The following is a 144179-nucleotide window of genomic DNA, read 5'->3' on the forward strand; positions in this document are numbered from 1 at the left end:
TAGACCACCTGGACCAAAAACGCAGCTCATCATATCATTGACAGAATTCATCTCCACCTATACCTTAAACATCAAACATCTTCTGCTACTCTGGGACTTCAACCTCTGGGCCAACTCCTCACAGGACTCTTTCACCGATGCCTGCATTGACCACCTGGAAGGATTAGGTCTGCAGCAACTGGTATGTGGGCCTACACGTTTCAGGTCACATGCTCGATATTATCTTCAAACAAGATTTGGATATCAACATACTGGGAAATCAGCCCCTACCATGGACAGATCACCATGCAATAAAGTTTAAAATCACCTTAAAAAAAAATTAAACCCGCTAACACACTGGACAAGATCCCAGAAGAAGCTCCACTCTGAACTCTTCAAAACGACATTATTGAACAAAATAAAAACAATAGAACCACAAAAAACAGCAGCGGAAACACTCAACCCCATCAACAAAGCTCTACTACAGACAGCAGACATAGTAGCTCCGAAACACAGAACGCTCATCCGAAAAAACAACTCCGGTTGGTTTAACGACGAGCTCACGCTGTTAAAGTAAGAACGCAGAAGAGCGGAAGCAGCCTGGAGAAGAAGCTCAGAGAAAAAACACACAATTTACAAACTAATTACCAAGAAATATCACAAAGAAATCTTTAAAGCAAAAAAGGTCACTTTTCCAACATCCCCGCAAAAGCCTTTAACAGTCCCCGCGAACTCTAACTTAGTTGCTTAGACCATGAACCCAGCCTGCCTAGAGGCTCCGAATTTTAAATCACAAGAATTTTGCAACGAATTATCGGATTATTTCATTAACAAAATTTAAAAAATCTGTGAAATTATTCAGCAAAAGAGAACCTCCACCGACTCAAAACTTAAAACCCATCTATTCTGAAGGCAAAATAAAGTAGGAAATGGATACCAAGCGCCCTGAGGCGATTCAGTTCGCATGTGTTGCGCTATACAAGTTTTTTACTCACTAGCAACAGGATGGGGGAACACGTGCTGTGGGAGTTTTTTGAGCAGGCTTCTGAAGCTCCAAATACTGGTGCTCACCTCTGCCATTACAAAAGCACACTCTCGCTGATTGAAACACCATTAATACATTCTCTCCAGTTTCTATGGTACCCAGCTCAATGCCATGACAAAAAGGTAGATAGCTCATTGTGCACCTGCAACGTCTGAATCTGAGATGTTGCTGTGGGGGTCCACCCACTGATGCCCATCACAAACTCTTGGATTTAAATGCCACACAAGTGCTGTTCACCATCTACCCCATTGCCATGATGCGGAGCTCACCACCATGACAACATTGAAGAAAGTGCATTGGAAGTGTTTAAATCGGAGGTAATGAACATCATGAGAGGCATGCAACAAAGGCTAGTAGTGCTCCATAGAAATGTCCTAGCAACAGGGCAGTCCAGGAAACTCAGCTAAGGGAGTTTTTTGGACAGGCTTCTGGAGGGGTACATAATTCAACATTGTTCATAGGCGCGCAGTTCCTTTTTATCTACAGCAGCAGATTTTTGGTAAATTGGACTGAACCTTTTAGTAAGCGCACACTCCGCCCCCACCAGTCCTGTTTGCAGGGTGAGCTGAGGAGACCTGTCAAAACACTGTGCCATGCATGCATATTTAGCTGTGTTTGGAACCTGGAGTGAGTAAATTATTTTCCTTCCTCTCCCCCTGACCCATCCTGCTCCCTTGACCGACATTTGCAGTGCTCTCCTCCACATACCAGTAATAGCATATAATCTTGCCAAGTTGTGCATCGCCTCTGGAGAAAAAGCGTATCCCAAGTAGTGGGGTGTGTTCCCAGCGGGAGCGGCCAGTGTAACCGGTGATGGCACGGGTGGGTGTGGTTAGAAGGACAGAGGGAGTGATACAGTGTGTTGTAATGCCCACCATATCCTCTGTGCTCTATCCAGAAGTGTGCTGAGCGTAGCTGGGGATGACCCTCTAAAAGTCCTGCTGTTAGTTCCACCCCTGGCGCGGACTCAAGGGGCAGCTGCTTTGGGCCCCACAACAATCGATATAAAAGAACAATCAGTGCAAACAATGAGTGATATTGAACAGGTAAATGCAAGGTTAACACTATAGGTTATTCACATCACCTACAATAGGTATATAAAATAAAGTAATTAGCGTAGCGCAATGTGTAAAAAAGTGTCCATCCAACAATGAAATGGAACTACAAGTCCCAGAGTGGAAGACGAGATCCCTCATGAAATTGAAAATGTATTATTTTCCTTCCACTTCAGAATTGTGTGCCACTTTGTGTTGGTCTATCACATAAAATCCCAATAGAATACATTTATGTTTTTGGTTGTAACATGACAAAATGAGGAAAATTTTAAGGGGCATGAATACTTTTTCAAGGGGCAAGTAATAACATTTCTGGATGCCTTGTCTAGTTTTTAGTTCACCAAAATTCTGGGAATTGGCTCCAGATGCAGATCTAAAATCGGCACCCCTTGCCCAGATTCCCTCTGGGGCTTGATTTGTGACTGGGAAATCAGTCACAAATTACTGTTATTACTTGCCCCTTTTTCAAGGGAAATCAGTCACAAATCAGTCACAAATTACTGTTATTACTTGCCCCTTTTTCAAGGGGCAAGTAATAATATTGCTGGATGCCTTGTCTAGTTTTTAGTTCACCAAAATTCTGGGAATTGACTCCAGATCTAAAATCGGCACCCCTTGCCCAGATTCCCTCTGGGGCTTGATTTGTGACCGTATTGCCATAAATCTGGGAGGACTGCTTCAGTTCGTGAGGTTCTAGCTGGCATCTCCTTTCTTAAATTTTCAGGTCAATCGGCTTTCTCCAAACGTGTGGGTTTTTAGACAAGATTTGTTAATCTTATGATTTTTTTTCCTTTTAGATTCACCTACATTCAGGATTTGGATAATTGGTTATGCCTAAATTTGAGCCATGAAGTGAGCCGAGTCCAGGACTTATGCAACAAATTTAGGTCTGGTTGTTAATAAATGTAATTTTCTAGTCAGGTGTTCGAAGTCTCAGGTGGCGTAACCTTAGGGACCATTTGATTAATTTGTCTAATGTTTGGCCTCCCTCGCATGTCCCAATCATCCATACGGGGGCTAATGATAGTGGGAAGGTTTGAACGTGATATCTACTTTGTGAAATTAAAAAGGGATCTGTATTCAATTAAGCTTTTGATTTCTAACGGTTTCAGCCTTTTCGGAAATGGTGCCCAGACTCCTTTGGTCCCCCCTTTGGGTAACCTTTTTTATCTAGACAAAAATCCAATCTCAATAGGATTCACAATTTTGTGGCAACCTCAGGTGGTTTATCTTATAGACATTTTGAGCTGGAGGGATTTCTTCCATGTCTTTTCAGAGCAGACCTAGTGCATCTTTCAGGTCTGGATGTCTTAAATGTGCTTACAGAAATTAATTGAATCAGCCACGGTGTTGGTGGTGTCCAGGGCCGCCGATAGGCCCTGTTGTACCGGGTCCAGTCAGCAGGGGGGCCCCGGCAATCTGCACAGAGACCGAATAGACGCAGAATAAAAAAAAAATCCTTTGGCCAGCACCCATCAACAACCGATCTCATCCCCCTGCCCCCCTCCGACTTATTTTTTGCTACCTCCTTACTGATGTTCTTGTGTGTGGGAGGGAGGGACTATTTCTTCTTTTTCGGGCACATATCACTTCAGCGCCTGCTCCTCATGCTGGCTCAAGTCCCGGCCTACACATTGCCTTCCCTGGCAGAGTGATTCCTCTCCTTCCGCTCATGGTGCTCTGCTCTGTTCTCGGCCAGGGACAGAGACCGTGAGAGTGGAGAAGAAGCAGCGAGGACAACTGTCAGCAGCAGCAGAAGGAAGCGACTGACACTCCAGGAAGCAGCAGCATAATCAGAGAGGAAGTGCCTCGTGGGGCCCCTCTAACAAAGGTGTGTGCTTGCTTGGGGGGGGGGGGTGATTCAAGATCTACTATATCACCATTGGTCTGCAGCATCATCTATATATTATGCCATTGGTGGCACTGTCTCTGCAGGCAGAACATGTGTTATGGCCCATAATGCATGTGCTGCCTGCAGCCAGTGCCACCCATGCCGCCAATGCAATAATGTACTGCAGACAGTGCCACCCATGCTGCCAAAGCCATGTGCTGCAAACAGTGCGCAATTTCCCAGTTTCTGGTGCACATGTCGCAAATCCTGTTCAGCATAGCCACACTATGTAGTTTATTATAGTACATGTCAAAGACACGTCACACATGAACAAGCAGCATTATGAAGACGCATACACGTTTAAATGCTCAATTGTTCATGTGATTACCGCAATCGGTTATCACAGTTATCAAGTGATCAGGGGTCGATCCTACCAACTCCTGAACGTTACTCGGTGACCCAGATCTGCGGAAGGTAGCTTGATTACGGCACTGGGAGGACAAACAAATGTGTGCACTCCCAGCACAAAACCAATACACATATTTGACAGCACAGCGAGGAGGACACTCTGTGCTACCACATACATGCTCTCAGCCCACTGGAAAGGGTTAATACATAAACTTTCTGGCCATTTATAGAAGCTGTACTACAGAAAAGAATCCGCACAAGCAGTGCTGGGACAAGGCCATTTGGTGCCCAGGGCGAAGATGGCAAACTGCGCCCCCCCTGCGCGTGATGGGCACAGTGGCAATAATTGATGGCACAGTGGCTGCGTGTGTTGGCACAGTGGCTGCATGTGATGGCACAGTGGCTGCGTTTAATGGGCACAGTGGCTGCGTGTGTTGGCACAGTGGCTGCATGTGATGGGCACAGTGGCGGCATGTGATGGGCACAGTGGCTGCATTTAATGGGCACAGTGGCTGCGTTTGATGAGCACAGTGGCGACAATTGATGGCACAGTGGCTGCGTGTGTTGGCACAGTGACTCCGTGTGTTGGCACAGTGGCTGCGTGTGATGGCACAGTGGCTGTGTTTGATGGGCACAGTGGCTGCGTGTGATGGGCACAGTGACTCCGTGTGTTGGCACACTCCGTGTGATGGGCACAGCGACAATTGATGGCACAGTGGCTGCGTGTGTTGGCACAGTGACTCCGTGTGTTGGCACAGTGGCTGCGTGTGATGGCACAGTGGCTGTGTTTGATGGGCACAGTGGCTGCGTGTGATGGGCACAGTGGCTGCATTTGATGGGCACAGTGGCGACAATTGATGGCACAGTGGCTGCGTTTGATGGGCACAGTGGCTGTGTGTGATGGGCACAGTGGCGACAATTGATGGCACAGTGGCGACAATTGATGGCACAGTGGCTGCGTTTGATGGACACAGTGGCTGCATTTGGTGGCAATTAATGTTTTTTTTTTTAGTCAGAGAAGGCACGCGTGGCTCAAAATAACACAAAAACATTTTTTTAACTGCCATTTTTTATTAAAAAAAGTGATGGTCACCTCAGTCAGCCTCCCCCCCCAATACAGCCATTTAATTATTTGCTTACTTTTTACACAGACTTCAGTAGTGTTCTGTTGCAGTAGCACACTGCTAGGATCCTAGGCACTGTAGGCAGGCTCCTCGTGACTTGTCCTTGGAAGCGCCAACACAGCTCCCTGTGTAGTACTCCGAGACGAGTCCTCCCTCTCTCACCTCGCCTCCGGTCATGACGTCACGCGGCTCACGCTGGAATGCACCAACTGAATCCTCCATAGAGCGGGGAGTAAAGGAGCAAACGGGAGCCAGGAGCGCACTCGGCAGCCAGTCGGCACAGCACACAATTTGTACAGTGCCACTGCCCGCGCTGTCTATGACACACACAACGGCTGCTTGTGTGTCAGAACTGCGCCCCCCTCCTGTACGCAATTTCCCAGTTTCTGGTGCACATGTCGCAAATCCTGTTCAGCATAGCCACACTATGTAGTTTATTATAGTACATGTCAAAGACACGTCACACATGAACAAGCAGCATTATGAAGACGCATACACGTTTAAATGCTCAATTGTTCATGTGATTACCGCAATCGGTTATCACAGTTATCAAGTGATCAGGGGTCGATCCTACCAACTCCTGAACGTTACTCGGTGACCCAGATCTGCGGAAGGTAGCTTGATTACGGCACTGGGAGGACAAACAAATGTGTGCACTCCCAGCACAAAACCAATACACATATTTGACAGCACAGCGAGGAGGACACTCTGTGCTACCACATACATGCTCTCAGCCCACTGGAAAGGGTTAATACATAAACTTTCTGGCCATTTATAGAAGCTGTACTACAGAAAAGAATCCGCACAAGCAGTGCTGGGACAAGGCCATTTGGTGCCCAGGGCGAAGATGGCAAACTGCGCCCCCCCTGCGCGTGATGGGCACAGTGGCAATAATTGATGGCACAGTGGCTGCGTGTGTTGGCACAGTGGCTGCATGTGATGGCACAGTGGCTGCGTTTAATGGGCACAGTGGCTGCGTGTGTTGGCACAGTGGCTGCATGTGATGGGCACAGTGGCGGCATGTGATGGGCACAGTGGCTGCATTTAATGGGCACAGTGGCTGCGTTTGATGGGCACAGTGGCGACAATTGATGGCACAGTGGCTGCGTGTGTTGGCACAGTGACTCCGTGTGTTGGCACAGTGGCTGCGTGTGATGGCACAGTGGCTGTGTTTGATGGGCACAGTGGCTGCGTGTGATGGGCACAGTGACTCCGTGTGTTGGCACACTCCGTGTGATGGGCACAGCGACAATTGATGGCACAGTGGCTGCGTGTGTTGGCACAGTGACTCCGTGTGTTGGCACAGTGGCTGCGTGTGATGGCACAGTGGCTGTGTTTGATGGGCACAGTGGCTGCGTGTGATGGGCACAGTGGCTGCATTTGATGGGCACAGTGGCGACAATTGATGGCACAGTGGCTGCGTGTGATGGCACAGTGGCTGTGTTTGATGGGCACAGTGGCTGCGTGTGATGGGCACAGTGGCTGCATTTGATGGGCACAGTGGCGACAATTGATGGCACAGTGGCTGCGTTTCATGGGCACAGTGGCTGTGTGTGATGGGCACAGTGGCGACAATTGATGGCACAGTGGCGACAATTGATGGCACAGTGGCTGCGTTTGATGGACACAGTGGCTGCATTTGGTGGCAATTAATGTTTTTTTTTTTAGTCAGAGAAGGCACGCGTGGCTCAAAATAACACAAAAACATTTTTTTAACTGCCATTTTTTATTAAAAAAAGTGATGGTCACCTCAGTCAGCCTCCCCCCCCCCCCCGTCCATCCAGCCTCCCCCCCCAATACAGCCATTTAATTATTTGCTTACTTTTTACACAGACTTCAGTAGTGTTCTGTTGCAGTAGCACACTGCTAGGATCCTAGGCACTGTAGGCAGGCTCCTCGTGACTTGTCCTTGGAAGCGCCAACACAGCTCCCTGTGTAGTACTCCGAGACGAGTCCTCCCTCTCTCACCTCGCCTCCGGTCGTGACGTCACGCGGCTCACGCTGGAATGCACCAACTGAATCCTCCATAGGGCGGGGAGTAAAGGAGCAAACGGGAGCCAGGAGCGCACTCGGCAGCCAGTCGGCACAGCACACAATTTGTACAGTGCCACTGCCCGCGCTGTCTATGACACACACAACGGCTGCTTGTGTGTCAGAACTGCGCCCCCCTCCTGTACGCAATTTCCCAGTTTCTGGTGCACATGTCGCAAATCCTGTTCAGCATAGCCACACTATGTAGTTTATTATAGTACATGTCAAAGACACGTCACACATGAACAAGCAGCATTATGAATACGCATACACGTTTAAATGCTCAATTGTTCATGTGATTACCGCAATCGGTTATCACAGTTATCAAGTGATCAGGGGTCGATCCTACCAACTCCTGAACGTTACTCGGTGACCCAGATCTGCGGAAGGTAGCTTGATTACGGCACTGGGAGGACAAACAAATGTGTGCACTCCCAGCACAAAACCAATACACATATTTGACAGCACAGCGAGGAGGACACTCTGTGCTACCACATACATGCTCTCAGCCCACTGGAAAGGGTTAATACATAAACTTTCTGGCCATTTATAGAAGCTGTACTACAGAAAAGAATCCGCACAAGCAGTGCTGGGACAAGGCCATTTGGTGCCCAGGGCGAAGATGGCAAACTGCGCCCCCCCTGCGCGTGATGGGCACAGTGGCAATAATTGATGGCACAGTGGCTGCATGTGTTGGCACAGTGGCTGCATGTGATGGCACAGTGGCTGCGTTTAATGGGCACAGTGGCTGCGTGTGTTGGCACAGTGGCTGCATGTGATGGGCACAGTGGCGGCATGTGATGGGCACAGTGGCTGCATTTAATGGGCACAGTGGCTGCGTTTGATGGGCACAGTGGCGACAATTGATGGCACAGTGGCTGCGTGTGTTGGCACAGTGACTCCGTGTGTTGGCACAGTGGCTGCGTGTGATGGCACAGTGGCTGTGTTTGATGGGCACAGTGGCTGCGTGTGATGGGCACAGTGACTCCGTGTGATGGGCACAGCGACAATTGATGGCACAGTGGCTGCGTGTGTTGGCACAGTGACTCCGTGTGTTGGCACAGTGGCTGCGTGTGATGGCACAGTGGCTGTGTTTGATGGGCACAGTGGCTGCGTGTGATGGGCACAGTGGCTGCATTTGATGGGCACAGTGGCTGCATTTGATGGGCACAGTGGCGACAATTGATGGCACAGTGGCTGCGTTTGATGGGCACAGTGGCTGTGTGTGATGGGCACAGTGGCGACAATTGATGGCACAGTGGCTGCGTTTGATGGACACAGTGGCTGCATTTGGTGGCAATTAATGTTTTTTTTTTTAGTCAGAGAAGGCACAATTTGTACAGTGCCACTGCCCGCGCTGTCTATGACACACACAACGGCTGCTTGTGTGTCAGAACTGCGCCCCCCTCCTGTACGAAATGGTAGCGCCCTGGGCACTCGTCCCTCCTGCCCCTGCCTTGTACCGGCCCTGGTGTGGATAGCAGAACAGGTCGGGACTCACAGGAGGAGAAAACAGTCTATTTATCTGTCTCCCCTTATCTTAAAGAGGAGTTCCACCCAAATTTGGAACTTCCTCTTAACCCACTCCTCTCCCCACGCCACAGGTCCTAGGCGATCTCCTGGCCAATTACACGGCGCAGTGCCGGGCCTCGCCACTCGCGCATGCGCAGTGCCGCTCGCGCATGCGCAGTGGGTGCCCGGCCGTGAAGCCGAAATCTGTCACGGCCGGGTGCCCACACTGAGAATGAAGACGCCGGCCGGGGAGGGGGGAGAGGAGCGGAGCCCCGGCCGGCGCGTCGCTGGAGCGCTGGACCAGGTAAGTGTCTGTTTATTAAAAGCCAGCAGCTACACTTTTTGTAGCTGCTGACTTTTAATAAACATACAAATTGGCTGGAACTCCCCTTTAAGTCTGTGCGAGGAGAGAGAAAATCTCTGACATCTGCTGGGCAGTGATGATCGGGGCTGTAGTGTACTGCTGTCTGAGCTACCCACCTGTCTGGAGCTCTCAGTGTCCTGATCCAACCGCCCAGCCTGTCAGGAAAACGTGTGCCCAAGAGAGTGTTCTTTCCAGGGAAGCCTCCAGCAGGTAAGAGCAAATTCTCAGCGGTGCTTTTGGAAAGAATTACCAACGCAGAGGCTGAGACAAAGCATGATGCTCAAGTGTTTTGCACCCCCTCCCAATCTCCGCCCAGGGCACTGGCTCCTCCTGCCCCTGCCTTGTACCGGCCCTGCGCACAAGGAACACATCCTAATAAGTTATGGCCCTTGTGCTGATTTTTGTGCTTTTATTTTTAGCTAAAATTTGGCATTGAGCAGCTGCAGTATTCACATTAGTGTTGGTTGCAGGGATCCTCAAAGCTGTCACTGTATACTATTATTGTTTGCTTTGAAATTGGAAACACAGCCCTGTGAACCTTTAATGATAAAGCAGCAGTGTATTTTCACATACTGTAGATGCAAATGTTCTCAAATGTTCTCAACTTGTCGTCATCAGCACAGTGCTGGAGAAAAATCTGACAGGCCAACATTGTTTCAGCAATTGGAATTGTGGACTGAGAGAAACTAGGTAGCCCGCAGTGGGGGGTTTGTATTATTGTGTAGAGAGTTAGAGCTTGGGGAAGAATGGTCTTGACGTCACAACAACTTTCATCCACTCTGTCACTCTCACTCAGACAACAGCTGCATCAATCTGAGAAACTAGATTTTTGAAAAGTATTTATTAAGGTTCTACAGAGAGCCACTTCATAACTTTGGGTGATTGGAAGTCGTGAGGCTGTGGGGAAGGGAGAGTGGTCAACAGGGCCGGACTGGGAATAAAATCCAGCCCTGGAAAAAAATTCACACCAGCCCCATAGCATTTTTATACCAGCCCAACAGCAAACGTCATTATTTTCTTGTTCATGAAAGGGAAAACCATACATTTTAAAGCACATTTGAAGAATGTATTATATATATATATATATAGAGATAGAAGACAGATATGAAAGTAGTAGGTATATGTAGGTATAGTGGAACACTGGGAAGCCTAAACTACATGCTGTGTACCCCTGGCGGGGAATTGGATCTGGTGAGTGGGGACCCTTGTGGGGGAGCACCGTGACCACTGCGAATGCTGTATCAGCTGTATAGGAACACCTTTCCTCACTGCAAGAACCTGCATCCATAAGCCCTGACTGGAATCAATAGAACTTCTTCCACTAGAGACTATTGTGTTTTATGTTTTTATGTGATCTCCTTCATGCAGTCTTACTGGTCAGACATCATAAAGCCTTAGACCCGAGGCTGCAATTGGACTATATACTTTCATTCACTGTATGATTATTTTGATTCTCACCTGCACATAGCATTTGTTTAGCTGGCACAGGCCCACACTAACGGTTTTATTTTCTCACTGTTGATTAATGTGGAGGCTTACACATCTAGCCAAGGTTACCACTGCCAGCTGTTGTGGAAGCTCATATATTGAATTTTTTCACATATTCTATTATATTTAGTGCACTTATTTGCAGCTCACCTTATTGGATCCTATATTTGGGTCCTTTTCTCACCCTTTATGGTATAAAGCGGGCATCACTAAATGGCGGACCGCGGGCCACATGCAGCCCGCGGCACTCTGCCATTCGGACCGCTTCGGTACTGCGATGTAGGAGCCTTTTCTTCCTCCTGCCATCACTCTGTAATCCTCACAGAGCCGACAGCGGGAGGCGGAACAATTCTGGGTGGAGGGCGGATCTGCCGAGGTGATCAAACAGGCGATTGGCTGCTAGGACTGTCCTTCATCCTAGCAGCCAATCACCTGTTTGTTACCTCGGCCCTCCATCCAGAACTGTCCCGCCTCCCTCCCTGCAACTCCTCTCCTGTCCCTATCCAGACATGCTGTGCCTCCCTCCGATCTGTCTGTGTAAGGTAGGACAGTGAGGGGGTGAAGTAAAGAGCTAACATCTGAATGTGGGGGGAGGATTCTGAGCCTCAGGATTGCAGTGATGTGGGGAAAGGGGCTGAGGACATCCAAGAGGGGGAGCTGAGCACTGAAGTGGGGGGGGGGGACTGAGGACTGGAGTGTGGGAGGGGGACTGAGGACTGGAGTGTGGGGGGGGACTGAGGGCTGGAGTGTGGGGGGGACTGAGGGCTGGGGTGTGGGGGGACTGAGACTGTAATGTGGGGGGAGCTGAGCACTGTAAGGTGGGGGGACTAAGGACTGTAATGTGGGGGGGGCTTGAAGACGTTAAATTGGGGTGACCAAGAAGGACAGTGATGTGGGGGCTACTGAGGACAGTGATGTGGGGGGAGCTGAGGATTGTAATGTGGGAGAAGCTGAGGACTGTAATGTGGGAGGAGCTGAGGACTGTAATGTGGGAGGAGCTGAGGACTGTAATGTGGGGGGGGCTTGAAGAAGTTAAATTGGGGTGACCAAGAAGGACAGTGATGTGGGGGGAGCTGAGGACTGTAATGTGGGGGGAGCTGAGGACTGTAATGTGGGGGGAGCTGAGGACTGTAATGTGGGGGGAGCTGAGGACTGTAATGTGGGGGGAGCTGAGGACTGTAATGTGGGGGGACTAAGGACTGTAATGTGGGGGGACTAAGGACTGTAATGTGGGGGGGAGGCCTGAAGACGTTAAATTGGGGTGACCAAGAAGGACAGAGATGTGGGGGGAGCTGAGGACTGTAATGTGGGGGGAGCTGAGGACTGTAATGTGGGAGGAGCTGAGGACTGTAATGTGGGAGGAGCTGAGGACTGTAATGTGGGGGGGCTTGAAGAAGTTAAATTGGGGTGACCAAGAAGGACAGTGATGTGGGGGGAGCTGAGGACTGTAATGTGGGGGGAGCTGAGGACTGTAATGTGGGGGGAGCTGAGGACTGTAATGTGGGGGGAGCTGAGGACTGTAAGGTGGGGGGACTAAGGACTGTAATGTGGGGGGACTAAGGACTGTAATGTGGGGGGGGGGCCTGAAGAAGTTAAATTGGGGTGACCAAGAAGGACAGAGATGTGGGGGGAGCTGAGGACTGTAATGTGGGGGGAGCTGAGGACTGTAATGTGGGGGAGATGAGGACTGTAATGTGGGGGGGGCTGAGGACTGTAATGTGGGGGGAGCTGAGGACTGTAATGTGGGGGGAGCTGAGGACTGTAATGTGGGGGGAGCTGAGGACTGTAAGGTGGGGGGACTAAGGACTGTAATGTGGGGGGACTAAGGACTGTAATGTGGGGGGGGGGGACCTGAAGAAGTTAAATTGGGGTGACCAAGAAGGACAGAGATGTGGGGGGAGCTGAGGACTGTAATGTGGGGGGAGCTGAGGACTGTAATGTGGGGGGAGCTGAGGACTGTAATGTGGGGGGAGCTGAGGACTGTAATGTGGGGGGACTAAGGACTGTAATGTGGGGGGACTAAGGACTGTAATGTGGGGGGGGGGGCCTGAAGACGTTAAATTGGGGTGACCAAGAAGGACAGAGATGTGGGGGGAGCTGAGGACTGTAATGTGGGAGGAGCTGAGGACTGTAATGTGGGGGGGCTTGAAGAAGTTAAATTGGGGTGACCAAGAAGGACAGTGATGTGGGGGGAGCTGAGGACTGTAATGTGGGGGAAGCTAAGGACTGTAATGTGGGGGGAGCTGAGGACTGTAAGGTGGGGGGACTAAGGACTGTAATGTGGGGGGACTAAGGACTGTAATGTGGGGGGGGGGCCTGAAGACGTTAAATTGGGGTGACCAAGAAGGACAGAGATGTGGGGGGAGCTGAGGACTGTAATGTGGGGGGAGCTGAGGACTGTAAGGTGGGGGGACTAAGGACTGTAATGTGGGGGGACTAAGGACTGTAATGTGGGGGGGGGGCCTGAAGACGTTAAATTGGGGTGACCAAGAAGGACAGAGATGTGGGGGGAGCTGAGGACTGTAATGTGGGGGGAGCTGAGGACTGTAATGTGGGGGTGAGCTGAGGATTGTAATGTGGGGGGAGCTGAGGATTGTAATGTGGGAGGAGCTGAGGACTGTAATGTGGGGGGAGCTGAGGACTGTAAGGTGGGAGGAGCCGAGAACTGTAAGATGGGGGGACTAAGGACTTTAATGTGGGGGGGCCTGAAGAAGTTAAATTGGGGTGACCAAGAAGAACAGAGATGTGGGGGGAGCTGAGGACTGTAATGTGGGGGGGCCTGAAGAAGTTAAATTGGGGTGACCAAGAACTGTCATGTGAGGGGGGGCTAAGGATATTAAAGTGGAGGTTGGGAATGTAATGTGGGGGGTAGGCTGAGGACTGTGATGTGAGGGACTGAGGACAGTGATGTGGAGGGGCTGAGGACTGTAATGTGTTGGGGGGAGCTGAGGACTGTAATGTGGGGTTATTATATACATAGGGGCAGAGGACAGTACTGGTAATGGGGGTTGATGTTAAGGGAGTGTGAGAACATTACTGTGGAAAGAGTGGAGGGGGTGATGTAAAGGGGGAGCTGAGGACACTCTTTAAGAGGGGATCTTGATGTGAAGGGGGTTAAGGACTGTGATGTGCACTGGGGACTAAGGACGCTGATATAATAATGGGTTAAGATCTGTGCATGTGCATTAGGTGCACACGTTGTGGGTGGATTAGCCTATTTTAATGGGCTGCACTACCCACAAGAAACAGAGAGAAAGAAGTCCTTGACCTTTTTAAAAAAAAAAAATTGCGCTGCAGCAACAGAGGTCCGACATGATATTCGGACCTCTGCTAGAAGAAAATGTTACTGACCGGACCTCGGCGAATTGTAATTCAATACCCCTGGTATAAAGGAATAAGGCACAGGCAGCGCCATCACCCCAATCTTCACATTTTCTATCACATTCACCTACCCCTTTAAGGCCTCATTCACACGGACGGACCGTTCATGTCCACCTGTCAGTTTTGACGGCGGACCTGAACGGCGGCTCCATGCATCTCTATGGAGCGTCGGATGTCAGCGAGACATGTCCGCTGACATCCGACCCTAATCGATCCGCTAAAAACAGACGTATGGGGGCCACGTCCCCATCCGTCCATGCGGATCAGATCGGGTAAGATCTGATGAAAACGGACATGCTGTCCGTTTTCATCAGATCGCTCCATAGGACACAGCGGTGCCCAACAAGCCCCTCCCAGCTCAGTGAGCAGAGAGGAGCTTGTCATCCATCGGCTCAGCGGAGATCTGCGTAGCGACGGAGTCCGCCTCGTGTGAATGAGGCCTTAGGGGTTGGGTTTCCAGGGGGGCAGCAGCCCAAATCACGGTCCTAAGCGCAGGCAGATTATTGTTTTTTTATTTTTTCAAATTACACATTTTTTTTGCATTTAAAAAGGAAGGTGCAGAGAGGGGGGGGGGGGGGGGGGTGGCCACGGAATGGTGAGAGAGAGATTATACAGTCCAGATTACAATTTGCAGGGGCAGCAAAGGTGACAGAGAGAGGGGGGTGCACCATGCAACCCCCCCCCCCCCTCTGTCACCTACCTTTTCTGCCCCTGCAAATTGTAATCTGTATAATCTCTCTCACACCATTGCACGGTGCACTCTCTCCCCCCCCCCCCTCTCTCTGAGATTATTATACAGTTTACAATTTTCAGGGGCAGCAAAGTTAAGTGACAGAGAGAGGAGGGGGGGCCCGGGGGGGGGGGGGGTGCACCGTTATATGGTGAGAGACAGATACAGTATACAGGTCAGGATTTCATTCAAATATATTTGTTCACCTTGTGCTCCAGTTGATGGCAGGGATACCGAATCTTCATGAGCTACAGATCTCCATGCTACACCGTTAATGTATTCTCCTCTCTGTCTCCTCTGCCATGTGACCCTGCAGGAGAAAGGAGTGGGCGGTGCTGGCGCCGCACAGGACGGTGGAACTGATCTGACTTTCGGTCCTTCTTCCCTTCGGCTCCTCCCCTCCCTCAGTCACATGATCGCTCCAGTCAATTGAGTCCTCCACACAGCGCCGGGTTAGATGTGAAGGAAAGTGCAGCGGCGGCGAGCATGGCGGCCGCTACCCGCCGGTGACCGGCCCGCCGCTGCTTTATATTTCTGACACACGCGTGACACTGGAGTGACTGCCTGGCATAGGGCAGGCGTCTCCACCCCTGCATGATTGCAAAGTGCGGCCGCGATGGCGGCCAGCGGCCGCCGCCGCGGCCCACAGCTGATTAATTTTGACTGACAGCAGGCGGCCTACCGGGAATTTTCCCGCTATCCCGGTAGGCCAGTCCGGCCCTGGTGGTCAACATGTGCAAAGTGTACGTGTCAACAGAACTGTAGCTTTTTCAACTAGTGTTAGCATACACATAAATGGATATTAAGTGTTACAAGCATAAAAAAAAAATATATATAAAAATACAAAAGTTTGTGAAAATACATTTGGTTATATTTTGTGCCAATTTAGACAAAAAAAGTGCAGATGCATGGTTGTAAATATTTTCAAACCTGCTGATGTCCCTTTATTACAAAAGGGCACCCTTGTCAGCAGTGGCCAGTCAAAATTAACTGATCTTACACAGGTTAAACAGTGCAGTGCTGGCAATGTGTTACCACCGACTCATTGCCTCTGCTGGAAGTATGTTGTACGCACAAATACTATTTTGATATATAAAAAAAACAAAAACAAATTGTACTCACCGTAAAATCCTTTTCTCCGAGTTCATGGAGGGACACAGCAGCAATCTGGACAGTAGGGTATTGGCCTATTAGGAGAGGACTAGGCAGAAAACATGTTAAAGTGTTAAATACACATCAAAACTGTACAGTACCGCCCAGGGGGCAGTCCCTCTAGGTACAACCCCTCTCCCTGCATCTAGCAGCTCAGTTTGTCAAAAAGCAGTACAAACATAGAAAAGGAGGGGTGGGTGCCATGTCCGTCCATGAACTCTTTTCTCTTCCATTCATGGATGGACACAGCAGCAATCTTTCCAGTAGGGACGTCAAAAATGCGGGGCGGAAAAAGCATTAAAACAACCAGAGCTCCTCAACGGAGGAGTTGCAACTTTTAAACAGCCGCCTGCAAAACCTTGCGGCCGAAGCAAGCATCCGAAGATGCACTCACATCAACCTTGTAAATCTTAGTGAAAGCGTGAACCTTACACGCCTGCGAGACCGATGCTTGAGGTCGGGAAGTCCAGGAGGCACCAATCGCCCTGGTCGAATGCGCTGAGACAGGAAAGGGAAGTGCCCCTCTTTTAAAGGGCATAGGCCCGAATCACGATCTGTCTGATCCACCGAAAAATGGTGGCCAATAAGGGAATCTCTCAAATGTCTTCAAACGGTGGTCTCTGAAGTACAGAGAAAACCAAGTTCAAGACCCACGAGGCAGCGGTGGTCGAACCGGAGGGACCACATGTTGAACCTTTTGCACAAATGTAGTCCCCAGCAAATGAGCCAAGGGTCGTCGAAAGAAAACAGCCAAGGCTGAAATCTGCCCCTTAATTGTACTTAAGGTTTTGGTCCACACCCCGCTGTAAAAACAACAGGATCCTGGAAACCGAATATGCACATGGACATCACTTCGTCCTCTCACACAGAGATGTAGGCCTTCCACGTGCGAAGATAAATCTTTCCGGAAGATGATTTCTGTGCCCTCAGCATAATGGAAATGACCGAAACCGACAGGCCTCAGTTCCTTAGCACCTGGCTTTCAATAGCCATGCCGTTAAGCCAGCAACTGTAAGCATGATGAAGTATGGGACCTTGCGACAGAAGGTCCTCTCGCACCAGGAATCACCAAGGAACATACGCCACCAGTTGCACCAGGTCAGCGTACCAGGGATGCCGAGACCAATCTGGGACAATTATGAACATCGGAATCCACATGATCTCCATTCTGCAAAGCAGACGAGGGAGAAGTTGTAGCGGGGGCAAGGCATAAAGTAGCGGATACTGCCCCCCACTGGGTCACCAATGCGTCTGTCACGTCCACCCGGGGATCTTTGTACCTGGCCACAAACCTCAATTCCCTCCGAGCCGAGAAGCCAGGAGATCCACGTCTAGCATGCCCCATCCCAGGCAAAGGAGTTGAAAACATCCGGGTGTAGCGACAATTCTCCTTGGTCCCGCATCTGACGACTTATGTAGTCCGCTGGCTAGTTTTCCCCCGCCCGGAATGTATACGGCCGAAAAAGCTGGCAAGCTCCTCTCAGCCCACCACAGGATCTGAGCGACCTCTGATGCCATGGCCGAGCTTCTTGTTCCTCCTTGATGGTTGACATACGCCACAGCCATAGCGTTGTCCAACTGGATGTCCCTGCAGCCTCTGTGACCAGGTGGAGAGGCACCACCTGATCCCGAAGTTCCAGCACATTGATCGGCAGACGGGATTCGTCCTGCGTCCAGCGACCTGGGGTCGACTGCACGCCCCAGACACCCCCCCAACCGGTCAGGCAGGCGTCCATCGTGATCACCGTCTAGTGAAAAAAAAAAACGACTTCCTGGACTGAAGACTGAAGAGCCAGAAGTCTCAGCCACCAGATCAGGGATTCCCTGACTAGTCGGCTCACCCGGATTTGACAACCCAGAAAATAGAGATTTGTTCCACTTTGACAGGATTTCCTTTTACAAGACTCGATTGTGCAATTGGGCATAAGGTACCGCCTCAAAGGTGGCGACCATGAGCCCCAGGGCTTGCATGCAAAAGCTCAGAGACGACCACCAGCGGGACACCAACAGCTCCACCGCAACATGAGGAGTCTGCCACTTGTCCGAGGGGAGAAAAACCCTCGCTTCTGAGGAGTCAAAATCAAGCCCAGGTATTCCGAGCGCTGGGTCGGTACCAACACCGACTTCTGGAGGTTCACCACCCATCCGGACTCCCGAAGAGTCTGACTGGTGATCGCCACATCCTCCTCCAATACTGAGATGGAAGCTGCTCTCAAAAGGTTGTCCAGATAGACCACGATAGCGATTCCACGCTGCCTCAGCAAGACCAGAATCGGGGCCAGCACCTAGGTAAAAACCCTTGACCCGATGCCAAGCCAAAAAGGGAGTGCTGCACCCCGAGGCCCCCCACACCCCCCCCCATTCCCCCTCTGCTACCCTTGACTGCTCCATATTTCCTTCTCTTTCTCTGTCCTTAGTTCTGACTTAATACCCTCTGGAATAGTACACACACCCTTTTAGGGGGTCTTTCTTGAAATAAAGAGAAAATGTGGGGACCGTTCGCGTGATCCGGATATTTTGCTATAAATTGACACAGTTGTTTTTTTGTTGTTGTATACCTAATCTATTATGTGTGCTGTGTGTATTGTTGTACCATGTCGGCCTGGGCAGCCTTGTCCCTGTTTACAAATAAACAATTGGGTGGAGGAGGAGTGCTACAAAATGGTAGTGCTTGCCCCCAACTGCAGAACGCAGAAATTTCTGATGCCTGACACATATGGAGACAGGCAACCAAGCATCCTTAAAGTTCAAAGACGCAAGAAAATCCCCCGGATTGAGTGCAGCGACCACAGAGCAAACTGATTCCATCCTGGATCTGTGTATTTTTACAAAGCAAATTGAGTGCCTTGAGGTCCAGAATCGGACGAACCCTGTCCTTCTTTGGGACTACAGACTGTAGTAGAATCTCTGAAACCTTTCCAGCAATGGCACAGGTATAATCACCCCGTGCCCCAGCAGGTCCTGCACTGCCCCAAATAGGGCATCCGAACGAGCTGGAGAAAAAAAATCAGTTTAGAGGACAAGAGAGAACTCTATCTTGTCTCAGATTTGTTCGCAGCCTTGCGAAACCAGAGATGTTTTTCATGTCCCTCAGCAGACACCTGATCTGTCTGGGAGCGCTTACCAGTAGCTCCGGACGGACAAAAAAACGCTTCTGAGCAGAAAAGGAGGGCCCTGGCCTACGGCGTGGCTCCTTACCTTTTTGGATTGTGGGAGCAGTGTGCTCTTACCTCCCAGCAACATCTTTAATAATGTCATCCAGCAAGGCTCCAAAAGCCTCTCACCTTTGAAGGGTAAATCCAGAGCCTTCTTAGAAGTGTGGTCTGCGGACCAACATTTTTGCCAAATCGGGCGACGCAGTACCACCACAGATACCAATGCTCTGGACAGCAAGGGGACTGTATCCAAGGCAGAGTCACAGAATACTTAAAGCCACGGATCAACTGGTCAGCCAGTTCCACTCAGACTGGAGAGGCCTGTTGCTTTTCTGACTCATGGTGCAACAACTTTGCCTATTCTGTAAATGCCCGTGACACTAGGGCCACGGCCAAAACAGGCCACACTGCTGACCCCACTACCGTGAACAGGGACTGGGCTACCGCCTTGGCCCTTGGGTCTGCAGGGTCCTTAAAAGCAGGAGTCCCCTCCACCAGAATTGTGGTTACTTTGTTTCACCTAGATACCGGGTGGGGGTCCACAATCGGGGGAGATGTCCATTTTTCAGGAAACTCTCCACAGAGCAATGGACCACTACATGTTTTGGGACTAAAAGGGCCCTTTGCGGTCGCTCCCATTCCTTTTATAGAACCTTATCAAAATAAGTAATGCAAGAAAACACACAGTGCAGGATGGCTTACGGGACCTAAAAGAGACCGACACCTCTGTAGATGCACCCGCCATATCGTCTAATTGTTAGAGTCTCCTGCACTGCGGTGATAAGTGCTCCAATAAGTGTCTTATCCTGCGCTGACCCAGACACTGAATCATTCTCACTGTCCGCATGGTCCTGGTCCTCATCCTCTGACACGTCAGACAGGGGCCGTGAGCCGCAGCCAGGCCCAAGTCTGAATCAGAGCTTCCCGCAGAAAATGGTGGGTGGAGGGGGCGTCTTTCTACCCCCCTTGCACACACCACTTCGACCCTGGCAACAAAAGATTACAGGACCCCAAAAAGCATCCATAGTACAGTAGGCGCAGGGGCACTGGTAGCCAATACAGGTATGTCTGGGAAGAAACGCCAGTTTGTGATGCCATGCTGCGACACCCGCAGGGACCAAGGCAAGTTACACAAGTCCACCCTCCTATCTGCCACAGAACCAAGGGGGGGCCCATCCAAAAAAAACTCACCACCCCTGACCAGGCACCGCACAGCTGCCACTGTCCGCTCTCTCCCGCGACTGAGGTGTTCCTACACCGCCGCCTGTGTCACTCTGAGGCAATTGTGCTGTGTTTGCGTCGTTCTGAAAGCTGTTTTCACCGCTAGAGGCAAAAACCTAGTTGAAAAACTACAAGAAAATAGCAGACGGCCCGCGCTTTAAGGCGCGGGCTACAAGAAAATGGTGGCTGGACGTCTCTGAAGAAAACCGTGTGGACCACAAGAAAATGGCCGCCGCTGTATACCAAAAAAAATACACTTCCAAAATGACCACCAGCTGAGTACTGAGGTAAAAAGTACACAGAAAAGGCCAACACCCTGGGCTCCAAAACAAAAGCCCCCCCACACATGGCAGCACACCCCACCGAGAGTGGACCCTGGCACTGCGCAGGCCCAGCCAGAAGCAGAGCTCCCCCCCCCGGCGGACCTCTCGGCCAGTTCACAGCAAGGCCCAGCCACCACAGCACATGGGGAGGAGGGGGAAAAAAGCACAGGGAGAGGAAAGGAAGGGTGGGAACCCCCTAATCGACCTCCCCGGGAATGCCCAGCTGTGCCATCCTGCCGGAGCAGGGGGACTGCTACTTACCTGTCCTGCGTGGATTCACTGGAAGCATTCCTGACAGACCTATCGCCCGCGCGGTTACGTGTGGCTGACGGCCCTGGCTCACCGGCCACCCCTGGAGCAACAGGGCATGTCGCTAAGGTCTGCACACGCTCGATGGCCGAAACGGGGGGGGGGATCTACTACTACATCTGATGTCCAGCCTGTCACCCAGTCGGCAGTTCATAGATCTCAGGAACAAAAAGTAGAAAAAAGTCCAGGACCAATGGGCCCACAGGGAGCCAGGTCCTTCTCCTATGCTGGGCAGAAAAAACTGAGCTGCTAGATGCAGGGAGAGGGGTTGTACCTAGAGGGACCGTCCCGTGGGCAGTACTGTACAGTTTTGATGTTTAACACTTTAACATGTTTTCTGCCTAGTCCTCTCCTAATAGAAGGCCAATACCCTACTGTCAAGATTGCTGCTGTGTCAGTCCAGGAACGGAAGAGAAATTATACTTTCCTCCTGCTAGTTTAAGGTCATGTCTCCCTGTACTTGATCGTAGCTTCATATTGAAAATACTGCCCTCCTGAACCTTATTCACCTTTTTGACATATTTAAAGGTTTCAATCATGTCTCCTCATTCCATTCATTTCTCAAAACTGTACATAATTCCTGTGCTGTAAAAGTACCTGAGGTCTTTCCTAGTATGTTTCATCCCCTAGATATTTCACCATTTTTGTTGGACTGGACTTGTCCATTCCTATCAATATCTTATTGTAAACGAGGTCCCCCAAACTGGACACAGTATTCTAAATGAGATTTAATAAAAGATCTATATAGGAGAATCAGGACCTGCTTCCTCCTGCTGGTGTCCCTTCTAGTGGTACAACTACACCAAAATCTTTTTCCTCTGTAGTTTTTGCCATCACTGTACTGCCTAATATTGTACTGTATTGTTCAAGGGAACTTTTTCCCTAGGTGCATTGTTTTACATTGCTTTGGCCAATCTTCCAGCAATGTTGAATTTTATCTACAGATCTCAAACCTATTGCACACTTGTGTCATCACCAAAAAAAAAAAAAAAAACATACCCATTAAGGCCAACCTTGTCCTAAACATTTGTGTTCTCATAAAAAAAAAAAAAAAAATTAGGTTAGTCTGATATGACATGGGTGCAGTAAGTAGCGTGTTTTTAAGTGATCAATAATCCTTTTTGTGAATGATTCCAATAATTTAACAGAGGCACAGCTTGAAGCTTGTGGGCCCAGATGCAAAAGTTGACCTGGGTCCCCCTCATTACCACCAACCACTTCCACCATGCGTGCAGATACATCCACCGCAAGCCAAGATACTCAGTGGCTTAAGAGTTTTGTGACCCCTGCAACCCCTTATGCTACGCTCATGAACAGAGGTTTACACTCATTGACTTGTGGTTGCCAGCTTCTACCTTGAAATAATAAAGATCTGCAATTCAGCACTCATTTGCAGTAAATGGCACTGGTTGATATCATCCTGAAGCAAATATACCGTATTTATCGGCGTATAACATGCACAGGGGTATAACAATAACTTTAAGAGGGAAGTTTTAGGAAAAAAAACTTTCCACAGCCCCCTGCGTATTACACGCAGGTACAGTTTACCCTCCATTTTCAGGGTAAAAAAGTGAGTGTGATACGCCAATAAATACAGTAATCAAAATACAGACAGGAGAAATGGGACTTTAAACATACCTAGTCAGTGACCAATTAACAGCATCAAAACATCACTGACAGAAAAACATACAACTAAACCCAAATTTTATAGTAGTAATTTAATAGTACAAATGGGACAGACACTTTAAAAAAGTTATACAAAATTATCTTAAAAAATCATACATCATACAAGATAAAAACTTGAATAACATGGCCCACCCAGTGTGAGGAACCAACACGATATAAAATGGTACTATTCATTCATTTTATGGACCCCAGAAAATAAATTTGACCAAGAGGTTAGAGGCTGAGACATTTCACTTGACAACTTCCTCAGGACCCAGTGCTCTTGGATATTGGGGCAAGTAGTCTTAACTAGAAATATATATACATAATCAGTATAAAACAATCAATACATCAACAACCCAAAATTACATATCATATAGCAATTATATGCATATTGTAGTCTCAACTTAATATTTCATATGAGCCATTGTAAAGCATCCAGTACCTCAAACCATAATGCTTGATTTATGGATCAGTTCTAGTAGTTAGAACCGATCCAAGTGGGGGAATATGTAGTAGTATATGTTGTAATATATGGATATGTATGTTTATATATATATATATATATATATATATATATATATATATATATATATATATATATATATATATATATATATATATATATATATATATATATATATCTATATTGTATGAGTCTAACATATACAGGCTGGATTTCAAACCTGTGATTCAAAGAGACAGGAAGAGTCTCAAACCACTACTCAATCAGTTGAATTAGATTAAATGATAAGTCTAGTTTACACATCAGGCCTGTGATTACATGTTGCAAGTCAAAAGAGGTTTGTCTATTGTCAAAAAAGACAGAGACAGGATGGAGCCGTTTTTACATATCGAACCATTATTCAGATCACATGCAATCTAATTACTTATTAGAGGGGGGCTTATTAGTATGCAAGGATGCATACTAATTAGTGACTTCGGCTGAAGTCACATCCTGTCTTTTAAGAGTGGCAGGTAAATATGTCCTGCTGTCTTTCAATTAAGAGACAACCAATCAAATTGCTCAGCTATTCAAAAGAAACAATATATAATGTTGTGAATTTCTGGCTACCATTTAGAGAAGAAACCCCCATGTATTCTCTGCATGACCATGTGAAGGCACAGATCTAGAAGGGATCAGAACATGTATTCTCTAAGATGAGACTTTGACACTACATTACTCTGTTGGATTCTTGTATCGTCTGTGGACTTTGTATGTTATTGGAAGATCCATTAAATGCGTTCTCTGGAGAACCTGGTGTGAGTTGCTGCGGAACAACCTAATTTACTCTCTTACTTCAGTACATTGGACCTTATGGTTCTGTGTTGGACACTATACATGATCACTACACATATATGAAGAGGTACATATATGTAACTTGCATTTCGAAGACAAGGACAAGCGAGGGGTAACATACCCCAGCAGGTGCAGAGGAAAAAAAGTTCATATTAGTTGTTGGGACCTATTGTCCATTTAACAGTTGAAGTTCAAATCTGTGTAGCAGATCTATTGTCAGCCGCACAGAGGCACTAATTGACAGAAAAATTTGTTACAGTGCCAATGCTTGTAAAAATGTAAAAATTTAGATAAACTATATTACTAGTAGTATTGGGACACCTGCCTTTACATGCACATGAATTTTAATGGCATCCCCAGTCTTGGTCCATTGGGTTCAATATTGTGTTGGCCCACCCTTTACAGCTATACCAACTTTCTCTTTTGGGAAGGCTTAGGGGTGTGAAATATTCTAAAAATAACAAATTTGCAGCATTTTAAAAACATTTTACTTGTAAATGTTCCGTGCTTTGTTCCAAAAACTGGAGATAAAAATGGAGGCTGACCTGCAGATATTTCAATGCAGCATCCTGCTCTACCTTAAAGTCTGGGAGGCCGTGCCTTGTGTTTAGTCCTCGCAGCTGTGCAAGGTTTGCTCATTCTTTAGATTCCCCCATGCGAAGAGGCAGCATCACATTTTTAAAAAAGTGCATGCATTAGATGAAAAATACACTTATCCAACACCCCATTTTCCAGCCAAGGTGACATCATGGGCCTTCTGGCATTATCTTGGGAAATTATCTTTGTGCACTGAGGCTTCCATATTTGGTCCCTTTATGTTCGGACATATTTTGACCTTCAGCTTGATTTGGAAAATTATTGTATGCAATTTTGCCAATATTTTTTTTCTCAGACTATATTCACTACACTGAATGAATTCCACACCCCTGAAGAAGCCAATGATTTGGTGAAACATGTTGGGACATTGTGTTATACTCAATACAATTCGGTGTAGATCTCTATGACTGATTGACTTTATTTTTACTCAATTGAATAAAATTCTGTCTTCATTTAATTTTGTTTCCAATGTTAATGTGACTTGGTAAGGCACTGTTATAATCCCTCCATCCCTTCCTTTACTTTTTACTTTATTGAGCTGTTTACATGTAGCTTGAGTCTTGGTGACTGAGCTTTGCGTGTTTGGTATTAAATTAAAAAAAGTTTGGTTTGTTCATGGTTAATATTTTAAATAAAGTTTACTGTATGATATATTTTAACCACAAAAAAAAAGGGTCGTGGCCTAAAATTTTCCAACATTCTTGTCTTGTTTATTCTCTTAACTTTTCTCTTTCAGGTTGGTTTGGTTTTTGTTGTGGTTAAAGTGGTTGTAAACCCAACCACACGACTTGCACCTACAGGTAAGCCTAGATTAAGGCTTACCTGTAGGTGCAAGAAATATCTCCTAAAACTACACAGTTTAGGAGATTTACAATCATGACAGGCGCCGATGTCTACGGCACATGCACGCTGTAGACAACGGTGTAGGTGCACTGAGCGTGCTGTTTTTGTGAATGCCATCATCAGGGTTAATGCCATATTCCCGCGCATGTGACGTCATCGCTGCTCCGGCCAATCACAGCGCCGGGGCGGCGATAACAGGAAGAAGATGCAAGGGGACATGGCGGCGGCGAAGGGGAACGAGGAGGACTTCGATGTCAGGCAAGTGCCACATAATGAGCTAGTATGCTATTCATACTAGCTCATTATGCCTTTCTCTTGCAGGATTTGTTTTTTCCTCCGTTTTTCGGGGGGGGGGGGGGGGGTTTACTTCCTCTAAGGTGGTGCCATATGGGGTCTGAAATCCTGTGTGGTTAAAGGGACAAGGACGTTTCAACACTACCAGAAAGCACCAAAGCTTTGCTTGTCTGAATGGGTGTTAAATGGGGGTTGCTGCAGGCAGGTCTGATTTTTCATGACAGGTTTGTTTTAATCACTGTTTAATAGGATCATCTCTTTCTAATCAATAAATGTTTCAAGCAACAAATTAAGTTGTTGTCCAGATTATTCATTCAGAAACTTTGCATTTAATGTGCAGATAGGCAGTTCAGAAATACAGGAAGTACTTGTGGAAAGTGCACATTCCTATGTTCTTCTGTATCAAAAAGTGAATTCGATAAGCCAATCCATGCTTGTGTAGAGAATAAGGTAGAAAGAGCTGCAGAGATTTTCCATTGTCACATTTTAATCATAGTGCATAAAATAAAAATCCCAAAGTATTCATAGTGCAATGGTTTTTAAGTGTTACAAATCATGCTTGGTCCTTGAAGTGCAGTTATAAATACTAATCATACTGTTTCAATATCCATTTAACTTTTCTTTTTGAATTTGGTTCACCACAGAAACAAGTAATGGGGTGGCATACGATTTTGGATCTTGACGATTAAAAAAGCTTAATTCTTGCCATCAAAAATTAAATAAAATATTTCTTTGTTTTGTTAAGAGTTCAAAGGTCCAGCATCTTCATTGTCAAATTAGCCATTAGAGACAACTGACAAATATATTATTCACTTGCACTAATCACAGTGTACTGTGGTGAGGTGTAGCCACAGCCTTCCCTTTGAGCTCCTTAAATGAACAAGCAAAAGGGATTTACTACCCTTTGTCCAAATAATATCTTTGTTTTCTTTTTCATGTTATTTGATGCAACACTGAGCTTCTTAAGTTTTTAAGGTGTCCATTGAGAGAGCAATGAGTCCTGGCATAGTACGGTAAAAAGAACTGTTTTCCAGACCAACAAGACTGATAAATGATATGGACTTCCCAGCCACACAAACTCGAACCCGAGCTCTATACAAGCCTTTCCCATTTTTTGACCCAAGGTCCACCAGGATCTGAAAGAATGAAGATATAAAATACCATTATTTATGTCAATGTGATCAATATTATATTGTTTATTTGATGCTTATATTACAAAAGACTGGCAAGACAATGAAAATATTTTATGTTAAAATAGTATTTGTCTCAGTATCTCCCCACCACATAACCTTCATGTTTTCTACTCCGGAATTAACGCTTTTGGAAGAAAACGAAACCAGGTTATCAGAAACTCAGAAGGTATGTATAGGTTTGTGATCATGCTCAATACAAACCTAAAGGGGTACAGTTTATTCTTCCACTGGCAATCAATAACAGGCCCAGATGAAGTCCAAGACAAAACGTGTCGGAAAGCTCTACTGTCACTGTTCTTTTACAAGCACTTTTTTACTACAGAAATGTTAAGTGTAACTCCGTTTTATTTATTAAATATCTAATGTTAAGTGTAACTCTGTTTTATTTATAAAATATTTACCTATTTAACGGAATTATGCTATATGCCTTTGTTCTTTTAAAAATGGATGTTTGGACTGATTGTCAATATAACTAACCAATTGAGGTCCACCGCCTTGAGCCTATAACTTATCTGGAGGTTGTGTCTGCTAGGAGAGCCTTCCCTGGGTTTAATATAACAACAGTTTGATTGGCTCACTAGGTGTACACCTATTTGAGTTCAATCCTTCTGGCAAGCATCTGTTGTCTCTGCTGGTAGATCGTCTACTTTTGGCAAAATGTTTTATTCACATTTATGACCAGCTTTTTCACAAATTCTTTTTGACGACTTTTATTGACCTCTTGTTCACATGTTGGAACACCCTTAAAGATTTTACTTTGGACTTCGCTAGCTGATACATTTTTGTGCTTATGTATTAATGTTCACTTAATATAGTTCAACCTACAATGCACATGTAAATCTTAAATTGTGCTTACCCGGTGACCATTCAATATTGAATTGAGATAAACAAATGAATTGTAAACCAACAATTAAATGTCTAATATTAGAATGGTTAGATATCCCATATATGGATCAATATTGTGTTAAGTTCATAAAGATTGAAGAAAGAAAAATTGAAAAAAGTCCTCAACAGTGTTCATTATTGAAACCAGAAAATTGTGTCCATTAAAAATAATTGGTGTATATATAACCAAGTAAAAAGCTAAACACCAGTGCTCTGTGAAAAAAAGTCCATATGATTGTGAGATGTCGTATCCAAAAGCAACCATGTTGAATCCACCACCAATCAGCAGAAATGACTTCTTACCAGCTTGCCACGATCCCCCATGACAGAGGATCAAAAGAATGTTTGTAATCTATCAGCTTTATGCAAGAAACAGCAAACACAAGCATGGATCTTAAAGCAGTAACTCTCGACCAATGAACCATCAGCAGATGCACGCGATACATAGAAGATAAAAATGCTCCATATAGTGCATTAACATATACAAAAAATTATTAAAAACATACAGTAATACACTTACAATTATGCAGTTTAAAAGAAGCTTTTAAGTCTGTTGTGCTGGCCGGGGCACAGACACCGTCCTTCTGGGAAAAACGTGTGGAGCACGAGGTGACGTCAGCACGTGCCCCTGGACGAAGTTGGTTTTTACTAAATGGACTGGGGGGTGGAGCGACGCGCCAACATCACCTCGTGCTCCACGTGTTTTTCCCAGAAGAACAGGTGTCTGTTTGGGCACTGGCCAGCACAACAGACTTAAAGGCTTCTTTTAAACTGCATAATTGTAAGTGTACTACTATATGTTTTTAATAAATATTTTATACCTTACTGCGCTATATGGAGCGTTTATAGCTTCTATGTATCGCGTGCATCTGCTGATGGTTCATTGGTCGAAAGTTACTGCGTAAGATCCGTGCTTGTGTTTGCCGTTTTTTGGAGAAAGCGGATATATTACAAACATTCTTTTGATCCTCTGTCATGGGGGATCGTGGCAAGCTGGTAAGAAGTAATTTCTGCCGATTGGTGGTGGATTGTGCTTTTGGATACGACATCTTACAATCATATGGACTTTTTTTTCACAGAGCACTGGTGTTTAGCATTATTACTTAAAGTTATATATAGACACCATTTTTTATGGACACAATTTTTTGGTTTCAATAATTAACACTGTTGAGGACTTTTTTGAAATTTTTCTTTATTTCATCAATCTTTATGAATTTATCACAATATTGATTTATATATGGGATATCCAACAGTTCCATTATTGGACATTTGTTAGTTTACAATTCATTTATTTATCTCAATTCAATATTGAATGGTCACAGGGTAAGTGCGATTTATTTTTTTCTTCCACAGTTTTGCTCTTGTATTTATGTTTACATGAAAATCGCAGCTCCCAATTGAATAACTGTGAAACGGCTCTTCAGTTATTTGTTTAGTGTTTTTAGTGCAGTTTCTTCCCTCCATTTTCCACATGTAAATCTTAGTCCTAGTTTGTTCTAAGACTATTCTAACGCTGCACTCATTTACTTTTTTTTTTAATCAATAACAGGCACCTACAGGTATTTACAGTACATGCAAGTCAGTTTTTTTTCTAGAGCACCTAAACGTACGGCTGTCTAAGAGGCAAATACCAGCTTGAACTATGAACTTAGCCCGATGACCTTCCATACATCCATAGTGCTCCAAAGTGATGCGTGGCTTCACTTAATTAAGGCACCACAGTAGGTACAAGGTACCCATTTCTTAGCAGAGGCCAATATTTACACACTCGAGTGTCCTGTTGGAAGGACAACAGCATGTAATGTAAAGTACTGCGAACTATATACTGTATGCATTATACTTATCTATGCAGCAGGTGGCGCTGTATTAGAGTGTTATAGTATGTATTCTATGATATAACAGGATGTATTGTCTATGTTCAATGCACTTGTTTGTTCTCTTCCTGTCTCCATGACTTAAAGATATGTACTGCAATCCTCCATGAACGTAAAGTGTATTGCTGTGAACAAGAAGCTAACAGAGCATAATTCAATACCCTACTAACAGGTTGTGGGTCCCAGGCACTGGAAAGAGAACTCAGTGAGTACTGTATACAAGCTCCTGTAAGATAGCAAGTGGTTCGTATGTGAAGTTTACAATAGCAAAGCTGAACAATGCAAATTGCCAGCTGTGGAAGTTCAAGCTAGAAATGCTTTTTAGCATGGATGACTTATGGCAAGTGCTGAATACAGACAGACCCACAAAAAGACTGCAGACTGGGACAGGAAGGATAGATAGGCAAAAGCGACCATAAGCTTATTAATGGAAGATGACCAGCTTATCCACATAAGAACAGAGAGAAGAAGATGGAAGTTATCTCCTCAACCAATCTCAGAAATCTTGGAGCAATTCCATATGCAAGATGGAAAAGAAGCGAAAACTCCTATGGAGCAAGGCTAATAAATGAGCAATGAAGCAGAAAACATGCTACCCACCAATGACATGTATCGCTGAGCAATCAGCAAGCTGCTATATGTTGACACTAACAAGATCAGACAAAGCCCCAGGAGTGGGCATACTATGCAGGAATGTCTCAGCTCCCTGTCAGCATGACAGGAACGCAGTAAAAACAGTGATACAATAAGTCAAAGGAACAACTCAGATAAAGTTACAGTTACCAGCAACATCCAATCCAAAACTGGTCGGATATGTGGATGCTGATTGGGCCAGTGACTGCACAGTAGGGATGAGCTTCGAGTTCTAGTCGAACTCATGTTCGACCCGAACATTGCCTGTTCGGCGAACAACAAACAATTAGGGATGTTTGCGGCAAATTCGAAAAGCTGCAGAACACCCCGTTAAAGTCTATGGGAGAAATCTAAAGTGTTAATTTTAAAGGCTAATATGCAATTTATTGTGCTAAAAAGTGTTTGGGGACCTGGGTCTTGTCCCAGGAAACATGTATCAATGCAAAAAAAAAGTTTTAAAAACGGCCGTTTTTTCAGGAGCAGTGAATTTAATAATGCTAAAAGTGAAACAATAAAAGTGTAATATCGGCTGGGCCGAGAGTGGATTCACATCGCTGGATTTTTATTTTTTTATTTTTTTTTATTAATAAAGGATTTTTTTCTACGGTGTCTGTTTTTTTTTTTTAACTATTTACACTTCCATCGTGAAATGGTAGAGGTACAGTGTACCCCATTACCAATTCACATAGGGGGGGAGCCAGGATCTGGGGGTCCCCTTTGTTAAAAGGGGTCTTCCAGATTCTGATAAGCCCCCCGCCCGCAGACCCCCCCCAACCACCGGGCAAGGGTTGTGGGGATGAGGCCCTTGTCCCCATCAACATGGGGACATCCTCCCCATGTTGAGGGCATGTGGCCTGGTGCGGTTCAGGAGAGGGGGGGCCGCACTCTGTCCCCCCCTCTTTTCTGCGGCCGGCCAGGTTAACATGCTCGGATAAGGGTCTGGTGTGGATTTTTGGGGGAACTCCACGCCATTTTTTTTTAAAATTTGGGGTGGAATTCCCCTTAAAATTCACACCAGACCTGAAGGGTCTGGTATGGATATTTAGGGGGAACCCCATGTCATTTTTTTTTAAATTGATGGCGGGGTTCCCCTTAATATCCATATCAGACCTGAAGGGCCTGTTTATGGAATTTGGGGGGACCCCCAACTTTTTTATTTTTTATGAATGAATCATCTCTGAATTGCCAGAGCCGACAATTCATTAGAGCCGCAAAGCCGGTTTTAAATGCCTTTTTTCTTTCAGAAATGACACTTTGTGCAGGGACAGTTCTATGTACGGGAAACATGCGCTTTTTCACATGCTGACTTTATACCCCTCCTAGGTACGAAATTTAAAGTAATATTACACTTTTATTGTTTCACTTTTAGCATTATTAAATTCACTGCTCCTGAAAAAACAAACGTTTTTAGAACTTTTTTTGCATTGATACATGTTTCCTGGGACAGGACCCAGGTCCCCAAACACTTTTTAGGACAATAACTTGCATATTAGCCTTTAAAAAAGAGATTTTTAATACAGCTTACCTGTAAAATCTTTTTCTTGGAGTACATCACGGGACACAGAGCGACATTCATTACTATATGGGTTATATGGAGTACCTTCAGGTGATGGACACTGGCAATCTCAAACAGGAAATGCCCCTCCCTATATAACCCCCTCCCATAGGAGGAGTACCTCAGTTTTGTAGCAAGCAGTATGTCTCCCAAAATGGTCCCCATAAGAGGGGTGGGAGCTCTGTGTCCCGTGATGTACTCCAAGAAAAAGATTTTACAGGTAAGCTGTATTAAAAATCTCTTTTTCTTTATCGTTACATCACGGGACACAGAGCGACATTCATTACTATATGGGATGTCCCAAAGCAATGCTTACAATGAGGGGAGGGAGAACATCTCCAAGACAAAAGGATTTAATTTAGAGAATATTCAAATCATAATAAATCCAACTTAGTTGAGAAAAATAATCTTAAATTTTAAATTTAACTCAAAAAAGAGGAGCCCCCGGAATCCGAGGGTCTCAAACTGCAGCCTGCAGCACTGCCTGCCCAAAGGCTGTATCAGAATTCCTTCTTACGTCCAACTGGTAGAATTTTGTAAACGTGTGGACAGAAGACCAGGTTGCCGCCTTGCAAACCTGAGCCATAGAGATCTGGTGGTGTGCTGCCCAGGAGGCGCCCATGGCCCTAGTAGAATGAGCCTTTAATGATACTGGAGGAGGCAACCCTTTCAAGCCGTAGGCCTGAGTGATTAATTGCTTAATCCACCTAGAAATGGTGGACTTTGCAGCTGCCTGCCCCTTCTTGGGCCCATCCGGTAATATGAACAGCACATCTGTTTTCCGGATCTTCTTTGTAGCTTTAAGATAGGCCTTCATGGCCCTGACGATATCCAAGGTATGCAGCAACCCTTCCTTTCTGGAAGTAGGTTTAGGGAAGAAGGATGGTAATACCAAATCCTGGTTCAAATGAAAACTGGATATAACCTTCGGTAGGAAGGAAGGATGAGGGCGGAGAACGACCCTGTCCTTATGAAAAATAAGATATGGTTCCTTACAGGATAAGGCCGCCAGTTCCGATACTCTTCTTGCGGAAACTATGGCGACCAAAAAATACTAACTTCCTTGTCAGTAAAACCAAAGGAATTTCAGCCAACGGCTCAAACGGTTGTTTCTGTAAACTTGACAGAACAAGGTTTAAATCCCACGGGCAAAGCGGGGATTTAACTGGAGGTTTAATACGTAAGACCCCTTGAAGGAAGGTCTTAACCAGCGAGTGGGTGGCCAGTGGCCGCTGAAACCACACTGACAGAGCAGAAATCTGTCCCTTGATTGTGCTTAATGCCAATCCTTTATCCACTCCTAGCTGGAGAAAACTTAAAACTCTATCAATGCTGAATTTGCGAGGAAGCCATAGCTTGGACTCACACCAACCTACATAGGCCTTCCAGACCCTGTGATAAATCACCCTAGAGACCGGTTTCCTGGCTCTGATTAGGGTAGAGATTACTTTCTGAGACATACCTCTACCCCTGAGAATCAGGGATTCAGCTTCCAGGCCGTCAAATTTAGATGCCGTAAGGCAGGGTGGAGGATCGGACCTTGCGATAGCAGGTCTGGCCGTAGAGGAAGAGTCCAAGGGTCTCCCACTACCATCCTTAAGATTAGTGAGTACCATGCCATTCTGGGCCATGCTGGAGCTACCAGGATGACTGGTATGTGCTCCACCCTGATCCTGCGCAGCAGGCGGGGTAGTAACTGAAGCGGGGGAAACGCATAAAGAAGTTTGAACTGATGCCAAGGGCAAACCAGCGCATCGGTTCCACAGGCCATCGGATCCCTTGAGCGGGACATGAACCTGTCTAGCTTCTTGTTGAGTCTCGATGCCATGACATCCACGTCCGGCACTCCCCATCTTTGGCAGAGTGCTTGAAAGATTTGTGGATGCAGAGACCATTCCCCCGGCCATAGAGTCTGGCGGCTTAAGAAGTCCGCCTGAAAGTTGTCCACTCCGGGAATGAATATTGCCGATACGCAGGGCACATGAGCCTCTGCCCATAGGAGAATCAAGCTCACCTCTCTCTGAGCGGCTTGACTCCTGGTTCCCCCTTGGTGATTTATGTATGCCACAGCCGTGGCATTGTCTGATTGAATTCTCACCGGGAACCCCTGCAATTTTGACGTCCAAGCCCTGAGGGCTAGTCGAGCAGCTCTGAGCTCCAAGATGTTGATGGGTAACTGCTCCTCTAGCTTTGCCCAAGTACCTTGGCGAGTGCAACCATCCAAAATTGCTCCCCAGCCTGTCAGGCTGGCGTCTGTGGTCACTATCTTCCAAGCCACTGGGCTGAAAGATCTCCCCTTCAGTAGGTTCTGAGGGTCTAACCACCAACACAGACTTTGTCGGACTCTTGATGAGAGCGGCAACGGGATATCCAAGGCCTGTGGCCTTCTGCTCCATGCTGACAGGATGGCTGCCTGCAGGATGCGAGTGTGACTCTGGGCGTATGGTACCGCCTCGAATGTGGCCACCATCTTGCCTAGTAACCTCATACATAGGCGAATAGTCGGTTCCTTTTTGCTTAGAACCAGTAGGATTAATTCCTTGATGGCTTTGACCTTCCTCAGAGGTAGAAACACTCTTTGTTGTTCTGTGTCTAATCTCATGCCGAGATATTCCAACTGCCTTGTGGGCAGGAAAGCTGACTTTTCTCGATTTAGGACCCAGCCGAACTTCTCGAGGTATTGGACCGTGAGGGCCACTGCTCGCTCCAAGCCGGGAGACGAGTGATCTATGACTAGGAGGTCGTCCAGGTATGCTAGGATCGTGACCCCTTGGATCCTTAGTTTGGCTAGGATTGGAGCTAGGACCTTCGTGAACACCCGGGGGGCCGTAGCCAACCCGAAGGGAAGCGCCACGAATTGGAAGTGACGCGAAGCCACCATGAAGCGTAGATATTTTTGATGTGGCTGATAAATTGGAACATGAAGGTAGGCATCCTTTATGTCTATGGACGCCATGAAGTCGTCCTTTTGGAGTGTGGCAGCTGCTGACCGCACGGATTCCATCCGAAATGAGCGGATCTTTAGGTATGCATTTACCATCTTTAGGTCCAAAATTGGCCTGACATCTCCATTGGACTTCGGGATGATGAATAGGTTGGAGTAGAAACCTAGTCCCTGTTCCAGGACTGGTACTTCTACTATTACTTCCTGGGAAAGTAGATGATTTAATGCCGACATTAATGCGGCTCCTCTCTCCGGATCGTTTGGAATCCTCGACTCCTGGAAATGAGGAGGAGGAAACTTTAGGAAATCTAATTTGTAGCCCGTGGCCACGGAAGACCGTACCCACTCGTCGGGAATGCTGGCTTCCCAAACCTCTGAAAAGAGTCGCAGCCTTCCCCCCACCTTCGTGGGTGGGGGCGCCCCTTCATAAGGGCTTGGGGGCTGGTTTTGCTGGTTTGCGAAACCACTGCTTTCTGCCTCTAGCAGCCTGTCCTTGAGACTTGCTGTTGAAGCCGAAGTTTGCTTTCGCAGGAGGCCGTCGATACTGTTTGGCATTAGAGGGCCCCTGCCCAGGGGAGTACTGTCGTTTAAACGCAGGCCCCTGAAACTTCTTCTTAGTTGGCAAGAGAGTACTTTTGCCGTTTGAAATGGTCTGAATGTATTTATCTAGGTCTTCTCCGAAGAGTCGTCCTCCATAGAAGGGAAACCCTACCAGGAGCTTCTTGCATGGGGGCTCGGCCTCCCAGCTCTTTAACCATAAGAGTCTTCTCATATGGATAAGGGATAACGATAAATGTGACGCTTGCTGGATAGAATCCTTAATTGCGTCTACTGTAAAACATATGGCCCTAGGGACATCCGAAAATTCTTCTGCCTGCTGGGCAGGAATAAGTTTAAGCATCTGCTTAACTTGATCCGATAATGCTTGAGCAACCCCAATCGCAGCCACCGCTGGCTGTACTACTGCCCCTGCCGTAGTGAAGGAGTTCTTAAGTAGTGCTTCCAAGCGTTTATCAACTGGATCCTTGAATACCTGTATGTTTTCTACAGGGCATGTTAACGATTTGTTAACACATGAGATGGCTGCGTCCACTGCAGGAGTAGCCCATTTCTTGGAAAATGTATCTTCCATAGGATATAGGGCAGAGAATCTTTTAGGTGGTAAGAAGATTTTATCTGGCTTGTTCCAATCTTGGAACAAAACTCCCTCTAATAGAGGGTGGATCGGAAACACTGCATTGCTTTGAGGCGCCCTCAGTGAGCCCAAAGCTGAAACCGTTGATACCTGGAGATCTGGTACTGGCAAGTTGAATGCATTATGGACCAAGTCCGTTAAGGCTTGAATCCACCAGCCCTCCCCTTGGGAGACTGCTCCAGACTCCTCTGTATCCGGATCTTCGATCCCTGAACCTACTTGGTCCTTGTCCAAGAGATCGTCCAATTCCCCTGAGGAAAGGACCTCCTCTTCTGAGGGTCCACGCTCGGGCGACGGAGATCTAATCCGTTTACTGCCCCGCATAGCTGTGGCTATCATTTTTCCCATTCTTTTCTCCATCTCTCTTAAAGAGGTGAGTAATACCTCGTCCGTGACCATCTTAGGGTTGGACTGACCCGCGCCAGCTCCAGCCCCAGATCCCGATGGCCCCAAGGCTCCCTGAGGGGAAAGCAGCGGCATAGCTTTGTCCGAGACCTCATACTCTCTGGGGGAATCCCCACCTCTTGTACCCTCTGACCCGGATGCCATGGTACAATACCGAGGTACACCTGCTACCTATTGGTACTTGGAACTATAAAAGTTAATTGCCCAAACACCTGTTTGGGGGATAAAAAATGCTTCCTCTCCCCTAGATGACCTTTTTTTTTTTTTTTTTTTTTTTTCAAATCCAGGAAAGAAAAATCATTCTGTCCCCCTGAGTAGTATTGCAAGAAAAACTATGAGATGTTAAGAAACAGCCTATTTCTAGGCTTGAAAACAGTCTTCTGAAGACTGCAATATTCTTTTTGGCCACTGTGTGTCCTCGGCGCCCCGTGCTGCCGCTCTGGTCTTTCCTCCCCAGTTCCTATGTATCGAATGCTGTTTGGAACGAAAAGGAAGGGCCGCCCCTTCCTTAAACCACTGACCCGCCCTTCCCCCCTCAGCTAAACGGCGCGAATTGCGCCTATAACACGTGAACGCGCGCGCGCACGCCCGCCGATAGGGGGGGGGGTTGGGGGGAAGGGAGCCTCTCTGCTCCAGCTGGAACCACGAGGAGGTCAGCGTTTTGCCTGCTTAGCAGGCTCTGAGGAGGAAGACTGATGGAGCATCGCCTGGAGGCTTGCAGGTAAGCATAGCTCTCTGACACACACATACATTTTATATTACACAGGCCCTACTCAAATGCTTTTCCAACACTACAAGGGAGGTCACTTCTTATGGGGAATAATACACATAGAGCCATCCTATCATTAAGATATGTGACTAGTTTGCCAGATGCAGCGCATAACTTTAGGCATGTCCCCTGTGACCCCCCAGAAAAAACCTGCTAAGAACCAAGTTCCGCAAGTTTTCCCCTCACTTACCTGCTCCATGCCGCAGGACTTTGCCAAGCAAGAGGCCCAATCTTCCCCCATCTCCGTGGGGATGTCTAGACCTTCAGGCCCTGGGTTCCTATGAAGGATCCACTGTCCTGGGCCCATATAGCACTCTGGCAACAGAAACATTAGGCACCCAAAGGTTTCTAAGTTCTGGGCCCAGGGTCCAGCTCTCTAAAAAGAAAAGCATTATGGGCTATACCCCAAGGGTTTGGGGTCCGGTTACTGACCACTTTAGCGCTGAGGCCTTTGGACAGAACCGGTTAGCTCACCTAATCCCAAGGATGCGGAGGCAAGCTAAACCATGACCAACACCTAAGACACTGGCGTAAAAACTGAGGTACTCCTCCTATGGGAGGGGGTTATATAGGGAGGGGCATTTCCTGTTTGAGATTGCCAGTGTCCATCACCTGAAGGTACTCCATATAACCCATATAGTAATGAATGTCGCTCTGTGTCCCGTGATGTAACGATAAAGAAATTAACACTTTAGATTTCAAATGTTCGAGTCCCATAGACTTTAACGGGGTTCTAAAGTTCACACGAACATTTGGTGTGTTCGCAAGTTCTGATGAGAACCGAACAGGGGGGTGTTCGGCTCATCCTTACTGCACAGAACACAAGTGGATTTATCTTACAGTATGGAGAAGGAATCATAAGTTGGTCTAGTCTAAAGCAACTGTCGCTCTATCTTCAACTGAAGTACGTTGCAGCAACATACGCATGTCAAGAAGCGATATGGATTCATCAACTTCTTGTGAACATTGGGATACACATGTCAAAACCAATTCCCATTTTTGAAGACAACATGCTTATAGAGGACCAAAATACATCAACGTCAAGTATCACCTGTTGAGGGGCAATCAAGAGCAAGGTATTATTGACATTCAATACTGTCCATCAGAGGAGATGACTGGCGATGCACTCACCAAGCCTTTCTTTTTCCGAAGAAGTTGAATATAATTTGACAAAGCTCATGCTGTTGAAAAGGTTGTTGGAAGGACAACAGCATGTAATGTAAAGTACTGTGAACTATATACTGTATGAATTATAGTTATCTATGCATGTGGCACTGTAGTATTATAGTATGCATTCTATAATATAACAGGAAGTATTGTTTGTGTTCAATGAACTTATTTGTTCTCTTCCTGGCTCCATGATGTAAAAAATTAAAGCATATTGTTGTAAACAAGAAGCTTCCAGCGCATAATTCAATACCCTGCTAACATGTCCCAGTTTGGGGACTCAGAACACTTCAAAAGAAAATGTATACTATATGCAGACAGAGAAAGGTGCCTGCTATTGCTTCCTTTTAACATATTACAAAATGTAAACCTTAACACATCTTATGAACTGGAGCATTCTCACTACATGTTAAGGAAAAAGCTGGAGCCGTTTGATGACTTGGATGATGGTGTAATGTCTACGGTGCACTTAGACATCACCAATGCAGACTCATCAATAATCAGACAGGTTAGAAAAACGTTTTCAATTGATAAGCTGGTGTTGGAGGTTTAATACTCTTCAATCTTTCTCCATAGCCCTCCATGTTAACAGGTAAAAAAAGGATACTTGAGGCCAGTCAAAGCTGTAGTCTCATGTATTTGGCTAACCAGAAAGTGGTTGCTGACCTTGCCGGCACAGAGTTGGCACTAGCCTGGAAAAATTAACAAGGTTCATATGATCTCTCTGAGAGGTATTACTTAATATACCATGCAAGCACCTAGTCTAAGAAAAGCCCAACACTAACTAATCTTAAAAAAAAAAAATCCCCCCCCCCTACCTATTCTGCATAATTTGTAAAAAAAAATTTAATTTGTTATTTTTAATCCACGCTAGTCCTGTCATGTGATTCTGCAGCTCCTGCTTCCATGTGCAAGGGAGCACTCGATAACAGCTGTGAATTCTAGGGGCCGTAGCCCAACTGTCGCCGTAGCTCCCACCTCTCTTCTCACTGACACAGGGAAGCTGGAGCTGCAGAATCACATGACAGGACTAGCGTGGATTAAAAATTACAACGTACGCAGATCATTGTCAAACAGGGTATGCAGAAAACATAGGAGGAAGGGAGAGGTAACATTTTAAGAAAAGTATGTGTTAGGCTTTTCTTCCATTTTAAAGTATATGCAAGACCAAAACGTTGTTATTTTAGTTTTGGACAGTAGGCAAGGGTGGAAACCTCTATCAGGGTTTGGTTCTGCCTTTGTCTCACACAGATTTAATTATACTTCCTGTCCTGCAGAAACAGGAAATGCAAGGAAATCAAATGAACCAAAATGAATGAAATACTCATCTTAAAGGGTTGTCACAGGAATAAGTGTCCCAATCAAAGGTTTTCCCTTAAATCTCAATCAGATGCAAACTATAAAATGTAGTATTTTCCCTCACTCTCTATTCTATGACATAATGATCATCAAGACAGAGTGGTGAAGAACGTTGAGTTTTTTTAGTGAGACACAGGTAGCAATATAACCTTGACAAAGGGTCTAATCAATGCCTATTCTCTTTAAAACTAAAACGTGCCTTTACATACACTTTAGTATGAAAAAATATATTGAAGCCAGACTTATTTTTAAGATATCAAGCTGGCTACGAAAAAAAAAAAAACAGGGATATGAGAAAAAATGTTTTGCACATCTTTATAGAAGTCCCACCACTAAAGCTCTGTACACACAGGCGAGAATCCTATCGGAAAAAAAAAACATTGGTTTTCTCTACAGGATTCCTGGCAAGCTTTTCTTGCCAAGCCCTGTGTACACACACACACACACACACACACACACACACACACATTCAAAAGAACTGCCGCTCTTTTGAATGGCAAGAACGCGATGACGTCATCGACTATGATGAGCATGCGTTCGTCACATTCGATGCCGTCGCCGCCATCTTGCTACACCCTACACCATGCCTTGGAAGCTACTGTGCATGCGTCAAAGTCTCATCGAGCATGCACGGGTTTCTATGGAGGCAGGCAAGTATACATATGCTCGGTTTTCTCAGCAGGAAAACACTGCCGAGAATCCAGACGAAAAAAAATAGAGGGCAGGTTCTCTATTTTTCTCTTCGAGATTCCCGGCAGTTTTCCCGACGAGAAACCATATACACGCACGTTTTTTTCGGCAAAAAGTTCTCCCAGCAGCTTTCTTGCCGAGAAAACCGTGCGTGTGTACAAGGCTTTAGTGAAGAATCATGATGAATCAGGTGTTAAACAAAATTATAATAAAAATCTTTGAAGCTCTTATGTCTAGTGAGGTAATGCCATTTTCCTGATTCGACTGTGTGCTACCCATGCATGGACTGTGGCACAATTATTTGTCTTGTGAAGCAATATTTAAGCACCTTTAATGACCAGAAAATAAAGTAGGCACCGATTTTCCATTCTCACCTCCTGGAACTTCATTGACAGCTCTCTTTCTGGTACTTGCAAGATCCACTTGTACTTCTCTTTTACAGACTCAACTTCACTAAGTGCTTCCGCCACATGTTGGCAACCTGTGCAGTATTAAAATGTCAAGTTTAGGTTAGGCATCTACTAAAGAATGGAAAACTGTAAGCAATCGCCAATATACACTACCTATAGCTGGAAAGTAAACAAGTCAATTAATGATTTGGAAAATTGCATAAGAACTGCCGATTTGGAAAGAGTTCCCCAAAATACTTGTGCATGCCAAAAAGTACAAACAAAGCTAGAATAATAAATAAAATAATGATAAACCAGTGTAAGTGGAACCTATGGACACTCAAAAATACAGGTAAACTGGTGAATTCTAATTCACAAATGTATTTCCAGTTAAGCCATTAACACACAAGTGGCCAAATGCACCTCTGCGAAGAACCCTTATTAATTTTTAGTCCAATTTGTAGTCCTGAATTGGTTTCTAAAAACAAAAACATCCCCTGGGGCCAAGACCCACAGCTGGCTTCAGATTTCTCATTTATTTTGTTAAAGAATAGCAATAACTACAGTATTTATTCATGCAGAATCAACAATGTACTGTCTGTATTTAAAAGTATGGTGCTCAGGACCTGCTGTACAGTACCTTGGAAATCCTTTCTTTCTCCATTGATGTTTGTGAGGTCCCTTTTCTGTAGCCGAGAATGATCAGGAACTAGATCTTCTGTTAAAAAAAACATAGGTAAATATATGATAATGTTTTCCAGGCAACAGGTCAATGAGCTATTATTGCTCTGCAGACAACTCTGCCACATGCTAAAAGGAGATTCACTCATTTTCCCTGCTTGATATTTCTACCATAGTCCTGTGTAATCATCTGTTGCTATATTCCATAGAGCACCCTAACAGCATAAATGTAAATGCACTTTTTGAAGCTTTTGCTATGTAACTTACTCAATATCCTACATCAGTGGTCATCAACCCTGTCCTGCAGGGCCCACTAACAGGCCAGGTTTTATGTATTACCATGGGGAGATGCAGTCTAGAATACTGCAATCACTGAGGAGCAAATGATATCAGCTGTGATGTATTTCAGTTATCTTGCAAACCTGGCCTGTTAGTGGGCCCTGCAGGACAAGGTTGATGACCACTGTCCTACATCACCAATACAATACAATTAATTTCAAGGCAGGTATAATTCTGATTGATAGCCATAAAAGGATTCTTCGTACAGTACTGACCTTTTTAACAATTTATTTTTAATTTGAGACAAGGTGCCTACTGTGAGTGTGTTTGTGAATACGTCCCCTACACCATAAGCAGGGGGATCTCAGATCACCAAAATACTGAAATTAGGCTTGAATGTTCCTTTTAGGTCACCAAATCTTTCTGTAACAGGCACAACTATGTTCCCAAGTATTAACCTGGTGCTGAGGAAGTACAAAGAGGGCATATATATGATTGATCCCAGTTCTCCTGTAGTCCCCTGAAGCCCAATCCTACTTTTGAATACGAATAACTTTCTCTCTGCAAATGTGATGTTACAGCTGTGGAGAGGTTACTGAAATTGGGGAAAGCATAAGACAAAAGAATAAGCCAGTTTCTTTTGTGGTGGTTCATTCTTCCTTCTTCGTGGATCAAATGCCCTTGAATCACTTCTGACTGTGTCTGCTGCCCCTTTGTCCTCAAAGTGTAGCAACAAATAGCAACCAAAAAAAATATGGTTACTATACGGTACGATTTAGTCATTTATTTATTTATTTAAAATGCTTATTGGGAGCGCAGTCATTACCCGAAGGCCTCGATGCGCTCATAGAACCAACATATACAAATACAAAACACATCTCTCATTACTATAAGATAACAATATAAAACCACATAATAACATTTAAAAGAGCTAAAAATACTAATATCTTACCCTAACTAGGGCCATACACTTGAAAAAATAGAAACGTTTTTAAAAACTTCCTAAATTTTAATAACTCCTTCTCACGTCTTATGTATAGAGGTAGAGAGTTCCAGAATAATGAACCCTGCGCATCCAGCGTTCTCCCTCCACATTTAGTTCTTCTAAATTTAGGGACAGTCAGATTGGCCTGATCAGCAGATTTCAGTGATCTGTTGGGAACGATTAACAACTCCTCGCACATATACTGTAGGGGGCGGGGGCCGCTCTGCACCAGATCAGGTACGTGTAAGTGACCCAGCATTTCCGGGTAGGGGGCAAATGGGTGTCAAATGCCCCATCTGTGCTGTGATTCATAGTTGAAAAAAAGACCAAAAATCCTTCAGGTTCAACTAATAAAAAGGGTGGAAATAAATATTAAAAAATAAATATATATAATCCTTTTCCCACAGTTGATCAAGAGGAAGGCAACAAATCCCAGCAAAGCATGAACCGATTTACTCCAGCAGGGAAAAAAATCCTTCCTGGTCCCCAGAGTGGCAATCCCTGGATCAATTTTACCTATAAGGTCACTTTCACACTGAAGCGTTTTACAGGCGCCTGTAAACTGCCTCTTCTGCAGCCCCAGTGTGAAAGCCTGAGTGCTTTCACACTGGGGCGATGTGCTTGAAAAACAGGAAAAAAAGTCCTTTTAGCACTGATATTAATGTCACTGGTGATATCAGTGTCAGTTATTCAGTACCCATGTAGTGTCGGGTAGTGTGCCGCATTTTATCACAGTCCCACTATAAAAGTCACTGATCACCGGCAATACTAGTACATAAAAAAGAAATCCAGCATAAATAATATCTTTTGTAGCAGCCATCATTTTTATGCAAACCAATATACACTTCCTGGGATTTATTTTAATTTTTTTACCAAAGACATGATGAAGAATACATTTTGATCTAAATTTATGAAGATTTTTTTTATTGTATATGTTTTATAGGAGAAAGTAAAAAATATTGTTTTTTTCATTTATGTAAGAAAAAAAAAAACAGTAGTGATCAAATACCATCAAAAGAAACCTCTATCTCTCGCCTCGATTACTGCAACTCCCTCCTCATTGGCTTACCTCTGCATACTCTATCCCCCCTTCAGTCCATCATGAATGCTGCTGCCAGACTAATCCACCTTACCAACCGCTCTGTCTCTGCTACTCCTCTCTGTCAATCCCTCCACTGGCTTCCGCTCATCCAACGAATTAAATTCAAAATACTAACAATTACCTACAAAGCCATCCACAACTCTGCCCCCAGCTACATCACTGACCTAGTTTCTAAATACCAACCTGTACGTTCTCTTCGTTCTTCTCAAGACCTCCTACTCTCTAGCTCTCTCATCACCTGCTCCCATGCTCGTCTCCAGGACTTTTCTAGAGCCTCTCCATGCCTATGGAACTCCTTACCCCAATCTATCCATCTATCTCCTTCTCTATCAGCTTTTAGAGGATCCCTGAAAACACTTCTCTTCAGAGAAGCCTACCCTTCCCACACATAACTGTATTTTCATTTGAGTCCATCTGATCATCCCCCACAGCTAACTACCCTTTGTTCCACTTGACCCTCCCTTCTAGATTGTAAGCTCTAACGAGCAGGGCCCTCTGATCCCTCCTGTATTGATTGTATTGTGACTGTACTGTCTTCCTTGATGTAAAGCGCTGCGCAAACTGTTGGCGCTATATAAATCCTGTATAATAATAATAATAATAATTTGTGTGAAAAAAACTGCAAAAATAGAATTTGTGTACAGTGTTGCATGATTGCCAGTTAAAGTAGCTTAGTCATGAAGGGGGTAAAACTTTTTTGATCTTAAAGGGGTTGTAATGGTTCGTTTATTATTTTCTAAATATGTTCCTTTAAGCTAGTGCATTGTTGGTTCACTTATCTTTTCCTTCAATTTCCCTTCTAAATGTTTTTTTCTTTGTCAGAATTTCTCACTTCCTGTTTCTCCTCAGTAAGCTGTTCAGTAAGCTGTTCTGGCTGACTAACCACCGCTCAGATGATGGTGTCAAGTTTACTGAGGAGAAACAGGAAGTGAGAAATTCAGACAAAGAGAAAAAAAACATTTAGAAGGGAAATCGAAGGAAAAGGTAAGTGAACCAACAATGCACTAGCTTAAAGGAACCTATTTAGAAAATAAAAAAATAGGATTTTTATAACAGCTTACCTGTAAAATCCTTTTCTTGGAGTACATCACGGGACACAGAGTCTTAATCATTACTATCTGGGTTATATTCCACCATCAGGTGCTGGACACTGGTGTAATCAATTAGAACAGGAAGTTCCCTCCCTATATAACCCCTCCCATACTGGGAGCACCTCAGTTTTTGTCCCAAGCAATAAGTGTCCCAATATCCCCAAACAAGAGGGGTGGGGACTCTGTGTCCCGTGATGTACTCCAAGAAAAGGATTTTACAGGTAAGCTGTTATAAAAATCCTATTTTCTTTATCGTACATCACGGGACACAGAGTCTTAATCATTACTATCTGGGATGTCCTAAAGCAATGCTTACTGAGGGGAGGGAGACACCAACAATGCAGACTGCCATCAGACACGAGGAATTCTAATGCTGCCTGCCGCATATTGTGCCAACAAAAAAAGGCTGCATCCTCCTGCCGTCTTATGTTCACTTGATAGGATTTAGTGAACGTAAGCACAAACGACCAAGTTGCAGGTCTGGCAAATCTGAGTCATAAAGGCTTGGTAATGCACCCCGCATGAAGTGCTTACTATCCTGGTAGGGTGTACCCCAAAAAGAAACAGGGGGAAGCCCTCTCTATAAACCACAAGCCTGAATAATAACCTGATGAATCAACATTTGACAATAGTTGATTTAGACGCTGCCTGCCCCTTGCTGGGGCCTCCTGGTAGCGCACCAACATCAGTCTTCCGTATCCGAGCAGCCGCTTCAGATAGGTCTTGACCTCTCTTACTATAACGAGAGAGCGCATAGCCATTTTAATAGCCGATCTGAACACTGCCCGCCCCATCTAGGGGCTTTCTGGCAACAAAACGTTAGGTTTCTATATTTGAAGCCTTCAGATAGATCTTTAACTGCTCTTATCTTTATTAAGAGAAAGCAATAACCTCTCCTTCCGCGGATCAAGGTCCTGAAAAAAAGGAAAAGGAAGGCAAGAATATCTTAATTCAAGTGAACACTGGATCCTTCTAACCAATAAGGTTGGGTGAGTATTTAACATCACCCTTCTTGTACAAATAATTAAGTATGGCTCTATACAAAGAAAGTTGCCAATACTCTCTTGCGGAGGCAGCCGCAACCAAGAACACCAATTCCCTCTTTAGAAGGATAAAGGGAAATATTTATGGTGCATCAGCCCAAGGTGCTGACTCTGTAAGCCAGCATACTGGATCCAATCCTCCGAGCACAAGGGCGCCTTAACTGGCGGACTTATACCTGTCACCCCTTGTATAACGGCCCAGATCAAGAGTGTGCCGAGATCGGACCCTTGATGGAACTTAAGGCCAGCTCCATCTCTTTTCCAATGTAGAAAGGTAAGAATTTTACCTAGGACCTACTACCAAGGATTCCACCCCTTGGTTTCACACCAGGAATATGGGCCTTCCATATCCTAGGATATCTGGTCCTGGAGGCCAGCTGTCCTGTATGAATCAAGGTAACTGCCGCTGATTCTGTACGCCCCGATCCTCAAGAATGCAGGCTATAACAGCCAGACCATTAATACACATGTATGCAAGACAGGATGTAACCCTGCAAAGCAGGCCTGGACAAGCTGTAAGGGACCCTGGGTCCTCTACGATCAGTTCTGCTGTCCCTGCGCAGTAAGGTTGTATGGGCTATGCTGGAGCAATTAAGCCAGCTTCCGTTCTCTTCTGATGTAGCATGGAAGCCACGAAGGTTGCGGCCCTGGGGGGAGATAACACATAAACCAGCGACAACTGGGCCCCCAGGGTCACTAAAAAATCTGTCCCGCATGCGGGTGGATCCTTTGGCCTTGACACAAAGTTGTTCAACCTCTTGTTGAACCTGGACGTCAACACCCTTTATGTGCAGGGTAACGTTTCTGTGACATTTGGTCAGAAAAAAGTCGGGGTGTAGAGGCCAATCTCCCGGACCCGATTGTTGATGGCTCCAGCAAATCGCCTGCCAATCTAGCATTCCATGAAATGACAATTGACAATAGGCAAGGCACAAGCTCTTCTCTGGTAACCAAAGTAAACCACTAGAGAGGCATAGTCAGATTGTATTCAGACAGAGCAACCCTGTAACCTAAACGTTCAGGTCCTTAAGCCGGATGCTCCATCCGTAGCTCTAGAAAGCTAGCAGATAAGGCTCCCTAGGAGCTTGACCACCTTCCCTGTGCCGTGGTCTCTTCCAGGCCTGGATTCTATCCCTAGAGGCCAGTCCTCGCAACCTGCTCCCAGGTAACGGGTATGAAGGCTATTCCCTTCTGCCAATCATTCAGTTAAGAACCCTAAACTGAAATTCCAACATATCCCTGGGACAAGACTCCTAGGATAATGCTAAGTTAGGATCCACTCGTTCCAGGCCGACAGAGCAAAGTTTATATCAGCCTTGAATAAAACTGAGCATAGGGAACTGTGTTTGAATAAAGACGGCATATTCCCTCTAGACTGGGATCCCAACCCAGGAGTTCCAGATAATTAATCATGCTGGACTCCCCTAGGCCCAGCCATGCTACTGACTGATCTGTCAGCACGGGTTTGCCTCGGAATGACATTACTGTTAAACTCTGGGCCTTTAGCCCTGCTAGAGGCGGGCCCTAGCAGCCTTGTAAATAAACACACATGCAAATAGCTCCCCCTATGTGCATGTGGCAACCTTTAAAGCCATATGCCTCTATGGAAGCGTGTGTTCATAGAAGCGTGAGTTCATAAGAATATGTTTTCCGCAAGCACACAAAAAAGGGGGCGTGCTGTATACACGCATACATATAGCATGTGAGCTATGAACAAGCATCCTGCAAGCAAGTATGCGCCTATGTAAGGCCAAGGAATCCTGTATAATTAAGGAAACCTAATTATAATGCCTCCTAAGTCAAACTCTAGGCAAACATGCATTCTTATGCGATTCAGCAAATTTTCATGCGATCCAACATCTATGAAAAAAGGTGATTATACTGCGCTGCTTAAAACACACTAATTAATAAGACCAGCTGCTCACACTGCTAACAAAGACACATTAGCTGGAACAAACAAAAACAAAATTGTGTAGCGCTATGGCAAATTAATATCTATAATGGTAGTTCCTCATGGGAACAATGGGAACATAAATAAAGTAACAAATGCAATAAAAAAGTTCTCGTGAAAGATAAAGTCCAATGGTTGTAAACACAAAGTCCATATATCTGTAGACACCACGTGCAAAATGAGGGAACTTGATTAGAATCCCATCGAGACAAATTGTGTAGTGAGTGATCACCGCCACCAGTGGTAGTAAATGGAGGCTTACCGAAGATGGTGGACCTGAAATGACGTACGTCAATCAAGTCATAACAAGCTTCAAGTACCAGACAGGGTACACAAAGTAGCAATCACCAAGAAACTTGCTAGAAGTAATCAATCAGTGTATGATCATACATGGATAACCTTGGATCTTTGCAGCTCAGCAAGGGGTTAAATAGTTGAAAGAAAATGGAAAGAGAAGGGCCACATAGTGTAAACCGGTATAAAACTGGGTATTTATTGTAAAAAGATAGCAAGTGCACTCACATGTATCTGGATAAAACTCGCATATTCTATAGTATGAGGCGGCAGTGGAGGCGACCCGACGGCGTTTCGTGTTATTCACACATCATCTGGGGTGTCTCTCCACTAAAGCCTCAGTGTATATATAATGATCATAAACCTCATACCTCCAATCAGAAGAATTGTGGCATCCCATCCACCTGTGTGCAACAATCAGGATCCATTACTTCCTGGTATAGGAGATGGCAAATAAGCGTGTGTTCCAAGCCTCATTCTAGAGGTACCTCCCAACATACTGGATCTTATTTTTATTATCCTGAGCAAGGGAGACATCCTACAAGTACCCCTGTAGTTCCATATGGCGAACGCCATGAGAACTACCATTATCCTTATAGTACTCCTTCAGTCCCTGTGCATAATAGATTCTCTCCTCTCAGAGATCAACGTTCATACGACCAACATCGTATGAGAGATGATTATGCACAGTCCCCTCATTATTATAATCAAAGGGACCACCATGGAGGACAGGGTTTTCGCGAGGACCACCCTCCTCGCGGAAAAGGCCTAAATCCAAGAGAGGATGTAGAGGAGGATACAGGATACAGAAAAGGAAAGAGACAAAGGGTCTAAGCGGCCAGGGTATTTTTAATTTGAGCACAGCCATACTTACCCCTGCTGAACAATCAGTTTTGGATAAGGGCCTTAAATTCGCCCCCCCAAAGAAATTAAACAAATTTAACACATTCATTGATATACAGAAGTATATCAGAAAAATTAATATACAAAGGTATATGCTGTCCAACACACATAAGTTTGAGGACCGTGCAGCTACTTCAGGCACAGTTCATTCCGGGTTGGCCAACCAGTCTTTGTTTAATCCATCTGTGCCCGTAGCTCCAGCAGTAAAAGTTTTTAAGGAACTGGTCTTAACAGACCTGTCCAAACTTAGTATAAAACGATCATGCCAACATCCTTTGCCATCCGCTGGAGTTAAAACGCTATGTGAGAATAAAAATCTTGTCATACGCCCAGCTGACAAAGGTGGTGGTATTGTCATCTTGGACAAAGTACAGTATGAAACTGAAATGTTCCGGATCCTGGGTGAACCAGATACATATGTGGAGATAGCCAATAATCCCACATATGTTTTTAAGAAACAACTACAAACTCTGGTCACCAAAGGTACGGAACTCAAAATCCTTAATAAGAAAGTGCATATTTGGTTCCAAAAGTCCCCCGAATTCCTACGATTTATTTTCTGCCGAAAATACACAAAGATTCCATCAATCCACCGGGCCGACCTATCGTGAGTGGTATCGACTCCGTTACCTCACGTATAGGTCGGTACATCGATCATTATCTCCAGCCTCTCGTAAGGAAAACACCATCATATTTGAAGGATACGGGCGACACTATCCGCCTACTCGAGAATCTGGAGCTACAGGATGGCTACATCATGGCCACTGCAGATGTAGCCTCATTGTATACCAACATACCACATGGATTGGGAATCAATGCGGTCCAGCATTATCTGGACAAAGAACATTCATTGGCCCCATTCCAGTGTGACTATTTGATCGAACTATTAGAGTTCGCCACTAGTAAAAATTATTTTTGGTTTAATGACAAATATTATTTGCAAAAACGGGGAGTAGCCATGGGCGCTAAGTTTGCCCCTAGTTTGGCGAACTTGTTTATGGCTAAATGGGAGGAGGATGTCGTCTATGCCCTTAGTGACCCATCCTTGGTCGTTTGGGCGAGATATATAGACGATATCCTCCTCCTATGGAAAGGCACTCCGGAATCTTTGATAGAGTTCTTTGGAGTTCTGAATTCCAATGATCGTGGTATTTCTTTGACCTATGAGCATAGCACCAGTAAAGTACACTTTCTAGATTTGGAAATATCTATTGTCGACTGTCAGTTTAAGTTTAAGACTTATTTCAAATCCACCGATCGGAATGGGTATATCCCTATGGGAAGTTGTCATCATCCCTCCTGGCTACGCTCTGTACCTCGTAGCCAGTTCTTCCGATTACGCAGGAATTGTAGCGATAACGACACTTACCTAGCACAGGCAGACCTTTTAAAAACACGGTTTGTGGATAAGGGATATCCCGTTGTTGACGTTGACTGTGAAATCCAACGCGTTCTATCATTAAGTAGAAAATCATTGGTATCAGTTAAACCCAAACGCGAACCAGATAGTGCTTTTAAGTTTGCAATGCTCACTTCTTTTTCAACACAGTACAGACAGGTCAAAACCATAATCAACAAACATTGGAATGTCCTGAGAGGAGACAATGTTTTGGGTCCAGTTTTGCCTGAACAGGCAAAAGTGATATTTAGGGGAGTCCCCTCTTTACAGAGCCTTGTCGCCTCTAACATAATCAATCCACCCATAAAAACCTAGTTTTTTCATAACATGATTGGCTTCTATCCCTGCAAGAGGTGTAAAGTATGCCAGCATAATGCGTTGGGTAAACGCAAAATCACCCAATTTGCATCCACAGTTACATCCAAACAGTATAACATCAGACCTTTTTGCACATGCGATACTAAGCATATTGTATATTTAATCACTTGCCCTTGCGGCAAACAATATGTGGGACGTACTATCCGCACATTCGCAATAAGGGTGGGAGAACATATTGCCCTAATTAAAGGGGGTGATACTAAACATCCAGTACCCCGGCATTACAAACAGTTTCACCACAGAGACCCCAGTGGGACACAATTCACCATCATTGACAAGTACACGCCCCCTTGGAGAGGTGGTGCCATGACCAGAGGGGTATCGCGCCTTGAAGTTTACTGGATTTTTGAGCTCCAAACGCATGTCCCACTTGGCTTGAATGTAGAGTGGGACATCAACGCTTTTATTAAGCAGTCGTAGGAATTCTTTTGTTTTATTCATTTATTCATTATTTTATTTATTTTTCTTTTCATTTTTTTCTTTCTTCAAATGTGCATTTAAATTATTTTAAGTAGATCTCAATTGACTTTGTGACTTTGTTGTGAATGGTAGCTCCTCTTACCTGTGTGCAATACTCATGATCACACTTTTCACATTGTTTTTTGACTAGACTGTTGCTTTAATACTTCTGTGTTATATCCAAATATGTTTTTATGTCTTCTGTACATAATCACGTATTAAGAGGTTTTTTTTTCGTATCCAATTACACTTAACACATGTTTTTTGGATATATATAGGTATGGCCGTTTTATCCGGATTCATAATTGGGTCCATTTAATTTTAAATTTTTTATTTCTATTTTTGCTATAATTGCTGGAGGCATCTGGCAGTCATCTGCATTTCCCCTGGTTTTTTATAAAATACCGTCATCCCACCAATCATTCCTGTTCAACATATTTGATGTCATGTATTATTCCTGATTGACATCGGGGTTGGCTTGTTTGATCAGCGTCTACTGACGCAGCTGTTGCGCGCCTGGAACGCACGTTGCGCGCCTGGAACGCACGTTGCGCGCTTGGAATGCGCGTAGCTGGTGCGCGCCTGGAACGCACGTTGCGCATGCGTCGTGCGCCTGGAACGCATGACGCATGGCTGTGGCGTCATACTAAGCAGTCAGCTCGCCCATATATTAATTTATAACCCACACATATTCCGCCTACACGTGACTTTGACGTCATGACACGGAACACATTGTGTCCCGATGTCTAATGATGCGGTCTGTGCATGCCCAGACGCTTTACAACGCACGGCTATTGGCCATCGGTCTACTAGCAAACATCCGGGTTACCAATGTCACGTGATCGGGATTGGTCTGACGGATCACTTCCTGTCAGGTCTTCCATATGGATTTCCATAGGGTTTTGATATTGAGGCTTGGAACACATGGATCACTTCCTGTCAGGTCTTGGTCTGACGGATCACTTCCTGTCAGGTCTTTCATGTGGATTTCCATAGGGTTTTGATATTGAGGCTTGGAACACACGGATCACTTCCTGTCAGGTCTTCCATGTGGATTTGATATTGAGGCTTGGAACACACGCTTATTTGCCATCTCCTATACCAGGAAGTAATGGATCCTGATTGTTGCACACAGGTGGATGGGATGCCACAATTCTTCTGATTGGAGGTATGAGGTTTATGATCATTATATATACACTGAGGCTTTAGTGGAGAGACACCCCAGATGATGTGTGAATAACACGAAACGCCGTCGGGTCGCCTCCACTGCCGCCTCATACTATAGAATATGCGAGTTTTATCCAGATACATGTGAGTGCACTTGCTATCTTTTTACAATAAATACCCAGTTTTATACCGGTTTACACTATGTGGCCCTTCTCTTTCCATTTTCTTTCAACTATTTAACCCCTTGCTGAGCTGCAAAGATCCAAGGTTATCCATTTATGATCATACACTGATTGATTACTTCTAGCAAGTTTCTTGGTGATTGCTACTTTGTGTACCCTGTCTGGTACTTGAAGCTTGTTATGACTTGATTGACGTACGTCATTTCAGGTCCACCATCTTCGGTAAGCCTCCATTTACTACCACTGGTGGCGGTGATCACTCACTACACAATTTGTCTCGATGGGATTCTAATCAAGTTCCCTCATTTTGCACGTGGTGTCTACAGATATATGGACTTTGTGTTTACAACCATTGGACTTTATCTTTCACGAGAACTTTTTTATTGCATTTGTTACTTTATTTATGTTCCCATTGTTCCCATGAGGAACTACCATTATAGATATTAATTTGCCATAGCGCTACACAATTTTGTTTCTGTTTGATCCAACATCTATGCATCTTAAGCACTCCTGTGCGGACAAGTACCCTTGTGGGACCAAGGATTCTTGTATGATCGAGCACCACTGTGCGATCCAGCAATTTTTTTTTTTTTTTTTTTTTTTTTGCAATTAAGCCTTTTAATGCGATTTTTGGCATTTTTGCGGACACAACCTCTCTGTGTGACCAAATATGCCTGAGTAATCCAGGACTCGGGTGATCAGATAACCATGTGTGAACCCGCATCTTTATGCACTCCAGCATCTTTATGCAATTTCAGACCTTTTTGTGGAAAAAGGCCTCTCTGTGTGACCAAATATCCTTGGGTAATCAAGGATTGTGGTTTGTCAGGTAAACCTGTGTGATTCCGCATTTCTATGCACTCCAGCATCTTTATGCGATTTTAGGCATTCCTGTGGAAACACGCCTCTCTGTGTGACCAAATACCCTTGGATAATCAAGGACTCAGGTTATCAGATAACCATGTGTGATGTCGCATCCTTAAGCCCTTAAGCATTTCCATGCGATTTTAGGCATTCCTGTGGAAACAAGCCTCTCTGTGTGACCTAAATAACCTTGGGTAATCAAGGACCTGGGTTATCAGGTAACCATGTGAGATCCCGCATCTTTATGCACTTAAGCATTTTTATGCGATTTTAGGCACTTTGCTGTGATTAAACACCCTTATGTGAACATATAAAATCATACGAACAAAATAACATGTCTCTTTATGTGATCAACAATAAAACATGCTTTGTTACCGGTTTTTACCCCACATGCATTTTGAACATTCCAAACTCATGTACTTCATGCAAACATGTGGACTGTAAAGAGGCAGTTATGCTCTGCAGATGTGCGTCTCCGCAAACCTGCAACGTTAGCCATGTGCACAGCAGCAAATGTGCACCCCCCCTGTTGTGCATTCGGTTAGCCTGAAGCCAACACCAGGATGAGGACTTTAAAGAGACAGAGGCTCTGGCCGTCTAGGCTAAGTGAAGTTATATGCAGCTTGGATCTCTGAAAAGACTGCAGCTGCAACCAGAGCTTTTGGGGCTTCTGATAGTTTTCTCCTCATTAACACCTGTTATCTGTTCACTGACAGTGAACCTTCATCCTCAGGTCTTTCAATCCCTTGTTTGAGGAATTAGAGCAGGGAAAGGGACACACCATGTTTTCTGCTTGTGAGGCTGCTGTGAATATAGCAGTTAACCTTATAGACCTATACATGCAATGCAACAAAACATATGCAGAGTGCTGCAATGTTGGGGGAGGCTCACGCCTGACAGGGCTGATAGCTAATTATGTGAGCTATCTTAAGTCTCTACAGGGGAGGATAATATCATGCAAGCATGATAAAAAAAGGCCACCAGATTTAGGTGGTGATACCCCTTCCTACCCCTGAACCCTCTTTTACGGGGAGACAAAAGAGTCCTAAGCAAAAAGCAGAGGAACTTTAACCCTGGTGCATCAACAGCTGAACTTAGTCTAGCAAATAATGCTTGCTAACACAGCTAGATGCCGAGTAGGTGTCTTAAATGAATCTGTATCCAATTTCCACAAGGTGCTTACGTGCTCAAGCTACCGTGTCCCCCTGGCTTCTCTGACGTCTGGGCCTTTTGAAGAGGCCGCCCTGCGTCTGCACCATGAGCCGGCGCACGTGCGCCAGCGGCAACCACATCGTCCCCCCGCCTTCAAAGCGCGCCCCTCTCACGCACGCGCGCGTAGGGGAATGGTGGAGGCGGGGGGAGAGGGAGATCCCCCAAGGAGCCGCAGAGACGAGGGACCCCCCCCATCGTGGCAGAGCCTGAAGCGGAGGCAGTAAGCCGCACCCTAGATCAGCTAACCTTGAGCTTCCGTTTCTGGAAAGCATGGCAAGCGAAACACCCGGCATGTCCTCTTAGGGCCCTTCGTGGAAAACAGATAAGACATACTCATGTAGGGGTACCAACCTCCTGAATGGGAGATCTATGGGTATTACAGCCATCCTGTCTCAACAGACATAGTGGTTTCTTTGCCAAGGCACACATGCATTATAGGCAAGACCCAATAGCCCCTTCAGCGGAGGACTAGGACCCACTAGGGGAGGTATATGGGTGCCAGAGCCATCCTGTCTCAAAAGACTTTGTGGTTAAGTTGCCCATGCATAGAAGCATAAAATAGGTGAGACCCATAATCCCCAATGGAGAACCCACTGTCGGACCAAGTCCCGTAGGTACCTCCGCTTACCTTTCCACGCTGCAGGGTATTGCAAAGCAAGAGGCCCAGCCTTCACCCCTCAACGCGGGCTTCGTCTCAGACCTTCAGGGACTGGGGTCCATAGCAGGTCACCTCTCCCCTGGACCTATATAGCACCCTGGCAACAGAAAAAATATTTGGTCTTTGACATCGACCAATGTACTGGAACCCAGGGTCCAGCTCTCAGAGAGAAGCATTATAGGCAAAACCTCGTTCTTCGTACTGAGGCCCGGGTACCGTCCACTTTGGCTATGAAGCACCTTGGACGGATCCGGATTTTATGGAGGCTTTTTACATCCAGCATGGATCCCTCCAGTGGAGCTCCTCAGAGCACATGTTAATTCGTGACCAACACCTTAGACACTGGTGAAAAAACTGAGGTGCTCCCAGTATGGGAGGGGTTATATAGGGAGGGAACTTCCTGTTCTAATTGATTACACCAGTGTCCAGCACCTGATGGTGGAATATAACCCAGATAGTAATGATTAAGACTCTGTGTCCCGTGATGTACGATAAAGAAACAAACCTTTACAAACCCTTTAAGCCTGATAGTTTTTCATTAGCTAAAAGGGACAAAATAAATCCAGTACCTAGATTTGATGCTGCAGCACCCTGTGATACAGAAAGATCATCTATGAGAACACCTTCACTTCTGAGCTGCGACTTCAGGCTGTGAATGGCTCGCCATCCCTCTTCTTTCAGCTCTTGCACTTCATCATCATTTGTCTGAAATGTCAAGAAAGCACAATTCTACTTGATACTTTTTAATGTCGTTTTTAATGACAGTAGCATTGTGCTTGTTAAATGACCTGTGGGCAACACATGGGAAGAATAAAAACTTTCAAAGTGCTAAGTGCTGGTTTTTATCAGCATTTACTTTACAAACTATATTACTTTGAGGCCAACAAAGATAACCCATACAAAATTCTGTACAGCTTTCTAATACCTGGTATGAGTATATCATAATATAAACGGTCAGACAATTACAGGATTTTCAGGTACTTTATGATTGCTGTTCCCACAATCTGCAATCTGTATTTCCACTTTTACAGCACAATTTGAGAAACCCCCCCACTATATATTTGTTGTGTCTTCCCATTCTAATAGCCTACTTAAAAATTATTTAAAATATACATGTCTAATTTACAACTAATAATGGAGCACTGCCAGCACATTACAGACAGGGTTAATTTTGGTAAACATACCTACAACATACCTACCAAAGTTATGCTATATAAATAGGATCATTTAACAAAGCAGGAGCTATCCCAATTTGACTGCAAAGGTAGAAATACACTTTAACGTATACCGTATTTATCGGCGTATAACACGCACCCTAACTTTAAAAGGGAAGTTTCAGGAAAAAACTTTCTACAGCCCTCCGCATATAACACGCAGGCACAATTTACCCTCTATTTTCAGGGTAAAAAATGAGTGTTATACGCCAATAAATACAGTATATACCCAACGTTTTTTTTTTAGTTTTGGATAGAGTAAAGAAGGGTGAAAACCCCTGTCAGGTTATTTTTTTAGTATCCCATTGGGGAAATTTTAATTCACTTCCTGTCCCAGAGATGTAACAGTTAGAGGAAATGTCCCAAAGAGAAGGTAATTAGTCTCTAATGCCCCGTACACACGACCGTTTTTTCCGACAGCAAAAGTCAGATGTGAACTTTTGAATGGAAATTCCGACCGTGTGTAAGCTCCATCGGACTTTTGCGGTCAGAATTTCCGCCAAGAAAAGATTGAGAGCTGGTTCTCAATTTTTCAGAAGGAAATAATTCAGATTGGAAATTCCGATAGTCTGTGGCAATTCTGACATGCAAAATTCCAACGCATGCTCGGAAGCATTGAACTTAGTTTTCTCGGCTCGTCGTAGTGTTGTACGTCACCACATTCTTGATGGTCCAAAGTTCAGAGAACTTGTGTGATTGTGTGTATGCAAGCCAAGCTTGAGCGGAATTCCATCGGAAAAACCATCCAAAGTTTTTCCGATGGAAAATCTGGTTGTCCCCAGAATAGGTCTCCCTATTGGAAGATTTCCCTTTGTTTTGGGGACAATTCTAAAATTTTGGACTTCCTACCACTTTCTGTTTAAGAGACAATAGTCATCAGAACAAACAGTGGTGAATTTTTTCAATGGGGACACATGACAGTAACGACTTGACCCTTCCTTTTACTATACCAAATTTCAAAAAAGGTTTTATCTGGAGATACTGTACACTTAAAAACTGTACTTTGTATTTAAATATAATGTAAATACAAGTGCCATGCATATTCTTAAAGCGGCGCTCCACTGCCACATTTGGCGCTTTTTGGGGGAAGCGGCTACCTAGTTTTGACAGATACCCATTTCCGGGTAAGATCGCATCGGCGATTTCTAAGTCGGACCCCTCCTCCTTCTCCACGCTGCCTCCTGGGACACACAGGTCCCAGAAGACAGCGGGAGCATTCAAAATGCGCAGCGCGTTTTGCCCATGCACAGTAGGAAACCGGCTGTTAAGCTTAAAGGCTTCACTGCCAGCTTCCTTTAGTGAAGATGTCAGCGCCTGTACCTGAAGCTAATTGAAGAATTGGCTTGGGTGCAGACATCGCTGGATCCCTAGACAGGCAAGTGCCCTTATATTAAAAGTCAGCAGCTACAGTATTTGTAGCTGCTGACTTTCAATTTTTTTTCCCAGACTGGAGCTCCTCTTTAAGGTTGTACACATGGGCCAAAATCAGCTGGTTCAACAAAAACATTCAGCCCAGCCTGCCTGACAGAAGCCCATCCAAGAACCCGTTTTTATTGAACAGGCATGCTTAAAAACCAGCATCAGATCAGTGCTTGCAGCCAATGACTGTAAGTGCTGATCAATGTGTTCTGGTGAAAGGAGCAGTCCCCCTGTCAGAACACAATCGCTCAGAAAGGGAGATCGATGCACTAACATCGCTTGAGTTGGTACAGAGATCTGTTAATTTTTTTGTTCACCCCGCTTATATATATATATATATATCTTCTAAATCTGTGCATTAATCCAGTATGAAGCAACTCCTTTACTTTGCCTGTCCAGGAACTCCCAGTTATAAAGACTGTTCTCTCTCCTTGTATCCTCCCTCTATTTTTCTCCTGGTAGCCATTACGGAATGGAGCCTGCTTTCTGCACAGAATATGTACAGCACAGTGATGATATCACCACTTACCACAATACTACAAGGTAATATCTGCATTTGGTTACACAAAGTGGACTTCTATCCCTTGTGGCTATTGAGGATGAGGATTATATTCAAATTAAAGTTATTGCATCTTACAATGCAGTGCTCAGGGCCCAAGTGATCTATCACAAGGCCCAAGCATGTGTCACTTAGGGGATATACCTAGTCATATCCAAGTGATCGGTTTAAAAAACTGCATCAATTGTGAAGGTATGATGCAGCCTCAGGAGGTAGCCCATGTAAGTTGTGGGTTACTTTTTATGTATACATGATAGGCGTGCTTCAAAATAGACTTTGCTCTAGACCTACAAAAGCTAAAACATTCATTTCACCGAAGCAAAAGAAACGTGATCTTTTCTATAAATTGTAGTGCCCGTCTACTTACATCCAGTAGCAGTTGTTCCTCCAGTCCTAAAATGTCTTTGCCCACCAGGTTATCTAGTGAATTCACAGGAGCCATACTGTGAAGAACAGAAACCCAATCTTCTAACTGAGGTCCCAGATCTGGAAACAGGGATTCAAACACTATGTTCTTTGGTTTTCTGGAAGAATGATGGAGAAACAGGATTTCATTAGTTAAGTTTGCATTTTAGTCATTGAGACAAATTCTAAACCTCTTTGAGTAAACAGTTACTATTTCACGATTTCAAGTAATAGTAAGGCGTTTTAATAAAATAAGTTGCAAAACATTTTCAAGCTCTGGAGCCATTTTTGTCCTGTTAAGTAGTCTGCTTCCATATACCCATAATACCATTTTATCAATAACAAAAATTAACTAGTCTAATTACTTAAAAACTGCACTTCCAATAAGTTCAACCTTGTGACAGACCATCAATATAAGCCCCTATTCTATATATTTTTTTTCTCTTTCAAATATTTTATTTTTCAATTACAAAAAATAACACAGGTTTTGATATAACAGCATTTATGGTTATACGGTACTTAAATAAATGAAAATAGGAGGATCATTTTAATAGAATAGTGATGAAGTTTCTCATGCATCATATTTACTGTTAAAATATAGGGTGCATGAATGTAACAAAGCTTTATCAAACTTATATTTAAATAGTATATATTTAGGGTAATAAAAAACGTTAATTTGAACAAAAACTGATTATAATTTATAAAGCCAATGTTGTTAGAATATTCCTAATTAAGGGAGACATATGACAAACAGGGGTAAATAAGTATTTTTTCCAGTGCCAAGTTCCGGCAATATGGCTTGGCTTTATCCGGAGCTGCAAACCGTAATCCTAGCCATCTCATATGTCACCCATTATAAAAATAAACATACATACATATAGAAGGAATAAGCTGATAATAAGAGAAGGGGAATGGAAAAGAATGGAAAGTGAGAAATGTCGCCAAACAAAAAAAAGAGGGGGGGGGGGGTAACTTATCCAAGGAGTATCTATTAGACCAATTGTTAAGTATAGTGTATTCTGGGGCGTTAAGGGAATAATAACGAGATATCGAGCCCTGGTGGTAGGAAATGTTCTATCCATGGCTTCCACAAGATTTAAAATGTCAAAACTGTATCTAGGTAGATCGCTTCTGTTTTTGCATGGATTAGAGATTGGGTAACTTTGTTTTAATGAAACAATGCTAAGTGTGTTTGTTTTCCAGGCTTTCGCTATGACTTTTTTCATTGCAGTAGTTACAAAAAGCATTAACTGGAATTGGCGATGGGATAGGATCTTGGGTTTACTATTAAGTGCAACAGTTGAATTAGGTTTTATTGTCACCTTAAACATTGTAGAAAGCATTTTAAACACTTGACCAAAAGGATCTGACAATGTTGCAATCCCACCAGATATGAGCATGTGTTCCTGGAATGGTACAGCCTCAAAAGCATTGGGGTGAGTATTATGGAGTGAATTTGGATATCCTGGTTGGGACTAAATACCATCTGGTGAGAACCTTATAGTTGGTTTCAAGTGCAACTATATTTGGGGAGGCAGACCTTGTTGCTAGCCAAATTTGGGTCCAATTTATGTTTTCCATTTTGCAGTTGGAGATCAGTTACCCATTTAGTGGTATAGGTTGGGGGGGAGTCAGTGATATGTGATAGTAATTGGGTGTAAAGGTTGGAAATAAGACCAGGTTTATGTGGGTCCGATTTACAAGCTTGCTCAAACATAGTGAAGCGTGGCTGGTTTGTATCAGGAGGTGCATTGTTATGCAGAAAGTTTTTAATTTGAAGATACCTGAAGGTTTCTGCGTGCGGAATCTTATGAGTTTCCTGAAGATGCGATAGAGACTGTATAAAAATAATGAGCATTTGTTAATCCAGATATCAGGGTTGGATCTTATGAGCTGGGATAGGGGCTCAATTGCTAGGGCAAACAGGATAGGGGAAAGAGGGCATCCCTGCCTGGTACCCCTCTCAACACGAAAAGGGTTGGATCAAAATCCTGAATAGGCAATATAGGCTTTAGGATTATGGTATAGGGCAGTTATCCATCTTAGAAAATGAGGTCCGAAGCCCCAATGGTTTAGAATTGAATGCATGTATGGCCATGATATAGAATATCTAGTGAGAGGAAATAGGCAGGGATATGACGAGAACTGGCTACATGAACTAATAATGTAGCTCAACGAATATTGTCACCAGCTTGTCTTGAGGGTATGAAACCTGCTTGAACTCTATAAATCAGGTTTCCTATAATGGGGTTAAGCCTAGAAGCAATATTTTAGCCAATATTTTTATATCGATATTTAGGATAGATTTCGGTCTATAATTGAACCATGATGTATTGTCGGTATTGGGTTTAGGGATCCTGGAAATAGAGGCTGTAAGTGACTCAGGGCAAAAATTATGGTCTTTAAGGAGGAAGTTGAAAGCTTCAACCATTAGGGGTGACAATGATGAAAATTTCTTGTACTAGGTGGCAGAGAGTCCATCAGTACCTGGTCGTTTACGTAGTTTAAGTTGTTTTATAGTATTTAGAATTTCTAAGTCTGTGATTGGTTCATCAAGAGATTCTTTATGTGATTGAGGTGGTGAGATGTCAGACTAATGCAGACCCCCCTAATATAGGGTTCGAGAGTTTCCCAATTCGTCAGGGGGTCTGTATCTGTGGAATTGTTTATAGTATAATCCTTTATGGCATTTATCTAATTCCTCGCAAAAAGCAGAGTTAGGCTTACCGGTAACTCCTTTTCTGAGAGTCTTCCAGGACAGCCCATGAGACCTAGGGCTCCTCCTACCAGGACAGGAAACACGTTAACACCCCCTGGATATAAGGGTGGTCCTCCAGGCCCAATGCCAGTCTTCGAGAACCGAAAAACATATGCATTAAAACACATAACTTCCATACAAAACCGGGTGGGAATCCGGCTGTCCTGGAAGACTCTCAAACTCAGCTTTTCTCTCAAGTGTCTTCCAGGACAGCCCATGAGACGATGAGCCAGAACTTACCAGTCTAGGGTGGGACAACTGCCTGAAGGACCTTTCGACCAAACGCCTGTTCTTGAGCGGATAGCAGATCCAGGCGATAATGTATAATGAAGGTCGAATAACTGGACCATGTGGCAGCCTTGCAGATTTGTTCCGGTGAAGCACCAGCCCTCTCTCAGCCCAAGACGCAGACACAGCTCTTGTTGAATGCACAGTAACAAAAGGTGTAGGAACTTCTCTAATTTTATAGGATTCTGAGATGGCCTGCTTAAGCAATCTAGCCAATGTGGCTTTAGATGCACTCTTATCCTTGTGTTTATCTGAAAAAAGGACAAATAAAGCGTCTGTCTTTCTGAAGGTCTTGGTGACATCCAAATAGGCAAGAACGGTTCTTCTCACATCCAAAAAACTAAATTTCTTTTCCCGATCGCCCTGTGGCGAACTACAAAAGGATGGCAGTACAATGTCCTGTGATCTGTGAAATGTACTGGCTACCTTAGGCAAAAAACCTGGATCAGTCTTTAAAATAACTCGATCCTCAAAATTCGTGAGGAATGGCTCCCTCACTGATAAGGCCTGTAACTCGCTTACTCTACATGCTGAGGTAATTGCTACTAAAAAAATAGTTTTTAAGGTAAGTAATTTAACAGAAATATCCTCTAAGGGCTCAAAAGGAAACCCTACCAGAGTTTGAAGTACCAAGGACAGGTCCCAAGTTGGACAACTTCTTACCACTACTGGCCTGGCCCTTGAAATGGATTTAAAAAACCTCGCTATCATGGGATTCTCCAAATAAGAAAACTGGAGGAAAACACTGATAGCTGCCGCCTGTACCTTCAAGATACTAACTGAAAGACCCTTGGCGACACCCTCTTGAAAAAATTCCAAAATAGAAGGAACGTCATGCATTGATCTTTGGTTTTCAGACAACCATGAATTGAACTCTTTCCAAACTTTGGAATATATAGCTCTAGTGACTGGTTTTGTGCAATTCACCAAAGTTGTGATCACTGTCAGAAAACCCCTGAGCCTTTAGTATCTTTTCTTCAGATACCAAGCCGTCAAACTTAAGAAAACCACCCGTGGGTGGGACACTGGACCCTGCGACAGCAAGTCCTCTCTCTTCTGAAGTCTCAGTGGAGGCTATGAGACCAGAGACTGTAGCAGTGAAGCCATGGCCTCTTGGGCCAAAAGGGGGCGATCAGAATAAGGTCCGTTTCTTCTAGGAGAAACTTCCGGAGCACTTCTGGAATAAGTCTGATCGGGGGAAAGGCGTAGCAGAGGTCGAATGGCCACGGATTCGCTAGAGCATCGATCCCCAGTGAATGGTCTTTTGGGTTTCGAGAAAAGAACTCCTCTGTCTTGCGGTTGTCCTGATTTGCGAACAGATCTGCCTCGGGCCAACCCCATTTGTTGGTGATCTCCGTAAACACCTCTGGATGAAGCGACCAATTGTCTCGCTCCACCTTGTGGTGACTGAGATAGTCTGCCAGACAGTTTTGCGTCCCCTTCAGGTGCACTGCTGAAATTGAGACTAGATTTACTTCTGCCCATGACAAAATTCCCTGGCCAATCCATTGAAGAATCTGACTCCTCGTGCCTCCCTGCTTGTTGAGGTACGCAACTGTCGCAATGTTGTCGGATAGGATCTGGAGATTGTGACCCCTGCCAGGAACTTGCGTCCGTCGTGATCCTTCTGGATACCGGAATGGCCCATGGCAGGCCTCTTGTTAGGTGCAGATTTGTCTTCCACCACCACAAGCTTCTTTTCACTTTGGTAGGTAACCAAACACTTGCCTCCAGAGACCTTGCGTCTCCATCCCTGACGGATACTTCCTGTGGGCCAGCTTGGCGCGCAGAAGCTCCGCCCCCTCGAGCTCCGCGGCTTCCTCTTTCCCCTGCCTTTACAAGCCACGCTGTCGGCAAGGAAAGGATACCACCATGCTGCCTAAGCAGCACGCTCTGGGGCCTGACACCAGCACGGTCCTGGCCTTCTCTAGGCACTAATCATAGGGGACAGCAGTACACCAGCTTCCCCAGCGGAGACTGCTTCTGGCAAGCAAAAAAGGTTAGTGAAACAAACCCCCCATAAAACGGCCATTAAAGCCCTTGCTCCTAAGAACTAGGGGACCAGGTACCAGAAAACATGTTACCCCCGTCCAGAGGAAACACTAATACTGGCATGGGGCCTGGAGGACCGCCCTTTTATCCAGTGGGGGTTAACGTGTTTCCTGTCCTGGTAGGAGGAGCCCTAGGTCTCATGGGCTGTCCTGGAAGACGCTTGAGAGAAATTAGAAGTTTGCTAGCATACCATCATTAATACACCATGTGCGCTGTTTCGATCGTGGAACTAGAGAAGCGAAAGTGGTCATTACAGTGTTATGATCTGACCATGCACATGGTATAATATGTGACTCTATTATAAGTGCTGAGGTGGTGACAGTAACAAAAATGTCAATCGTGAAAATTGTTTGTGTGGGTGGGAATAGTGAGTGAATTGTCGCCTTTTCGGGTTGTGTTCCCGCCAGGTGTCAAGAAGTGAGTATTGTTGTAGGAGTCGTTGAAGGTTTAGAACTGGTAGTGGGAATAGGGGATTTGTCAAGGAATGGGTACCGTATTTGATTTGAGTCACTGCCAATTAGAGTACCTTGTTTTTGTGTATCAATTACTGAAAATAAATGGGAAAGAAATGATACTGGATTCTTGTTTGGGGTGTAATATGGTATAACTGTAACCTCATTATCTAATAATGTACCTGTTAGTATTGTGTATCTACCCTCAAGATCCTTAAGTTCTTTAAGGGTAAATGGAGTGAAGCGGTGAAACACCCCCCTTTTTTTTGTTGTCGTGGAAGCCATAAAGACTTGGGGATATTTACGTCCAAAATATTTGGGTGTGGATTGGAGCGTAAAATAGGTCTCTCTTGTAAACATATTATGTGTGCTTATATTCTAGAAAAAAAGGTGACAGATTTCGTTTGTTTTGGGGGGGGGGAGGGGGGTTGAGACCTTGAACATTAAGTGTTAGAACATTAAGAGAAAACATCATTTTAAACAACCAAATGTGGAATAAGATTTTCTTCTGGTGATAAATGTAGTTAAAAATAACTGGATTATTCCGTAAGATAGTCACAATCAAGGTAATTTATGTAGGTTTTCTTGTGTAGTATTTAAATACAACTGAAAGAGTATGTGCATTTGTGAGAAACTTCAAAGTAGTAAACAAGTAAAAAAAAAATTTAATGGGCTCCCAATCAGAGAAAATATCCAGAGTGTGGAGTATATACACCAACCTGTGGATATAAAAAGGTCCAAAGAATGTCCAAGCTTTGGCTGGGCACTTAAGGAAAAAGTGAAGGCTCAGTGGGCAGCCTCCGGGACTACGACAGCCTTTTTTACCTTAAATATTAAGGTGATCAAAAATAACGAGTCTTATATGTACAGCTAAATCTATAGAACAATGAAAGATTATGGAAAATGTATAGTATGTTAGGCAAGTTATTTTAGTCTAAATAAACTATACTTCAATCAATATATGATTAAGACTGAGTATATAAAGTGAAGGGGGTAACTTAACCACTTCCAGACCTGCGCACGACAATGTACGTCCTTTTTTTAAAGATTGATATCTCGGTAACGGCAGCAGCTGCTGCCACAATCGAGGTATCGATCTTTAGTGTGCGCGGTCTGGTACACGATAACGGCGGTCTCCGCCGCGAGATCGCCGTTATCGGTGGCGGGAGAGGGCCCCCCCCCGGCGGAGGAGATCGGGACTGTTCGGCAGCTGAGCGGGGACGAGACTGAAGGAAAAATCTCCTTCACCCGTCCCCATAGCTCTGCTGGGCGGAAGTGACGTCAAAACGTCAGTCCCGCCCAGCCTCTTAAAGAGAGAATTTTTTTTTTTGTCATTTGAAAAAATGACAGTTTCAATTTTTTTTATTATTTTTTTGCATTTTAGTCTAAATATAAGATCTGAGGTCTTTTTGACCCCAGATCTCATATTTAAGAGGACCTGTCATGCTTAATTCTATTACAAGGGATGTTTACATTCCTTATAATACTGTAGGAATAAAAGTGATCAATTTTTTTTTTCAGTGTAAAAAGTAATAAAATAAATAAAAATAAATAAAAAAACAAAATTTTTTTTTTTAAAGGGCCCCGTCCCGACGAGCTCGCGCGAACGCAAACGCGAGTAGCGCCCGCATATGAAAACAGTGTTCAAATCGCACAAGTGAGGTATCGCCGCAATCGTTGGAGCGAGAGCAATAATTCTAGCCCTAGGCCTACTCTGTAGCTCAAAAAATGCAATCTCTAGAATTTTTTAAACATCGCCTATCGAGATTTTTAAGGGTAAAAGTTTGACGCCATGCCACGAGCGGGCGCAATTTCTAAGCGTGACATGTTGGGTATCATTTTACTCGGCCTAACATTATCTTTCACAATATATAAAAAAATTGGGCCAAATTTATTGTTGTCTTATTTTTTTATTAAAAAAAGTGAATTTTTTCCAAAAAAAGTGCGCTTGTAAGACTGCTGCGCAAATACGGTGTGACAAAAAGTATTGGAATGACCACTATTTTATTCTCTAGGGTGTTAGAAAAAAAAATTCTAGCAGAAAAAACTGTTTTAGTCTTGCAAACACCAAATCTGTAAAACACCAAAGGTCTGGAAGTGTTTAAATGGAAAAAGAAAAGTTTTATAGACTGTAGCAACTTATATTGCACCATAAAGCCCAGGGCTCGAGTCCTGTGGGAACGACGTCCCTGCACTTTTTTCACAGCGGGGACGCCGTTCCCGTTGCAGGACTCGAGCAGTGCAGGCGTCCCCCCCTTCCGCGGCAAGAGCCAAGTGTGAGTTGCGCCGTTGCGGGCGGGGTTTAATCCGCTGCGCCTCGGCGGTGATGGGAAGCACGGAGACTCAGAGCCTGTAGTGTCTTTGCAAGGAGGGGGAGGGGGGTGCGAGCCGAAGGACACCCCCCTTCTCCCGTGCCCGCGCCACAGCTCTGTTTAGTCTCGGCTGTCTTTGCCGAGCAGAGTAAAGCCGCCTCCCCCTTCCTCCTCCTTTCTACACAGGGGGAGGGGACCGGTCACCTGATCAGTTTTGTGCATGTCCCGCGCGTATCTAACTAAGGTACCGATTATGGGTCTGCACTATAGGGGTGTCTGTACTGTCGGGGGGGGGGTGGGGGTCTAAACTATAGGGGTGTCTGTACTGTGGGGGGGGGGGGGGGGGGGGGTCTGCACTATAGGGGTGTCTGTACTGTGGGGGGGGAAGTGGGGGTCTGCACTATAGGGGTGTCTGTACTGTGGGGGGGGGGAGTGGGGGTCTGCACTATAGGGGTGTCTGTACTGTGGAGGGGGGAGTGGGGGTCTGAACTATAGGGGTGTCTGTACTGTGGGGGGGGAGTGGAGGTCTGCACTATAGGAGTGTCTGTACTGTGGGGGGGGAGTGGGGGTCTGCACTGTAGGGGTTTCTGTACTGTGGGGGGGATGGGGGTCTGCACTGTAGAGGTGACTGCACTTTAGGGGTGTCTGTACTGTGGGGGGGTAGGGGTCTGCACTGTAGGGGTGGGGGTCTGCACTGTGGGGGTCTGCACTGTAGGGGTGTCTGTACTGTGTCGGGATGGGGGTCTGCACTGTAAGGGTGTCTGTACCATGGGAGGGTTGGGGGTCTGCACTGTAGGGGTGTCTGTACTGTGGGGGGTAGGGGTCTGCACTGTAGGGGTGGGGGTCTGCACTGTAGGGGTGGGGGTCTGCACTGTAGGGGTGTCTGTACTGTGGGGGTCTGCACTATAGGGGTGTCTGCACTGTAGGGGTGTCTGCACTGTAGGGGTGTCTGCACTGTAGGGGTGTCTGCACTGTGTCGGGATGGGGGTCTGCACTGTAAGGGTGTCTGTACCGTGGGGGGGAGTGGGGGTCTGCACTATAGGGGTGTTTGTACTGTGGGGGTCTGCACTGTAGAGGTGTCTGTACTGTGGGGGGGGGAGTGGAGGTCTGCACTATAGGGGTGTCTGTACTGTGGGGGGGGAGTGGGGGTCTGCACTATAGGGGTGTCTGTACTGTGGAGGGGGGGAGTGGGGGTCTGCACTATAGGGGTGTCTGTACTGTGGAGGGGGGGGGAGTGGGGGTCTGAACTATAGGGGTGTCTGTACTGTGGAGGGGGGGAGTGGGGGTCTGAACTATAGGGGTGTCTGTACTGTGGGGGTCTGCACTGTAGAAGTGTCTGTACTGTGGGGGGGGGAGTGGAGGTCTGCACTATAGGGGTGTCTGTACTGTGGGGGGGAGTGGGGGGTCTGCACTGTAGGGGTGTCTGTACTGTGGGGGGGATGGGGGTCTGCACTGTAGGGGTGTCTGTACTGTGAGGGGGTAGGGGTGGGGGTCTGCACTATAGGGGTGTCTGTACTGTGGGGGTCTGCACTATAGGGGTGTCTGTACTGTGGGGGTCTGCACTGTAGGGGTGTCTGTACTGTGTCAGGATGGGGGTCTGCACTGTAAGGGTGTCTGTACCGTGGGAGGGGTGGGGGTCTGCACTATAGGGGTGTCTGTACTGTGGGGGGGTAGGGGTCTGCACTGTAGGGGTGTCTGTACTGTGGGGGTGTCTGTACTGTGGGGGTGTCTGAACTGTTGGGAGGTCTGTACTGTGGGGGGGGGGGTAGTCTGTGTAATGTAATGTAATGGGGTCCAGAGGTGCATGGTGTTGTATAATGTAAAGGGGTCCAGAGGTGCAGGGTGCTGTGTAATGTAAAGGGGTCCAGAGTGCTGTGTAATGTAAAGGGGTCCAGTGGTGTAGGGTGCTGTGTAATGTTAAGAGGTCATTGGTGCAGGATTCTGTGTAATGTAAAGGGGTCCAGAGGTGCAGGGTGCTGTGTAATGTAAAGGGGTCCAGAGATGCAGGGTGCTGTGTAATGTAAAGGGGTCCAGAGTGCTGTGTAATGTAAAGGGGTCCAGTGGTGTAGGGTGCTGTGTAATGTTAAGAGGTCATTGGTGCAGGATTCTGTGTAATGTAAAGGGGCCCAGAGGTGCAGGGTGCTGTGTAATGTAAAGGGGTCCAGAGATGCAGGGTGCTGTGTAATGTAAAGGGGTCCAGAGGTGCAAGGTGCTGTGTAATGTAAAGGGGCCCAGAGGCAGGGCCGGACTGGGAATAAAATCCAGCCCTGGAAAAAAATTCACACCAGCCCCATAGCATTTTTATACCAGCCCAACAGCAAACGTCATTATTTTCTTGTTCATGAAAGGGAAAACCATACATTTTAAAGCACATTTGAAGAATGTATTATATATATATATATAGAGATAGAAGACAGATATGAAAGTAGTAGGTATATGTAGGTATAGTGGAACACTGGGAAGCCTAAACTACATGCTGTGTACCCCTGGCGGGGAATTGGATCTGGTGAGTGGGGACCCTTGTGGGGGAGCACCGTGACCACTGCGAATGCTGTATCAGCTGTATAGGAACACCTTTCCTCACTGCAAGAACCTGCATCCATAAGCCCTGACTGGAATCAATAGAACTTCTTCCACTAGAGACTATTGTGTTTTATGTTTTTATGTGATCTCCTTCATGCAGTCTTACTGGTCAGACATCATAAAGCCTTAGACCCGAGGCTGCAATTGGACTATATACTTTCATTCACTGTATGATTATTTTGATTCTCACCTGCACATAGCATTTGTTTAGCTGGCACAGGCCCACACTAACGGTTTTATTTTCTCACTGTTGATTAATGTGGAGGCTTACACATCTAGCCAAGGTTACCACTGCCAGCTGTTGTGGAAGCTCATATATTGAATTTTTTCACATATTCTATTATATTTAGTGCACTTATTTGCAGCTCACCTTATTGGATCCTATATTTGGGTCCTTTTCTCACCCTTTATGGTATAAAGCGGGCATCACTAAATGGCGGACCGCGGGCCACATGCAGCCCGCGGCACTCTGCCATTCGGACCGCTTCGGTACTGCGATGTAGGAGCCTTTTCTTCCTCCTGCCATCACTCTGTAATCCTCACAGAGCCGACAGCGGGAGGCGGAACAATTCTGGGTGGAGGGCGGATCTGCCGAGGTGATCAAACAGGCGATTGGCTGCTAGGACTGTCCTTCATCCTAGCAGCCAATCACCTGTTTGTTACCTCGGCCCTCCATCCAGAACTGTCCCGCCTCCCTCCCTGCAACTCCTCTCCTGTCCCTATCCAGACATGCTGTGCCTCCCTCCGATCTGTCTGTGTAAGGTAGGACAGTGAGGGGGTGAAGTAAAGAGCTAACATCTGAATGTGGGGGGAGGATTCTGAGCCTCAGGATTGCAGTGATGTGGGGAAAGGGGCTGAGGACATCCAAGAGGGGGAGCTGAGCACTGAAGTGGGGGGGGGGGGACTGAGGACTGGAGTGTGGGAGGGGGACTGAGGACTGGAGTGTGGGGGGGGACTGAGGGCTGGAGTGTGGGGGGGACTGAGGGCTGGGGTGTGGGGGGACTGAGACTGTAATGTGGGGGGAGCTGAGCACTGTAAGGTGGGGGGACTAAGGACTGTAATGTGGGGGGGGCTTGAAGACGTTAAATTGGGGTGACCAAGAAGGACAGTGATGTGGGGGCTACTGAGGACAGTGATGTGGGGGGAGCTGAGGATTGTAATGTGGGAGAAGCTGAGGACTGTAATGTGGGAGGAGCTGAGGACTGTAATGTGGGAGGAGCTGAGGACTGTAATGTGGGGGGGGCTTGAAGAAGTTAAATTGGGGTGACCAAGAAGGACAGTGATGTGGGGGGAGCTGAGGACTGTAATGTGGGGGGAGCTGAGGACTGTAATGTGGGGGGAGCTGAGGACTGTAATGTGGGGGGAGCTGAGGACTGTAATGTGGGGGGACTAAGGACTGTAATGTGGGGGGACTAAGGACTGTAATGTGGGGGGGAGGCCTGAAGACGTTAAATTGGGGTGACCAAGAAGGACAGAGATGTGGGGGGAGCTGAGGACTGTAATGTGGGGGGAGCTGAGGACTGTAATGTGGGAGGAGCTGAGGACTGTAATGTGGGAGGAGCTGAGGACTGTAATGTGGGGGGGCTTGAAGAAGTTAAATTGGGGTGACCAAGAAGGACAGTGATGTGGGGGGAGCTGAGGACTGTAATGTGGGGGGAGCTGAGGACTGTAATGTGGGGGGAGCTGAGGACTGTAATGTGGGGGGAGCTGAGGACTGTAAGGTGGGGGGACTAAGGACTGTAATGTGGGGGGACTAAGGACTGTAATGTGGGGGGGGGGCCTGAAGAAGTTAAATTGGGGTGACCAAGAAGGACAGAGATGTGGGGGGAGCTGAGGACTGTAATGTGGGGGGAGCTGAGGACTGTAATGTGGGGGAGATGAGGACTGTAATGTGGGGGGGGCTGAGGACTGTAATGTGGGGGGAGCTGAGGACTGTAATGTGGGGGGAGCTGAGGACTGTAATGTGGGGGGAGCTGAGGACTGTAAGGTGGGGGGACTAAGGACTGTAATGTGGGGGGACTAAGGACTGTAATGTGGGGGGGGGGGACCTGAAGAAGTTAAATTGGGGTGACCAAGAAGGACAGAGATGTGGGGGGAGCTGAGGACTGTAATGTGGGGGGACTAAGGACTGTAATGTGGGGGGGGGGGCCTGAAGACGTTAAATTGGGGTGACCAAGAAGGACAGAGATGTGGGGGGAGCTGAGGACTGTAATGTGGGAGGAGCTGAGGACTGTAATGTGGGGGGGCTTGAAGAAGTTAAATTGGGGTGACCAAGAAGGACAGTGATGTGGGGGGAGCTGAGGACTGTAATGTGGGGGAAGCTAAGGACTGTAATGTGGGGGGAGCTGAGGACTGTAAGGTGGGGGGACTAAGGACTGTAATGTGGGGGGACTAAGGACTGTAATGTGGGGGGGGGGGCCTGAAGACGTTAAATTGGGGTGACCAAGAAGGACAGAGATGTGGGGGGAGCTGAGGACTGTAATGTGGGGGGAGCTGAGGACTGTAAGGTGGGGGGACTAAGGACTGTAATGTGGGGGGACTAAGGACTGTAATGTGGGGGGGGGCCTGAAGACGTTAAATTGGGGTGACCAAGAAGGACAGAGATGTGGGGGGAGCTGAGGACTGTAATGTGGGGGGAGCTGAGGACTGTAATGTGGGGGTGAGCTGAGGATTGTAATGTGGGGGGAGCTGAGGATTGTAATGTGGGAGGAGCTGAGGACTGTAATGTGGGGGGAGCTGAGGACTGTAAGGTGGGAGGAGCCGAGAACTGTAAGATGGGGGGACTAAGGACTTTAATGTGGGGGGGCCTGAAGAAGTTAAATTGGGGTGACCAAGAAGAACAGAGATGTGGGGGGAGCTGAGGACTGTAATGTGGGGGGGCCTGAAGAAGTTAAATTGGGGTGACCAAGAACTGTCATGTGAGGGGGGGCTAAGGATATTAAAGTGGAGGTTGGGAATGTAATGTGGGGGGTAGGCTGAGGACTGTGATGTGAGGGACTGAGGACAGTGATGTGGAGGGGCTGAGGACTGTAATGTGTTGGGGGGAGCTGAGGACTGTAATGTGGGGTTATTATATACATAGGGGCAGAGGACAGTACTGGTAATGGGGGTTGATGTTAAGGGAGTGTGAGAACATTACTGTGGAAAGAGTGGAGGGGGTGATGTAAAGGGGGAGCTGAGGACACTCTTTAAGAGGGGATCTTGATGTGAAGGGGGTTAAGGACTGTGATGTGCACTGGGGACTAAGGACGCTGATATAATAATGGGTTAAGATCTGTGCATGTGCATTAGGTGCACACGTTGTGGGTGGATTAGCCTATTTTAATGGGCTGCACTACCCACAAGAAACAGAGAGAAAGAAGTCCTTGACCTTTTTAAAAAAAAAAAATTGCGCTGCAGCAACAGAGGTCCGACATGATATTCGGACCTCTGCTAGAAGAAAATGTTACTGACCGGACCTCGGCGAATTGTAATTCAATACCCCTGGTATAAAGGAATAAGGCACAGGCAGCGCCATCACCCCAATCTTCACATTTTCTATCACATTCACCTACCCCTTTAAGGCCTCATTCACACGGACGGACCGTTCATGTCCACCTGTCAGTTTTGACGGCGGACCTGAACGGCGGCTCCATGCATCTCTATGGAGCGTCGGATGTCAGCGAGACATGTCCGCTGACATCCGACCCTAATCGATCCGCTAAAAACAGACGTATGGGGGCCACGTCCCCATCCGTCCATGCGGATCAGATCGGGTAAGATCTGATGAAAACGGACATGCTGTCCGTTTTCATCAGATCGCTCCATAGGACACAGCGGTGCCCAACAAGCCCCTCCCAGCTCAGTGAGCAGAGAGGAGCTTGTCATCCATCGGCTCAGCGGAGATCTGCGTAGCGACGGAGTCCGCCTCGTGTGAATGAGGCCTTAGGGGTTGGGTTTCCAGGGGGGCAGCAGCCCAAATCACGGTCCTAAGCGCAGGCAGATTATTGTTTTTTTATTTTTTCAAATTACACATTTTTTTTGCATTTAAAAAGGAAGGTGCAGAGAGGGGGGGGGGGGGGTTGGCCACGGAATGGTGAGAGAGAGATTATACAGTCCAGATTACAATTTGCAGGGGCAGCAAAGGTGACAGAGAGAGGGGGGTGCACCATGCAACCCCCCCCCCCCCCCTGTCACCTACCTTTTCTGCCCCTGCAAATTGTAATCTGTATAATCTCTCTCACACCATTGCACGGTGCACTCTCTCCCCCCCCCCCCCCCCCTCTCTGAGATTATTATACAGTTTACAATTTTCAGGGGCAGCAAAGTTAAGTGACAGAGAGAGGAGGGGGGGCCCGGGGGGGGGGGGTGCACCGTTATATGGTGAGATACAGTATACAGGTCAGGATTTCATTCAAATATATTTGTTCACCTTGTGCTCCAGTTGATGGCAGGGATACCGAATCTTCATGAGCTACAGATCTCCATGCTACACCGTTAATGTATTCTCCTCTCTGTCTCCTCTGCCATGTGACCCTGCAGGAGAAAGGAGTGGGCGGTGCTGGCGCCGCACAGGACGGTGGAACTGATCTGACTTTCGGTCCTTCTTCCCTTCGGCTCCTCCCCTCCCTCAGTCACATGATCGCTCCAGTCAATTGAGTCCTCCACACAGCGCCGGGTTAGATGTGAAGGAAAGTGCAGCGGCGGCGAGCATGGCGGCCGCTACCCGCCGGTGACCGGCCCGCCGCTGCTTTATATTTCTGACACACGCGTGACACTGGAGTGACTGCCTGGCATAGGGCAGGCGTCTCCACCCCTGCATGATTGCAAAGTGCGGCCGCGATGGCGGCCAGCGGCCGCCGCCGCGGCCCACAGCTGATTAATTTTGACTGACAGCAGGCGGCCTACCGGGAATTTTCCCGCTATCCCGGTAGGCCAGTCCGGCCCTGCCCAGAGGTGCAAGGTGCTGTGTAATTTAAAGGGGCCCAGAGGTGCAGGGTGCTGTCTAATGTAAAGGGGTGCAGAGGTACAAGGTGCTGTGTAATGCAAAGGGGTCCAGAGGTGCAGGGTGCTGTGTAATGTAAAGGGGTCCAGAGGTGCAGGGTGCTGTGTAATGTAAAGGGGTCCAGAGGTGCAGGGTGCTGTGTAATGTAAAGGGGTCCAGAGGTGGAGGGGGCTGTGTAATGTATAGGGGTCCAGAGTGCTGTCTAATGTAAAGGGGTCCAGAGGTACAAAATGCTGTGTAATGTAAAGGGGTCCAGAGGTGCAGTTGTAGAGAAGGGGGTACACAGTAGTGAAAAGAGATAATGAAGGATACAGAGATATGCAGGGGGCACAGTGGGGTGTTTTTACATTTTAAGGTGGGGGGTGCCAGATATAGGATCCGCCCCGGGTTCTAAATGTTGCACTGTATTTTCTGTGACATATATATGAATATGAGCGTATCATTTTTTTTTTTGGTGGGGGAGTGGTTCTTGGGTGGGAGTTCCCACACTTTTTTCCCCAGGACTTGACCCCTGATAAAGCCCATACAAAGTCTTCATGGGAGTACCAGTCTGTGAGGAGAGTAAGGCAGCCACGGCCATTTTAGCTGTGTTTTTAGTCAGTCTTGTGCTTTGGAAGTCTTCAGCTTAGCTTTTCTCCTGCTATACATGTCTTCAATATATGTTAACTAGACTCTGAGTTATTCGGTAATGTGAGATAGTAATTTACCGGTTTGACGCGTTATGAGAAGCTGTCTGGTCCCGGTCGGTGTGGAGCTCCTAAGCGGACATGTCCTGCTCAGTCAGCTTAGCGAATGCGAGATTCTTCCCGTGACCAGCCATTTACATTGTGTTACATTTTATAAACCTTTAAAGCATACGTGTTTTTTTTTTTTTTCTTAAATCAGCACAATGGATGGTTCTTACTTTCGATGAGAAGCAACCCTTGTGCTTATGGTTGCTGTCTTAGTTGAAATCTGAAGTTTTCTGCCCCTTTCCCCCCAAATCCCCTGCTGAATTTGTCATAAGCATCCTTCAAGGGAGCCGATTATGCCCACCCTTTCTGCTACCACCCCACCTTATCATAAAAGCTGTACTATAGCCTTCATGAATGAATAGAAGTGGAGCATTCAAGCATCTGCCTGTCCTTTATTCATAGAGTGCTTTTCATAAAGGAAGCCATAGTACACAGTGGCGGCTGGTGTTTTTTTGGGGGGGGGAGCTGCAAACACACGCCTCCCCACACTGTCAACCGCGCACAGGAGGTCGGTTGGTTAGTCGGACATTCAGCCCCACACTTACCCCATTAAGGTCGTGGGCGGGCAGCACTCCTATGGGCGGTGGCTTCCATCGCGTCTCCTCCTCCTATGCATCACGACAGCTTCTGTTGTGCATCTCCTCCTAGGCATCCCATAGGATCACCTATCCTTTTAGCCAATCGGGTGACAGGACTTAGGAGCTGCTTCCTGATTGGCCGGAAGGAGGAGCAGTGTGACAATAATGAATATTCATTCGCTATTGTTGCACAACTGGGTGGGCTCAGGACGCAGTGCTTGGTGCCTGGAGACCACCCTTTTCTAAGTCTATTAGAGGCTTTGGCTCTAATCACAAGCTTAAAAAAAACATTGTAATCCATGTGTCCCATGCCCTGTATGTAGATTAGGGGGCCGGACGCATGGATAGGTGGGGTGCTTATGCTCCCTAATGGAGGGGCCTCCACTGATAGTTCAGCTTCTATGAATTGGAAGGGTGATGGAAATAAATGGTATAGTTGGCACTCTTGATGACATGTCCAGCAGCTGTATTAAACCCACAGCACTACAAGATTATCACTGCAAGATTATGAAAGGTGGGGGGGTGGTGAACAGAGAATGAAATGTATATAAAAAAAATCAGCACAAGGGGCACTTCTCATTTAATGTAAATACCATCCCTTGTGCTGATTAGAAAAAAAAAGAAATTTACGCCACAATGACTGACTTGGGTTGAATTTGTGAGCTGTTTTACAAACATTGCTCAAAATTCGGCAAACTAGAATTTTGTCACATACCACACCATCTTCATATCCTATTAGGCAAGTTGTTACCAAACAAAATACATAGGAAGCATGGACCTGCCATGAGGAACATGTACCAATGGCAAAATATATTGTGGTTTCAAGGACAACATTAAAAATACATATGTATAGTTATCATGTATAATACAGGTGAAATTCGAAAAAATATGAGATAGACTCATTACATGCAAAGCAAGATAATTCAAGCCGTAATTTGTCATAATTGTGATTGTTATGTACCTGGTAATCAGAGCCTAGTTTGCAGGAGGAGGCCTCTCTTACAGCCCTGGCTCAGGAGCCGCTGGAGTGGGAACAGCGAGCTCGGGAGCACAGTGAGGTAGGAGTGCCTGGGTGATGACAGCAGTCAGGCACAGGATGGTGGTCCTTCAGGAAGGGCTGGTACAGGAGACGGCTGTTGCAGAAGTGGAGGGTCAGCGACTCTGGAGCTGGCACAGGTACTGGAACAGCGGCAGCAGGAACTGGGTAAGGCAAGCTGGGTTAGGTACAGAGGAATCAGACAGTAGCGGGGTCAGGCAGGCCGGGTCAAGCAGGTAATCAGAGGATCTCGTGGGCTAAAGCGTAGTCAAGGTTCAGGCAGGAGGTCTGGCAATGGTAGGTATAAGAGCAGGGTCAGAGCAAGCCAAGGGTCGGACTGGAGAGGTTTGGGTGGTCAGGCAGAGCCGGGTCGGTACTGGTAACAGGTTCAAACAGGGTCACAGAATACTGGTACAATGGTGCAGATCAGACAGCAAAGTGTCCCTGCAGCGGCTGACCTTTTAAAGGCAAATTGGCGCCAATCGAGTGTTAACATGCGCACGCTCCCACTGCGCGCCTGCGCACAGGCACAGACCGCTGCTGCTGTTGATCCTGTGCAGCCGCGTGCGCACACGTTGGACTCTACTGGCAGGTTTTTGACAGTGATTATATGGCTTACAGCTCATGAAAACCGCAAATCCACAATCTCAGAAAAATAGATTACATGCAATCAATAAAACAAGAATTGTACATGGAATGATATCGGACCTCTGAAAAGTATAAGCATGCATATGTACTCAATGTGGCGTGGCATGGAAGCCATCAGCCTGTGGCACTGCTGTGGTGCTATGGAAGACCAGGATGCTTCAAATAGCGGCCTTCAGCTCTTCTGCATTGTTCGGTCTCATGTCTCATCTTTCTCTTGGCAATGCCCCATAGATTATCTATGGGGTTCAGGTCAGGCGAGTTTGCTGGCCAATCAAGCACAGTAATCCCAAGGTCATTAAACCAGGCTTTGGTGCTTTTGGCATTGTGGGCAGGTGCCAAGTCCTGCTGGAAAATGAAGTCAGCCTGGACTTAATGAAGCACAATGGGACAACACCAGCAGATGACATGGCTCCCCAAATCAACAGACTGTAAAAACTTCACACTTGACTTCAAGCATCTTGCAGTGTGTACTTCTCCATTCTTCCTCCATGCTCTGGGTCCTTGGTTTCCAAATGAGATGCAAAATTTGCTCTCATCAGAAAAGAGGACTTTGGACCACTAAGCAACAGACCAGGTCTGTTTTCTTTAGCCCAGGTAAGAGGCTTCTGATGTTTGTTGTTCAGGAGTGGCTTGACAGGAGGAATACGACATTTGAAGCCCATGTCCAGCATCCGTCTGTGTGCGGTAGCTCTTTATGCACCGACTCCAGCCTTAGCCCAAAACACGTTTGAATGGCCTTTACCTGACAATCCTCTCCAGGTTGTGGTCATCCCTGCTGCTTGTGCACCTTTTTCTTCCACACTTTTCCCTTCCAAATAACTTTCTATCAATGTGCTTTGATATTGCACATTGGGAACATCAAATTTATTTTGCAATTACCTGTTGAGGCTTTCCTTCCTTATGGAGGGCGTCAATGATGGTTTTCTGCACAACTGTCAGATCAGCAGTCCTTCCCATGATTGTGATTCCTACTGAACCAGACTGAGAGACCATTTAAAGGCTCAGGAACTATTTGCAGGTATTGTGGCTTAGCCGATTAGAGTGCGACACTTTAAACCTAGAATATTGCACCTTTTCATAATATTCAAATTTTCTGAGATTATGGATTTGGGGTTTTCATGAGCTGTAAGCCATATTCAACACAATTATGATAAATCACGGCTTGAACTATCTTGCTTTGCATGTTATGAGTCTCTCATATTAGTTTCACCTTTTAAGTTGCATTAGTGAAATAAATGAACTTTTGCACAAATATCCAAATTTTTCAAATTTCACCTATGTTCCCATTGCACAGATTCCTAGAAATGGCCAAAAATAAAACAGGTCAGTGGCGTAACTAGAGACTTCAGGGCCCCGGTGCAAGAAATCATAAAGGGCCCCCCCCCCTCCACAGTGACATGACAGTCAGGTGGACCCCTCACACTGGCGGGCGGCAGTCGGGCACCTCACACGAGCGGATGAAGGCCCCCCCAGACTTGGCTGAATTACAGGGCCCAGGCGAAATGATGACTGCTGAGACACTGATAATTCCGCCACTGGTTAAAGATGTGTTATGTGCAGAGTCCGGGGTGTGCTACGTGCAGAGTCCGGGGTGTGCTACGTGCAGAGTCCGGGGTGTGCTACGTGCAGAGTCCGGGGTGTGCTACGTGCAGAGTCCGGGGTGTGCTACGTGCAGAGTCCGGGGTGTGCTACGTGCAGAGTCCGGGGTGTGCTACGTGCAGAGTCCGGGGTGTGCTACGTGCAGAGTCCGGGGTGTGCTACGTGCAGAGTCCGGGGTGTGCTACGTGCAGAGTCCGGGGTGTGCTACGTGCAGAGTCCGGGGTGTGCTACGTGCAGAGTCCGGGGTGTGCTACGTGCAGAGTCCGGGGTGTGCTACGTGCAGAGTCCGGGGTGTGCTACGTGCAGAGTCCGGGGTGTGCTACGTGCAGAGTCCGGGGTGTGCTACGTGCAGAGTCCGGGGTGTGCTACGTGCAGAGTCCGGGGTGTGCTACGTGCAGAGTCCGGGGTGTGCTACGTGCAGAGTCCGGGGTGTGCTACGTGCAGAGTCCGGGGTGTGCTACGTGCAGAGTCCGGGGTGTGCTACGTGCAGAGTCCGGGGTGTGCTACGTGCAGAGTCCGGGGTGTGCTACGTGCAGAGTCCGGGGTGTGCTACGTGCAGAGTCCGGGGTGTGCTACGTGCAGAGTCCGGGGTGTGCTACGTGCAGAGTCCGGGGTGTGCTACGTGCAGAGTCCGGGGTGTGCTACGTGCAGAGTCCGGGGTGTGCTACGTGCAGAGTCCGGGGTGTGCTACGTGCAGAGTCCGGGGTGTGCTACGTGCAGAGTCCGGGGGGTGTGCTACGTGCAGAGTCCGGGGGGTGTGCTACGTGCAGAGTCCGGGGGGTGTGCTACGTGCAGAGTCCGGGGGGTGTGCTACGTGCAGAGTCCGGGGGGTGCGCTACGTGCAGAGTCCGGGGTGCGCTACGTGCAGAGTCCGGGGGGTGTGCTACGTGCAGAGTCCGGGGGGTGTGCTACGTGCAGAGTCCGGGGGGTGTGCTACGTGCAGAGTCCGGGGGGTGTGCTACGTGCAGAGTCCGGGGGGTGTGCTACGTGCAGAGTCCGGGGGGTGTGCTACGTGCAGAGTCCGGGGGGTGTGCTACGTGCAGAGTCCGGGGGGTGTGCTACGTGCAGAGTCCGGGGGGTGTGCTACGTGCAGAGTCCGGGGGGTGTGCTACGTGCAGAGTCCGGGGGGTGTGCTACGTGCAGAGTCCGGGGGGTGTGCTACGTGCAGAGTCCGGGGGGTGTGCTACGTGCAGAGTCCGGGGGGTGTGCTACGTGCAGAGTCCGGGGGGTGTGCTACGTGCAGAGTCCGGGGGGTGTGCTACGTGCAGAGTCCGGGGGGTGTGCTACGTGCAGAGTCCGGGGGGTGTGCTACGTGCAGAGTCCGGGGGGTGTGCTACGTGCAGAGTCCGGGGGGTGTGCTACGTGCAGAGTCCGGGGGGTGTGCTACGTGCAGAGTCCGGGGGGGTGTGCTACGTGCAGAGTCCGGGGGGTGTGCTACGTGCAGAGTCCGGGGGGTGTGCTACGTGCAGAGTCCGGGGGGTGTGCTACGTGCAGAGTCCGGGGGGTGTGCTACGTGCAGAGTCCGGGGGGTGTGCTACGTGCAGAGTCCGGGGGGTGTGCTACGTGCAGAGTCCGGGGGGTGTGCTACGTGCAGAGTCCGGGGGGGTGTGCTACGTGCAGAGTCCGGGGGGTGTGCTACGTGCAGAGTCCGGGGGGTGTGCTACGTGCAGAGTCCGGGGGGTGTGCTACGTGCAGAGTCCGGGGTGTGCTACGTGCAGAGTCCGGGGTGTGCTACGTGCAGAGTCCGGGGTGTGCTACGTGCAGAGTCCGGGGTGTGCTACGTACCGAGTGCAGATGTCAGAAGTGCCAAATTTCTGCTGAAAAAAAGCCTGGAGTAAAAGTATACAGTGCAAACACTGTCTACACCAATGAAAGATACAGCCACAGCACCTGTGATCATCATTATCATGCTGATGATTACACTGTACTTCATGTGACTGTACTGTATATAGGCTGTACAGTGTGATCATCAGCATGATAATGATGATCACAGGTGCTGTGGCTGTATCTTTCATGGCTGCAGACAAAGTTTGCACTGTATACTTTTACTACTCTTGTCAAAAGTAGTAAAAGTATACTATAGCAACCACTGCAGTCTGAGTCTCAATTCAGTACTATACTAGCCTGCTGGCTGGAAGAAAAAAAAACATTTCAGTACTGTAAAGAATGTATCAGGCTGCAGAACAGTTGGACGTAAGCTGGGATGGAAAGGGTGTCAGGCAGACAGTCAGTGTGTGGACTACTAGTTTGTAATTCCCAAATCTGAGACTGGAGGCTGCAGGATGTGTTCAGTGCAGATTTATGTGAGGGGAGAGCAGAAAATAACAGGAGATAGTGAACTGGAAAGGAGAGGGGGTGGGGATCGGTGTGCGAGTGTCTGATCACTGCATAGTCTTACGGGGAACATGTGTAGGCAGTGGAGCATGTAGTACACAGAGGGAAGTAAAGCTGGGGTGAAAGATGCATCAGAAGAAAGTGAACGTAACTTTTCTCCTCTCTCACCTCGATCATTGCAGGAACTTCTCATGCATCTGGAAGCCCTCGGATTAATTTGAGTGCACTTTGTGTAGCCATTGGCTGAGGAGGCAGAAGCACCACCCCCTGCTGCCTTCCCAGCCAACGGGGCCTGCTCTGCCACCAGGCTGGAGGAGCATGACGGCAGGTGCATTGCCATGAAATGTGATTTGCCATGAAATGTGATGGTCCGGTGACTTGTCCTGAATGTTCCCCTATGGGGGAAGTTCCTCCACTGACTGCGCAGGCGCAAACTTCCCGACGGAAATCCCCGAACCTCGCCCGGCATCCAGGCTCATTCTTTAACATCCCCGTGGATTGGAGGATGTTAAAAAAAGAGCCAGGAGGCCGAGCGAGCGAAGCGAGCCGTCCGAGCGCAGCGAGGACGTGAGGCCGACTGGCCACTTACCTCACTATCCACGTCGCCCTGGATGCCGGCCGCCGTTCGGGGATTTCCGTCAGCAAGTTTGCACCTGCGCAGTGCTTGAAGGAACTTTCCCGATGGCTGGAACCATCTCAGCGCATCAGTTCGCGCATGCGCTGGAACTTCCACGATAGCTGGAACCAGCATGTCAGATCACCGGGACTCCCTTCATCCAACTCGGCCAGCACCCGATCCCTGGAACGAACAGCACGCACCAGCGGCGGTTGGGCACCTCACACGGGTGGCGGGCCCCCCCTACTTGGCGGAATTAGTGGGCCCAGTCGCAAAGGCGACTGCTGCGACACTGATAATTCCGCCACTGAAACAGGTGCTGTAGTAACTAGCAGCTGGAAACTGGTAACTTCATATGTTACTGGTATGTATATCGCCAGCACACTGGGGATCTTTGAGACAAAGTCTGAATGTTTTTTTTAGATGATCACATAAGGTGCAACATTTTGGGACCACAAAGAACCTCTTCAAGCATGCAATACAAGTTAATTTTAAGCCTCTTGAAGTATGCTGGCCTCACTCATGCAAATGTTCAGGAAATTTCAAACATTCCAATCAGCTTTCAAACTGAAAATACAGATCAATGTCACCAATAGATGGTATTAAAGCTGTGAAACAATTAAAAGTGCAGGGGGTAAGTTGGATTGATGCTTTGGTAACTTTTGTGAGTAAAGTGCCCGAGAATTGTCATGCTCATAGAAGCATTAGGACAGGAGCAAAGAAAACCCTAGAGTGACTGATACAGTATAGGAATTTAAGAACATCAAATTTACTTCATATGTACATATAGCTATTACATGTTACCTGTGTGTATCATTTCCAGACTGTGTCTCTGTCCTGTTGTATTCCTGAGAACCAGATTGTACATCCTTATTCATCTCCTCCGTGGCAGAATGCTGCTCTTTTTCAAATAAAAATACAACCATAAGCTTTAAGGCATATATTATATATATATATATATTTTTTTTTTTATTATTATTTTTATGTAATTCTTCACAGATTAGCTTAGTCGTGGTCATAGAGATACAGATGACAGTGCCACCTACAGTTAGGAAGTTGTAACAAACCGCCAAGCTTTTCTATCATGTCAGAGATCATTTAAAGCGGAGTTCCACCCAAAAGTGTAACTTCCACTTCAAGTACTGCTCGCCCCCTTACATGCCACATTTGGCATGTAATTTTTTTTGGGGGGGGGGATGGGGGCTTCGTTAGGAGTGGGACTTCCGGTTCCACCACCTCCGCCTGCCCAGGGGCTGCCAAGACGACCCCTCCCTTTAGGCGATCTCTTGGGACACGTGACAGGTCCCAGGAGCGCAGCGTGACTCATGCATATGCTGTGCGTGCCCAGCTGTGAAGCCGAAAGCAGTCATGGCCAGGTGCCCAGAGTGGCAATGGTGGCGCCGGGGGAGAGGAGCAACGTTTCCTTTCGCCCGCATCGCTGGACCATGGAACAGGTAAGTGTCTGTTTATTAAAAGTCAGCAGCTACATTTTTTTGTAGCTGCTGTCTTTTAACCACTTGAGATCCGCGCTATAGATGAGACGTCCACAGCGCAGCTCTCAAGTGCCGGGTGGACATCCCTGGACGTCCTGTTGACATTCCCTGTGCGCGCTGCTGGGGGCGCGCAGCGGGGAAACAACGTGCCCGGCGCATCGCGGGGAAGCTGATGCGTGTGCCTAGCGGCCGCGATATCCGCCAGGTACCCGCGATCGGCGGTGACAGCAGGGACGTGGAGCTCTGTGTGTAAACACAGAACTCCACGTCCTGTCAGGGAGAGAGGAGACCGATCTGTGTCCCTTGTACATAGGGACACAGCATCGGTCACCTCCCCCAGTCAGTACCCTCCCCCACACAGTTAGAATACACCCAGGATACGCATTTAACCCCTTCCTCACCCCCTAGTGTTAACCCCTTCACTGCCAGTCACATTTATACAGTAATTAGTGCATTTTTATAGCACGGATCGCTGTATAAATGTGAATGGTCCCAAAATTGTGTCAAAAGTGTCCGCTGCAATATCGCAGGCCTGACAAAAAAAATAAAACGTTGATCGCCGCTATTACTAGTAAAAAAAAAAATCATAAATCTAACTTTTGCGCAAACCAATCAATATACGCTTATTGCGATTTTTTAAACAAAAATATGTAGAAGAATACGTATCGGCCTAAACCGAGGCAGATTTTTTTTTTTTTTTTTTTTTTTTTAAATTGGGATATTATTATAACAAAAAGTAAAAAATATTGTGCGTTTTTTTTCCAAATTTTCTGTCTTTTTGTTTATAGCGCAAAAAAAAAAAAAAATCGCAGAGATGATCAAATACCACCAAAAGAAAGCTCTATTTGTGGGAAAAAAATGATAAAAATATAATTTGGGTACAGTGTTGTATGACCGCGCAATTGTCATTCAAAATGCATCAGCGCTGAAAGCTGAAAATTGGTCTGGGCACGAAGGGGGTTTAAGTGCCCAGTAATGAAGAGGTTAATAAACCTAAAAAGCCTGGAACTCCGCTTTAATGATTTTTAGAAATCCATGCAAGAGAATATTTACCATGGTTAAGTGCATCTATGCTGACTGTACCCAATGATTAGGCCATCCATGGATGTGAACATACCCATAACAAAGCCACTTTTATAAACTAATTTCTCAGAGAGAATCTACCTCTATCCAGGTTGTTATTAATTGCTGAAAGTCGGTATAATTTAATTCTTGTAAAAACTGCAACACCTTCAGTGTTGCATTGAAACCATGTGTACAATTTCAAATTATGGGTTCTAATGAATGCATCCACGCTACTATGGTTGGTTGCCCAGTGCAGAAAAGATCTGAATATTGACAATAATAATAATAATAATAATAATAATATAACATATTGGTTACCAATAATTAAAGTAAAAGTTTTCAGAGAGAACAATGGAGACCACCATTGTTGACTTTCACTCTGAAAGTAATCGTTTCCTGGCTAACTCTTTGGCTTTAAATCCCAACTGTGGACAATTTTTTTTAGATGGTCCACTCCAGCCAGTATTGACTACAATACTCACACCGGCAATCCCATGCTGTCCACCTCTTCTCCACCACATGATATCTTTAGTCTTCCAAGTTGAATGACTTCCAAAATAATGCAGGCCAGAATAATGCAGTACAATGTGAGTGCAGGTGTCATGGACATGTCCTTCAAAGGGGCATCACCACAACTCCTTTCATTAATGGTATTCTAATGCAGATCGTGGCTCTGACATCAAATAAGCACTGCTCTCTGCATGAGTGAGGATAGCTCAGCCCAGGACTTTGTGTTATCAAAATGATTGTTCTGTATCTATCTAGAAATGTAGGCATCAATGAACATATTTTGTTTTGTTCTTTACTTGCACATTTTCTTTACCTAGCAGTGTTTACATAGGCACAATAGCACTTTAATTGCACAGCCTGTGATATATATTTTATGTAATTTTTTATTTTCATAGCTATGATATATACTGTGGAATCATTCTAGTAGTTTACATAGCCACTTGGCGTTTTGGATCGTTTAGCACTTTGTGTATATTTTGCACACTGCACCTTACACTAGGAGCCTCTTTTATGGAGCATCTGGCTCTGTAGGACCAGCGCCAACTCTTTTTCTTCTCATCAATGAACAAATAGCAAAAAATATACACTAGTGGGCTAGGGATGTACCGATCAAGTATTTACTGATACCAATTATCAATACCTGTTTTTAGTGTCATGTGACAGTTTAGGGCTCCTTCAGACAATACATGCATGAAAACTGATGGGAAAAAAACACACATATTTTACTTGCGGAGACATCAGTTTCACATCAGTTTTCATGTGCGTTTTAGTGAGTTTTTACAGCCTGCTCACATATGTGCGGGCCAGCCGCAGTCTGATTTGAAAAAGAGTCCTGTGCGATTTTTTGTCTGGTTCAGGTGTGATTTCTAATCTCATACACTACAATTATCACAGAAATTACACCTGAACCAATGAACGAAATCGCACCAGACCAGGCTTTGAAATCGCACTGCAAACCGGCCGGTACACATATGTGAACGGAGTCTGAAGGTATCAGTTTTGGTATCCGTGTATTTGCACGAGTACAAGTACTTGCGCAAATCCTTAGTATCGGCATTATACTGGTATTGGTGCAGTGCTATTTGTCCCTCATTTTGGTCTGATTTATATAGTTGTATATAAAAAATACACTTTATCGTTCAAAAAGTGTTTTCCAGTGCTAAACCTTTCATCTAATTTCTAAATTGCTGCATTTGTAAATTTAAAAAGCCAATAAAAGGAATAGTAGTGGTAAAAAAAAAGCACTTGTGGCTTTAACCAATCTTTTTTTTTGGGGGGGGGGAGGTTCTCCTTTAACCACTTAACCCCCGGACCATATTGCTGCCCAAAGACCAGAGCACTTTTTGCGATTCGGGACTGCGTCGCTTTAACTGACAATTGCGCGGTCGTGCGACGTGGCTCCCAAACAAAATTGGCGTCCTTTTTTTCCCACAAATAGAGCTTTCTTTTGGTGGTATTTGATCACCTCTGCGGTTTTTATTTTTTGCGCTATAAACAAAAATAGAGTGACAATTTTGAAAAAAATATTATATTTTTTACATTTTGCTGTAATAAATATCCCCCAAAAATATATAAAAAAACACGTTTTTTGCTCAGTTTAGGCCGATACGTATTCTTCTATGTATTTTTCGTAAAAAAAAAAAATCGCAATAAGCGTTTATTGATTGGTTTGCGCAAAAGTTATAGCGTTTACAAAATAGGGGGTATTTATATGTCATTTTTATTAATATATTTTTTTTACTAGTAATGGCGGCGATCAGCGTTTTTTTTCGGTACTGCGACATTATGGCGGACACTTCGGACACTTTTGACACATTTTTGGGACCATTGGCATTTTTATAGCGATCAGTGCTATAAAAATGCATTGGATTACTATAAAAATGCCACTGGCAGTGAAGGGGTTAACACTAGGGGGCGGGGAAGGGGTTAAGTATGTCCCTGTGGGGATGGGGGGTGGCCTCACTAGGGGAAACACTGATCCTCTGTTCATACATTGTATGAACAGAAGATCAGCATTCCCCCCCTGACAGGACCGAGAGCTGTGTGTTTACACACACAGCTCCCGGTCCCCGCTCTGTAATGAGCAATCGCGGGTGCCCGGCGGCGATCGCGCCCGCCGGGCACACGCACGGGAGTCGGGGGCGAGCGGGGGGCACGCACCCCTAGTGGCTGCTCTAAGAGCCGACGTTATACTACGGGCTCTCGCCCAGGAGAGCCGACCTGCCGCCGTAGAATGACGGCGGCTGGTCGGCTAGTAGTTAAGGGGGTATGGCAGTGGGTGTGTCCTATGCTTACATACTTTTGCTAATAGGTGTCCCTCCTTCCCAACTCAAAAAGTTGGGAGGTATGTCTGTAAAGGTTATTTGGGTTTTGTTTTCACCTAGTTTTCTTGCAAAAAGTTCTCTTCCTTGCCCCTTGTGTCTACACTCATTTTTCATTATATCTCTGGAGGGAGAAATGGTTTTCACACAGCCTAGACTTCAGTCATGTGTTTTTGTTCATCTCCATCACATGTTCAATTTTTGGGGGTTTGAAAACTGTCCATTCTATGTCATTACTCAAAGTAGATCTGACATTGTAAAAATAACTTAATTCTATTTATCAGAATGAGGTACCTGGAAGGTCTCTGCGGACCCTAGAAGGGAATATGTCACTGTACATTTGCTTCATGAATTGTGGGATGGTCTGAGTAAAGAATAAAAAGTCCATGTTTTTCTGCAAAGAGTCTTCTGCCTTGCGTAGCAAATTTAGAAGGATCTGAAGATAGGATCGAAGCTCTGAAAGAACGGAAGACATACGAGTAAAAGACATCACTGCGTGCCAGTAACTTGACATCGGAAAAGGAGCTTCCACATGCCTGGCCTAGTAACATTTCTCAGACACCAACTCACTCCAGTTTTATTTATGCAAAGGGAATCAGCAGCTGTCCCAAGCCAGTTCTTTTTTTTTTAATGACCATGAAATGTATATTTATAGCCTGCTTGTATCTGCAATGTATTTTAAAATAATATCTTTAACTGTACCTAAATTGATTATGGCTGTAATTTTCAAGTACAATATCTATGCCGACTACAGGATTTCATACTCAAATTACAGAGAAAATATAATGGGAGAAAAAGGAAATTACTCTAAAAAGGTAATAAATGGTCGGACTTTGCAGGCAACACAGACAGGAATAATGAAAAACACTTTATTACAAAAATAGAATATACACAGAACACAGTATATAAAAATATGAAAAACCATATAAAGTACGAAAGAATGTCCCCTGTGCGTCTACGTGTTTCGCCGTGAGGCTTCTTCAGGACGGACAAGAGAAGACAATAGTGGTAAGTAAATTTCACTATCTTAAAGTAAACCGAACCATATAGGCATAAAGATATCCACATGTCAGGGACTTTACAGGTAGAAAAATCCCAAAACAAAGGAAAGAAGTGGCCAAAAAGATCTCCACAGGCTCTAGAAAGGCAAGAAATCCCTCTATGTAGAATATTTATGAGGGGTGCCACCCACTTGGCATGCAAAAAGGTTTAGTTCATAAGTGCGAAGGCATTAATACAGGGGGCAATAATCAACAGGAGTATTGGAGACTCATACGCTGCACCTATACCGCAATAAGTATACTGAAGTCCTGGATTCAGAAGCACACAATAATATTAGGTAGCCCTCTGGATAAATCACAGGATAGCACAGGCTATCTCCCGGGGGCTTAGTGTTGTGCCAGCCATCATATTGTGCTGGCCTGATTTATCCAGAGGGCTACCTAATATGTGTGTGCTTCTGAATCCAGGACTTCAGTATACTTATTGCGGTATAGGTGGAGCGTATGAGTCTCCAATACTGCTGTTGATTATTGCCCCCGTATTAATGCCTTCACACTTATGAACTAAACCTTTTTGCATGCCAAGTGGGTGGCACCCCCTCATAATAAATATTCTACATAGAGGGATTTCTTGCCTTTCTCGAGCCTGTGGAGATCTTTTTGGCCGCTTCTTTACTTTGTTTTGGATTTTTTCTACCTGTAAAGTCCCCGACATATGGATATCTTTATGCCTATATGGTTCAGATTACTTTAAGATAGTGAAATTTACTTACCACTATTGTCTTCTCTTGTCTGTCCTAAAGAAGCCTTACAGCGAAACTCGTAGACGCACAGGGGACATTGTCATACTTTATATGGTTTTTCATATTTTTATATACTGTGTTCTGTGTATATTCTAGTATTAAAGTATTTTTAATTATTCCTGTCTGTGTTGCCTGCAAAGTCCGACCATTCATTACCTTTTTAGACTAATTTCCTTTTTCTCCCAAATTTACAGATGTGGCAATGTGAGTGCTTCCCCCTTTCCTTATACTGTTATTCAGAGAAAATATAATGTAACAATTAATGTAACAATTAACCTCAAAGAAGAACAATCGATGTAGGTCCTTTACTGTGTCACTCTGCATGCACCTTAAAAAAAATCACGTAGGACTTAAAACACAAGGCAAATACTAAAGATATAATAGGAATTAAAAAAAAAGTGTCCTTTTTATTTTTTTCCAAGTTACCCATTTTAAAAAGAATTGCTGAATGTTTTGGATTTCACAACCAATTAGATTAAACCCCTTAGCTATGCTTCTGGGTCCCATAGTTGATTTTTAGAAACTACAACCATGCCAAAAAATCAAACCAACATCAAATTTCCTACTCAACAGAATCAACATCTACACTTTCATATTTTATGTTAAAGGAACAAAAAATAAAAGGTAAAAATGTAAATGTATAATCAGCACTGACAGTAAACTGATAAACATTTGTGCCTTTTGAGCAAATAAGCAACAGAGATCAAACAAATGGAAAATGGTTTAAAATGTACTTGCAGCCAAGTCTCTTTTTTAGATTTAATACAAATAGTTAGAACCCCCTGTGTTTTTTTTTTTTTTTTTTTTGTGGTTGTGATCCATTGGGGAGATTTGCCCTGTCAAAATGAGCAGTCCTCATATAGATCGTTATCACTGTAACAGGTGTCCCTAATAAAAGACATCCCCTCACCTGTCTGGTTTGGCGACAGCTATACCATTTTGGATATACAATCATGTTCTCTCTAATATAGTGGTCACAAATAGAAAGAATGCATGTACCCAGCAGGGATATAATATTTTTGGGGCTTATTATGAGAACACATTGTAAAAACCCATGCTACCACCAATAAAATGTGTACATTTTTTTCTGGATACATTTAACAATTTTGGAGCTTCTTCCTGGGCCATAAGCAAAGAAGTCTTGAAACAGCTTACAAATGTGCTGTGTGTGATCAAACTTGCCTCTTATGCTATCTGTTGTTCATGTAACAGGTTAGGTATTTAGTAACATGATTCTGTATAGCCACTATGGAAATTAAACTTGCTTTATTCATGGTGATTTCATGTATGCAGCTCTTGCATCCATGTAAGGTTGTATAAATGTACAGCTTTCCTTCCACTTTTCTGTCTAAATTTCTGTCTTGTGCTTCCTTTTAGTTCTCTTTAGTATCAATTGGATTAGCCACCAATTTGATCCAAGTTCTATATGCAGTGTGCATGGTAAATCTGCATACTACGTTGATGACATTCTTTATTATGAACCAAGCCACAAGTGTGTATGTGTGTGTGTGTATGTGTGTGTGTGTGTATATGTGTGTGTGTATGTGTGTGTATGTGTATATGTGTGTGTATGTGTATATGTGTATATGTGTGTGTGTGTATATGTGTATGTATATGTATGTATATATATATATATATATATATATATATATATATATACACACACATATACATAAATATACACATATATATATATATATATATATATATATATATATATATATATATATATATATATATATATACAGCTCAAAAATATTTAAGGAACCGTTTTTAATATTATAGCATCAGGTCAATTAAACTCCTGGGGTATTGATCTGCTCAGTTAAGTAGCAGAGGGGGTTGTTAATTTCAATAACACCAAAGCAACAGAAACTGATTAACAGGGGCAATAGATGGGCACAAATTAGATGACCTCCAAAACGAATGGTTTTATAGGTGGAGGCCACTGCCATTTTTTTCCGACTCATCTTTTCTGACTGTTTATCACTAGTTTTGCATTTGGCTAGGGTCAGTGTCCGAATGGTAGCATGAGGCAATATGAAAAATAGGAGTGTACTGCGCTAGTTTGATAAATAGTAAAGTGGCAACTAAAATGTTATACAACACTAATAAGAATGGTCAAAGGAAGAGCTGCGCTGTTGTAAGCTAAAATGCGACACTAGTGATAATGAAGTTCTAGATAAATATCAATTAAGATTATGAAACACTGACTGAGTGAAAACACTGTATATCTATAAATAGGTCTGTGAGACCTCAATAGGATAACAAGAGGGGTTAATTCCTAAATTAGGTAGAAACCTGAGAATTATCAAGTGAATAAATAGAAGTCTGTGTGAACAAACCAAAAAAAAAAACGTAGGAATACCATTAACAAAGCGTCAAAGGTAAAAAATGTGAATAATAAAAATTGAGGCAGAGTGTCCATATAAACTTATATATCCCCAGTGTGCAACGAATCCAATAGTCCAGGAAAAAGTGCTGACAGGATAGTGCCTCCAACAAACAATAACACTGCCGCTTACCAGACGTGATCTCTAATTATAGGAGATCAATATGCGCATATGGTTGATATCCCAGCCAGTGGTCTCTATTGGTAGCAAAAATCCCTCAGTGGGGTTCAATATTGCATAGAAGATGTCTCAAACAACGTAGCAACCCAGGATGCACCACATAAAAAAAGGAAGGGACTAGCATAGCGTAAAACCCCTAAAAATGTAATAACAAAAATGCACACTTGCATTGAAGTAGTGAGATAAGGCATATAAAATACAATCAAACCAGCCGGCTCTTCGATTCAGCAGCCCATATCTTCCAGGTCTGGCGCACAATGCGGTGAGGTCAGAACGTTGTTCCTCCCAGAGGTTGCACAGGCAGTCCAACTCCTCCAGGATGGCACGTCAATACTTGCCATTGCCGGAAGGTTAGCTATGTCTCCCAGCACAGTCTCAAGAGCATGTAGGAGATTCCAGGAGAACAGCAGTTACTCTAGGAGAGCTGGACAGGGCCGTAAAAGGTCCTTAACCCATAAGCAGGACCGGTATCTGCTCCTTTGTGCAAGGAGGAACAGGATGAGCACTGCCAGAGCCCTACAAAATGACCTCTAGCAGGTCACTGATGTGAATGTCTGACCCAACAATCAGAAACAAACTTCATGAGGGTGGCCTGAGGGCCCAACGTCCTCCATTGGGCCCTGTGCCCACTGCCTGGCACAGTTGAACTCGATTGGCATTTGCTATTGAACACCAGAATTAGCAGGTATGACACTGGCACCCTATCCTTTTCACACATGAGGGCAGGTTCACCCTGAGCACATGTGACAGACGTGAAAGGGTCTGGAGAAGCTGTGGAGAACGTTATGCTGCCTGTAACATCGTTCAGCATGACTGGTTTGGTGGTGGGTCTGTAATGGTCTGGCAAGGCATATCCATGGAGGGACACAGACCTCTACAGGCTAGACAATGGTACCCTGACTGCCATTAGGTATCAGAATGAAACCTTGGACCCATGGTCGGACCCTACGCTGGTGCAGTGGGTCCTGGGTTCCTCCTGGTGCACTACAATGCCTTATGTGGCAAGAGTATGCAGCCAATTCCTGGAGGATAAAGGATTTTATACCATTGAATGGCCCCCACGCTTGCCTGACTTAAATTTAATAAGAACACCTCAGGGATATTATGTTTTGGTCTATCTGATGCTGCCAGGTTGCATTTCAGTCTGTTTAGGAGCTCAGTGATGCTCTGGTCCAGATCTGGTAGGAAATACCCCAGGATACCATCCGTCATCTCATTAAAAGCATGCCACAACATCAGGCATGCTTTCAAGCACGTGGGGGGCGATACAAACTACCGAGTACCATTTTGAGTTTATGCAATGAAATTTCAGCAAAAAGAATTAGCCTGCTGCATCAATTTTTCACTTTTCGGGGTGTCTTTGAATTCAGCCCTCTGTAGGTTGATCATTTTCATCAAACTATGTGGCATCATTTTGTTCCTGAAACATTACCCAGTCCATAAATATTCAAAATATCCAGCATAATATTTTTCAACATTGAGATCTGTGTGTTTTCAAAGTGTTCCTTTAATGTTTTTTGTGTGTGTATATATATATATATATATATATATACACACACACACACACACAGTATATTTATAAATAAGTAGGATTTTGATTGGGGACTCACCACATCTTCTCTGTTTCTGTCTGCACTTCTCCTCTGCTAGCCGTGTGCAAGCCTCTGGGTTGAGTGGGCCTGGACAGGACTGCTTATAAAAAGAACAGACGGAGTTGATTTCTGACTTTGGATTATTTTGCTGAATATCACTCAGTGCACGCAATTCAAGACACGACGGCTCAAGGGTGGGGCTTGACTCTGTAGATGAAATAACCCTTTTTAGTAACGGCATAAATCTCTCACCTTCACAGTATTTATGGAATTTTCACAGTATGCGCTGTATCTACACAACATACTGTTATATAATATATTCTGACTTGTATTAACTCAATCAAATATACTATAGAGTGTCAAATTCTGTAGTCGACATTTACCACAAACCAAACTGCTCACTTTTCATTTGGCTTCCAATCCAGTCAATGAAGGCTGTTACTCTAGTGTATACTCCTGGTTTTCCTTTCTCTCCACAGCCATCACCCCAGGAGGTGATTCCATATAATACATATTGCTTAGATGAAGGGTCCTGGCAGGTCAAAGGTCCTCCAGAGTCTCCCTATAGAGGAAATCACCACATTAGATTATTGGTGATTAGTTCATCAAATTAATTGAAGCTCTGAAAAGAAGGTATGGCTTTTTGACAGGCTTTCTTGACAAATTAGTTGCCAGATAGCTTTTGTGTCAGAGTTTCATTAGAAACCACTGTGCATCAACAACAAATGCATTTTGTTTGTTCTGTTTTTTCTTTAAATGTCTCAATGCTCCTGATCTCCAGCTTCTTTTGGCCACTTCTTGACCACATAACCATGGCTTTTTTTCAGGGGGAACTTGGGGGAACTCAGTTCCACCACCTCTGGCTCAGATCCTTTGGTGCCTGCTCACCACAATCACTTGTAAACACAGAAGTCTGGTTTCTGTGTTTACAAGTGACAGCTTTGTAACCCCCTGAACTCTGCACTCTGTATGTAATGCAATTCTGGTTTTTAATGCCCCTTTAAGACCCTTCTACTGTTTGTGAAATCTGAACGGGTCGTGGTTGAGTTCCTGCACCTATTTTCTAAAAAAAAAGCTCTGCACATAACTATGCTGGACAATGCATGCACAATGCATGCACAATTTAAATTGGCATTTGAGTGCAGAAAACCATTCAGTTTGGAACGTAATCCTGCACATGTGGCTCTTCAAAAGTAAATATTTCTAGTCCCAGTATATCTCCTGTGGTCACACATGGTCTGTCTTGGTTTGACACTGAGAACATCTTGTGATTAGAGTTGAGCGGACACCTGGATGTTCGAGTTCGGACCCGGACTTTGAAAAAAAAGTTCGGGTTCGGGATCGAACCCGGACTTAGACCCGAACCCCATTGAAGTCAATGGGGACCCGGACTTTTGACTACAAAAATGTCTCTAAAAAACTAAGGGAAAGGGCTGGAGGGCTGCAAATGGCAGCAAAATGTCAGGAAGAGCAGGTGCAGTGCTGTTGAAATATTCAGAGTCACCTATAGAACCTGTCACTGAACTATGTACTTTATAGAAAAACACAGTATATCACAGGTGCAGTGCTGTTGAAATATTTCCCTATCGTAAGTGAAGCACAGTCAGTGACAGGGAGCCAGATAGCATTAGATGATGCAGATATCAAAAAAAATAAAGTGTGTTTCTTGAGATTTCTGGAGCCAGCAGAGTACACCTAAAACTGTCCCTGGACGCCAAATGCAGTCTTTCCCTATCGTAAGTGAAGCACAGTGACAGCGAGTCAGAAAGCATTAGATGATGTAGATATCAAAAAAATAAAGTTTGTTTCTTGAGATTTCTGGAGCACAGAACACCTAACACTGAACGCCAAATGCAGCAGCCTTTCCCTATCTAGAGTGAAGCAGAGTGACGATCTGTGCTGTGTGCCTCTATCTAATATAGAGGCACGTCACATGATAGGTCACATGCTACACTGGCCAATCACAGCCATGCCATAAGCAGGCATGGCTGTGATCAGTTCCCAGTCACAGTTGTAAAACGAATGGCGATTGGCTGCCGTGCAGCGCGCCAAAACATACCCGAACTCCGAACCAGAACTTTTTCCAATTATTCGGGTTCGGGTCCGGGTTCGGGAAAAACCTAAAGTCCGTACCGAACCTGAACTTTACAGTTCGGGTTCGCTCAACCCTACTCGTGATTAGTTCAGATCAGATATTCATACTATATATGTGTAATTATGGGAGAATCATGACCCTTAGGAAATAAAACATCCCCTCAAGAAGCCCAGTGGGATTTTTCATCACAATGTCGCTATGATATCAAGGATCATAAGAATTGGGTCATGATTGTATATGGTTTTATGATTATGTTTATTCTAATTTTCTAATACATTTTTAATGACACCATTGTTAATTGACATCTGAAAAGTCCCATAAATTCTTCCTTCACCTTCTCTAAATACTTAAGGAATGTGGAGCTGTAGACAAATGACAATTCACCCACATTAATCCTCAAAAGCCCCAAAAAAGTAGGATGTGCAAGACACCAAAGATAGTGGAGATTACTGAAGTAACGGTGCCTTCCAGAGGCATCAGCCAGATCATGTGGTTTATAGTTAAATTGGTCCAAGCTGGACCAATGTTACTATGTAAAAATTAGCCATGCCTGGAATAAATCTTTACTAAATGTAATTCAATGTGTGCTTTAAAGCCATACAAACAGTATAAATTACTGTGTATTTGATGCAATGAAATAAGAGAAAATGTATTACACAAAAGTTTATGAAGCACTGGTATTCATGCATATGCAACAGATGAACTTTTCTTTCACTTAGAGCACTTAAGAAAACTGAATAGACAAATTTTATTCAAAAAGCACAATGCTTTTTTATTTTGCAGTTGCCAACTAATGCTTTTATTTGCATAATTACGCCTATCGTCTAAAATGTTCACAGGTAGACAGATCAAACCATCCCTGTCACTGTAATGGTTTTGGAAGTCAATCTATTACCTGGCAAGAGTCAATGCCTCCGGTAAGGTAGCCTGCACAGAACATGGTGCTGGTAAACATCTCTTTCCCCAGGGTCCTCATGCAGGACTCCGGACTCATGACAGGTACGCTGGCTTCCATGACAACATCCGAGGGTGGACCATCTGATTGTATAAAAACCATTAATACATTTTTTTCATACAAACAAGTAAAGTTCACTTGTAAATTGTTGCATTTCTTTACGGAAAGAGAGGATGTAAGGTACATCTATTGAAGAGATGCTGACTTTCTGCATTTGCCCTGAGATTTGACTGTCCCTGGGTACCACATCCCTATAAAGCAAGCTTTATCCTCTTGCAAGACAAGAATATCTCTTGAAAACCTGCTGACTTGTTTATATGGGTCAGTGACTTTAATGTCAAAATTGATGTAATGTTCAGCATGCATAAATTACAGTTTTATCTAAGCACTGAAGGACTTCCTCTTATCTGTGCAGTTTTCTCATCATTATTACAGTGGCAAAAAAGCGTGTTTCCTTCCTCTTTTTCTTATCAATATGCATCACCCACATATAAAATGCTAGTCCTTTTACACAATTGTTACTGTTCCTAGCATGATAATGTATGGCTAGACTGACCTTCATAAAGAGATCCCCATCCAGCAATGTAGCAGTTTGTGCCAGGAGCAGGATCCACAGGTGCCGAAGGCAGACACACAGGTACTGCTCTCTCGGATGTTCTCACTTTATTTGTCAGCTCTATTAGGGCTACATCACTGTTAAAGGTCTTCTGGTTAAACTATAAAAAAAAGCATATACAAAATTAGATTTGTCTGGTTTACCAAAATGTTCTCAATAGAAAATGAAACAGTGCTTCTCAATCCAAGTATTTTAACAGAGCATGTTTTCCAGATTCTTGCACTGGAATAGTAGTTACAATGGGCCATATTCACAAAAGAGATACGACAGCGTATCTCCTGATACGCCGTCGTATCTCTGTTTCTATCTATGCGACTGATTCATAGAATCAGTTACGCATAGATATCCATAAGATCCGACAGGTGTAATTGTTTTACACTGTCGGATCTTAGGATGCAGTACCGTGGCCGCCGCTGGGGGGAGTTCGCGTCGTAAACCAGCGTCGGGTATGCAAATTAGGAGTTGCGGCGATCCACGACGGATTTTCGCGTTCGCTACGTCGCCGCTAGTCTAGTTTCCTGTCGCAAAGTTAGTCGTCGTTTTGGGTGCCTTAACTTTACACAGCAATCGTATTGCTGTCTAAAGTATGGCCGCCGTTCCCGCGTCGAAATTTAAAAATGAACGTCGTTTGCGTAAGCCGCCCGGGAATACGGAATTGCGCTACACGCGTCGCCGTTCGAAAAAATGACGGCGTGGGAGCGCGCCTAATTTAAATGGCACACGCCCATTTGAATTGGCCCGCCTTGCGCCGGACGTATTTACAATACACCGCCGCAAGTTTCCAGGTAAGTGCTTTGTGGATCGGGCACTAAAACTGGAAACTTGCGGCGGTGTAATGTAAACGGGTTACGTTACACGGCCGCAAATGTATGTGAATCTGGCCCAATGTGTGTAAAAGTGTAAGTCAAAAGGTTTTTAGTTTTGTTTTACTTGCATCCTAGAGACACAAGGGGAAATGACAGGAAATCTGTCCATATTAAGAAAATCCATGACTGTCCCCAAAACATTTGTCCCCATTGGACGATTTACCTTCTACCATTACTGTGGTAAAAACTATAACGTTCCCTTTTTGGTAACCAGGACATATAAACAGGGTCCCCATAAGGGGGCACATAAGGCAAATAAAATTAAAATTGGACAAGGGGTCCAACCCATTACCTCTCATCCAAAACTAAAAAATATATTGTATTGCCTTTACATTTTAACCCTAAAACATGGGTGCCCAACAATTTGAAGAGCAAGGGCCACCTGAGTGACTTGGTAACCAGTCGTGGGCCACAATAAGCGGAACAGGCGGATGGTAGTCCACTCGGCTCTATAGAGCCCACTCTACTCTCAGCACACCAAACTCACAGGTAATAGAAGTCTATGGCTCAGTGCAGGTAACCCACAGGTGCACTTTTCTGCACCTGTGGATCAGTTTGAAAGCAGCCCAGTAACCACTGCAGAACAGATATGCCCATATATACACTGTTTTTAGTAATAAACGTACCTTTAATAACAGTATTCTATTCCATCTCAGAGCAGGAGGTTGGGCCCACATCAGAGGGCTCCGCGGGCCACATGTGGCCCCCGGGCCACTGGTTGGGTACACCGGTCCTAAAGCAAAGCTACACAATGTAAACGTTTAGATTTGCTTGAGGCTTGGAATTAAGAGACTCTGAAACCTACTAATTACATTGAATAAATCAGTCAAAGCATACAATCAAAATTCTAATTTAGGCTTGGTTCAGATTGTTCTTGCCAACTGCCCAAACATCAGTGCATTTTGCCATTCTCTGTTTTCAATTTCACAGTCTCTTGGGCTGCACTATTGTATATGGATAATAAACAGGTTTAACTCTACCCTCTCTGTGTTTTCAGCTGTCCTTGACCATCTGCTCCAGGTTAAACATAGAAACGCAAGAAATGATTCAGCTCTCACCATCACTCTTGCTTAAGTTTAGAACTTTTTTGAATGCAGAAGGGGTCTTTTGGGTAACATTCCAATACAAAAGAAACAAGAATTAATGACCTTAAAGACCTTCTTAAAGGTGACCTTCTCCAGTGCAACACATGCTTATTTGATAGGAAAGTGCTGAGCACTGCACTCGGAAATAAGCTAATGAGGTATTTAACTATTACAAATAGGAAAACAGTCCAGGTAGCCATTGCATAGATTGTGATTCCTGTGGTTTGGGCAAAGTTTCTAGTAGTCTTATCTTGTAGGCCACATCACATTTATGTCAAAGGGGCAAAACCTATTTTATCATTCCATACTGTGTTTTTAGTAAGAGACCGTGTTATTATTTTTTTAGACAAATCTCCCCCTATTTCCTCCACAAGTGCCCCCCCCTTTCATATTTAACCACGTCAGCCCCGGAAGAATTTACCCCCTTCCTGACCAGAGCACTTTTTGCGATTCTGTACTGCGTCGCTTTAGCCGACAATTGCGCGGTCGTGCGACATTGCACCCAAACAAAATTGACGTCCTTTTTTCCCACATATAGAGCTTTCTTTGTGGTATTTGATCACCTCTGCTGTTTTTATTTTTTGCGCTATAAACAAAAAAAAGAGCGACAATTTTGAAAAAAAAATATTTTTTTCTAAAATATCCCCCAAAGATAATATATATATATATATATATATATATATATATATTTTATTAAAAATTCTCTCAGTTTAGGTCGATATGTATTCTACATATCTTTGGTAAAAAAAAAAAATGGCGGCGATCTGCGATTTTTAACTTGACTGCGACATTTTGGCGGACACATCAGACACTTTTTTGGGACCATTGTCATTTATACAGCGATCAGAGCTATAAAAATGCACCGATTACTGTGTAAACCATAGGGGGCAATCAAGGGGGTTAACTGTGTCCTAGGGAGTCATTCTAATTGAAGGGCAGATTGTCTCATTAGAACATGACAGATCACTGCTCCCGATTACAGGGAGCAGTAGATCTGTCATGTTGCTAGGCAGAACAGGGAAATGTTTTGTTTACATAGGCATCTCCCCGTTCTGTCGCTCCGTGACACGATCGCGGGCCCCTGGCGGACATAGAGTCCATGGGCATGGTCACGAGTATGTGGAGGGCACATGCCCATGCCCACTATGCCATGATTTAAAGGGGATGTACAGGTACGTCAATTTGCCCAGCCGTGCCATTGTATATCGTTATGCACTGGTCAGCAAGGAGTTAATGTAGAGATCTGTATTACGACATGTGCTGAATCTACTGCACTAGAATTGATTTTTCTAGAGCTTACACAGGGCTAATAGTCCTCCCCTCACCCCAACCTGACAGTACTCAGGCCTGGAGATTGGCTGCTTAGACAACTAGTGCTGCTAATCCACACTCAGAAATACTGACTATTTCACTTTGATAAAGCGGGTACATGGAGTAGAAGTAGAGTATCATTCACACTTGGCGTACTCCGTCGCTACGGAGTCCGCCTGCTCCCGTAGGCTCAGCAGGAGATCAGTCCACAGATCTCCGCTGAGCCGACGGATGACAAGCTCCTCTCTGCTCACTGAGCGGGGAGGGGCTTGTCAAGCACCGCTGTGTCCTATGGAGCGATCTGATAAAAACGGACAGCATGTCCGTTTTCATCAGATCCTACCCGATCCAATCTGCATGGACGGATGGGGACATGGCTCCCATATGTCTGTTTTTAGCGGGTCGGATGTCAGCGGACATGTCTTCGCTGACATCCGACGCTCCATAGCGATTCAGGTCCGTGACAGATGGACCCGATCGGCTCTAAGTGTGAATGAGGCCTTTAGCAGCACAGGAAACACACTATGATACAAACCTGTTACTTTCCCATGTACAGTACAGGTTCATTTTTTTTTGTCATTTGTACACTTTTTTGGATTGTTTGTACCCGGTGGCTCTTTTGGGTATTCCCTAATGCTTTTCTTCATGATTTCTCTTCCTTACCATTAGTCTAACATGGCCAGACCGTTTGCAAATATATTTTTGCAGAAATAGGCATTTCCCGTTATCTCAGAAAGTTGCAATATATGCCACTTTCCTTTATTTGTAAAGTGATTGTAATGCTTAAATTTTACTTTATTAAAAAAAAATAAGCATGTTATACTTACCTGGTATTGCACAGAGCAGCCGGACTCCTCCTTTTCTTGGTGCGCCATCATAGGAAGCCACTTCCGATGGGTGCACACATGTGGGCTCGCTCCTGAGGCGGACTGTGTGCATCTATAGACACAGTGCAGCTCTGCTCGCCCCCTGCTCCTTTCTCACAGGATTTGAGCAATGCTTCACTTCCTGGTTCCCTCACCGAGGATGGCGGTGGGGGCAGCAGAGTGGCGAGCGATCGATCGTCTTCTGCTTCCAACGTCGCTAGACTTCAGGACAGGCAAGTGTCCATTCATTAAAAGTCAGCAGCTGTAGTATTTGTAACTGCTGGCTTTTAATATTTTTTTTTTTTTTACAGCGGAGCTCCGCTTTAATGAAGGAAATGCATTATGGTAAAAAAAAATTCTGTTTTAGAACTGCTTTAAAGTGTCAATAAACACAAAAAGCCTCTAAAGCCTTGTACACACGATCCGATTTTCCGACAGGAATTGTGTGATGACAGGCTGTTGGCGGAAAATCCGACCGTGTGTACGCTCCATCGGACAATTGTTACATTTTCCGGACAAATGTTGGATGGTATGCTTTAAAATTTTCCACAAACAATTGTCTGTCGGATTTTCCGAGCATGTGTACACAAGTCCGGACAAAAGTCCAAAGTACAAATCAGAAGCAATGCTGAAACACAACATTAGCAGACGGTGCCCCAAATGTAGTTTTGTGTTTGTTGGCCAACAATTGTGTGCGGTTTGTATGCAAGTTCATGGCCAACGCCCTTCGGACAAAAGTCCTACGCTTTGTCCTCAGAAAATTGTATTGTGTGTACGGCTTTAGTGTATATCTTTAAAATTGGGTATTATGTCCTTATTTTCTACATTAGTAAAAACCTGGCTGACCCTGCCATTTATTCTCATTTCCTAATGCTGGATGGAGAGGAACCGTTTCTCCAGCTCTAGCGTTGCCACCCATGGTGCGCATGCTCAGATGGTGTACTCAGAGGAAGCTGTATCATCATTATTGCCTTCTGGAAGCTGCCCCACAATACTCTCTGCATCCAGCACTTGAATTGGAATGTCCTCCCTGCTTTCCCTTCTTTGCCCAATGTGATTGCGTGTCATTATGCAGTACAGATCTAACAGGGATGATCTGCTCCCTGCTAGCCACCACATGTGACACAAGCTTGGGGGGGGGTGTTCTACTATGATTGTCAGCGGCCCCTGCAGAGAGACGCGCTGCCAGTCTGTATACTTCCTGTAGTGACGTCTCCAGGTACATCATAGGATTTTTCCTTGCTCCACCTGCAGATCTCAGTGCGGAGGACAGTGATGTCACATGGCTGCAGTAGCTGAACTCTCGTAAAAGGTATTTGGGACTTTTTTCTGTGTAATGTAAATATTTAATTTCGACATGGACGACAGAGACACCCTCACCAGGAGAAGACATTGATTATTGCTAGCGGCTGTAGCAGCCGCTCGCAATAATCACAAGTGAATCCGGCAAGCTGGTTGTACCCAAGTTGATCGATTGAGAACTTAGTACATTCAGCCTGCCCATACATGGTTCGAATCTCAGCTGGTTTCTGCTGAACTGGCCAAGATTCGAATAGTCTGTGGCCTGCCTTAGTCCTTATGCTGCTCCTTTAGTAAACAAAAAAGAAAAGTATAATATATTTACTTGTTTAAAAACAACCAGGCTTAGGCAAATTATGTCATACATCCCAGGAGTCTTCAGGAGAAGAGGAGGGATTTTATCAGCTAAGCATACCCCCCCCCCCCCGTCTGCATACCTGAGCTAAGGGCAGATGAATTACAGGAATTCAAAATATTCGCAACCATAAATGCTAGGGGGTGTTTAAGCAAAATAGCACAAATAGATTGGCAAGTTTGCTTTAACCACTTCTCTACTTTGGGTGTTTTTCAGATTTGGTGTTTACAAGACCAAAACTTTTTTTTTCTAGAAAATTACTCAAAACCCCCAAACATTATATATTTATTTTTTTCTAATACCCTAGAGAATAAAATGGCGATCATTGCAATACTTTTTGTCACACCATATTTGCGCAGCGGTCCTACAAGCGCACTTTTTTTTGGAAAAAAATCACTTTTTTTAATTAAAAAATATGACTGCAAAAAATTTGGCCCAATTTTTTTATGTATTGTGAAAATAATGTTACGCCGAGTAAAATGATACCCAACATGTCACGCTTACAAATTGCGCCCGCTCGTGGCATGGCGTCAAACTTTTACCCTTAAAAATCTCGATAGGCGACGTTTAAAAAATTCTACAGGTTGCATTTTTTGAGTTACAGAGTAGGCCTAGGGCTAGAATTATTGCTCTCGCTCTAACGATCGCGGCGATACCTCACTTGTGTGATTTGAACACCGTTTTCATATGCGGGCGCTACTCGCGTATGCGTTTGCTTCTGCGCGCGAGCTCGTCGGGACGGGGCGCTTTAAAATTTTTATTTTTATTTTCTTATTTTTTTTAATTTATTTTATACACTGGAAAAAAATAAAAATAAATGATCACTTTTATTCCTATTACAAGGAATGTAAACATCCCTTGTAATAGAAAAAAGCATGACAGGTCCTCTTAAATATGAGATCTGGGGTCAAAAAGACCTCAGATCTCATATTTAGGCTTAAATGCAAAAAAAAAAAAAAAAAAATTGAAAATGTAATTTTTTCAAATGACAAAAAAAAAAAATGTTTCTTTAAGAGGCTGGGCGGGACTGACGTTTTGACGTCACTTCCGCCCAGCAGAGTTATGGGGACGGGTGAAGGAGATTTTTCCTTCACTCGTAACCCCGCTCAGCTGCCGAGCGGTCCCGATCTAAGCGGCGGAGGGCGCGGGAGAGCGGCGGGAGGGGGGGGCCCTCTCCCGCCGCCAACGGCGATCTCGCGGCGAATCTGCCGCGGAGACCGCCGTTATCGTTAACAGGACCGCTGACACTAAAGATTGATACCTCGGTTGTGGCAGCAGCTGCTGCCGTTACCGAGATATCAATCTTTAAAGTGTGGACGCATATATGCGTACAGCGGTCTGGAAGTGGTTAAATATTAAAAATGAAAAAAAAGTTTTGGGGATTTGTGATGCTCAGAGTAGTTTCACTTTAACCGCTTAAGGACTGCCCCACATACATATACTGTAGCAAGGTGGCCCTTAAGCACCAAATCACGCAACTGTACGTTATTCTTGTGATCAGCTATCGAGCACCCCGCTCCCACCCGCTGGACACAGCAGGAGCCAATCAGCGGATTCGCCAGCCATTTTTGGTAGAGAGGCAGAACGGTGGTCTGCCTATGTAAACAAGGCAGACCACTGTTATGCCAAAATGGAAAATGGAGATCTCATGTTTCTGCTAAGCAGAAACATGGATCTCTGTGTTCCTTTAGTCAAACCACTCCCCCCCCTACAATTAGAAAAAACAGTTAACCGTTTGATGGTTAACCCTTTCTCTGCCAGTGTCGGTGCATTTTTTTCTTTTAGCACTGATCACTGTATTGGTGCCACAAAAAAAAAAAAAAACAAGTCTAAATCTATCCCATAGTTTGTAGATGTTATAACTTTTGCACAAACCAATCAATATACACTTATTGGGATTTTTTTTTACCAAAAATATATAGCAGAATACATATTGACCTAAAAAATTGTTTTTTATTGGATGTGTTTTATAGCAAAAAAATAAAAAGGTATTTTTCCAAATTTATTTTTTTGTTTATAGCGGAAAAAATAAAAACCGCAGAGGCGATCAAATACCACCAAAAGAAAGCTCTATTTGTGGGTTAAAAAAAAAGGATACAGTGTCGCACTAACGTCAGTTAAAGTAACGCAGTGCCGTATTGCAAAGAATGGCCTGGTCAGGAAGGGGGTAAAACCTTTCGGCGCTGAAGTAGTTAAAGTGGAGTTCCACCCATAAATATAGCATTACATCAGTAGTTTTAAAAAAATGTCATTAGTCCTTTAAGAAAACATATTTTTTTTTAGATGCCTTCAAAGTGTTGTTGCTAGGCAGAATAGTTAATCTTCCCTCTTCCTGCACCTAGGTGCTTAAGCTTCCTAACCTACACCGCACAGACTCCTGGGAATGTAGTGGGTGTAACTTTCCAGGAGTCTGTGCACTCCCCAGTCTCGAAGAATCATGTGACTTAGGTTTCAGATCAGGTTTCAGCACCTGTACTGTCCATTACACTGCTTGTGCAGCACTGAGCATGTGCGAGATATGCAAGGCTGAAATCCAGGAAGTCATACAGTCTGGCTTCATGATGCCCACACTTAAGATGGCCCCAGTCCATTTCGATTTTATAAAGTGTCTAAATGCTGTAACAACCTAACAAAACGGACCTTAGTTTACAGACTAACTTTACTAGAATACATTAAGCTTGTGTATTACAGGGGTATTTATATTTAAAAAGTGAAATTGTGGCCGGAACTCCGCTTTAAGTAAAAGAATGGTAAACATTTTTTGTAGTTCACATTTAACACACGTGCACAGACTGTCTGTCTTATTGATTGAAATGTAAATTTAACAATTCTGTAATACCTTAGGATGAATTATAATTCTTTTCACTGGAAAGACCATTTTTCCATCTTCCTGCTTGCTGAGATCATATTCTCCAACAACAGCTGTCCAATGCAATTCATTTACATCCCTAAATTGCACATAGAAAACACACACAAACATATGACAATGTGACTTTACTGAAGTGTCATAAATTATTTCAGTAATCTGTTTACTTTGGGTAAACTCAAAAGCATGCCAAAGTGCCACAAATAGCAGGGTTCAGCTAATTTCCCAATATTGCCTTATACTTAGTTCATTTTCTGTTTTGATTTTTTATTCTATTGCATTGTCTAAGCCTAAGACGAAGCCAAAATTAGCTATATTGCACAATAGACTTTGCAAGAGTTGCTTTAGGACCCAGCGGTATTTGAAGCTAGGAGAGCTCTCCACTTTGGGCCTGATTTGCAAGGTGTGAAATGAGGTGAATGCAATGAAGTAGAGTGGAGTAAGTACAAACATCCAATCACGTGCAGGGGAATAACAAAGTAAAGAATTGGCTCATGATTGGATGTCTGATTACCTTACTGCATTTCACACCACTTCTCGCCTTAATTAATCAGACCTTTTGTCTTTATGGTACATATTCAAATGGTTATGTGGAATAATTGATGCTTCTGAAGGCTTCTATTTAATTTGTCATAGTTTTCAGATGCTTTCTTTCTGTATGTGCTCAGATGTACAAATTGTGGCATTACTTAGGTGGAATGATTTTTATAGGCACTGTGAAAGAATTTGGCAGTCCTATTAGATAAAAAGCACAGGCATGTAGACAAGTGATCAAGTAAATCAAGTAATTCAATTTCGATACAAAAAAAGAAAAAAGGAAGAATACATTTCATACCCATTAAAGCAATGTGCAGCTGTAAGGACCCACACATCTCCTATCAGGACTCCTCCACACATAAGCTCACCATTGAGTCTAATGTTAACCAACCATGGCCAAGACCCTGGTGAGGTAACACTTCCTCCAACTATACGACCTTTGGGACCAGTGCTGTTAATGACAGGTGCTATAGTCCGTCCACAGGTTACTGATAAAGAGAAACAAAAACAGAAAGCTCTAATTATTTTATTCTAGCATAATGGGGTCAATTCACTAAAGGTTACTGAATGCGATATGAAGGTCACGTGACTCATTTTTGGGGAAAAAAATTGCATGAGCTAATAACAGGGTCAATTCATGCCTAAGCCCAGTTCTGACATATGTTCCTTAAAAGTTAAAATCCGTATTTTTTGCTAGAAAATTACTTGGAACCCCCAAACATATATATATATATATATATATATATATATATATATATATATAGATATATATATAGATATATATATATAGCAGAGACCCTAGAGAATAAATTGGCGAACATTGCAATATTTTTTTTATACAGGTAGCAGCCCCATGGTGGGTCTAATGGATTTGATCCTATGACCTTGTGCACCGTAGTGCAGGTGGCTTACCACTGCACCATGCAGGACTGCCCTGCAATATTTTATGTTACACAGTATTTGCGCAGCGGTCTTTAAAGAAAAAAAAAAAAGAGTTTCTTGAATAAATTATGACTATATATATATATATATATATATATAAACAGTAAAGCACAATTTTTTGTATAATGTGAAAGATGATGTTATGCTGAGTAAATAGATACCCAACATGTCACGCTTTGAAATTGTTCACACTCATGGAATAGCGACAAACTACGCTACCTAAAAATCTTCATAGGCGACGCTTTTTAAAAAAAAAAGGGTTACGAGGTTAGAGTTAGAGGAGGTCTTTTGCTAGTATTATTTATCTCACTCTGGTGATCACAGTGATACCCCACATGTGTGATTTGATCACTGTTTACATTTGCAAGCACGACTTAAGCATGTCCCTTTAACCACTTCCCGCCCAAGGACGTCATATGACGTCCTGGACTTTCAATAGGGATATCTGAATGATGCCTGCAGCCACAGGCATCATTCATATATCCATCTCTTCAGCCGGCGATTCTGTGCACCATAAGAACGATCATAGCGGCGGTTCCGCCACTTGATCGTTCTTATAGGCGGCGGGAGGGGACGCCTCCCCTCCCGCCTCCATCCAGTGCTTCTCCGGGCTCTCCTTTGCCATCCGAGACCCGGAGAAACGATCCGCCAGCGTCCGATGGAAACCATAGAGTAGACTGGTGACCAGATGGTCACCAGTCATCTCTATGATCGTCGGAGGCCCGGGCGTGATGTTATGACGTCACGCCCGGGTCCTGGAATGTAAACACAGCCGCAATCGCGGCTAAAAACATTAGATCTGTGAATTTTTTTTCACGCTCTAATGCTTTCCAGCCTGGAGGAGAGATGCGGGGTCTTATTGACCCCACATCTCTCCATAAAGAGTACCTGTCACGAACCATTCCTATTACAAGGGATGTTTACATTCCTTGTAATAGGAATAAAAGTGATAAAAAAAAAGTAAAAAAAAAGTGTAAAAATAAAAGAAATTGAGTAAAATAAAAAAAAAAATAAGATTTTTTATTTTTTTTTTTAAACGCCCCTATCCCCAGTAGCTCGCGCCCAGACGCGAACACACACGCAAGTCCCGCCCACATATGTAAACGCCGTTCAAACCACACATGTGAGGTATCGCCGCATGCGTTAGAGCGCCAGCAACAATTCTAGCACTAGACCTCCTTTCTAAATTTGTAACTTGTAAAAAAAAAAATAAGCAACGCCTATAGAGATTTTTAAGTACTGACGTTTGGCGCCATTCCATGAGTGTGCGCAATTTTAAAGCATGACATGTTAGGTATCTATTTACTCTGCGTAACTTCATCTTTCACATTATACAAAAAAATTGGGCTAACTTTACTGTTTTGTTATTTTTTAATTCACAAAACCGTTTTTTTCCCAAAAAAAAGGCGTTTGAAAAATTGCGCAAATACTGTGCGAGATAAAAAGTTTCAATGGCCGGCATTTTATTCCCTAGGGTGTCTGCTAAAAAAACATATATAGTATAGTATAGTATAGTATATATAGTATAGTATATAACAAAAAAATTATGATTTATGCATGTAGCAGTGCCAAAATAGGCCCGGTATGGAAGTGGTTACAACAAAAATGTTGATCAATTGTATTGCCATCACAAGGAATGTAAACAAAGCATCCTCCCCATGTTGAGGGCATGTGGCCTGGTACGGTTCAGGAGTGGGGGCGCTCTCGTCCCCCTCTTTTCCTGCGGCCTGCCAGGTTGCGTACTCGGATAAGGGTCTGGTATGGATTTTTGGGGGGACCCCCATGCCATTTTTTTATATTTTGGTTCGGGTTCCCCTTAAAATCCATACCAGACTTGAAGGGTCTGGTATGGATTTTGAGGGGAACCCCTACGCCATTTTTTTTTAGAATTTGGTGCAGAGTTCCCCTTAATATCCATATTAGACCTTAAGGGCCTGGTATGGAATTGGGGGTACCCCCCCAAACAATTTTTTTTACATTTTGGTTCAGGGGTTCCCCTTAATATTCATACCAGACCCAAAGGGCCTGGTAAATGGACTGGGGGTAACCCATGCCGTTTTTTTCAATGACTTTAATGCGGGACCCGACAATTCATTATAGCCGCGAGTAGTTTTAAAAGACTGTTATTCCTTTAGAAATGTCATTTTGCGCAGGGACCGTTCTAAACATGGGAAAAATGCGCCACTTTACAGGCACACTATAGCCACTTGCCGTCGCCGCACTGTCATATTACGTCCACAAGGTGGCTCTCCTAGGCGAGACCACGTAAATGGACGTCCTGCCTTTTAGCCGCCACTAGGGGCGCACGCGCACCGCCGGAGGCGCGCGCGCGCCCCCCGCTCGCCCCCGACTTCCGTGCGTGTGCCCGGCGTGCGCGATCACCGCCGGGCACACGCGATCGCTCGGTACAGAGCGGGGAACGGGAGCTGTGTGTGTAAACACACAGCTCTCGTTCCTGTCAGCAGGGGAAATGCTGATTTTCTGTTCATACAATGTATGAACAGAAGATCAGTGTTTCCCCTAGTGAGGCCACCCCCCCCCCCCCACAGTAAGAACACACCCAGGCATACTTAACCCCTTCCCCGCCCCCTAGTGTTAACCCCTTCACTGCCAGTGGCATTTTTATAGTAATCTAATGCATTTTTATAGCACTGATCGCTATAAAAATGCCAATGGTCCCAAAAATGTGTCAAAAATGTCCGAAGTGTCCGCCATAATGTCGCAATACCGAAAAAAAAATCGCTGATCGCCGCCATTACTAGTAAAAAAAAATATTAATAAAAATGCCATAAAAATACCCCCTATTTTGTAAACGCTATAACTTTTGCGCAAACCAATCAATAAACGCTTATTGCGATTTTTTTTTACGAAAAATATGTAGAAGAATACGTATCGGCCTAAACTGAGGAAAAAAAATGTTTTTTTATATATTTTTGGGGGATATTTATTACAGCAAAATGTAAAAAATATTCATTTTTTTCAAAATTGTCGTTCTATTTTTGTTTATAGCGCAAAAAATAAAAAACGCAGAGGTGATCAAATACCACCAAAAGAAAGCTCTATTTGTGGGAAAAAAAGGACGCCAATTTTGTTTGGGAGCCACGTCGCACGACCGCGCAATTGTCTGTTAAAGCGACGCAGTCCCGAATCGCAAAAAGTACTCTGGTCTTTGGGCAGCAATATGGTCCGGGGGGTAAGTGGATAGACACCCCCCAGGTACGAAATGTAAAGAAATATTTTACTTTTGTTTCACTTTAAGCATTATTAAAATCATTGCACCCAAAAAAAAACTTTTACAAACTTTTTTTTGCATTGATACATGTCCCCAGGACCCAGGTCCCCAAACACTTTATGACAATACCATGCATATTAACCTTTAAAATCGGCACTTTTGATTTTCACATTCGTGTCCCATAGACTTTAACGGTGTTCGAACTAATTTTTGCCTGTTCGCATGTTCTGCTGCGAACCGAACCGGTTCCCCAATTATTGTTTTTGCACATTTGTTTACTATTTATACCTTTACAGCGCTGTCACACTCTTATCTTTTATTATTTGTATATAGTTTGTATTTTACAAAAAAGCAGGATACATTTTTTTACGCCTGAATATAATGCAGCCAGAAATTATATGGCAAACTATGCATTCCCTATATAAACATTTTAATAAAAAAAAAACGATTAAAATTAGATAGTAGGCTCTCAAGAGCAAGGCCCTCCTATCCCCTTTGTATTGAAACGGTATTGTAACTGTACTGCCCCACTTGTAAGTATTGCAAACTGTTGATGCTATATAAATCCTATATAATAATAATTTGTATTTTGTTTTGTATACCAAAAGGAAACAGTATGCCCACTTTGATTTCCTTTGTCCGATTAAGATGTTCAGGAGATTAACTGTCTATACTTACATAAACTTCCTTCATCTGGTGAGTCACTGAGATAGTCCAGGTCACTTTCCAATTCTGTATAATAAAATAATGAAAAAGATAATAAATAGCTTGTAATAGCACCAAAAGCAGTTAGATCAGGAGTATTATCAGAATTTCCTCTTTTTAAAACAAGCGTGGATTTACTGGTGTCCCTGGCACCCCAAAGCACCTAGTCCCCATGTTGATGGGACAAGGACCTCATCCGCACAAACCTGGCCGCGCTGGGGGCTTATCGCAATCTAGAAGCCCCCTTTTATATTTTTTAATAAAGGATTTGTCAAAAACTTGTCTCTTGTGTTTATTACTTGTAGACACTTTTTTGGTGAATACGTAGGGATACTTTGTACCCGATACCCATTCACATTGGGGGGCCAGGATCTGGGGGCCCCTTCGTAAAGAGGGCTTCCAAATTCCGATAAGCTGCCTGCAGACCCCCACAACTACCGGCCACAGTTGTGGGGATGATGCCTTTGTCCCCATCAACATGGGGACAAGGTGATTTGGGGTGGCACCCCAAAGCACCCAGCTCCCAATGTTGTGAGCATGTGGCCTGGTATGGTTCAGGAAGGAGTGCTGCTCACTCGTCCCCCCCTTTTCTAACCTGCCAGGCTTCATGCACGAATAAGGGTCTGGTATGGATTCTGAGGGGCACCCTACGCTGTTTTTTATTTACATTTTGGCATGGGGTTCCCCTCCAAATCCATATTTTAAATGTAATTTCTTAAGAAAAGACAAAAAATAAATGAAAATCAGATCACATTTCTGCTGCAGCATGTTTTATGCATGCTACAGATGCACCACTTTACAGGCCCATTAAGGGAACCCCCCAGGCACTGTATTTAAAGGAATGTTTCATTTTTATTGTTGCACTTTAACCATAATTATAATCACTGCTCTTTTTTATTGATACATGTCCCCAACGGCAGTACCCAGACCCCCAATACCCCTGTTATGGCCAATTACTTGCATATAAGCCTTCAAAATGGGCACTTTTGATTTTTCCAGTTCGGCTCCCATAGACTTCAATGGGGTTCGCTGTTTGGGCTAGAACATTTACCCTATTCAGGAGTTCTGCTGCGAACCAAACAGGAGGGTGTTCGGCCCATGTCTAATTAACGACCCCCTCTGCTACTTAGCCGACCAGGTCAATATCCCAGCAGTTTAATTGACTTGATGCTACACTCTGATTAAAAAAAGGTTACTTAAATTTTTTTTGAGCAATGTATTTAGGATGTAATAATTTGCCCCAAACGATTGCATCCAACAATAATCTACCATGCAAAGACTGAGAATGCATGCTTTAACACATTATGGAAAATATATCAAACTTCATATTAAGGTCCAAATGCACAATAGATAATTTGCTTTACAGGTCATTCTTACTGCACTCTTGCAGCTTGAGATGGCAGTGTCCAGCCATAGCCTTGATGCAAGCTTGTGATGTGCTGTTCACCTCTGAGCAGAAGCGCTGGTAAAAGCCACACAGTCGGCTCAAAGACCAGCTCCTTTCCACTGGATCAGCTTCACTTTCTGCAGTCAGCAGATCCTCACAGGTTGGCTCCATTTCTGCTGCGGTGTCTTTTCCTTAAGAGGCCAGAGCAAATGTTGTTCAAACATTAAATAAAGCATTTGTACCTTATATCAACCTTTACTATAAAAAAACGTTTGGGCTACCTTTGCCAATCTTCAAATGCTAGCTGACCATCATGCTAAATCTCTTGCATCAATACTTTCAGTCACCAACTCAGAACAAGACTGACTTGTATACTTCTTCTGAATTTGTGTCTCCGAAAGTATTAAGGTCAGAGGGCCAGTCTAACAGCCAGAAACTAGGACCTTCAAAAGGAGGTCAACAATGGTGCATTGGCAGTATATTAACATGTATACATGTGGTTAGCCTATAATCAAGCTGATGAAACCATTCAAAGCAAATGGGCTGTAAAAGGTGACTGTTTAAATGGCAGAATTCTCAGAGGAAAAGGGCTCCCCCTTACACTGGTGGTCAGTGGAAAAGGGCTCCCCCTTACACTAGTGGTCAGTGGAAAAGGGCTCCCCCTTACACTGGTGGTCAGTGGAAAAGGGCTCCCCCTTACACTGGTGGTCAGTGGAAAAGGGCTCCCCCTTACACTGGTGGTCAGTGGAAAAGGGCTCCCCCTTACACTGGTGGTCAGTGGAAAAGGGCTCCCCCTTACACTGGTGGTCAGTGGAAAAGGGCTCCCCCTTACACTGGTGGTCAGTGGAAAAGGGCTCCCCCTTACACTGGTGGTCAGTGGAAAAGGGCTCCCCCTTACACTGGTGGTCAGTGGAAAAGGGCTCCCCCTTACACTGGTGGTCAGTGGAAAAGGGCTCCCCCTTACACTGGTGGTCAGTGGAAAAGGGCTCCCCCTTACACTGGTGGTCAGTGGAAAAGGGCTCCCCCTTACACTGGTGGTCAGTGGAAAAGGGCTCCCCCTTACACTGGTGGTCAGTGGAAAAGGGCTCCCCATTACACTGGTGGTCAGTGGAAAAGGGCTCCCCCTTACACTGGTGGTCAGTGGAAAAAGGCTCCCCCTTACACTGGTGGTCAGTGGAAAAGGGCTCCCCCTTACACTGGTGGTCAGTGGAAAAGGGCTCCCCCTTACACTGGTGGTCAGTGGTAAAGGGCTCCCCCTTACACTGGTGGTCAGTGGAAAAGGGCTCCCCCTTACACTGGTGGTCAGTGGAAAAGGGCTCCCCCCTTACACTGGTGGTCAGTGGAAAAGGGCTCCGCCTTACACTGGTGGTCAGTGGAAAAGGGCTCCCCCCTTACACTGGTGGTCAGTGGAAAAGGGCTCCCCCCTTACACTGGTGGTCAGTGGAAAAGGGCTCCCCCCTTACACTGGTGGTCAGTGGAAAAGGGCTCCCCCCTTACACTGGTGGTCAGTGGAAAAGGGCTCCCCCCCTTACACTGGTGGTCAGTGGAAAAGAGCTCCCCCTTACACTGGTGGTCAGTGGAAAAGGGCTCCTCCTTACACTGGTGGTCAGTGGAAAAGGGCTCCTCCTTACACTGGTGGTCAGTGGAAAAGGGCAATCATTACACTGATGATCAGTGGAGAAGGGCCCTACTACACTGGTGGCCAGAAAAGTGCCCTCCTACACTGGTGGTCAGTGGAGAAAGCCCCCTTACACTGATAGTTTGAGAAGGACCCCCTTAGATCATTGGTCTGTGGGAGACGGGCCTCATCACAGTGATGGTCAGGGGGAAGAATGCCTAAACAACAAACAGCTAAAATATTTATCAGTTTTATTAGTTAATTATCTGAAAGTCAGAAATTGTTCACTGTTGAGGTAACTCCTAGCAACGTCTGGAGGAACCCTAGGGTTCTATGAAACCTTGGTTAAGAAATACTGAATTATTTAATAAAATTACCTCAGCAATATTTGTAAACCCAAACATCCTATATGTAGTAAAACAAGAAGCCGAAAATTAAATTAAAGCAAATCAAATTGAGTGACACTCCTATTGCACTACTTTCTCTAATCAGGTTATATTTGTAGATTCACTTTTTTTTTGGAAAATAGCATTGTTTTCTTTACACACCCCCTAATAACATGCATACAAAGCTTGTGTTAATTAAGATTTCGCGCTACTTCATTCAAATTTCCTGATGTCAGCATACCATCACAGTGCACACTACAGAGACAGCTTTGTATTTTATACACATATAAGAACCAAGCACTCACTAAGACATGAAAGGAGAAGTGCAATTTATTACATAAATACATATACTATCCTATATAGAAGCCAGGACCAGTCCTTTACACAGTTACATTTTTATATTGTAGCATTTTTGATCACTTTTTTTTACCTAATACAGGATTTTTAAAGACAATCTTCAATTATTATAGTAAGAGATTTAAAAAAAAATCAAACATTTGTGCCTTGGTAGGGCCATGCTCTTATAGTGTATAAAATAACTAAGGGCATTCTACCTGAGCAGACTTTGAAGGAGAACTTTGAAAGGACACCACTAACCTCTACATTGTACGCTGAGGCTGCTACATTCTGGGAAGAGGCAGAGAACGCATCCGCTACACTCCAGCTGACGGCGATTGTGCTCAATAACTGCCCCCTCCAAAGCCTGCAGAGCTGTTTTAAGGGCCACTTCCAGAATTAAAGTTCCCTTGTTAGACAGGGCTGTCAAAAAAAGAGGGACATTTAGTTACCAAACTTTTACTATAGACCAGACAGGAGTTTGCTGTATATGGCTAAAATCCCTATAGTGACATGCCAGTGTCAAATTGATCTGGTTTTATAGAAACATTAACATTTCTGAAAACTAGCAAAATTCTACCCAAAAGGTGGAGAAAATATTTAAATCATTTTTGATTTCTTAGAAATTAAGCATTGCACATTGTTTTCCATCAATGAAAAAGTTATACCATTTGTTGGGCAAATTTTTTTTTAAACTTAAAACTTTCCATCAAAACCAAGCATATTATTTCCTCAGTTTCAGTTCAGTCTGCATTCCATAGTTACAATTATAGTAAATAGATGATCTTAGGAGGAAACATCAAAGAGCAAGAGCTTGTGTTCTACCCAATAATGGCCCATCTGGAGGACTCACCTTGTAGGATACTAGCTGGTAATCTGTATTGCTCCTTACTTATTGGAGCACAGTCAATCTGTTGTAGAGCCAGGCATGACATCACGGACACAGTCCACCACAGGAGCTCCATTGTATACTCCAAATAGTATTGCCGAGAATGGGAGCTAAATGGTCCCGTATCTTGTTATTCTTCTGTAATACAAGGTTTCGGATTGTTTTTTCTCCAAAGAACATATGACTCTGGCCCTCTTGCAATCACCACTTTGTCTTTGAATCAGTCTATTATTCTCTCTTATATAGTCTCTGCCCCTGCTATTGACCCAGTCTCTCTCGTTACCTCTGTCTCTCTGCAGGCACTGTTTCTGTTTATGTGTTTTCACTCTCTCCTCTGCCTTTGTCTCACTGCAACCTCTTCTGAAGTTGACAGTTGGACAATACGCAGCATGGTTAGTTGCGCTGTATATGTCCAGGACCACAGGAGGGGGTTGTGGGGAGGAAAGGACAGTTCCCAAGCGTTCTGATAAACTGCTCAATTCATTAATGCTTTGACACAGATGCCAGGACAGGAGGAGGCGGTGGGAGGGAGTCTGTGGACTGGATGGGGTGAGAAAAGAAGGGTTTGTGTTCATTAGCACTAGGGTTGATCTTAAGCCTTGCTACATCATCTCCCGTTATGTACAAATGTTCAGACTGTACTGTAAATGCGCTCATCCATGTAACACTTTGTCTAGAATAACCTTTGTCTAGAGTACTGCTTTGATTAATGGCTTAGGCAATAACTCAAACTTCAACCCAACATACTTAAAGAAAGAAAAATGAAAGTGTCAAACACTAGTATATTCAAAGTCCATCACATCTATTGGTGCATATATAGGATGTGATTTTAAAAAGATGCAATTCATTTGTTTCTTTAAAACTGGAGTACAGCCAAAAAAATGTTTTTGTACATTTGCATAGTAAAATTAAGTTACCCCTAACAAAGTGTGCCCCATGTGCAGCAGTGTTTGCTAGAACTTTTACTTTTGGTTGGCACTAAGGCCCCGTACACACGGTCGGTTTGGTCCGATGAGAATGAACCGAAGTTCATTTTCATCGGACCAAACCAACCGTGTGTATAGGCTATCGGTCTGTTTTCCTTCAGTCCAAAATTTTAAAACATGCTTCAAAACCGAACCGATGGACCGCTGCCCCATCGGACCAAACCGATGGTTAGTACAGAAAAGCATCGGTTCAAAACCCGCACATGCTCAGAATCAAGTCGATGCATGCTTGGAAGCATTGAACTTCGTTCTATTCAGCACGTGTGTGTTTGACGTCACCGTGTTCTGACCCAATCGGATTTTGGACTGACGGTGTGTACACATATCAGGCCGTATGGCCACTTCAGAGGTGAAACGATGAAAACGGTCCGTCGGAACATTCTCATTGGTTTTGTCCGACCGTGTATACGGGGCCTAAGGCTGGATTCACACCTGAGCGTAGCGTTCTTGGTCTTTTTTTCCGACGTTTTGTCACACGTATTCGCGCGTTTGCATACAGCGTTTTCCGACGTTTTTGAACTTTGACGTTTTTTATTTTAGCCAATAGGAAAAATGATCATCTCTTTCATCACTTGTTGCTATGTTTGTAGATTTGTTTTTATCTTCTGCCTGTGTGAAATGTTCTATTTCACAGAACAGATTAAAGCAACAAAACACCCGTAGAAACGCTCGTTGTCGCGCTAGACGCTTGAATTAAGCGTTTTCATTACTTTCTATGGGAATACAAACGTTCTAAAACGCCCAAATCCGCCCAATTCGCAACTTGTTTGAGCTTCAGGCGTTCGAGTGGAGATGTGAACCATCTCAATAGAAAATAATGTATTTTTTTCCCCTCTAGCGTTTTGGAGCTTCATGCTTCAGGTGACAAAACGCTCAGGTGTGAATGCAGCCTAAATGTCTGGCAATGAGACTTTGTTCCAGCTGCAGTAAAGATATGAAAAAGGAAATCATATGGAGCATCTCTTCCATTCAGAAAATACTTTCATTCTTTTCACTGAATGCAAGGTACAGTACTGTATATGTGATTGGAGGAGTAAGACTGATATTCATGCGACAGGATGACAATGCAAGGGCGCATTGTGGAGGCTATGGTTTCCCTAAAATAGAACATGTCTGAACAATTACTTTCATAGCAAAATCACCAGGTATTTAACTAAAACTGGGGATTAAAAAAAAAATAAAAAAAATTGGTATTGTTCAACTTTAAAGCGGAGTTCCGGCCACAATTTCACTTTTTAAATATAAATACCCCTGTACTACACAAGCTTAATGTATTCTAGTACAGTTAGTCTGTAAACTAAGGTCCGTTTTGTTAGGTTGTTACAGCATTTAGACACTTTATAAAAAAGAGATTTTTAATACAGCTTACCTGTAAAATCTTTTTCTTGGAGTACATCACGGGACACAGAGCGGCATTCATTACTATATGGGTTATATGGAGTACCTTCAGGTGTAGACACTGGCAATCTCAAACAGGAAATGCCCCTCCCTATATAACCCCCTCCCATAGGAGGAGTACCTCAGTTTTGTAGCAAGCAGTATGCCTCCCAAAATGGTCCTCAAAAAAGAGGGGTGGGAGCTCTGTGTCCCGTGATGTACTCCAAGAAAAAGATTTTACAGGTAAGCTGTATTAAAAATCTCTTTTTCTTTATCGTACATCACGGGACACAGAGCGGCATTCATTACTATATGGGATGTCCCAAAGCAATGCTTACAATGAGGGGAGGGAGAACATCTCCAAGACAAAAGGATTTAATTTAGAGATATACTCAAATCATAATAAATCCAACTTAGTTGAGAAAAATAATTTTAAATTTTAAATTTAACTCAAAAAAGAGGAGCCCCCGGAATCCGAGGGTCTCAAACTGCAGCCTGCAGCACTGCCTGCCCGAAGGCAGTATCAGTATTCCTTCTTACGTCCAACTTGTAGAATTTTGTAAACGTGTGGACAGAAGACCGGGTTGCCGCCTTGCAAACTTGAGCCATAGAGATCTGGTGGTGTGCTGCCCAGGAGGCGCCCATGGCTCTAGTAGAATGAGCCTTTAATGATACTGGAGGAGGCAACCCTTTCAAGCCGTAGGCCTGAGTGATTAATTGCTTAATCCACCTAGAAATGGTGGACTTTGCAGCTGCCTGCCCCTTCTTGGGCCCCTCCGGTAGAATGAACAGCACATCTGTTTTCCGGATCTTCTTTGTAGCTTTAAGATAGGCCTTCATGGCCCTGACAATATCCAAGGTATGCAGCAACCCTTCCTTTCTGGAAGTAGGTTTAGGGAAGAAGGATGGTAATACCAAATCCTGGTTCAAATGAAAACTGGATATGACCTTCGGTAGGAAGGAAGGATGAGGGCGGAGAACGACCCTGTCCTTATGAAAAACAAGATATGGTTCCTTACAGGATAAGGCCGCTAGCTCCGAAACTCTTCTTGCGGAAACTATGGCAACCAAAAATACTAACTTCCTTGTCAGTAGAACCAAAGGAATTTCAGCCAACGGCTCAAACGGTTGTTTCTGTAAACTTGACAGAACAAGATTTAAATCCCACGGACAAAGCGGGGATTTAACTGGAGGTCTAATACGTAAGACCCCTTGAAGGAAGGTCTTAACCAGCGAGTGGGTGGCCAGCGGCCGCTGAAACCACACTGACAGAGCAGAAATCTGTCCTTTGATTGTGCTTAATGCCAATCCTTTATCCACTCCTAGCTGGAGAAAACTTAATACTCTATCGATGGTAATTTTGCGAGAAAAGCCATCGCTTGGACTCACACCAGCCTACATAGGCCTTCCAGACCCTGTAATAAATCACCCTAGAGACCGGTTTCCTGGCTCTGATTAGGGTAGAGACTACTTTCTGAGACAGACCTCTACCCCTGAGAATCAGGGATTCAGCTTCCAGGCCGTCAAATTTAGATGCCGTAAGGCAGGGTGGAGGATCGGACCTTGCGATAGCAGGTCTGGCCGTAGAGGAAGAGTCCAAGGGTCTCCCACTACCATCTTTAGGATGAGTGAGTACCATGCCCTTCTGGGCCATGCTGGAGCTACCAGGATGACTGGTATGTGTTCCACCCGGATCCTGCGCAGCAGGCGGGGTAGTAACTGGAGCGGGGGAAACGCATAAAGAAGTTTGAACTGATGCCAAGGGCAAACCAACGCATCGGTTCCGCAGGCCATCGGATCCCTTGAGCGGGATATGAACCTGTCTAGTTTCTTGTTGAGTCTCGATGCCATGATATCCACGTCCGGCACTCCCCATCTTTGGCAGAGTGCTTGAAAGACTTGTGGATGCAGAGACCATTCCCCCGGCCATAGAGTCTGGCGGCTTAAGAAGTCCGCCTGAAAGTTGTCCACTCCTGGAATGAATATTGCCGATATGCAGGGCACATGCGCCTCTGCCCATAGGAGAATCAAGCTCACCTCTCTCTGAGCGGCTTGACTCCTGGTTCCCCCTTGGTGATTTATGTATGCCACGGCCGTGGCATTGTCTGATTGAATTCTCACCGGGAACCCCTGCAATTTTGACGTCCAAGCCCTGAGGGCTAGTCGAGCAGCTCTGAGCTCCAAGATGTTGATGGGCAACTGCTTCTCTGGCTTTGCCCAAGTACCTTGGCGAGTGCAACCATCCAAAATTGCTCCCCAGCCCGTCAGGCTGGCGTCTGTGGTCACTATCTTCCAAGCCACTGGGCTGAAAGACTTCCCCTTCAGTAGATTCTGAGGGTCTAACCACCAACACAGACCTTGTCGGACTCTTGATAAGAGCGGCAACGGGATATCCAAGGCCTGTGGCCTTCTGCTCCATGCTGACAGGATGGCTGCCTGTAGGATGCGAGTGTGGCTCTGGGCGTATGGTACCGCCTCGAACGTGGCCACCATCTTGCCTAGTAACCTCATACATAGGCGAATAGTCGGTTCTTTCTTGCTTAGAACCAGTAGGATTAATTCCTTGATGGCTTTTACCTTCCTCAGAGGTAGGAACACTCCTTGTTGTTCTGTGTCTAATCTCATGCCGAGATATTCCAACTGCCTTGTGGGCTGGAAAGCTGACTTTTCTCGATTTAGGACCCAGCCGAACCTCTTGAGGTATTGGACCGTGAGGGCCACTGCTCGCTCCAAGCCGGGAGACGAGTGGTCTATGACTAGGAGGTCGTCCAGGTATGCTAGGATCGTGACCCCTTGGATCCTTAGCTTGGCTAGGATCGGAGCTAGGACCTTCGTGAACACCCGGGGGGCCGTAGCCAACCCGAAGGGAAGCGCCACGAATTGGAAGTGACGCGAAGCCACCATGAAGCGTAGATATCTTTGATGTGGCTGATAAATTGGAACATGAAGGTAGGCATCCTTTATGTCTATGGACGCCATGAAGTCGTCCTTCTGGAGTGTGGCAGCTGCTGACCGCACGGATTCCATCCGAAATGAGCGGATCTTTAGATATGCATTTACCATCTTTAGGTCCAAAATTGGCCTGACATCTCCATTGGGGATGATGAATAGGTTGGAGTAGAAACCCAGCCCCTGTTCCAGGACTGGCCGGAATCCGAGGCGGATCGTTTGGAATCCTCGACTCCTGGAAATGAGGAGGAAGAAAACTTAGGAAATCTAATTTGTAGCCTGTGGCCACGGAAGACCGTACCCACTCGTCGGGAATGCTGGCTTCCCAAATCTCTGAAAAGAGTCGCAGCCTTCCCCCCACCTTCGTGGGTGGGGGCGCCCCTTCATAAGGTTGGCTTGGGGGCTGGTTTTGCTGGTTTGCGAAACCACTGCCTTTTGCCTCTAACAGCCTGTCCTTGTGATTTGCTGTTGAAGCCGAAGTTTGCTTTTGCAGGAGGCCGTCGATACTGCTTGGCATTAGAGGGCCCCTGCCCAGGGGAATACTGTCGTTTAAACGCAGGCCCCTGAACCTTCTTCTTAGTTGGCAAGAGAGTACTCTTGCCGTTTGAAATGGTCTGAATGTATTTATCTAGGTCTTCTCCGAAGAGTCGTCCTCCATGGAAGGGGAACCCTACCAGGAGCTTCTTGCATGGGGGCTCAGCCTCCCAGCTTTTTAACCATAAGAGTCTTCTCATATGGATAAGGGATAACGATAAACGTGACGCTTGCTGGATAGAATCCTTGATTGCGTCTACCGTAAAACATATGGCCTTAGGGACATCCGAAAATTCTTCTGCCTGCTGGGCAGGAATAAGTTTAAGCATCTGCTTAAATTGATCCGATAATGCTTGAGCGACCCCAATCGCAGCCACAGCTGGCTGTACTACTGCCCCTGCAGTAGTGAAGGAGTTCTTAAGTAGTGCTTCCAAGCGCTTATCAACTGGATCCTTGAACACCTGTATGTTTTCTACAGGGCATGTTAACGATTTGTTAACACATGAGATGGCTGCGTCCACTGCAGGAGTAGCCCATCTTTTGGAAAAATTTTCTTCCATAGGATATAGGACAGAGAACTTCTTAGGTGGTAAGAAGATCTTATCTGGCTTGTTCCAATCTTGGAACAAAACTCCCTCTAATAGAGGATGGATCGGAAACACAGCATTGCTTTGAGGCGCCCTCAGTGAGCCCAAAGCTGAAACCGTCGATACCTGGAGATCTGGTACTGGCAAGTTGAATGCCCTATGGACCAAGTCCGACAATCCTTGAATCCACCAGCTCTCCCTCAGGGAGACTGCCCCAGACTCCTCTGTATCCGGATCTTCGATCCCTGAACCTACTTGGTCCTTGTCCAAGAGGTCGTCCAATTCCCCTGAGGAAAGGACCTCCTCTTCTGAGGGTCCGCGCTCGGGCGACGGAGATCTATTCCGCTTACTGCCCCGCATAGCTGCGGCTATCATTTTACCCATGCTTTTCTGCATCTCTTTTAAAGAGGTGAGTAATACCTCCTCCGTGACCATCTTAGGGTTGGACTGACCCGCGTCAGCTCCAGCCCCAGATCCCGATGGCCCCAAGGCTCCCTGTGGGGAAAGCAGCGGCATAGCATTGTCCGAGACCTCAGACTCTCTGGGGGAATCCCCACCTCTTGTACCCTTGTTTTTTGATGCCATGGTACAATACCGAGGTACACCTGCTACTTATTGGTACCTGGGACTTATAAATAGTTAAATGCCCAAACACCTGTTTGGGGGATAAAAAATGCTTCCTCTCCCCTAGATGACACTTTTTTTTTTTTTTTTTCAAATCTAGGAAAGAAAAAACATTCTGTCCCCCTGAGTAGTATTGCAAGAAAAACTATGAGATGGAAAAGAAACAGCCTATTCCTAGGCTTGAAAACAGTCTTTCTGAAGACTGCAATATTCTTTCTGGCCACTGTGTGTCCTCGGCGCCCCGTGCTTGCCGTTCTGGTCTTTCCTCCTCAGTTCCAAAGTATTGAATGAGCTATATGGAACAAACAAGGAAGGGCCGCCCCTTCCTTAAGCCACTGACCCGCCCTTCCCCCCCAGCAATCTCAAACAGGAAATGCCCCTCCCGACAGGGGGGGGGTGGGGTTGGGAGGAAGGGACCTCTCTGCTCCAGCAAACTGCAGCCTGCAACCATGAGGAGGTCGGCGTTTTGCCTGCTTTGCAGGCCGTGAGGAGGAAGACTGAATGGAGCATCGCCTGGAGGCTTGCAGGTAAGCACAGCTCTCTGACACACACATATACTTTTATATCACAGGCCCCACTCAATGCTTTTCCAACACTACAAGGGAGGTCACATCTTATGGGGAATAATACATATAGAGCCATCCTATCTTTATGATATGTGACTAGTTTGCCAGATGCAGTGCATAACTTTAGGCATGTCCCCTGTGACCCCCCAGAAAAAACCTGCTAAGAACCAAGTTCCGCAAGTTTTTCCCCTCACTTACCTGCTCCATGCCGCAGGACTTTGCCAAGCAAGAGGCCCAATCTTCCCCCATCTCGGTGGGGATGTCTAGACCTTCAGGCCCTGGGTTCCTATGAAGGATCCACTGTCCTGGGCCCATATAGCACTCTGGCAACAGAAACATTAGGCACCCAAAGGTTTCTAAGTTCTGGGCCCAGGGTCCAGCTCTCTAAAAAGAAAAGCATTATGGGCTATACCCCAAGGGTTTGGGGTCCGGTTACTGACCACTTTAGCGCTGAGGCTTTTTTGGACAGAACCGGTTAGCTCACCTAATCCCAAGGATGTGGAGGCAAGCTAAACCATGACTAACACCTAAGACACTGGCGGAAAAACTGAGGTACTCCTCCTATGGGAGGGGGTTATATAGGGAGGGGCATTTCCTGTTTGAGATTGCCAGTGTCTACACCTGAAGGTACTCCATATAACCCATATAGTAATGAATGCCGCTCTGTGTCCCGTGATGTACGATAAAGAAATAGAAATTGACTGTGGCCATCTTAAGTGTGGGCATCATGAAGCCAGACTGTATGACTTCCTGGATTTCAGCCTTGCAAATCTCGCACATGCTTAGTGATGCACAAGCAGTGTAATAGGTTACAGATCAGGTTTCAATAGCAACGGGAGAGTCAGACGAAGTTGCCGCCCTTATCTATGCAAACCTCTCCTCCCAGGAACCATTAAATATACTAAATAATTTGTTCTTGTGCAGATATATCTACATAACAAGATATATATATATATATATATATATATATATATATATATGTGTCTATATCTCTTGTTATATATGTGGTGTGTATACATATACTAGACATGTGCACTGTCAAATTCATTTTGTTTAGTTCGGTTTCGCATTATTAGCCGTTTTTTCGTATTTTGTGCCCGAAACTCAATTAGGATTTGTACGAAATACGAATTTTCGTTAAATTCATTCACTTTTCATAATAATTACCAACATTCGTTAAGAACCCCTGCTATGCTCATTATGAGGGGTTCACACCATCCCTGCGCTGTGCTGAGTTCCTCCTGCTTCCTCATTCCCCCAGCACAGCACATTGCCAACATAACATCGCGCACCGCATCGCCCCAGCACACCGCGTCGATCCCAGCACACCGCGTCGATCCCAGCACAGCACACCGCATAGATCCCAGCACACCGCGTCGATCCCAGCACAGCACAGCACACCGCATGGATCCCAGCACACCACATCGATCCCAGCACACTGCATCTTCCCCAGCACATCGCAGCACAGTGCATGGGCCCCAGCACAGCACATCGCAGCACAGTGCATGGGCCCCAGCACAGCACATCGCAGCACAGTGCATGGGCCCCAGCACAGCACATCGCAGCACAGTGCATGGGCCCCAGCACAGCACATCGCAGCACAGTGCATGGGCCGCAGCACAGCACATCGCAGCACAGTGCATGGGCCGCAGCACAGTGCATGGGCCGCAGCACAGTGCATGGGCCGCAGCACAGCACAGTGCATGGGCCCCAGCACAGCACACCGCACACATCACATTGCAATGCCCCCCCACCAAACCACATTGCCCCAGCACATAGCATAGCCCCGCCACCAAATCGCATTGCCCCAGCACATTGCATCACCCCCCCCCACCAAATTGCATCACCCAAGAACATTGCATCGCCCCCCTGCCAAATCGCATTAACCCTGAACATTGCACCGCAACAGCACATTGCATCGCCCCTCGCCAAGTCGCATCGCCCCAGCACATTGCATCCCCCCCAACACATTGCATTGACCCCCGCCAAATCGCATAGGACTTTGCATCGCTCCCACCAAATCGCATATCCCCCAGCACATGGATGCGTTTTACTGGCACAGTGAGGCAGCGTTGGGCACAGTGGATGCGTTTGACGGGCACAGTGAGGCAGTGTTTGGCACAGTGGTTGCATTTGATGGCCCAAGTGACTGTGAGACAGTGTTTGATGGCACAGTGGCTGCGTTTGCTGGGTGCAGTGGCAGCCTATATGATAGCAAGCTCCGCTCCCAACACTACCCCTTGTTCGCCCGCCGAGTACATAATTAATGCATAGTTAGTGCGGTGCGGTGAGCGGGGCTGTTAACCATATCTCCGCCTCCGCCCCCCGAGAACATAATTATTGCATAGTTAGTGTGGTGCGGTGGGCGGTGAGCGGTGGGCGGGGCTGTTAACCATATCTCCGCCTCCGCCCCCGCCCGCCGAGTACATAATGAGTACATAGTTAATGAGGTGCGGTGGGCGTTGCGGTGGGCGGGGCTGTTAACCATATCTCCGCCTCCGCCCGCTTGCTCGTTCACTCGAGGTTGTTTTTAACTGTGGCGGAAGTCCCGCAAGACTTCAGCCTAGCAACCTTACTGTCTCCTGGGATTGAAGAACATCTCCCAGGAGGTATAGCAGCGCTGCCGCCGCGGCGGGAGGAAAAGACAGATGCTGATAACACTGAGTTTTTTTTTTTCATTTTTAAACATGCCAAATATATTTAAGGGGGCAGTATTAATAAGGATGCTTGAAAGTTCAAAAAGAGGGTGGAACTCCGCTTTAAAGAACATGTAAAACCGAGTTTAAAGGACATCTCTGGTCACAACATACACTTTCATATTTTTTTTTTTTTTTTTTTTAACACCAGCATTGTAATAGCAATACAAAGAAAAGTTATTACTGACAATCCAAGTGTACTTAAAGTTCTGCCTGCTGGCCATCCCTTTTCCACTACATTCTTTGCAGCTTCTCCTTTGCTGTTTACTTTCAATTTCTAAGGACTATATATCCCAAGCTACCTTGCTGCTATTCCTGTGCCGACTTCGCCTTTTGAAACTCTCAGCACCTCCAATTCAGAAAACAGGCTCTTAATTGCCGGGAGGCACCCGCGATCGGCAGTCACAGAGACAGGGACATGGATCTTTGTGTGTTAACACAGAGATCCATGTCCCGTCAGGGAGAGGAGACCGATGGTGTGTCCCTTGTATATAGGGATAACCATCGGTCACCTCCCCCAGTCAGTCCCCTCCCCCCACAGTAAGAATCACCTAGCAGGGCACACATTAACCCCTTCCTTGCGCCTTAGTGTTAACCCCTTCCCTGCCAGTCACATTTATACAGTAACAGTGCATATTTATAGCACTGTTCACTGTATAAATGTGAATGGTCCCAAAAATGTGTCAAAAGTGTCCTATGTGTCCGCTGTAATATTGCAGTCCCGACAAAAATAACAGATCGCCGCCATTACTATTTTGTAGTCGCTATAACGTTTTTGTGCAAACCAATCACTATACGCTTATTGCGATTTTTATTTTTACCAAAAATATGTAGAAGAATACGTATCGGCCTAAACTGAGAAAAAATTTTTTTTTTCAAAATTGTCGCTTTATTTTTGTTTATATCGCAAAAAATAAAAAAAACAAAGCTGATCAAATATCACCAAAAGAAAGCTCTATTTGTGGGAAAAAAAAGGACGACAATTTTGTTTAGGAGCCACGTCGCACGACTGCGCAATTGACATTCAAAGCGTGACAGTGCTGAAAGCTGAAATTTCGCCTGAGCAGGAAGGGGGTATATGTGCCCAGTAAGCAAGTGGTTAAATGTGTGACACAGCAATGTTTAATAATAGGGCATGAATACGTCACAGCATTCCATAGAGCAAATGTGTGGAATCTTCACAAAGTATATGTACAAATTTAAAGATGGTTCAGATTAATAAGAGTAGGCTAGAAATAATTTAAATGCGATGTAGAAATTAATAAATGGGAGTTGAGGAGCATGTGACCTCCTCCCAAAATACAGTGCTCAGGTCTGGGAGCCCTTTCCCCCACCCGAAAATTGTTACCCGATAGGGAGGAGGACAAAAATTTGCCCAAGCAATCATTATTTCAGAGTTTGCAATGAAGATATTTGTTTGTTTACCTGTGACAATTAAAGAGCCAATGGCTCCCACAACTGTCTCAGCCAATGAGGAGGCAGAGACCCCGGAGAGCAGCGGCTCGCTGGATCATGATTGGGCTCAGGTGAGCCACTGAGGGGGAAGCTGCATACTTACTTTTTTTGCTTTTATGCATAAGATGCATGAAGGTAAAAAACTTTCAGTCTTTACAACCACTTTAATTTTGGAGGAAGAAAATCCTCTGTGTTCACAGAGGTCTTGTCCTGGGTGAAGGCACTGCCAACTTTATTAGCCACTTACGGACCGCAGGGATGTAGTCCCAAGGGAGGGGGCGACCACGCTGTCTAACCCACAGCCAGAACAGCTCGGATGATGGGGGAAAGCTTACTGAGGAGGAACAGGAAGTGAGAAATTCAGACAAAGAAAAAAAAGACATTTAGAAGGTAAATCGAAGGAAAAGGTAAGTGAACCAACAATGCACTAGCTTAAAGGAACCTATTTAGAAAAAAAAACTAACCTTTACAACCCCTTTAAGCAGCCCATAGATAACTCCATTTCGTATTTCACCTCTGGACAGCAGTAGACCTGACCTGGGAGTCTAGTTTACTGACCTACTTGAATAAGTATATGATAACACACCTTCACCCATGACAGGGCTTCTGAACAGAAAGGATTCCCTTCCTGGGAAATTAACCAGTAATCTAAACAACATAATTGAGAACAGAGGAACCACTGCAACCAGCATATAACATTAAAGGGGTGGTTCACCCTAAAAATGACTTTTTCTTATTCCACTGCCCCCCCACATTACAATACGATTAAGGATCTTATTATTTTTTTCATGCTGTACATACCTTAGTACAGCATATTCACCCGTGCATCCGGGTTGCGAGTCCAGCGGGAGTGGGCGTTCCTCACATGCTGGTGATTGACGTTTTGCCCAAAAACGAGCTCCCCCCGTCGCGTAAGCCGCGTCACGGTTGGCGAAAGGAGCCGAACGGCGAGTCGGCGCTATACTGCGCATGCGCGTCACCGTTCGGCTCCTTTCGCCAATCGTGACGCGGCTTACGCGACGGGGGGGGGGAGCTCGTTTTTGGCCAAAACGTCAATCACACACATGTTAGTAACGCCCACTCCCGCGGGACTCGCAACCCAGATGCACGGGTGAATATGCTGTACTAAGGTATGTACAGCATGAAAAAAATAAGAGCCTTAATCGTATTGTAATGTGGGGGGGCAGTGGAATAAGAAAAAGTAGTTTTTAGGGTGAACCACCCCTTTAACCACAAGTAATTAAGAAAAGATTAATAGCACATAAATTCAATGAACAAACAAGTGTTATCGACAAAGGGACCAAGAGTGTCCTGCTAGAATTGTGCATATATAGCATAACCAGGTATATACAGTTATCAAAAAAGATACCTCCAGATGAACATTGCAATTTCAGTTGCAGGGGCCCCAGAGGATGATCGCAATGTGGTGCTTAACCCCTCCCTTACCGGGCCATAATATGACGCCGGCAGGAACCCTCCCTCCGGGTGGACGTCATATTACGTCCTTTCTTCCCAGCCATCTAGGGGGCGTGCACGCCACCAGCGGCACCGCTCGTGACCCGGTGCGCGCGCCCGCGATACACACAAATCCACCTCCTGTCAGAGGTGAGGAGACCGATGCGTGTTCCCAGTACAGAGGAACACAGATCAGTCTCCTCCCCTTGCGAGTCCCAGTCCCCCTACAGTTAGAATTACTCAATAGGGAACATAGTAACCAGTTCAGCGCCCCCTAGTGTTAACCCCTTCCCTGCCTGTCACATTTACACAGTACTCAGTGCAGTTTTATAGAACTAATCGCTCTATAAATGTGAATGGTCCCAAAAAAGTGTCAAAAGTGTCTGATATGTCGCCGCCATTACTAGTAAAAAAAAAAGTCATAAAATCGATCTGTTATTTTGTAGACACAATAACTTTTGCGCAAACCAATCAATATACGCGTACAGCGATTTTTTTTAACCAAAAATATGTAGAAGAATACGTATCGATCTAAACTGAGGACATTTTTTTTTTTTTTTTTAATTGTGATCTCTATTAAATCAAAAAGTAAAAAATAGTGTTTTTTTCAAAATTGGCGCTCTTGTTTATAGCGCAAAAAAATAAAAACCTCAGAGATGATTGAATACCAAACGAAATCTCTATTTGTAGGGAAAAACCCGATTTGGGTAGAGTGTTGCATGGCCGCGCAATTGTCATTCAAAGTGCGACAGCGCTGAAAAATAAAAATTGGTCTGGGCAAGTATGGAAGTGGTTAAAGACAAGATTAGCGCTGATGGAGCAGATCCCTTAGCTATTGTCCAACCAGCGTGGAACACAGCTTCTCACCAGCAGAAACTGGAATTCAGAGTCAGCCTATCTACTCTGGGGGGGGGGGGGCAGTATAATCACAAGTCAACCACCCGTTCCCTTCTGGATTTTTTATTTTATTCGTTCTGCATGTTAGAGAATACAATAAGAAGACGCCACCACATAGGCACAGCTGGAGTCTCTTAAAGAGGAAGTAAACCCTAAAAAAAGCACCCTGCAAGACAAAGGCATAATGAGTAAGTATGCATAGCATATTAGCTCATTATATAGTACTTCGCTCTGATCGAAGCCGCCGCAGCGGGCCACATCTCCCCCTCAGGCCGCCAACATGTTATCCCGGACTTACTTCCGAGTATCGTGGCTCCGCTGCGCTTGGCCGGAGCCACGATGGTGTCACTCCTGCAGGAGCTGCCGTTAACATACGTGCCATTGCTTCAGTTTGCCCCAGTGCGCATGTGCCGATGACTTCGGGACATGCAAACACAGGGGGATATCGCCTAAACCATGCAGGTTTAGGAGATATCCTGGGTAGCTACAGGTAAGCCTTAATATAGGCTTACCTGTAGCATAAATAAAAAAAAGTGTTTACAACCACTTTAAATGAGATATATGGTGACAACTTACTTTCATTTTAGCAATGCAAACAATAATTATCACTGGCAATCCAACATATGCCTATGTGTAAAATGACCGTTCATGTGCCGCCTTGTCTGCTGGTTATCAGAAGACCGGCTATGTGAAATGTGAGACACAGCAGTGCCCAACAGGGCATAGTGAATACGTGTCCCAGAATTTAACATCAATGTGGGACGTTCTTCACAAACTTGAAGATCTTTCAGATTAATAGAAATAGAAAAGTAATACAATGTGGAAATATACCGATTTTACATTTTGACCATAAATACACTTTAAGGGAAATCTTTCCTCTGGTGTACTAGAGATATACAATGCAACTGGTTATTTTAGGATTAACTCATAACTGAAACACCACTTTTGGAAGGACTGATTTTAATTAGGAACATAAAATAAGATAAAATAGAAAATGCGTCACAGAATATACTTTATAAACGGCTCAATTGTTTGGCAGTGAATAGTCAACTTACGGGAAAACAAAGGTTAATTATGTTAGGATACCAAGTCCAAATGGTATGATCCTAGGGAGAACCTGGCTGTCAATAGCCGAGTTTGTGAAAGGGAAGAGGAAGAGGAACAAGGAAAATGGGGAAGGGGGTCATGAGTGTTCAGCGTTGTCTGAATGAGAGCATTGTAGTCGGCAGCAGAGCGAGCGGCTCTATCAAAGCTGTGCCCTACTGATCAGAGAAGAGCCGCTGCTCTTGATCATTTTCACGCTTTCATCCTCGCCAATGAAATTTTGTCGCTTCAGATCCCTTTGGTCCACAAGCTGGAGCTTCTAAAACAAAAATAAAAACGGATAGATGAAGATGTACAGATGATAAAAATTAAGGACAGGAACGGAAGAATATCAGGGGAAAAACTGCTCCCTGGCAAGGCATGAAAGAAGAAGTGAACAATGCAACTCCTGAGATAAACGTAATACAGAAATATCTCACAGTTGTTCACATCAATCAAAAATTATCCATTCATAAGCAGCATGGACTGATCAAAGCTCTGCTAAGGGTGCAAGTGCACGTTTCACCCTCTATTCTATATTAGTGTTTTTAAAAGTATGTAAACCCAAACACTAAAATTCCATATAAGCTTTAACATACACTATTTTGTCAAAAGTATTGGGACACCTGCCTTTACATGCACCCGTAGGGTTCAATATTGAGTTGGCTCACCCTTTGCAGCTATAACAGCTTCAACTCTTCTGAGAAGGCTGTCCACAAGGTTTAGGAGTGTGTCTGGGAATATTTAAACATTATTCCAAAAGTGCATTTGTGAGATCAAGCACTGATGTGGATAAGCAGGCCTGGCTCGCATTCTCTGCTCCAATTCATCCCAAAAGTGTTCTATCGGGTTGAGGTGGGGACCCTGTGCAGGCCAGTCAAGTTCCTCCACCCATGTCTTTATGGACCTTGCTTTGTGAATTGGTCCAAATCATTTGGTGGAGTTGGGATTATGGTGGGGGGTTGTTTTTCAGGGGTTTGTCTTTGCCCCTTAGTTCCAATGAAGGTGCCAGCATACCAAGACATTTTGGACAAATTTCATGCTCCCAACTTTGTGGGAACAGTTTGGGGATGGCCCCTCCCTGTTCCAACATGACTGGACACCAGTGCACAAAGCAAGGTCTATATAGAAATGGATGAGCAAGTTCGGGGTAGAGGAACTTAACTGGCCTGTCCTGACCTCAACCCAATAGAACACCTTTGGGATGAATTAGAGTGGAGACTGCGAGCCAGGCCTTCTCGTCCAACATCAGTGCCTGACCTCACAAATGTGCCTCTGGATGAATGGACAAACATTACCAGAGACACACTCCTAAACCTTGTAAACAACCTTCATAGAAGAGTTAAAGCTGTTAACGCTGCAAAGTGTAGGCCTCAATATTGAACCCTACGGACCAAGACTGGGATGCCATTTAAGTTCATGTGCGTGTAAAGGCAGGTGTCCCAATACTTTTGGACAATAGTCATTTCAAAAGTCATTTTCAATCTGCATAGCTGAATTAACTTCCTGCTGACCGCCGTATGTAGATTTATGTCCTGTCAGCAAGTGATTACATCAAGTACATAGCTGCAGCCATGAGAGCTTGGTGTCATTCTTTACAGCCGGTGGACTTGATAGACTTGTGTCTTTCAACCTCACCAACTATGCAATAAAGTGATTCGGGCATCCCTACAGCCATCTGATCACTTTTACAATCTTGAGTAGGGCTGCACCCCACACAGTGGTCCCTGGCAGTCGGGAAAGCAGCTAATCAAGCATGACCTATGCTTGGCTAGCTGCTTTGAAGGGCAGCAAGATATTCGGGGTCTAATAGACCTCTGATATCTGCATATTTTTAAAAAAAGCCATCACATATGTCAGGGATATGCAATTAGCAGACCTCCAGCTGTTGCAAAACTACAAGTCCCATCATGCCTCTGTCTCTGGGTGTCATGCTTGTGGCTGTCAAAGTCTTGCTATGTCTCATGGGACTTGTAGTTCTGCAACAGCTGGAGGTCCGCTAATTGCATATCCCTGACATATGGGGTCTATTACATCAAAAATAAAAATTTACACATTTTTTTTTAATTAAAATAAAAAATGGAGTTAGTACTCACCGGTAACTCCTTTTCCAGTAGTCTTCCAGGACAGCCCTTGAGAGATGGAGTCCCTCCCATCGACACAGGAAACACATTGCCAGCAGTCTTTCCCCAAGAACCGAAGGATGGAACTGCAAAATATAACTACAACAGGTTAATACGTTTAATGCATTACCTATAAATATAAAGGGTGGGATCGTGCTGTCCTGGAAGACTACCGGAAAAGGAGTTACCGGTGAGTACTAACTCCATTTTTCCCTAGTCATCTTTTAGGACAGCCTTTGAGAGGATCCCCAAGTACTCACCAGATCAGGGTGGGACCACAGCTTGGAGGACTTTCCTCCCAAAGGCTTGATCCTGGCTGGACAGTAAATCCAGCCTGTAGTGTTTTGTAAAGGTGGAAAAACTTGACCAGGTTGCCGCCTTACAAATCTGCTCCGGAGTGGCACCAGCTTTCTCTGCCCAGGATGTTGCAAGTGCTCTCGTGGAGTGGGCCTTAATGCCCCCTGGAGTATCTTCCCCCAATATTCTATAACTCTCTAGAATAGCTAACCTAATCCATCTAGCTATCGTGGATTTTGAGGCTTTCTGACCTCTACGCTGACCGGAGAAAAGAACAAAGAATCTGTCAACCTGAAGGAGTTTGTTGAATCTAAGTATTCTAGAATACATCTTCTCACATCAAGGAGATGAAACTGTCTCTCCTTGCTGTTAGAAGCGTTCTGACAAAAAGGTAGGTAAAATAATATCTTGGGACCTGTGAAAATTTGATGCTATTTTTGGCAGGAACCAAGGGTCTGTCTTCAGAAAGATTCTGTCTTCCAAAATTTGAAGAAAAGGCAGAGAGCCTTTTCTTCAAATTTTGGAAGACAGAATCTTTGAAAGCGCTTGTATCTCACTCACTCTGCGTGCTGTAGTAATTGCTACTAGGAGCACTGTTTTCAGGGTGAGTAGTCTAAGAGAGGCCTCTGATATGGGCTCAAATGGAGCACGCAAAAAAGCTTTAAGGACGACTGCCAGGTCCCATGTTGGAGTGGCTGTTTTAGTTGTTTTTTTTCTGGAAACCGCTTTGCAAAACCTAGAGATAAGACGATCTTCCTGTAGCCGTTTTTCAAGAAAAACGCTTAAGGCTGCTATTTGCACTTTTATAGTGCTAAGAGACAATCCTTTGTCTATTCCGTCCTGTAAAAATTGTAATATGTTTTTAATACTTTTGTTGGATTCTCCCTGCTCTGTCAGCCAGGAATTACATTTTTTCCAGATTTTCCCGTAAATTGCCCGGGTAACCGGCTTTCTAATTTGCAGCAGGGTTTTGATCACCTTTTCTGAAAGACCTTTCCGTCTTAGAATTTCTTCTTCAGTAACCACGCTGACAGTTTTAGCATGGATACTTGAGGGTGCAGGAGAGGCCCTTGTGACAAAAGGTCTTGCCTGTAAGGAAGTTTCAACGGTGGTTGGTCTGGTAAGTTTTGGATCAACGTGAACCAAGGCCTCTTGGGCCAGAACGGAGCCACCAATATCAGACATGTTTCCTCTACTAGAAACTTGGACAACACTCTCGGAATGAGATGAAATGGTGGAAATGCATATGCTAGATTGAAAGTCCACGGTATTTGTAACGCATCTACCCCCCAAGGGTGATCTCCTGGGTATAGAGAGCAGAAATTTTGAACCTTGGTATTCACCTTGGTTGCGAACAGGTCTATGTATGGGTACCCCCAATGACTCGTTATGAGCCTGAAGGCTTCCTTGTGAAGAGACCACTCTTGATTCGACACTAAATGTCGGCTCAGAAAATCTGCAGTGTTCTGCTCGCCCTTCAGATGAATTGCAGAAATGGATCTTAGATAAATCTCTGCCCATTGGGAAAGTTGTTTTGCTACTGACATTAGGCGAGGACTCCTGGCTCCTCCCTGCTTGTTCACATAGGCTACTGCCGTCACGTTGTCTGATCGGACCTGAAGATGGTGGCCTTGCAGTCTGTCCTGAAAAGCAAGCAGAGCTTTCAAGATTGCCGTTAACTCCTTCCAATTGGAAGAGGACCTTCTTTCTTCTGGAGTCCACTTGCCTTGTACCCAGAAGGTATTGAGATGAGCTCCCCATCCCCAACTGCTCGTGTCCGTGGTCAGAATGTAAGTGATAGGAGGGACCCAGAGAACCCCCTTGTTTAGGTTCTCGTTGTCCTTCCACCACCCAGAGTGAACGTTTCACCCTGTTGGGGATTGACACTAAGTCCTCCAAATCCTTTACCTTATCTGTTCCAACAAAAAATTCTGAAGGTTTCTTTGGTGGAACCTGGCCCATTGTACCGCTGGGATGGCTGACGTCATAAGTCCTAAGGCAGACATGACCTCTCTTACTGTACAATTGTGATTTGTCTGAAGAAGGGACATCCGGTGATGTATCTTGGAGATCTTTTCTTCCAGTAGGACAATCTTTTGTTCCACTGACAGAATCCTGTAACCCAGATATAGGATATCTTGTGTTGGAGTCGTCTTGGATTTCTCCAAACTGACGATCCAACCCAGACTTCTCAGGCTTCGCTGTGTTAGCGCTAAGTCTTGACAGAGTTGTCTCTCTGAGGGAGATGTGAGGAGCAAGTCATCCAGATATGGTATGATTGATACCGACTGGAGTCTCAAAGGGACTAGTGCTTCCCGAGAACCTTCGAAAATATCCTTGGAGAGGACGACAGCCCGAAAGACAGAGCTCTGCACTGAAAATTATAAACTTTTGATTCGATCTGAATCGCCATACGAAGAAACTTCTGACATTCCTTCTTTATTGGAATATGAAGGTAGGCGTCCCTTAAATCCAGGGTTGCCATAAATACTTCTTTCTGCAGAAGATTTTTTACCGAATAAATTGACTCCATCCGAAACTTCTTGTAACAAATGGAGAGATTAAGGGGTCGAAGGTTCATAATTAGTCTGAACTTCCCTGAGGGTTTTTTGACTTTAAAAATATGAGAGTAGAAACCCTCCCCCTGTTCGTGAATAGGGACTGGTATCAATACCTCTTGATCTACCATGTCTCCTATTAGTAAGGGCAAGGCCTTGGCCTTTTCTGAGTGACTGGGTAACTGTCACTAGGAACTTGGATGGTGGCTCGCTGTGGAATTCTAGAGCATAACCTCTCCTGATGATATTCAGAATGAATTCGTTCGAGATTATTTTTTCCCACTGGGGAAGAAAGTTCCTTAGTCTTCCCCCCACCGGGACCTTGACGTCACTGTGGTTTGGGGTCTGCACCGGGGCGATAAAAAGAATGCCCCCTCTGCCCCTGCCTTTTTGGCCTGCCCAATGCTTCTTGGGTTTAAATTCTTTCCCAGTTTTTTCCGGCTCCTTAGAGGGACGAAAAAACTTTTTCTGAAATAAATTTTTCTTTTTAGGGGGAAAAGATTTTTGTCAGCCGTCCTTTCTAAGGCTGTATCTAATTCCAGACCAAAAATCAGGTCCCCCGTGAATGGAACACTGCACAGCCTTGTCTTGGATGCTGTATCTCCAGCCCAAGTTTGTAACCATATGGATCTCCTAGCTGACACAGAGAGAGCTGCAGATTTGGCTGAAAATTTTACCGCATCTGTTGCTGCATCCGAGATAAAGCCCATTGCTTTAAAGAGCATAGGGAAGGTCTTTAGAAGATCCTCCCTAGGGGTACCAGCCTTGAGATGTTCCTCCAACTGGGATAGCCAGAACTCAAGGTTTTTGGCTACACAAGAAGTAGCCAGTGCAGGTTTTAAGCCTGCCATGGATGCATCCCAAGCCCTTTTTAGGACGATGTCAGTCCTCCTGTCCATTGGGTCCTTCAAATGCCCCATGTCTTCAAAGGCCAAATCCGACTGCCTGGATACCTTAGATAAGGGGGCATCCACCTTAGGAACCTTGTTCCAGACTGCCTCTGGGTTCTCGTCAAAAGGAAACCACCTTGATTAAAGCTACACCCAGACATTGATATAGACTTGGACTCTGATACACCCGGTTGGATCCCGTAATCTGTGGCTTGTGCTGGATTAGGAAAAACTACAGAATCAAGCTGCTGCTCCCCTAAGCTTACCTGGATGCATTTCTAGGAGCGCTGCAGGATCCATGCTTGGATCGCCTGGATCGCACATGCAAAGCCGTATCGGCGAACACCAGTGAGTGGCGGGCTATTTCTATTTCTCCCCCTACCTGTGTCACGCACATCAGCGGGTCCTGAAAGGGGCCGCGTAAGTGGCAGTCGAGCCTCGAACTGAACACAGACTGTCTAAAACAATCTACCGAACCGCCTGAGGTATCGATTCGTGCTGAGCGGTGTTCACTGGATCCCGCTGACGTGAGGTGAGGTGAGCGTGGAGAGCCTGGAGAGGAGGTGGCCGAGATACAGGCGAACGCCGCCGAGCACTGCTGTCACAGCGCAGTGTGCCCGGAGAGTTGCGGAGAGTCGCGAGAGGTGAGGTAGGAGCAGGGTAGGGGGGTTCCGATCCCAACCCCGAGTGAGCTGTGAGCACCGCTGAGTGAGCGGGCAGAGCAGATAGAGCTGTCCTGGACGAGTTGCGACACATCGTGTTGTGCAACACGCTGTGTCATCCTGAACCACGGGGCCGGGAGCTCTCTGCAGTGAGCGTCCGAAAAGGTACGAAGAGGTGCTGGAAAAAAATAAATATGCCCCCTATAAATTCGAGGAGCCCTAAGAGCCAACAGTAGGCAACAGTAAGCATACCTCACGAACGGCCTGAGATGACCTGAACCTTCTGAAAAGGACGTTGATACCGGAAACTGAAAGCTTGGACAGACGGAGGGACAGAGGGACTGTATGGTCGGTAAGAAACTAGATTGTATATTGCTCCATTAAGCGACAGTTTCATTTCTTTTGCAAGATTGATAAATTGGCACAAAGGGGTATTGCTGGACTATATGATATGACAGGATGGAGATTACCCCTTAATTAAATCAAAATCGCAGACACCTGTATGCACCTGCAAATAAGTGATGAGTAAGCAGTGAACTATGAACTGTGAACTAACAACATCTGACAGGACTTGAGATAGTACTGTGGGGTCTCTGCCTGCTTGCCTGACTATTTTATATTAAGCAACGAGAAGCAACAAGAAGCACGGAAAATATATAGTTAAGGGCAGGGCTGTGGAGTCGGAGTCGAGGAGTCGGAGGAAATTTTGGGTACCTGGAGTCGGAAAACAATGCACCGACTCCTACTAAATTTAGATTGGAATAAAAAAAAAAAAAGCAAGTTTAAATGTCCCAATTCACAAAAAGTTATAATTAATGACTTCTCTACTGTAAGAATAAAGACCAATGCATGCAGTGCCTCACGTAACCGCAAAACAAACACGTTAAGTGACCGTGAAGAAGCATGCTTTTCATGTGCTTCACTATATGGCACAAAACGCACAATTAGGAGCTGCAATACTTATACTTTCCATAGTGTTGTGTTCTGCTTTTACAGGGAATGCATGTTAGAGAACCAGTAAGTGTCCAAATAAAACAATTCCAACAGGAGTTTTATAAAGCACTAAAAGAAGTTGAAAAGTATGATCGCTCATCAAAACTTACTGTTGAAGAAGCCATCCTTGTTTATCCAGAGATCGTTAGTGATGTGGCCAGAATAGTTACTCCAATGCCACCCACCCAAGTCAGTGTCGAAAGATTATTTTCAGCCCTAAAAATAATAAAGTCTGACTTAAGAGCCTCTATGAAAGAGGATCTGGCAGAGGCAATTTGCTTCCTTAGAACTCTACATTGAATTGATTTGCATTTGCTAAGCCTATAACTACATTTCAAGATTAATATAAACCATTTCTAGGTTTTACAGATTTTGTTTTTGGTCCATTATAGATAAGCTTTGTTTTTGTTCTAAAACCACCAAATGTGGTTTGTATTTTTGAACTGGTAAAAATCCTGTTCCTGATGTTTATGCCTGCTGCTACTATCCAGCCACTTGATTGATTAATAAAAAAAAAAATAATAAAACTGTTTTCATTGTGTTTGTCTTTTGCTTAAACTGTGCAATACAGTAGACTGTTGGCTTCCCAGCCAGTAGTCCTGTGGTAGGTTGCGTTTCTTTCCCTCAAGGAATGTATAAAATACATTCGGATATTAATACAGAGGAGTCGGAAATACATAAAACTGAGGAGTCGGAACATTTATCTACCGACTCCACAGCCCTGGTTAAGGGGTACCCCCAAATGGCATAAATCTGTCTTAAAGTTGCATGGGACATCTATATAAACAATACTTTTTCAGCCCCACTGAGGCAAGAGTTGAATAAAACTACATTGAGATAGAGGTATAGAGCCAAACCATCATATTTCCACATGGCTGGATAGAAACGGACTGCTACATATCCCTCCAATAGGCCAATAGAAAGTTGCTTTTCTTCAAAGTCTTTGCTGTTTTTTTTTGTTTGGCTCTTTTTTTCTGGCTCTTTATTCTGCTTTAGGGTTAAAGAATCCAAAGGCTCAGTGGGTACTCATTTCTCCTTCTTCAACCCCTATTATTGAGGACAGCACTGGAGAAGGAGGGAGGGAGAAAAAAGGAAGTGAAAAAGAAACCTCAACAGGATAAAGGAGGAATCCTCCCCCCCTTTTTTTTTCTTGGGAAGAAGAAAAAAAAAAAAAAAACGAAAAAGAGAATAGAGAAACTGGACAAGTGAAACTGAAACCAGACTAACCCCCCCCCCTCCCCCCCTTTTTTTTTTTTTAACACCGAACACTGATATAATTGCACATATAAGGACTACAACAAACCCCTACCTATAAAAAAAATGTGTGTGTATATATATATATCCCCATTTATTTATATTTGTATGTATTTTTATCTATGTATTTGTATATATTTATTTTTTGTGTTTATTGGGTTATTTATGAGATAGAAGTGGCTTATTAACAGATAACACGGTTAGATAAAAGGTATCAGATAGGCCAGAGATCACGAGTTTTAGGTTTTTTTTTTCTTTTTTTTAGAGAGTAAATTATATAACATTAGAGCACTTTAAGACTGATAAATAAATTCACTGAATTAACCAAGTAATTGGGTATCAGGGAGGGGTTGGGTTGGATTGGTTCAGGATAAAATTAACAACACCAATAAAAGTTAAAGGCCAGTGTAATTACTTAATAACTAAACATTGAGCTATGGAATAAAATAATGGGGAAGAAAGGCCCCAAGACCACAGAAAGCGGGAAGGGGAACTCTATAAAGGCATATATGGTACAGGACACAACAAGCCAAAGAACGGGACATGAGATGGAGGAGACAGAAAAATCAGCCCCCCTTATGGTCGATTCCAACAACAGAACCCTCCAACGGGGAAGAAAGAACCTCCCCACACAAGAACTTAGAAGAACAACAGCAGATAGCGGAGATGGAAAGTAATAAAGAAATGTATAAATCTCAAATGCCATCCACTAAACAAGATATGGCTGAGCTGATGAAATATTTGGAATGCACGATCAAAGGTGAATTAAACGCAACCAGAGCAGATATTAAAAGTGTACTAACGCGAGTTGAAGAATCTGAAGTACAATTAGAGGAACATAAAAAAATCTATTTTAGAACTACGAGAAAGGGCAGACAAAGACTGGATAGATATGAGGAACCTCAGATATAGGCTGGAGGATCAAGAAAATAGAAGCAGACGAAATAACTTAAGGATCCGTGGTCTTCCAGAATCGGTAGAAAACAAAGACCTAGAAGAAGTGATCCAGGAAATATTTAATAAAATAAGGAAAAAAGAAGCAAAAACACCGATAGCCTCTGATAGAGTACATAGAGCACAGAAATCTATGAAAGCTCCCCCCAAAAACAGCAAGAGACGTAATTGTGAGATTTTTTCAATATAAAAGACAAACAACAACTTCAATATGGTCTGAGAAATACTGAAGATACGGAATATAAAGGATCTAAGCTGCTCTTTTTTACAGATCTATCACAAGAGACAACGGCACGAAGAAGAGCCCTAAAACCTCTGATCAATCAGCTGCAAGAGAAAAAGATCTACTACAGATGGGGATTCCCGGCATGTCTAATAGCTAAAAATCAGGCAATAGAAGCGATCCTGCAATTCCCAGAATATATAAAGGAATTCTGTTCCAAGCTGGAAATGCCATATATTACTATAGAATACTGGGGGAAAAAAAACAGAATGGGGGAAACTTAAGAATCAATCATGGAACAAGGTGTAACAGAAATAGAGAGGAAAATAAGCAGACATGATGGGTCTAGGTCACTAAGAAATAGTTCTGCCGGGGGGGAGCAGGGATGGGGAGGGCTTAGTGGTGCCTGCCCGGGCCCACTCCCAAATAGGGAGAGGGCCTGGGGGCCGGGACTGGCATTTACAGGTCCCCCAGGAAGGTCTGACCAGGCTGGGAAACTAGCAATAGGTCCCAGCATGGATGACCACAACATTGTTTTTCAATGGAGGGGGGGAGGGAGGAAGGGAGAGGTACTGTGTATGGTGTTTAGTCATTTTTGTTAGTTTTTGTTATTGTCTGGGTGCATTGAAAGGTCCATTCTATGGAAAATACTATATAAACTTTGTGACGTATATATTTGATCTTTTTGAAAAATGGCACCTCTAAAAATTATCACATATAATGTTAGAGGATTAAATAGTCCCTCTAAAAGATACCAAATATTGCAGGAACTGAAAAACTGGGCATCAAATATTGTTTTTCTACAGGAGACACACCTTAAGTGTTCTTCCAGGGCTGGATTAAACTCCAGACACTTCCCACTTTGGTTTCATGGATACTCACCAAATAAAAGATCCAAAGGCATAGCAATAGGATTTGATAGAAATACTCCCTTTGTGGTGAAAGCTATGGAATCAGATTCTGAAGGGAGATATCTTTTTGTTAAAGGCTCTTTAATAAAATTTACACCCTAGTTAACGTCTACTGCCCTAATGCACACCCCTGTCTCTTTCTGGGAAAAGTGTTGAATAAGTTGGGAAAATTTAGAGAGAGGGGGGCGTGATTATGGAAGGCGATCTTAATTTTGTGTTTGATCCAGCCCTGGATATCCAACCCCTTTTCATTACGATCAGGAGGAAAGGAACTTAAGATCATTAAAAGAAAATTACACCAGCAACAATTAATTGAAGTGTGGAGGATTTTTCACCCTAAAGGAAGAGACTTCACATACTATTCTTGAGTACATTCTAGTTACTCGAGAATTGACTATTTTTTTTAGACCATCAGCTCATGGAGGGGATAACGAAAATTGAGGTGAAGTCGGTAACCCTATCGGACCACGCACCAGTTATGGCCCTATTGGATATAGAAAACATACCGGTTAGGCAGAGATGCTGGAGATTAGATGAATCCCTCCTACATGATCGTAATATCAGCAATGTCCTAGAGAGAGATTTAAATCTATTTTTTAAAGAAAATATAAAAAATATTGCACCATCTACACTGTGGGAAACACAAAGTATGTATGAGAGGGAGATTAATAGCAGAAGGGGCAAAAAGGAAAATCTGGGTAGCAGAAAAGAAACTGATCCTACAGGAAATTCAGAAGCTGGAACAGACACACAAAGAGTCAATTGACAGTAAAATAATGGAGGAGTTAACAGGAAAACGAGAATTATTGAAGAACCTAGTAGAACAGGAGACAGAGTGTTTTTGAAAACGGCTAAAAAACAATACGAGTGTGGTAATAAACCTGGGAGACTATTGGCGGGGGCAATTAAACCTAGACGGACTCGGAACTATATTGAAAAAATAAAAGATAAAAAGGGGAATTTGAAGTATACAACTAGAGATATTAGTAAAAACTTCCTTGAGTACTATCAATCACTTTATAAAGTAAGCGACAGACAGGACAGTGAAGAAATACAGAATAGGAAAGAGAAAGTTGAACAATATCTCAAGAAGATAAAATTAACAGCCATATCAGAAGAAGACTCAAATAAACGAGAAAGTGAGATATCTGAGGAAGAGATCCGACAGGCAATTAAGAACAGCAAAAATGGGAAAAGCCCAGGACCAGACGGGTACACATCCCTGTACTATAAAACAATTTTGGAAATATTAACACCCCACTTTCACTGTTATATGAACTCCATTGGAGAAGGAATGAAGATACGTAAAGAAGCACTGGGAGCTCATATAACAATGATACCAAAGGAGGGTAAGGACCCAACATTATGTGCCAGCTTTAGGCCAATCTCCCTGATTAACGAAGATATAAAAATCTATGCCAGGATTTTGGCCGAAAGACTGAAGCTATATATGCCAGATTGCATAGAGAAGGATCAAGCAGGCTTTGTCCCCGGAAGGTAAACAAGGGATAATATACTAAGGACGATTCTATTGATACACAAAGCAAAAAAGAGATTTTTAATACAGCTTACCTGTAAAATCTTTTTCTTGGAGTACATCACGGGACACAGAGCGGCATTCATTACTATATGGGTTATATGGAGTACCTTCAGGTGTAGACACTGGCAATCTTCAAACAGGAAATGCCCCTCCCTATATAACCCCCTCCCATAGGAGGAGTACCTCAGTTTTGTAGCAAGCAGTATGCCTCCCAAAATGGTCCTCAAAAAGAGGGGTGGGAGCTCTGTGTCCCGTGATGTACTCCAAGAAAAAGATTTTACAGGTAAGCTGTATTAAAAATCTCTTTTTCTTTATCGTTACATCACGGGACACAGAGCGGCATTCATTACTATATGGGATGTCCCAAAGCAATGCTTACAATGAGGGGAGGGAGAACATCTCCAAGACAAAAGGATTTAATTTAGAGATATACTCAAATCATAATAAATCCAACTTATTTGAGAAAAATAATCTTAAATTTTAAATTTAACTCAAAAAAAGAGGAGCCCCCGGGATCCGAGGGTCTCAAACTGCAGCTTGCAGCACTGCCTGCCCGAAGGCAGTATCAGTATTCCTTCTTACGTCCAACTTGTAGAATTTTGTAAATGTGTGGACAGAAGACCAGGTTGCCGCCTTGCAAACTTGAGCCATAGAGATCTGGTGGTGTGCTGCCCAGGAGGCGCCCATGGCTCTAGTAGAATGAGCCTTTAATGATACTGGAGGAGGCAACCCTTTCAAGCCGTAGGCCTGAGTGATTAATTGCTTGATCCACCTAGA

The 144179-nt window shown here is 44.9% G+C and overlaps 1 protein-coding gene across 1 annotated transcript; it reads right to left on the reverse strand.

Annotated features, from left to right (window-relative positions):
- Positions 1–25872: 25872 nt before the first annotated feature.
- On the reverse strand, positions 25873–116229 carry PRSS56 (serine protease 56). The gene is made up of 17 exons (XM_040349681.1): positions 115753–116229; positions 115161–115322; positions 112550–112750; positions 111146–111199; positions 106592–106781; positions 105730–105838; positions 97049–97208; positions 96433–96575; positions 93845–94004; positions 93461–93649; positions 87768–87929; positions 82889–82985; positions 59073–59229; positions 56083–56218; positions 41506–41583; positions 40851–40957; positions 25873–26943 (listed from the first exon to the last, which is right to left on the reverse strand). The coding sequence occupies exons 1-17, from the start codon at positions 115862–115864 to the stop codon at positions 26770–26772; spliced, it is 2391 nt and encodes a 796-aa protein (XP_040205615.1). The 5' UTR covers positions 115865–116229; the 3' UTR covers positions 25873–26769.
- Between the last annotated feature and the right edge of the window lie 27950 nt (positions 116230–144179).

The sequence above is a fragment of the Rana temporaria genome, chromosome 4 (genome assembly GCF_905171775.1).
Source record: "Rana temporaria chromosome 4, aRanTem1.1, whole genome shotgun sequence".
NCBI classification, from domain to species: domain Eukaryota; kingdom Metazoa; phylum Chordata; class Amphibia; order Anura; family Ranidae; genus Rana; species Rana temporaria.

What these genes read in the sequence shown, in the direction of transcription:
- PRSS56 (XM_040349681.1), bottom strand. Translation starts at nt 115,864, where the DNA reads ATGGAGCTCCTGTGGTGGACTGTGTCCGTGATGTCATGCCTGGCTCTA. An exon ending in GAGGCATTGACTCTTGCCAG is followed by an intron (nt 94,005 to 96,432) that starts GTAATAGATTGA and finishes TTTCCTCTATAG; the next exon opens with GGAGACTCTGGAGGACCTTT. An exon ending in ACAGAAACAGAGAAGATGTG is followed by an intron (nt 87,930 to 93,460) that starts GTGAGTCCCCAA and finishes CCGTTCTTTCAG; the next exon opens with AGCTTCGATCCTATCTTCAG.